Source organism: Octopus sinensis, linkage group LG5, assembly GCF_006345805.1.
Source record: "Octopus sinensis linkage group LG5, ASM634580v1, whole genome shotgun sequence".
NCBI lineage: Eukaryota > Metazoa > Mollusca > Cephalopoda > Octopoda > Octopodidae > Octopus > Octopus sinensis.
Window position 1 is genome coordinate 61971782 of NC_043001.1, and position 144179 is coordinate 62115960.

The window sequence follows — 144179 nt, forward strand, 5'->3', positions numbered from 1 at the left end:
AACTGTTCTCCACTACAGCTTATAGTGGTTACCAGTCCCTATAGCGAGTAGTAATAAGTCTACTACTAATATGGGATGAAGTTTTTTTACAGAAAAAAATTCCATCAAAAAATGTGGCAGCATATTAAAATACCTTTAAGGTTAAAATTATAAACAACTTATAAATAAGGGCTAAAGAAAATTATTTCTATGCCAATATGCTGATAACAGACTTTTAAATCGTCAATTTCCACATATTATTTACTCGCTATAGAAAACACGTAGAGCTGAAAACGAGGAAAGCCAACCAATAGAAGTTTTTTAAAAAGTTCGTTATTTCTATATTAAATCAATTTCGGAATTAATCTCACAATAGATTTTTTCCACTTCAGTAGAAAATACGAAAAGACATACATAAGATACTTACATGCACCCATGGAGAAAAGCCGAAACAAAAATCATGATTACATATAAGTACCCCAGGTATATCTAAAAATAAAATCTTTTGGTCAGGATATATATATACTACGCCTACTAACAAATCTACCTGTGTATGTATTAACTGAGAGTATTGAAGTGTCGCTAACTTCTACGTATATCTCCTACTTAGTACTGGGGATGTAACATTTATGAGTACGTACTCCTGTATTTTTCTGAGTATTGGGTCCTCCGGGTGCTTGAATAAAATGCGGATGTCAAGTCGACCCAGTGTGTCTCCATGTTGGTCTTTGGAATGTTGGTAGAGTATGGAGGACTGTTTTTTGTCGTCATATTGTCTCAAATGTCCATTTAGTATATCCGCAATGCTTCCAGATGTCTCACCAATGTATGTCATCCTAATTTTGGAAAATAAAAGAAGTATAAAATAAACCGCATTATTTATGGGATAACCCAATATATGTTTGTGTTTGTGTGCTTATGTATGTTTCTGTATGGTTTACATGTATATACATGTGTATAAGGATATCCGGTTGTATGATTATGATTGTGCTTTTTGCAATGTGTTCTTACTTCTGTTCATGTTTCTTAAAGTTTCTTGAAGGTAAATAATTTTCGAAAAAAAAGGGACTGTTTTAAATATACCTATTCAACATAGATCTATAAAATGTGTTTTTGAATCATATGACATTTAACAACGGTTTATACGTGTTTGCTTGCCATGTCAGAAATAGAAGTTAAATCTCTATTTAATCACTCACCATTATTTTTAAATGCTGTGCATAAAAAATTCATAATGAAATGTAATTTCCTTCTTTGTTAGAGAAAGGAAACAAAAACCTACCGGCAGTTTTAAGTAATTCACAAAAATAAGAGCAAAAAATGGAGATGATTTCCCGAAATTAAAAACTAATCTTGTAGAGTTAATTTACATACTAATAGGAAAGAGAGCCTGATATTTGTTTGGAGCTAAGCTAAACAACCGAAACGTGTTATTGCAATGAATTTATATAGTTAAAATGTGATGCACTAAATTATATAAACCCTTTTAGCTGCAGAAAGAAATCAAAACCCTAGCGGATGGTGTTTGTAGCTCCTTAAGAAAAGGTATTGTAATTTGAAGAAATTAGCTATTAGTCTCTTAAAGTCAATTTACATATTTAATTTCTATGAAACTCTTACATTAGACGTCATCGGCTTACTATAGCTATGACTATTCATCTTACTTGCAGAAAGTAAATAAAAAAACCTGAATGTAACGAATGCAAATTTTAATATGTCACAAACTGAATGCATATGTTTATATATCTTTAGTATTTTAGAACTGCTGACATTTGTCTGCATATCGCTTATGGGTATAAAAATGTTACACTTATTCTAGACCATGTGTTCTCAAAGTGGGCGCTACAGCCACCCACCCCCGGTGGGAGTTGAGTCAGGCCAGGTGGGCGATGGTGCCTAGGAGGAGCGATAGAGAAAAAGGAGGCTTTGGGAGGAGGGCAATAATATTATTATAGTATTGTATACAAATTATGTAATATATTAAATAACAAATGATTCTTGGTATATATAAATTAGTTAAATATATAATATTTATTTAAGCATAAAAATAGAGGTGGGGATGCTGAAGCTATCATGTGGCTATGAAGGGGAGGTGGCCCAAAATGTTTGAGAACCTCCGTTCTAGACTATCGAAGCCGACATAAAACAATTTAAGCCCATCACATGACACCGCATGCATATAAGATGCTGCAACATCACATCCGTCTCTGTCTTACATATGATATTAATTCATAGTTAAAAAAATAAAAATAACATAAAGTTTTAACTATTTGAACATCAGCTGATCGGTGAATGTGTAACAACAATAACAAGAAAATGGAATAATAGCACCTGCGAATTCAGTATATCTATTGCGCCGGTGAATAAAAGAAATGACATGTTATCAATTTTAAAAACGAAGTAAATGTAATGTATAAAATGAAAGCCAATTTATCTTTACTAGTCTTCGATCATTTAACTTCAATTTGATCAAATTTTAATGAAATTTATTAAACAGAATTTCGAGATTCAATGAAAAATATAAAATTTAATAAAGATGATTTTTAAGAAAGGAAAAATGTGTGTGTACATGTATATATGTATGTATGTATGTATGTATGTATGTATGTATGTATGTATGTATGTATGTATGTATGTATGTATGTATGTATGTATGTATGTATGTATGTATGTATGTATGCATGTATGTATGTATGCCTGTATGCATGTATGCATGTATGTATGTATGTATGTATGTATGTATGTATGTATGTATGTATGTATACACGCGTACACATAGAGAAAGAGAATGGGACAGAAAATGAAATACATGAAAACAGTTAGCTGTAATATTCTTATCAGAAGTACATGTATATTGCTTGACATTATGTTTCCGAGAACTGTTGACAATCGCTTTACTTTGAAATATTTCGATAATTTCATTGAAAAAGCAACACAATTTGATTTCCAATGTTATCCCCATTTTCGGTTTCTTTGACATTTACAGTTCTTATCTATAAATTTTGTTAAATGAGAGCAGTTGCTCTCATGTCTGAAACGGTAACTTAAATAGTATTTAATTTTATCTTATAAATATTTATTTTTAAATATTTTTTCCACAAGATAGTTTAATTACTTTCACACTCGTTTGAGGAAACATTTCTTTTATAATTGCACCCTACCCTCGTCATAAAAAGTGAAGTTGAGAAAATATATTGAGACATTAATTGCATTCAAAGAGTGTTCATTTAATGAAATAAACTTAAAACTTGAAACATTAGGTGCTGAATAGAAAAAGTTCACCTTTGGTAATTTTCAAAGAAACGTGGTCATACTTTAATTACTTCCGTTTCTACAAGTTTTATGTTATCATTCATGTAGGAGAAAAGTGGCATGGTCCCAACCATCAACTTACAGCCATGGAATTGAGTCTGAATCACTGTGTTCAGATATGAAAGTAAATTTAAGCACCCAAGCCAAATTGTTGTCAGGGATTGAGAACATCGGCAAGCAACTAGCCATAGTTCTGTGGCAGAAACAATATGAACTTGAATTTTAGCTGGCAAGCGAAAACACAATAGACACAGCTGATACTTAACTCATTGGAATCCTAGTTGTAAACAACACATTGAAATGTCATTAAAGATTTTGTTATTGGTGCTCTTTCTTGACAGACCATTAGGTATATATAGATCGTTTGTTTTGAAACATACCAGTGGCCAAAACATAGCCAAGACTAATGACTGTAGAAACTTACGTCACTCAACTTCGATTACGGAATGCAACGACTACTACGGCCCTCTGTCATTGCTGACAAACACAAACTTCTTACGCAGATTTTTGTTCTTCTGGCGCTGAACCAAAATATTTCTTCCGTGCATGGAGCAATAAAAAAAACAATATAGAAATAGGTACTTGTTTAGACAAATACAAAAACGATATTATTCCATCATTAATTTCCTCGGCAAGGTTTGTGAAAGGATTTTTTATATTAGCATTCATTGCACTTGTCGAGGCAAAGATGAAGGGATCAACAAGAAAATGTGTAAGATTATATATTTCATTGCGCAGGAAAATAGAATTGTTGAGAAATGAAACAATCCAGAGACATTAACTATTAGATATGGATATCTTACTGAAATACAAACTTGTCTCACAGGCATTTATGATGTACGTAAACTAAATTTACTTCGAGCAAGAATTAAAGATGGCTCATGAAACAAAATCTAATATTTCGCTCTTCAACAGGCACAATAACAGTAGTTCGACAGAACTTGCCGAACATTTTACATCAAATGGCTTTAGTTTTGAAAAAGACTTGAAAGTGCATATTCTCAGAAAATATTCTGAATCTGCTACACTTTTAGTTCTCAAAATGCACGAGGAGAAATATATTTGTGAGTTGTTAACATCACACCCTCGTAGGATGAATAAAATAACAGGAGAATGTCATCATATTTACACAAAACTGTTTGATTAAATATTCCTCTTTTACTTGTTATTTTCTCTGTTTTCTCTTTCTCTTTCTTTTTGCCAGTTGTAAACTTGAAAATTGAAGACTGATGATGTTATTTCATCAAGGTGGGAACTCTGGCTGCCTTGTTTAAATTTTGGATTTGAGTTTCTGTAATTTTATATTTCTATGTATCACTTTTCATTTTGAACTCGACAAGGACAGGTTAGCTGTCAAAATATCGTTCAACCAATAAAACATCTATTGCGATCGCATCGCGGTCTTCGTATTGTCTAATAATAATAATAATAATAATAATAATAATAATAATCATAATAATAATAATAATAATAATAATAATAATAATAATAATAATATTAAATCTAAGATAGAACCAATGAGGAGTGTAAAGCAGTTTCGAGACGTAGGATTATAGAATCAAGGTGATCTTGAGAGGGTAAACCTTCAATTACAAGTAAAAGATAATTTAGGCACAAAATATGAGTATAATGTACTGGAATGTTATATATCAATGGGTGATAAGTATTCTTACAAATAGTGGAATATCTAAATATAGTCTACTACATTATATTTTACTAAGTTGAGATCAAATTATAGTTAAACATAAGTTTGGGAATTATACATTTGCATTGACCAAAGTTATAATGTTTATTAGTATGAGTATAATAGTTAAGTGTTAGACTACCTATAGTTAGTATATAGGAACGATTTGTATTTAAGGTGTTGGCAGCTTATAATTAATTCATCACGTTCAGTGATAATATTCGATTTAATTTTATTAATATGAAACACCTCTGATACACAGCCACCAGCGGCCAACCACCTTTATATGCTTGTAAATTATATGCAATAGGCCAAGTAAGGTTATATTCAATGCTATTATCAGCGAAAGAATTTATATAGATAAATACTATTAGTTTTATCTTTATTTGTAAATGTAGATTTGTGATTATTCCAGCGCAGTTTTAATGAGAAAAAGGATTCACCACTATAAACATGCTCTTTTCAAAGTGATAGAGCATCTATGCAATATATCTTTCCTAAGATACATATTATTAATAGGACACTGATGTATTACGACAGTTACATAAAACATGGTTAGTCTAATTATTGGTAGCTACGATGGGTTCATCTCGAATTTCATTAACGATACAATTATTGGAATCAGGTATATCAATATGTTGACTATTTGTAGCAGATGTTCTATTTCGGTTATTTAAATGGTTAAGAATGGTAGTATTTGATGGACGGTCAGTAGTTGTAATATTGTAAGTTGCATATTTTAATTTACTACCGTTAAAATTTACTATATATTCTGCACTATTAGGCATGTTAGAGTACGTCAGTTTCACCGTGTATCTACTATCAGCGAGAGAATTTAAATAGAGAAGTACTATTAGCTTTATCTTTATGGTTAAATGTAGCTTTGTGATTATTCTTGCATAATTTTAATGAGGCTGAAGTGGAAGTTGGACCACAGAATATTCCTACACAAACTACTGTTATTTTTATTTTTAAACTTATTCCGATTAGATGTTGTAGGGCCTAAAGTAATTTGGTTATTATGGTTATTAATATTATTATTATTATCATTAATTACATAAGTATAATACTTACTGCTCAGTGTTTTACCTGTTATTTCACAAACTTCTATTTTAATTCGTTTATGTCCTTTTTGTAAGGTATTTTTATGAATATTCACAATTATATTGAGCATATCAAGGAATAACTGATATTAATTTGCAAGACAGTATATAATTGCAATTATCATCAATATATTTATTAGGGTACTTGTTTATTTTTACGTATTTAGTTATACGTATATGTGTGTATATGTGCATATTCTGATATGTGTACATATGCATATATATGTATGCATATCTATATAAGAAGATGGATGTATATTTAAATATGCATGTGTTTTGCTTTTTATTGTTCTTTGTATTATTTGCTCATTTATATGTGAAATCTCTATATATCCATGTGGGTGTATATATTTTTACGTGTATATATATATGTGTGTGTGTGTGTGTGTGTTGTCGTGTGTGTCTGTGTGATCAAGATTGAGCGGGGGGAATAGGTAAAATGCACGCTACGTATGTTTCTTAGCTAACTGAAGCTCGTGATGCAATTGTTATGCAAGAGTGGGTGTGGTTTTAGAGTTGACGAATAGGAGGAAAAGGGAAGAGAGAGAGAATAGAACAAAAAATTAAGAGAAGAATTATTATCGTTATGGGGAAAGTATTGTGATCATAAACATTAATTCATGAGATATAGCAACACATTTTGCCGACCGCTAAGTGTAAATGGGTAAAAGGTGTCGGAGTTGAATGTAAAAATGTACAGCTAGCTTTTGCTTCCGATCTAAAACTAGACTAGTGATCACTCAGCTTAGCTTTGAAGTTAGCGCTGCTTGCTAACATATGACAGAGCCGGAGGAGCAACTGAAGCGAACAGAAAAGTTCGCGACGAAATTTTCTTCGTGACCTTTCAAGATTATGTGAAGTGGTCTGGGTTCGAAAGTTTCACTCCTATCTTTCAGACCGAGGTTAAAACCTAAATCACAAGTCTTTTTGTTAATTTCCTTTGCGATTGTGTCCGGTACTATTTTGTAGTCCTTATGCAGCTCTTTGAGGATAAGCTTCTGATAGAAAATGATTATATTGAAGATTTCCCTCCACTCAGGGGCCTACATGAACTATAAAAGTTATATTCTTTTGTCTTGTTCTCGCGAAAGAAAATATGTCTAAGCCAACAGGTCGAGTACATTGTAACATTAATGATTTGCTCTTCCTCCATTAATAATCCCCTCACTGTATAGAAAGAATTCTATTTCTCCTATTCCTAACATATATACACATATATTTTCACGACTACAACCTACACTTCTTTCCCACTCCTCTCCCACATCTCTATCACTGTTTCTCTTCATTCCCACTTTACTTTCATCTGACACTTATTCTGATGTCTGACGAAAGAAAAGTGGTAATGAAGACAGAGGCCTTATTCGTGTGTCTTATTACCCCTTGCCATCAGGAAATAGAGTTCAATCAAAGTTGTATGGCTGTATTTCATTGACTTCCAAATCGAATGAAATCTTGGTGTTGCCCATCAAGGTCTAGTAAACTTTGCTTGGGTTTTCTTTCTTTATCCTGTTGACTTCCAATATATAAAATTGCTTTGATTTGTTGTAAATGGCGGTAATGGATTATACCAAAAGTTTACTTCATTGCTATGAAAATATTGTCTTAATTTATTTAAAATTATACTAGTTAAATCATTATTATCATTAATATCATTCATTAATTGAATAATCTCCATTTTATTGCCTCAGCATTGTCCGTCTATCTGCTAGAAATTGCAGAAAACGCAATCAAATTTCTCTTCAACTACACATCTTCTTAAACAACAATAAACAACAAAACCTTTTTTAACAATCTGATGCAATCAAACACTCCCATTTTATACAACACAATAATTCAACATCACAAGCATCACCAGCAACGGAGGTACTTTTATTGCACTTCAAAATACTGCCTTCTATGACAAACAACTAACGAAAAGAAAATAAAACAAATATAATTTAATAATATCAGTTACCAAAAAAACTTGTTTTTAATTCCACCCAATAAATTTAATCGCGTTTCATTGTAGTGCAATAAAATATAAATGTCTTTATAGTAAAATATTTGACGAAGTATTGCCAAACACTAATTATTAGCAATTAATAAATAGGGAAATACCAAAGTTTAATTATTCTATGATAGGACCTATGTTGTTATTAATCCTTTGTAATTAATTCTATGACTTAAAAAATTATTTACCTCGCGTTGATATTTTTTGTTTTTGCATTCGCGTGTGTAATATGTTATTGTCGATTAGGAGTGACAAATAGATTAATAAATTAAAAGATGAAGTTAGAAATAACTCATTTTACATTTCTAAAGTCTTTCATAAAATCACAATTGTCATTTCTTCCAATCTATCTTATGAGATCATTATATATGTATATGTGTGAGGATATGTGTTATGAGTAGGTGCATATATATTTGTGTGTCTGTGTGTGTAAATGTGCATGTATGTATACATGTTTGTGTGAGTGTGTACGTATATAGACGTTGTGAACGCAGGAGGTTTATGTCCATTATTGTAAGAACATGGTTGCAAGTATCTTTTATCTTTCTTCCTTTTTTATTTTTCCTAACTATTAGAGTAACTTCCCTTTTATTCAACGGTTTTTCATGGCGTTTGTTGCCATTAATAGCCAACGAGAATGTATCGTAGCTCTTCGCTCCGACATTCGAAACTCCGAGTACTATAATGACAACCTTTTACTGTTTGTTCTAAATTATAACATATATATATATATATATATATATATATTATATATATATATATATATATATATATATATATATATAATATATATATATATATATATAATTATTATTTGAGGGAATAAAATCCAAACTTACAAGGAAAAAGAATTCAATTTAGAAATACTAAATCAAATTCCACACAACATAATATATATATATAATATTAGAAAATAACCACCTTTTATCAATTAAAAATGAATAATTAAATTACACCATCTAGAAAATTACATATAATAGAGAAGTTAAAATTAAAATAACAATAAAAAGTAAAGATTAAGTAGATTACAAAAATAATATAATGTATATAATAGGTAGAAAAACGACACGTGTTTCGCTGCTATATTTAAGAAATGATTATAGTAGTAGAGAAATCACTTCCATATAAATATAGTCGCTCACCAGGTTAAAAATAAAATAGAACAATAAAATAATTAAAATAAAATAATTAATTAATAAATATACTTTAATATATATATATATATGTATATGAAAATTCTATATATACATAAGTGAAAAATAAAATAATACTTCAATAATTAAATACTTTAAAATTAAATAAAATACACAAAGCTATTACAAGTCATTAAATTCTTATCAAAATAAGAAATGTTTCAAATATAGACAAACTCCTTAAATAAGCTAACCATATAATAAAAATACATGTGTAGTATCTATAGATTTAATATAACAATCTACAACAAAATTGACTAAATATCAAATAATATAATACCTAATTAACTTAAATTTAGTATTACAAATACATAATCCACCTATATATCAATATATAATATAATATATTATTTATATATATATATATATAATATATATATATATATATATATATATATATATATATATGTATGTATGTATGTATGTATGTATGTATGTATATAAGTCTGCTCGGGATTTAGTGCTTGCTTCTTCCGTGGGATAAACGGTGCATATTGCAAGACGTCTCAATAGTAGCGGCATTCAACACAGGCAATGATCATCACTTGTTACAAGCAATGGTCGTGATCAATGAAATCAAAGAGAAAAGGCTCTGCATACTTCAATAAAAAATCAACGCGTAAAGGCCTTTGATGTGAAATAGTTTCAGGAAGCTATCATGAAGGAAATTTGGAGTCAACCTGAAGAGTTCGATGAGGACTATAATTTGCCGAGGACCACAGAGAATTCAAAGCTGCATAAGGAAGGCAAAAACTGCAAGCCAGCAGGACCCTGGCGAAAGAATCTAGAAGACAAAGAAAATGCTAGAGAAACGGAAAACGATGAAGAGGATTATGAAAAATCCCCTCGAGTATTCTGTTCTCTGCAAAGTCAATATCTCAGAAATGACTTTGAGAATTATAGACTGAAGAAATTGGTGTAGACTGTAGAGGAAAGGAAAAGTTTTTATAAATGCAGGAGAGGGCTGGTGCTTTATATGTTAGCGGTAACGGCGCTTAAGAACAAGGATGAGCTCACGGTGACAGACAAATGGAAGATGGAGAAGCTGTGAACTCCATTCTTTATTTGAGCACTCGGGCTCATACAGAGGGGGCGGCACAAGAATAGATAGAACACCACAGTGGGGACAAAAAATACATAACGAATGAATGAAGGATGAACAATAATAATGAGGATGAAATGGCTTGCTTGCTTCCCACTCGCAAGTAGTATCATTTAAATGTTTCTAGTCTAGTTCTTTTTTTTTCTCTTCTTTTCGTTTTTTGCATCTGCTTAACAGTCATTTAGAATTTTTTTAATATTTACTTACTTTTTTTACCATTTTTGGTGCGGCAACAGGCCCTCATACTCTACTACTGGTGGCAAGTCGTCGAACTCCATGCGTAATCCCGTTGCGTTTATCCTATTTCCGAACAGTTCTCGTAGTCTTTCGCATCTCTCCTTGTCAATAACAATTGCTTTGGTGCTCTCTGAATAGTATTCCGTCGCTATCTTTACTCTTATTACTGATTTCATTTTCATTATTTTCCTCTCTATATCTGTGCTTTTCGCATATGTTACCATATGGCATTTAGGTTTTGGTTCTTTTTTATTCACTTGTTTCTTCAGTCCCATCTGTTTTTTCGCATTGGCTTCCCTTGTTGTTGTTGATATCTCATATTGTGCCTCTTGTTTACATTCTTTCCTTTTCTTCTTACTATTCCCCACCGTATACACCTCATCCATCATCTCCGGACACTTTCCACGTACTGGGGTCGTCACTTTGCATTTTGCTCCTGCTCGTCACGCTACTGCAGTTGTTCCTTTTCACTTTTATCGTCATTCTGGGGACACCTTGCTATCATGTGTCCCCTTACTCCACAATAGTAACAGGTTGGAGATCTTCCATCCACCACTACTCTCAATTACACGTCCTCTAGCAATATTACTTCCTCCGCTATCTTGTGCAAGTCTTGTAAACTGACTTGGATGGCACTTCGAGACCGTATCCCCAACTGTTTACCTCTTTCGTCCTCGTTACTTTCAACACTTTTAGGTCCTTCTCCATATTATACAAAATGGCTGCCACCAGCCACGCCTCCTCAATCTCCGGGGGTACTCTGCCAAAGCTTACCCTGGCCACTCGTTTACCACAGTAAATCAGCAGAAGTACCCACTCTGGTGTCCTTAGCGCCACAATGGTGTCGTTTATCGTTTCTTTTTCACTAGCGAAACTTACCTCCACTGTGCCGTATTTCCTCCCTCTCGTGCAGTATGTTGTGAGGTTTTTTACCTCCTTCAAGCACTCGTCTATAGCCTCTAGTGTGGCTATTTCTATTCTTTTCGATGTCGTGGACAGCGTTCTATACACCACTGTCCGCTTCATTACGCTCGCTGTTAAATTTTCCGGCGATGTCAACCTCAAAATCTTTCCATCCTTCTCTATAGGTTTGTTGAACTCCTTCAACTTCTTCTGCTCCATCTTCACCTCTCAAACCGGCAACATGCTGGCAATCAAACTTCTTCCAGTGGCTGAAGCATAGCTGCCGGCTAGAACTGGTTCGCACTCCATCCTTTGCATTTTCTCTATTTCACCCATAAATGGGGAAGAAAAACAATTCTAAGTTTACAGACAAAACACCGCAACAACAATTCAACAATTTAACAATGATGTTCAACAAGTAAGTTCACCCTTGCGGGAGACCTTCAGATTGTAACTAACAATGTAACTCACATTTAACAGAGATCAAAAGTGATTAAACCGAACAGAAAGAAAAAACGGTTTTAACTCCTTTTATTATTTGAGCACTCAGGCTCATACACAGAGGGGGATGGCAAAAGGACAGGTACAACATCACAGTGGGGACGAAAAACACAGAACGAACGAATGAAGGATGAATTATAATAATGGAGGTGAAATGGCTGCATGCTCCCCACTCGCAAGCAGTATCATTTTAAATGTTTTAAACGTTTTTATATCATTTTTCGTTTTTCCCTTTTTTCATCAGGGTTGTAGTCATTAAAACACCAAACATTTACTTACTTCTTTTTCATCATTTTATGTAAGGTATTAATCTATGTAAAGTATAATCATAATCTATTACTGGCGTCAAGTCATCAAACACCACACACACTCCTGCTGGGTCTATCTTATCTCCAAACAATTCTCTCAATCTTGCACATTTCTTCTTGTCAATTATAATTGCCTTGGTGCTCTCTGGATAATATTCCATTGTTAGCTTCACTCTCGCTACTGACTTCATATTGATTGTCTTTTCAATTTCCGTAGTTTTCGAATATGTCACCATACGCCATTTCTTTATTGGTTCTTTTTTTGTTATTTGTTCTTGCAGTACTACTTGATTTTCTAAGTTGGCTTCCTTTGTTGATATTGTTGGAATCTCCTGCTGAAACTCTTCCTGTTTATTTTCTTTCCTTTAGTGAACTTTTTGGCGGCGAGTCCACGCTTTCCTTCCTTTACCTTTTCCTATTTATCACCGTATATTCCTCCTCCACCTTCTTTGGCCACTTCTCACTCACTGGGGTCGCCACTCCGGCATTTTGCTCCTGCTCGTCACCCTGTTACTATTGTTGCTGTTCACCTTTCTTGTCATTCTGGGGACAACTTGCTCTCATGTGTCCCCTTCTCCACACTGGTAACAGGTTGGATGTCTTCCCTCCACCTCTGCTCTTAATCTCACTTCTCCGGCAGTTTCACCTCCTCCGCTATCTTGTGCAAGTCCTGAAAACTGACCTGAACCGCCACCTCGAGGTGGCGATTCAGATCAGTTTACCACCATTTATCTCTTTCGTTCTTGTTACTTTTAGAACTTTCGCTTCCTCCTCCATATTCTACATAATGGCTGCCACCAGCCACGCCTCCTCAATCTCCGGGGGTACTCTGCCAATCCCTACCCTGGCCACTCGTTTGCCACAGTACGTCGGCTGAAGTACCGACTCTGGTGTCCTTAGCGTCACTGTGGAGTGCTTTATCAAGTTTTGTTCGCTCGTGAATCTTCCCTCCACTGTGCCATACTTTTTCCCTCTGGTATAGAATGCTGTGAGGCTTTTTACCTCCTTTAAACACTCCTCTATGACTTCCACCGTAGCTATTTCAATTCTTTTGTTGCCGTGGACAGCGTTCTATATACTACTGTACGCTTAGTCACATTAGCTATCAAATCTTATGGCGGGGTCGACTTCAAACTGGCTCCCTCCTTTTCGATCAGTCTGTTAAACTCCTTTAGCTTCTTTTTCTCCATCTTCACCTCTCGAAGCTGTAACACGACTGCAGTTAAACCTCTTATGGTGGCTGAACATAGCTGCCGGCCGGAACTGGTTCGCTTTCCATCCTTACTTTTCTTATTACTTCACACATAAATGGGGAAGAAAACAAGTATAAAATCAAAGCATAAAACAGCAACTAACAATTCAACAATGAGTTTAAGCAATTAGGTTCACCCTTACGGGAGACCTTCAACAAATAATCAACAATGCCACTCACATCCAACAGGGATCAAAAATGATGAAACGAAACAGGAAAAAAAGCTGTGAACTCAGAAAAAAATGGTGTTAACTGCCCCAATTCATACAGTTTCTTTATTTTATTGAAATGTGTTAGTCAACTTTCAGTTACGTGGGGTGGTCAGAATCTTTCCACAACAAACACAAAAATAATTTCCTTTTTCAGATGATTGTTACTTTTTCTTTCTCTATTTTTTCTTTACATTTCTCACTTCTTTAACAAAGAAATCTCATAGCCATACCGTTGCACACACATATCTTCTACCACACACCTCCCTGTTCTTTTTGTCTTCCTTTTCACTTCACACTCATGGCTGCTGCTACTTCCTCACTTCCAAGTTTTACTTGAATACAACACAATTACAACCACCACATCAACTACCCACAAATCAATTACCCCATGCCACTTCATTTTCACACTTGTACACATACAGACACCTCACTACAAACAACATACACCTCCCCTATGGCTGGCTCAATACACCAACTCACCCCTATATGCATACACATACACTCATCCCTCCTCCCTTCTTAATTACCCTCATAGAACCACATTCCCATCTTGCCCTTAACCTCCTCACCAGTTTCCCCAACCACTTTTTCTCATTCACTTTCTTCCTATATTTTTTTTTCTGATGAAGGACAAGAATCTGAAATGTCAAGACTTTTTCTATCCTTTTAAGCACTAAACTAATTGCCATCATAATCTTTCCTTAGTGGCAATGTAGCTTTCAGTCAATGTTGTAAAACACTTGCAATAATCCCTAAAGTGAAAATTTTAACTTTCCTGGTCAACCAAGTGGTTCTTAGACAGCATAATATCGATATTAGGCTGAGCATCAAGGCTAAATTTTATATTAAGAGAATTAATTATTAAATAATGCAATATCTTATTGCTACCACTTATTTACAATATTTTATTAAAGTTTTTAATTAAAGTTTCATTTTAAATTACATGCAACTAAAGCAACAAAACTGTGTACTTCAACTCAGTGAATTTCATAAATTATTTGTTTCATTGCCTGTTGATTTGCAACTCATCCAAATTGTTAATTAATGGTTGTTGATCAAACTGAGGCAAAGCAGTAATTTTTCAATTAAAACACATAAACTATGATTTAATAATTAAAATATGACAAGTAGAAATATATTGGGTTGGCAACTAAATTCCTGCCATTTTTTTTTATTTAAATTTTTTAAAAGGTTTAATAAAAAATAACAACTAATTAATTAATAATGTATTCACCCTTTTTGTTTACAACTTCTTCCCAACGTTCAACAAGATTTTCAATACCTTGTTGATAGAAATCACCTGATTTTGACTCGATAAATTGATCTAACCAAGCTCTCAATTCTGCATCAGTATTGAACAAAACTCCACACATAGCATTTGAAAGAGATCAAAAGAGGAGGAAATCTGTTGGAGCCAAATCAGGAGAGCATGGCAGGTGTGGCAGCACTTCCCAGCCATGCATTTGAATGGCTTCCGTGAAATTTTGGCAATATGAGGGCAGGCATTGTCATGCAGCAGAAGAACTCCATTCTGCTGATTAGGTCTTTTCTCTTGAATAGCCATGTTGAGTCATTCCATCTGTTGAACATAGAGTTCTGTGTTGACCATTTGGTTCCGTTCAAGCAATTCATAATGGATAATCCCTTCACAGTCCCACCATGCAAACAACATCCTTTTATGTGAATGAAGATCTTGTTTCATGAGCGGTGTCACTTGTTTATCGAGACTAAGCCATTCCGATGTACGGGCAGCATTTTCCGTTGCCAGTAACGATTTGGTAAAGAAATCATTGCTTGTATCCATGAGTTGAGCAGTGATGAGCAAGCAAACCAGTGGAGATTGTGGCTCATTGATTTTTACTGTTGTCACTTAAAGCATGCAGAACCCATGCTCCATACTTCTGAAACTTTCCCATCGAGTGAAGATGCTTCTCTATAGCAGTGTGGGAGCAATCCATTTTCTCTGCCAGTTCCCTTGTCATTTGTCGAGAATTTTTGTGCAAAAATTGGTTTAATTGCTCTTCATCGAACTCAACTGGATAGCCAGAATGAGGTGCGTCTTTGAGGTCAAAATTTCCATTTTTGAACTTGCCATACTAATCACGAGTGGTTCTTTCAGCTATGGCACCCTCTCCATACACAGCACAAATGTTGCAAGTAGCTTTTGCAACCTTAGAACCTTGATTAAAAGCAAAAAGAAGGAGGTGTCGAAAATGCTCGTTTTTCTTAACTTGACATTCCATTTTAATGATCTGAAAATAAACAAAAATTAACTAAAATTAACTAGAAAAAGAAAAAAATAGATTCCAAAATGATTAAAAAATAGAATTCTCGGTAAAAATAGATTCCAAAATTTAAAAACACAATAAATTCCAAAATTTTAAAAAACGGCGGGAACTTAGTTGCCAACCCAATATATTTATTTTCATAATATACAACAGAAATGATAAGGAATAAATTAATAAATGCCAATAATACTTATTTATAGATGTTTTAAAAGTATATTTTTGCTTTCACATTTTCATAGTAGAATTGGAAGACTTTTGAACATTCTTTTATCCTGTTAAATTTATAATTTTTTAATGATAAAATATTAAATCGCTATAATTATTTATATATAATAAAAATCAAGATTAACACCAACAACACAAATCCCCAAACCCAGTTAAGCCCCAAGAATTAGTATTTTGCATAACTTGTTTTACTTTTTGTGTAGTATCATGGCCAATGTTTTGTGCATTTTAAAATGAAAATACATAATTACCTATTACATGAACATTAACAATGCATCCTCACATGTACTTGGAAACTATGAACAGGATAAGTGAAACGTCAATGGTTCAGGGCTTTTTTTTGTCCAACATTCAATAGTAAGTGGGTTTGTAAGATTTGGAGATTTTTATGAGATATTTTTCCCAAACACCTCCTAAAATAGAGGAATTGATACTTTCCTTATTGCTTTTACTAGAACAACCAAATAGCAAAAGTGAAAGCTATTATTTTGGCTTGTATTCAATTCTGGAAGGCATTCTTGTATTGCTTGCCACATTCAATCATGGTATCCACAGAAAGCTGGGGTAAAAACACAGGAAAGGAGAAAGGTTTATGATAGAAACAGTAGAGTACATAAGAACTGTCAACTAGCACAGCATAAATTGCAGAAGAGTGTAGAAAGTGATACTAAGATTGATGTGATGTCTTACTAAGTAATCATAAGTAAAAATGAGAAATGGTGAAATATACTTAAAAGAAAATTTGACATGATTGGGTATCATGTAACTACTGGCCCATTACAATCCCATTTTAGCTGGACATCTTTCAAGAATGTGAGGTTCATGATCTCTCAGGATCATCTCAAATTGAATTCCTCCATAACTAAACAGATTATGTTAGGAATTACATTTTAGATGAAATAAGTACTGCAAAATGTTATCCAGTTAATGTTAATGCAATGCATAATTCTAACCATGTGGAGGTGATAATGTTCACCATCTATTATTTAGCCAAAGATGAACATGAATTTGCTGTTCAATAATGTTCTTTAATTTTTGTTGATTTTTATAAGACAAATGCTGAAGTAGAAAACTTAATAATGGAGATTCACAAACATTTTGGGACAACTATTAAAGATTGTTGCTAACTTAATAATAATGATGCTGCCAACATGTCTTTCAAATACAATAGTACCCAATCAAATGTGCAGTTGTTCTCCATGTGCCAGTCATTCTCTAAACTTCCATGGAATAGATTCTGTCATGTTGCAGAGTCAGTTACTGTTTTTGAGTAAGTGCAAACAGTTTACATTTTGTTTTTTTTTCCAAACCCCAGCATTAGCCTATTCTTCAACAGGAGCATATGAATGAATCCATCAACACTTTATCAGATACTTGCTGAACTGACAGACTGGCAAGCATGAAATTATCTGCTAGTATCATGTTGGAATATGATGTAGAGGTTTGATTAAATGGATGTCGAATAATTGGTTAGGCTGATTTTGGCTGCCAAGTCCACTTGAAGATTTCAAGGAAACCATTTATTTATAGATAACCATTACAATGATTATAATAGTTATTTGCCAGGGGCTGTATAGCTTTGATCATCAATAGTAAATTATGTATATATGTTGGCCAAGAATCAGACAGCTACATCTTCATGTGTGGCAGAAGGTGAGAATTGAGAATGCCCTGTGTCAGTGCTTGGAGAAGTGAGAATATTGTACTCAATGTAGATAAAGTAATGCTTTTTAACCTAAGGTCGAACAGCTAACTAAGAATCCTGTTTGCCTGTCTGCTCCAGGACATCTCAATCTTTTGTCTTGTCCCTCCGCCCACAACAGCTTGGCATTAACTTTAATCTGTAGCATGGCTATAAATTTTGATAGGAAACCTTGGAAAATGTCATCAATTGTATGATTGCAGCTGAAATACTAATGATCAAACTCCAGGACATTTCACCTGATATTCTGTGGTCTATTTTTCATGACTAAGCTGATGCAGATTTAAATATAATCTCTGCTATAATGACTTGCATTAAAACACTTCTGTCTCTGAAACTCACACTAAAAGTCTTTAACAAAGTTAGTGACTTAATTATATACATGTCATCCTTCAGCAAAAATTAGATCATCCAGAAATGAGATGCAACAGTGAGTGTAACTGCTGTTTTAGGTGGGATGGAAAGTATGAGGGAGTACCTAACAGAAAGCATAATTATGCGATATTATTTTATTCACTTACTTTTACATGTTTACACTTTTATTACCTTCAAAGTATTCTCTATTTGAAGCAATGCATCAGTCCAGATGCATTTACCACTGTTTAAATTCATCCTGGAGCTCTTGCAAAATGATGCCTTCTAAAGCTTCCGTCGTTTTTTCTTCACCTCTTCCACATCTGCAAAACGTTTTCGTTTTAGGACTTTTTTCATTCAGAGGAATGAAAAACAAGTTGCAGGGAGCGAAATTTGGTGAATAGGGAGGGTGGTAAGTGAGGCTGTGCCATTTTGGGTAAAAAACTGTCTCACACTCAAGGTAGTGTGTGCAGGCACACTGTCATGATGAAACCACCACTCTCCTCTTTGCAACAGACCGGGGTGTTTTCATCTCACTGCATCTCGCAAATGCTTCAACCAGGAGGAATGAAATCTGTATGGACAATTCCATTTGCATCAATGAAATAAATCAGCATCGTCTTCACACTGGACTTCACTCGACGCACTTTTGGAGGTCATGGTGACATTGAATGCTTCCATTGACTTGATTGCTGTTTCCTTTCCAGGTCATAGCTGTAGCACCAGCTTTCATCAGCAGTGATGACCTTCAACAAAAGGTCTGGATCAACTTCCAAATGTTCTTTCAGTTCACTACATGCATTCAGTCATGACTGCTTTTGATCTTCTTCCAAGATCAGTTCATGATGTTTTCATTCATTTGGGAGGGCGATGGTTAATGGAGGTTGGTCTTCAAACAAAAAGTGACCATTCCTAAAGTCTGAAAACCACTCATAAACTTGTGCTTTGCTCATGGCAGCATCCTTGTAAGCTGTTTGAAGCATGACAACTGTTTCAGCTACCATTTTCTCCAGCAGAAAACAGAATTTCACAGAAGCATGCTGTTCCTTCATTTCAGCCATCACAAAAATCAACAAACAGGGGAGAAGCACTGCAAAGCAATGATGCACCATGTGGCAGTACAACTTTATTTGACAATGCTGGTCAGCAAACTGATGCATCAGAGTCACATCAAGTGACTTCTAGCAGTGGAAGTTTGAACTGCAACTGGCTTGCCCTACAGAGAATGCTTCCGGTTACTTTTGGGTACCCCCTCATATGTATATAAACATGCATAAACACATATATATTAAAATTTATTCACACAAACTTCTGTCTATCTCTCCACCTAACTATCCATCTTTATAATTTCACACAGGTTACCTGGACCAAAAGGTTTTCTCTTCATAACTAGACATCATGAGAGAGTTGATTAATATATACCATTCTGGGTCATCCCATATGAGAATTCCCTTGGCTCAGAATCCAAAAAAGGAGCTCACTTGCCAATTCAGCTTTGCTTCAATACCAGTGGCCAGCATATCTTACCTTCCATTCTCAAATGATTGATGATATGTTGGAGACATTTTCATAAAGCTCTTCTTTTGCTGGATGTGGTTTCCATTAATTTGTGAGAATAGCATACAACATATGTGTATAGATCCCATTAAGCTTGCTTTCTATCTTTTTGTCAGAGTCCTTACTGATGAACTGTAAAGAACATATTCTACTATGGCTCCAAAAAATTCCTTTTTCAAGTAGTCAGGCAGTGTATACTTCCAAATCATTCTTAATTTGTTCAGTGCACTTCATTTGATCTGGTCACTCAGGTTAAAGCAATGCTTTACCAGTGAATGAGGACGGGGGGGGGGGTCAAATTCAGAGTCACCCTTGAACAATCTTGAAAGATCTATACAGAATATGGTCACAAGTTTTATTTGAAGTGAACCTGACTGCTGAGTAAAAGAAAATTGAATTTCCATCTCCCAGAGAAGAACATCTAAGAAAATCTTTGCAATAGCTCTGTTGAACCTGAATCTAATTCAAGTGAAACACCTTAATTGCTATTGATTCGGTGATTACTAGAACACCAATGTTGTTTGATGTTTCAAGCACAGTGTATTGTTCTATGTTCTGTAGCATGACAGAAACATCTTGAAAGCATGAGAGAAGAGAATCTCTATCTTGTATATTTAAAATTATTGGACAAATACCCAGATGATCTCCCAGAATTCATCCAAGAGGAAGTAAGGGATCTTATATTATCACTATTATCATTAAACATCCATTTTCCATCCTGTCATGGATTGGATAGTTCCACAAGAACTGGAAAGTCAGAAAACTGTACAAATCCCTGCTCCTGCTTTGGCATGATTTCTACAACTAGATGCTCTTCCTAATGCCAACCACTTTACAGAGCATACTGGCACTCACAGCTTTTTACATGGCACCAGCAGCAGTGAGGTCACCAAGTAACTTATAAGAAAAGACTCCCTCAAATGAAGGAGGAGAGGTAGTATTGAGTGACAGAAAAAGGAGTCTTGCATTAGAGAGGAAATACAACTGCCTCCGGTCAAGAGAGAGGGGAGAGGGGAGGGTGAGAGAAAGAAGATAGTGTTAACAGTGAGTAGGCTGGGGATTGGAGAGGGTGAGTGGTGAATTCACAAGATTGCTAAAGAAGAGTTGTAGTTGAAGTAATAAGAGGGAGAGAGTATTGGGAGGATGTGTTGTGGGGAAAAGATTCAACAGAGACATATTATGCTGGTAGGTACATGAAGAAGAGTGGGAGGAATGCAGCAACTGATGGGGGAAGGAAGTGTTGGGAAGATGAGTTGCAAAGAAGGTTTGTGTATGAAGGTGGAAGCATGAACATAAAGGACATGCCTTTATGGCCTCAATTTTATTTAGCTGTGTGGATCTTCTCCAGCACAGTAAATCACCAATTGTTCAAGTCCTTTGTTATCTCCTCTGAGTTTTAACATCTGAAGATCATTCCTCACCACTTTTTCCTACGACTTCCTTGAGCTTCCTCTTCAAGTAGTACCCTCTCCATTCATATATTGGCACTTCTTATGCAGCTGCCCTCATCTATCGGCATACATCACCATACCAGCACAGTCTTCTTTCTTGGTGTCTCTTACACCCAGTTCTTCTCTTAAACACATTTTATCATACCTGCACACTGACATTACACAGAATAATAGACAGGCCATCATAAGAACAAAATGTATGTATGTGTAGGCATAGATGTATGAGCGTGTGTTAAGTACATTTAAGGATGGCACTAAGAAGACAGTGAAAGAGTCTATAACCATCGAAGTGAGAAGTTCATAAACACAAAAAAGATAATACCAGTTTGTAGTCAGTCATACACGATAGTTGAAATACTGTATCAAGAAGTCACAGCCATGATGCTGAGTCGGTTACAGGTACATGTCATACGTGAAGTTGTGGCTATGATGCTACTGCCTGAGTCACTTAATACAGGAGTTCATGCAGGTTGTATATTCACTGTTGATTCGTAGTGAAATAATTCACAAACAGTCAACTGTTGGAACCTGGGTGAATTGCTTGTTGAGCTGTGTATATAGAGAGATGATGTTGACGACATTTGATGGTGGCGACGAAGGAGGTTGCTGTAATGCTGTTGTACGAAGTTGTTAAGTCTCAACGTAGCTGCTGTGGTAGTAGTGGTGTCATTTGGTGTTGTCACTGGAAATAACCTGTGTCTTTGTGGTCAGTAGGACCAAAGACCTCAGAATGAGGAAAAGTTGAGTTTTTATAAGGAGCTATAGGTTCAAACAAGGTAGTGAACAGGCTGTCCCACGTAATCTTTTTTAGAGCCTCCGATTGGTTATACACGGCTAGCTGGTGTAATCAAGTGAGAGACAGATTGCGCCAATACCAACCAGAGTAGTGGACACAACAGGATCCAAATAGTGGCCAAAGGCTAGTTGTTCCCTGCTACGTTCAAATGCACGTATATACAATAAATGGAAGAGAGGAATTTCACCTGAGTCTACGCTTCCCAGGAGTTTCTTTTTTGCAGAGTGTATCAATATTTTCATAATTTTTGATAACTTATATTGTTTTCCTATACATATTCCCAAATGCTTCCTCATGTTGCCATTGAATGTTTTCCATTCATAATATACTGCAAACCATAAGTTTACCATAAACCAATATACTGCAAACCTTAAACTGCTACTCCAGTTTACTTCCCTGAAATAAGGAGTTTTCGACAGAAGAGGTATACATTTATATGTGCCCGTGCTAGTAGGGTGCCAAGAGCACCATCTGAGCGTGATCGTTGCCAGAATGGCTAACTGGCTTCCGTGCCTGTGGCACGTAAAAGGCACCATTCGAGTGTAATCGTTACCAGCGTCGCCTTACTGGCACCTGTGCCGGTGGCATGTGTAAAAAGATTCAAGCGAGGTCGTTGCCAGTACCGCCTGACTGGTCCCCGTGCCAGTGGCACGTAAAAAGCACCCACTACACTCTCGGAGTGGTTGGCGTTAGGAAGGGCATCCAGCTATAAAAACTCTGCCAGATCAAGATTGGAGCCTGGTGCAGCCATCAGGTCCGCTAGCCCTCAGTTAAAATCGTCCAACCCATGCTAGCATGGAAAGCGGATGTTAAACGATGATGATGATGATGATGTTGTCAGTCAAGATTTTACATTTGCAACGAATTAGAGACCGTGACGTTTATTGAATAAGTACAAATAGCAATCTTATATAATTAACAGAAAAGAACAGAACTACATTATGTGTTCTTTTTTAAACACATTTGTGTGATTGGAGGGCGATTTGGTTACTATTTCTAGCAGGTCTTTATTGTCTCGTGTAATATACTCGTTTATTGCTGTTTATTAACTTCGGCTAAACAACAGTAGGCAAAATTCGTTGGCTCGTTATTCTTGTAAAGCATTTACCATGCATCACCATAACATATGATTAGTTAATGAGAGGAAACGATCTTTAACGGTTGCAAGTTTTCAGCCAGATATTTTCATTGTCACATCATCAGTGATGATATGAGGTCGGTCGACTGGGACTGTGAAAAAGCAGATAAAGAAAGAATCGACGCCTAGCGTTTCTGTTAGGTTGGATGAATTGACTGCCACTGCCTGCCTGAACGTTGATAATTGCGAGCAGCCGGAAGAGAAGAAGTGTGAGTAAAAGTGGATGGAAGAACAGTGTTTACAAGATATATGTAAATATTAAACACAAACACTGTACGCTTATTTCAAGACAATTCTTTTTTTTTTTTCTTTTGTCGTTATCATTAATCTCTTACCCTGTAGAATGAAAGAAAGGTAAATAGATGAGGCGAGGAATAAAAAAAGGAATTCATAAGATATACACGAGAGGGAGGAGCGAGTGAGAGAGAGAGGGAGAGAGAGAGGGTGAAAAGAGAATAGAGCTGAAATATATTATTAGAGTTTAGTGAAATTGTTAACACGCGCACATTCATATATATTTATATATTAAAATATGCATATACGCTGAATTATAAATGAGAAAAATACTTTAATTAATGAGCGAGAACGTAGTAAGTGGGAAAAAATAAACATCAAATCCAACTCTTACCCATACAGAAAAAATAATATATATGCATAAGACATTGTGCTAAAGAGTGAAAGGAAAATAATAGGAAAAAAAATCCGAGGGAAGGACGAACAGACAGAACCATTGGAAAGAAAATATAGAAATTACAATCTCCGCGGGAAAGCTGGCCGAGGCAAAAAGTAAAAGGTAATTATAAAATAATCATAATCGAAAGAGTGAAAATACAATGGATAGTAATTGTGTGTTCGTTGCATTTAGATTTGGAGTTAAAACGACTTCAAATAAGAAAGGTTGATTTGTGTATTTAATTCCTCAGAACATTATCCGCTGTAACTAAATTACCTTCTTTGTTATTACCGTCATCTCCTTGCCATAGTAGTCGTTGTCATAATTACATTTAGTGCGAACTAGAATTTAATGATTTATACGAAACGACTGTAACTTCCATTCCTTTTCAAGTCTGGTGAGAGGCTGAGCCTTTCGCCTTTAATCAGTCTTCTGCATCTACCACCATCGTGTCTCTTTCTTTTTAATGTTTCATAATACTTGTTTTATAAGGTAACATAATGATCGTGCTTCATTTCTTTATTATAAACGCGAATTTGTTTACTGTGCAAGCATTGATAGGGTTAAGAAGTTCTTTTCCTAAAGACGTTTTCGGGTTCGATCTCACCGCGTAGCACCTTGGGCAAGTGTCTTCTACTATGACTCCTGGCCGACCAAAGCCTTATGAGATATGGTTAACGGAATCCCGTAGAATATACATGCATACACACATGCAAACATATAGACGTGTGTGCACTAACGTAGATACCTATGCCGCCCGGGAAAGCTCTCCGGTTTGCCGCCCTGATCCCACAAAACACATTGCCTACTACAGACCCCAAAGTGCCGTCTCTTTAAAATCACCACACCCACAAGCTACGCTAGTGTATATATATATATATATATATATAATTATATGTATGTATATAACACACATGTATATAACGTATATATATATGTATATATATATACCGTATATATATATAACATATATAGACATATAATAATATATATAAATGTATATATAAAACAAGTGTATATATCTATAACACGTGTATATATATATATATATATATATATATATATATATATATATAAGGATAAGATCGTTATTTAAAATACCGATCATATTAAGTGGCTAGCATGAAAATAAAAACCTCATAGGTAATTATATATATATATATATATATATATAATCATCATCATCATCTTATCATCGTTGTTTAATGTCCGCTTTCCATGCAGGCATATATATATATACACACACACACACATATTTACAGGTGGCCCAGTCAGTAGACTATTTTAAAATATAACTTTTTTACAATTAATTTTTTCAATTATTTTGTTTCAGATTATTGACATGTAATTCTTAGAAAATAATCATAGAGAAATTCACAACAGAGTGAGTAAAAATAATCAAATTTCATCTACAAACTCAACAATAAACTGAGCTAACTGAAAGAGCTTACATTCATCATTTTGGGGTCGGACAACCACAATATAAAAAGCAGTACTCAATTTATTCAGTCAGTTTGAACAACAGGAAGCTGTAATTGATTGACCACACGAGAAACGCCATGTTCATGGAAGTCTCAGGACAACATTCAGTGTGTACAGCAAAACATTGATGAAGGACTTTCAACATCAACTCAAAGACGATCCCATTTGCTGGGCACATCTCAAAGCTTACTGCAGTGGATTCAAAGGATGCTGAATTTATTCCTGTATAAAGTGCAGTTAATGCAGGAACTGAAGCTAGCAGAAATTTGTGTATGGTAAATGTGTGCTGCCCAGATGCAAAAATTGGCAAAACAAGGAGGTGATTTCATTCACAACCTTCTTATGGGTGACAAGGCCCACTTTCATCTAAATGGCTTTGCCAATAAACAAAATATCTGATTTTGTGGGACACAAAACCCAAGAATATCCACCAATGTAAGCTGCATTCTGTAAAAGTAATAGTTTGATGCAGGGTCAGTGCAGAAAAAGTTCTTGGTCCTTACATCTTTGGATATGAAGCAGAAAGCACACTAGCTGTCACAGGAGAAATGTATCGGAGCATAATGGAACATTTTTGATCCTGTTGTTGAGAACATAACAAAGGTATGGTAGAAGCAAGATTACCCATACAGACTCTCCAACGATGGAGCTCTTTAGACAAGTTTTTGGAAGGAGGATAATTTTGAGAGATTCTGTATTCAATTGGCCTTCACGATCACCTGATTTAATAGCTCCAGATTTTTTCTTATGCGGTTATCTGAAAGACAGAGTATACCATAACAAAGCTTGGATCATCCAGCAATTTAAGGCCAACATCTGTGAAGAAATTAAAGGAATAAGCTAAGAAAGATTATGAATGGTGATGGAACCTTTTAGAAAAGGCCTGCCATTGTCAAGAACAAAATAGGGACCATTTATAAGGATGTTATTTTCAAGACTTAAAAATGTTTTTCAAGAAGTGTATTTATTATTTATAAAAGAATGAATGTGAATATTTACTAAAATAAAAGGATTGTTATATTTTTAAATGGTCTGGTGACTTTTGGGCTACCCGGCTTGTATATATATATATATCATCATCATCATCATTTAACGTCCGTTTTCCATGCAAGCATGGGTTGGACGGTTCGACCAGGGTCTGGGAAGCCAGGAGGCTGCACCAGCCTCCAGTCTGATCTGGCAGTGTTTCTACAGCTGCATGCCCTTCCTAACGCCAACCACTCCTTGAGTGTAGTGGGTGCTTTTTACATGCCACCGGCACAGGGACCAGATGAGGCAGGCAAACAGCCACGATCGGTTGGTGCTTTTACGTATCACCAACACAGACGCCAGTCAGGCAACGCTAGCAACTGCCACGTTCGGATGGTGCTTTTAACGTGTCACCAGCACAGGTATCTTAACTACAATTTTCATTTTGATGCTGGTGTTAATATACATACATACATATATATATGTGTGTGCATTGTTGAACAGTCAACAGCATTGGAGAGATTGAAGATTAAAGTTGTAGTTAAGAAACAGTTAGCTAGCATGGAGGACTGGAAAGCATCTGAATATTGGAAAAGAGTTATCTGTATCATGATATGCATCGGGTTTCAAAATGCTGGCATCATCACTGCCATTCAATTCTTTGTGAACGCAGTAAAGACTGTAAGACATGACATAGACAGTTGTAATGGAGACTACAAAATCTTGATCAGCAGGCATTCTGACTGCATCCACATTCCAGAATTTATCCCCACATTTTCAACCAGAGCCTTAGATCTAATTCAAACAGCTTTGTGAAATTGCTGGAGATTGGTAAATCTCTAGCCAAAGATGATTGCTGCTGGAAGGCCATATGGGTGGCAGCAGAATTTGGCTCCTTGCCATACTTCCAGAAAGAGCCAGAAGTCATCAGAATTTCTACAACTTCACCAGCCCCAATTTCTGGTTTTCTGATCCCCTGATTGTAATCTCATGGATTACTATGTGTGGGGTATGATTGAGAAAGACACCAACCATTCTGCTTGCCACCCCAAGGCCGAACTGGTCGCCAAGATCAAGGTGTTTCAAGATCTTCCCAGGGATACAATAAGGAATGCATACCCTAAGCTCTGGACCTGTCTTAAGATCATTGTAGAAGTTGAATGTGGTACTTTTAGCAAACTTTTATCTCCCAGTCATGATCTAGTTGATATTTTTTGATTTAAAATACTTTGATTTTGGGATGGCAACACCCTGTGTGTATATATATATACATATATATATATATATCTTTTTCTCTCCCTCCTCTCTGTCTCTCTCTCTCTCTCTCTCTCTCTATATATATATATATATATATATATATATAGATATGTATTGTGTCCCTTTTTGTGTCTTGACATCTCACAATAGTTGTAGAGTGACACCATCATACAAACAATTAGCTTCATTTCCCAACTTCTGTAAAAACAGGTGCAATCATGGGGAAATATTACTTTGCTTGAAAAGAGGCAGGGTTGGCAATTGGAAAGGCATCCAACTGTAGAAAATCTGCATCAATGAATTTTCTCTGATCCCAGTATCATCAACATGTTTCCAACATCTTTGTGTTAATACTGCAAAGTACCCAACTTCTTTTCGATTTTAACCTTCTTTATCACCCAAATGTTTCTCGTCTGTTTTGTAAAACCACAGCATTTTGTCATGTCTCACATTATTTCGCCTTATAGTAAAAATAAAGCAATTTTGATCTAATGGAAAAAAACACCACATTCTTCTCAATGTAGTGACAAGTGACTGAGACCATTGGCAATATACCATGCTTGAGAAGACCTGTCAAGCCAAGAGAGATTGTAGTTGTGGCTGATGCTGTTGTTTCGTAACTGGCAGACTGAAACCTAGTGCAGCTTACCAGTTTTCAGTCAAACCATCTAGCCCATGCTAGCATGGAAAACGGATGTTAATTGATGATGATGATGATAATGAAGAACTGTGAATTCTTAGTGCAGATCTCTGTGTTATGGTTTGTGATTCATTATTTTACAGAAAGAGTGGGGACGTATTGTTAACTTAGACTGTTTATTTTTAAGTTTTCCAAAATTAGGATTTTGACTATTTCAATATAAGGGGTTATTATCTGGATTATTGCCTAAAATAAAAAGATCGTCAAGTTTTTTAATGATAAATCTCTCTATGAATCACATGACCCTAGTAAAACTATTTGGCTTATTATTCCATAAGGCAAAAATGTTAAAAGTAACCTTCCCTACCTATTTCATCAAGCCATTGAAAGGAACTTTCCCAAAAATTCCAGGTACCACTCCATTTTCAACATCCACCATATCCAAATTGGTTTCTTCAACACCAGTAATCTCTTACAGATAATATCCTCGCATAACAACTATATTCTTAACAGTAAAAGGGTTTCACTTAATAACTCTAATAACAATAATCTCTCCTTAAATAAATAATATCAATAGTAATAGTCCTTGTAATTGTGGTCCGAATAACACTTGCATTCTTAATAGAAATTGCAGAATTAAAAACATTGTTTATCAATGTAAAATTTCTGCAGGATCTAAAGAATTTTTTTTATATTGGGCTGTCATCCACGGAATTAAAAATATGACTTACTAACCACATTTTTACATTTAAATATATTCATAAACGTAATTCTGCAGGTCTTAGTAAACTAATTTGGCAACTTAGAGACTGTAATAAACAATTTTCTTTGGATTGGAAATTTTATCAAGATCATTTCCCTATGATAAAGGGAAATCCTTCTGCCTTTATATGGGTCCCATGTAAATGCAATGTTAAAGTCGAAGAAACTGGAAAGAGCGATGACAAAAGTTGAAAAAGAAGCTTGGTGTGCATTTCGTGATATACTTCGTGGATTCATAGGAAATCACAAGAATCCTAATTACAAACAGCTGGTAGCAAAGCTTATTGAAAACTTCAAGAAAATGGGTTGTCGTATGTCCTTAAAGGTTCATTTTTTTGCACTCTCACCTAGCTTGTAAAGGATTGTGGTTCATTTCTAATTTATTTGTCTTCTTATCAACTACTAAATCTAAGACTAGAGGACTGTGTCTGTTTGGAATGAAGGGATAGAGTGAGTTGACAGCTCATGGCTAGGTATGGTCATAAATATTGTCAAGATATTAAGAGTAGTAAATTGGGTATAGAGTAACTCTGAATACCTCTAACTGCCCTCACTACGCCCATACCTACTACCTCCTCTTTTTGGGTTACTTTTATCTCTTCCCTACCTCAAATTTAATAACCAGTCTCTTTTAATGTAGGTTATATATATTTCTTATTACACAATGTAACACATGTTTTGTTTATTTGTATTTCTTAATATTCATATATGTATTTTTTGCCACTAAATTCAAAAATCACATTCATTTTGACGTAACATCAATAGTTATTTATTTATTCCTAATTTCATATTTGCTCATTACATTTGTAACTTTTCTTTACAGCACTTTGTTGGTTCAATCTATTCTAGTATTGTAAGGATAATTACACAACACTTAGTACTTTTTCATATATTGAAAGGTATGTAGGAAGTATAATATTAGTTAGAACAAAAAGAAACAATAACTCTGCCCTGTAAATGCCTTGATAACTCTTTTCTTAAGATGAGAAGTGCTTTGACGATCGAGATTTTCTGGAGTGTATACCTTCATCTCTTCTGACTAGAGACCATATATAATCTCCCACCATGGCAGTATCCCATCGTCTTTGGTATCTTTTTTCCATAATTGCGATGTCCTGATGAAATTTCTCACCATGCTCCTCACTGACATCACCCAAGTTTTCGGGGAAAAATCTAGGTAAGAGTGCAAAAAAATGAACCTTTAAGGACATACAACAACCCATTTTCTTGAAGTTTTCAATAAGCTTTGCTACCAGCTGTTTGTAATTAGGATTCTTGTGATTTCCTATGAATCCATGAAGTACATCACGAAATGCACGCCAAGCTTCTTTTTCAACTTTTGTCATCGCTCTTTCCGGTTTCTTCGACTTTAACATTGCATTTACTTGGGACCCAACAAATATGTCACCCTTGATCTTAGCCTCAGATAGCTTTGGAAACATAAGGCAAATTTCTTGAAAAGCTTCTCCTCTAAAATCTAAGGCCTTCACAAACTGTTTTACCAATCCGAGTTTGATATGAAGTGGGGGTAATAAGATTTTATTGGAATCTACTAGTGGCTTTTGGGGGGGCAATGTACTCTCTTGTAATGATCATCATCAGCTCTGCTGTCCCATAAGCAAAAGAAACACGAATACTTTGTGTATCCCCCTTGCAAGCCAAGCAAGAAGACAAGCATCTTGAAATCACCACAAACATCCCACTTGAACTCAGCATAATTTATTTTGTCGAGAAGTTCTTTGACATTGGAGTGTGCAAGAGGCAAAGAAGGATATTTATTTCCATTGTGGAGCAACACTACTTTGAGACTTCATGTTGAGCTATCTATGAACAGTTGCCATTCTGCAGAATCATGCTTGAGTCCAATAGCAGTAAACAAACCAATCACATCTTTACAATAACACAGATCATTAATATTTTCATAGTAAATTTCAAATTCTTCATGGCGTTTCCAGTACAGAGATATCTTTCAGTCTTCCCCCAATAGATTCCATTCCTTCAACCTTGATGAAAGAAGTTCAGCTCCTGACTTAGTAAGACCCAGATCCCTGATTAAATCATCTAGCTCACTTTGATTTGGAAAGTGAGGCTCCAAAGTCATTCTTGGTACGAAAGCTTCCTCTATTTCTTGGCTGCTGTTACTTGTTGGCTCTTCAGATGAAATATTTTCTGGTGGTAGTGATACTCATAAACTGTCATCATGTGGGACAGGTGCTCTAGATGATGGTATGTCTGGATACTGAAGAGCTTGTCTTCCTTTCACTTTTCTGTACTTTGTCACATCGATCATACAAAAGTAACAGTCATCGTGATGGTTCTTTGGCTTTCTCCATACCCTTGGAATGGCAAAAGGCATTGACCTTCCTGTACCTCTTAACCATCCTTCTAGAGTAGATCGACAGTTTCCACATAACACATGCGAGGCCCATGGTTTGTCCTAATCACCCATGGGCATTCTGAAATAGTCTGTACACTATCCACAATTTGGCACCCTTCACGGTCTTATGTAATACCTGCTTTTTTCCAATATGATAACCACACACATAGCAAAATGTATCTGGAGAATTTTTACATATTCTAGTAGCCATCCTGAACGTAGCAGAACTTAGTAATTGGTCTGAAAGAGAAAATTAGACAAACATTTAGTAGCGGAACATTATAACAATACCGAATACATAATAATATCGAAAGTCGGCATATTTTCTTAACTGTTGATGATACACAAAAGATAATTTCATTTTTGGAATCAGCAGAAAAAATGGATTGATAAACAATAAAAAAACACAATAAACAAATTTTTTTTTGAAAATTGTTACGTTGTGTTATTTGCTATAAATTCTTATTATTTTGTTTTCTTACTTGCGTATCCTTACCTATTAACTTCTTATCCCTTATAAGTTGTTACTGTTCTTAAATTGAGATTTTTCAGCTACTTGGTCTATGTGAGATGGTTATATTATATCCATATAAACATATAAATATTTTTATATGTGTATATATGCATATAAGTGCATAACCTATTAACCTCTTATCCCTTATAAATTGTTATCTTTCTTGGTTGTAAATAGATACTTTTTAGTGACTTAAGTCTATGCGAAATGGTTATACTCTAGCCATATAAACATATAAATATTTGTGTATGTGTGCATGTGTGCACATAGATAAATATGTGTGTGTATCTGTACACATTTTTATTTTTTTCTGATTCTTGGCTTATAATTAATATATAGATAGCATGTTTATCTTTTCAGTATTCCATAAGTAAATACCCTGAGCAGTCTTTATAGAAACCACCTAATAAGTAAATAATTAAGTACATGAATGAATATTAAACTGATTCTCTGTAATCTTTCCTTTTTAATGTTGAAAATTGATACATACACAAATTTTACCTATTTTGGTTATGATATCATTTATGATAATCTTAAAATTTTATTTTTATACAACATAACAATATTGTTTATATACAATCACCCACAGTACCCCATGATAAATTTCCTCTGTATTAACATCATAGTTTTTATTAGCATCTTGCCTCTTTAACTGGTAATTAATATCATGATTTAGGGTCTTCCCCTATCCAACTTCCTTTTATAGACAGTTGCTTTATACCCAGTTTACTACTCCTAATATCTTGACAATATTTATGACCATACGCAGCCATGAGCTGTCAACTCACACTTGCCCTTTATTCCAATCAGATACAGTTGTCTAGTCTTAGATTTAATAGTTGATAAGAAGACAAATAAATTAGAAATGAACCACAATCCTTTACAAGCCCCAGTGGGCTTCATTCATTTCTTGGAAGTGTAGTCTATTCTTAGTTACAATAGCAGCAACATGAATTTCTTCCATCTTGTTCTGTTAAAATATTTGGGAAAAATTATATTAATGTGTCCAACTGATTAAAATTCTATTTATTTGTGCAGCTGAGGATAGCCCTGCATTTAAATTAATGTAATAATAGCATTGTTCAATTAAATGGAGCTACTTGAAATGGTTGTACTGCATCACCTCTTGATATCCTGTGGCTTATTTTGATATATATATATATATATATTGATTACTATTTTCCAATAAATATTGGTGCCTTGTTGTACCACTCATCTGTTTAAATATATATATATATATATATATATATATAATATATATATATATATATATATCATAGGTCTGACCAAAGCCTTGTGAGTAGATTTCGTAGGCAGAAACTGAAAGATTATATGTCTGTGTGTGTGAATGTATTGTGAACTCACAGGAATCAACCACTTGTAAATCGTGATATGGCTATTATTCACATAACATGTGCAACATCTGGAAAGTAAGTGATTTGTTGTATATATATTTCTTGTATATATGTATACATACGTATGTGTGTGTTTGTTTGTTTTCTGTCTCCTTGCCCTGACATCAGGCAATGGTAGTAAGCAAGTGTCACTGTCATGCAAGAAGTGTTCTTCATTTCTGATCTAATATATAAACATGTAGTGGAGGGGGGGGGTTAATGGGTGGATGTCTGCTGGAGTATGTGTGTTTGTTTGTGGGTGTATTAGTGTATGTTGTGGTCAAACTCTTTGCCAGACTCTCAGGTATTGGTGGAGGACCAAAGTTTGGGGACTGATGGTTATAGTCACGATGGGGCACACAAGTATGATAGGATGTACTTCCTTTCATGTGGGAGGATTGAAAATTTCAACTTCTGCTGTTCAGGCAGCTGCTTGGGTGCTGGTGCTCTTTAAAATCGCTCTTTTCACAGCCAGACATAATCTTTACACTTTACATTTCTCTATAATCCTCCACGTTAGGCTGTACTCAGTGGCACTTTCAATAACCATACATGCTTGGCCCAGGTTATGGTGTTACATCTCTCTAGGATGTTGCAGGAGGACTTGTTATAGCAGGTTCTGAAGGGGCCTTCAGTTACTCCCACATACTTTTGCTTGTTTAGTTGCCCATATGGCCCTATTGCTGTTACCTCTGCCTCATATATGACATACACAACAGTCTCCATGTTACAGTGGCCATGTTGCCTTTTGGGATTGATGAATGCCTACAATTACATATCTATAAAGTTCTTGTCAGAAAATGAAGAAAAGAAAAAAGTAAACAGAAAAATAGAAAAGGGAAAAAGAAAAGGAAGAAACAGGGTTAAGAGGGGAATAAGGTAAGGAGGGTAGGTATTGATTCAATAAAAGAGTTCAATAGAAATAAATAAAATAGCAAATAAGATAGAATAACAAAATAAGAAAATAAAGTTAAATGGGAAACAACGGGATGGTATTGTATGGAATAAGTGACACTTGTGAAGAAAGAATTTGCTGAATATATATGTATATAAACAGATAAATAAATGACTGGATAAATACATAAAAGATTTTAAAATTTTGAATAAAGAAACAGATATATATCAAGATTAGATGGGTTGGGATGAATAAACGAATGGAAAACTTTAAAATTGAAGGATGTCAACTCACAAAGCCTATCCAATTTTGGGTTTTGTATTGTTGTTGATTAGCAGCATGAGTTCAGAAGATTGACTGGTATTTTAAAGATGAGATTGCGATGGCAATGGGTAGTAGTAATGGTGATAGTTATAACAATAATGATGATGAAAGGGACAGTGGTTGGCACTGATAATAATTCTTTCTACTATAAGCACAAAGTGTAAAATTTGGGGAAAGGGCCTGGTTGATTACATCAACATCAGTGCTTGACTGTTACTTATTTTATTAACCCCAAAGAGATGAAGGACAAAGTGGACCTTGGCAAAATCTGAACTCAGAACAATGGACAAAATTCCACCGAGTATTTTGTCCAGTCTCCTAATAATTCCGCCAACTCACTGTCTTAATGATTTGAAATTTTAGCACAAGGCCAGCAAATTCGGATGAGGGACTATTTGATTACATCAACCCTAGTGTTTCACTGGTACTTAATTTATCGCCCTCAAAAGGATGACAAGCAAAGTCGACTTCGACAGCATTTGTACCCAGAACGTAAAGATGGATGAAATTATGCTTAACATTGTGCCTGGCATGCTAATGATTCTGCCAGCTCACTGCCTTAATAATAATAATATCTTAACTGATTGGAAGTGTTATTATGTACATGTTTTGGTATTGGTATAAAAGATGGGCTACAGCAAATATTCTACTCAATACCACGGATTTGTTTGTCAGTTGTTTGACCTTAACCAGTTCAGCATGTCTCCTAGTGGCTGACAATATGTGCATTTCTGATCATGAGCAGAAGTAGTGAGAGAGCATCATAGAGGAATTCTTTGGGATTTGAATACTTCATCTCTGGAAACATGGGTGTTGTTTCATTCAACATCTTTAAAGAACCCTTATTCAGGGACCTTTTGATGGACAACTCAACCTGAAGAAAATTCTAACTGGGTCCCACCTGCAAGGTAATGCACTGTTTATCTTGATATGCAATCACTATGTCATGCACATTTGGTTGTGATGCATGTGCCTGGTATACTCTTATCAGGTGAGTAGTCATGATGGGATATATTGGGCTTCGTATATTTGTATGCCAGTGTCACTTTGATGGAATGCGCTGCTCTCTCACTAAATAATAATAATAATAATCCTGTCTACTATAGGCATAAGGCTTAAAATTTGGCGGGAGGAGATAAGTCAATTACATCAACCCCAGTGCATAACTGGTACTTATTTAATCGACCCTGGAAGATGAAAGGCTAAGTCAAACTTTACAGCATTTGAAATCAATAATAATAATGATGATTTTAAATCTTAGCAAAAGGCCAACAGTTTTTGTGGAGAGGCAGAAGTCAATTACATTGACCCCAGTGCTAAACTAATACTTATTTTATTGACCCCAAAAGAATGAAAGGCAGGCTCAACCTCAGCAGAATTTGCTCTTAGAACATAAAGACAGATGAAATAACATTATGCATTTTGTCCTGTTTTATAATGGTTCTACCAGCTCACTGCTTTACTACTACTACTACTACTATTATTACTACTACTGAGACCCCCTTTGGTCACGACACAGACCATGGGATTGCACCCAGAAAGTTACCCTCCCAGGCACAAGTCTGGGCAAGGTTGTTTATGGAAGACCAGCAGTCACCCATGCATACCGGCCTCTCCTCTCCACACCACCGGTGTTATCCAAGGGAAAGGCAAAAGGCCAATACAGCTTGGCACCTGTGATGTCGCAATTCATTTCTACAGCTGAGTGAACTGGAGCAACGTGAAATAAAGTGTCTTGCTCAAGAATACAACACGCAGCCCAGTCCGGAATTCGAGCTCACAACCTCATGATCGTAAGCTCAATGTTCTAAACACTGAGCCATGCACCTTCACAACTACTACTACTACATGTAATAATAATAATAATAATAATCATAATAATGGTTTTTAATTTTGGCACAAGGCCAGTAGTTTTGGAGGAGGGGCTAAGCCGATTACATCGACCTCAGTGTTCAACTGGGGCATCAAATGGATGATATAGTTTGCATATTATCACATCAAGTTGCTTTATATGCACTATGTGTGTGTCACAAACTGAGTTTGAATGCAACAACAGGGTTAAGAGTATAGCATCTTTCTTCTAGAACTTCTTTCTTCTATAACTTCTTCCCTATAATTTCTTCCTTCTCTGTCAGTATGAAACACAACATACTTAGATATATGTATCACTGCATCATTTACCTCTGTAACTTGATGTAATTCAGTAAGTAGTATATATTTTAAGTGGTAAGTGGTATATATTAACTGCATGCACAGAGATCTCTCAAATACAAAATTTCACTTTGGCTGAATTTTCTTCATCCTATTTAGTGACTATACTTTCAGAATGTCCTCCTCCACTGCTGATTTGGTGACATCATCATCATCATCGTTTAACGTCCGCTTTCCATGTTAGCATGGGTTGGACGGTTCAACTGGGGTCTGGCAAGCCCGAAGGCTGCACCAGGCCAGTCAGATCTGGCAGTGTTTCTACAGCTGGATGCCCTTCCTAACGCCAACCACTCCGAGAGTGTAGTGGGTGATTTTATGTGCCACCGACACAGGTGCCAGACGAGGCTGGCAGACGGCCACGCTCGGATGGTGTTTTTTATGTGCCACCGACACAGGTGCCAGACGAGGCTGGCTGACGGCCACGCTCGGATGGTGTTTTCTTATGTGTCACCGACACAGGTGCCAGACGAGGCTGGCGGACGGCCACGCTCGGATGGTGTTTGTTACGTGCCCTCAGCAGGGAGGCCAGTCGTTGTGGTACTGGCTACGGTCACGTTCGGATGGTTTTCTTATGTGCCACCGGCACTGGTACCACAAGGATACAAATTCCATTGATGTTCATCTATTTTGATTTGGTTCGATTTGATTTGATTTGATTCGATTCTCACTTGCCTCAACAGGTCTTCACAAGTGTCACAAGAAGGAAGGTATGCACAGGTGGACTGACTACGTCCCAGGTAGGGGCCACGAATTATGGCTTCACTACTATTGCCGGGTCTTCTCACGCACAGCATACTTCCATAGGTCTCGGTCTCTAGTCATTTCCATAGTGAGACCTACTAGATAACAAAAAACTATCTACAACCTCTAGGGAGTCTTTTGAACATTTGAGGAAATTATTTCTCATATATCCTTGGAGTTTATTGTTCCAGCACATCAGCCACATACAAAGACTACTTTTTCTGTTAACCTTCCTGAGATACCACTGCATCTTTTATGTGTCCATAACTTGCACAGAGTACATCGAAAGGAATTCTTTCCACCACCTTCCCTACATATCAAGCTGGAACATTTACCTGACAGAAACAGAGTGTTATGTTTTCTGCTAACTACAACTTAGGTCTTTGTTAGGTTAACTTTAAAGCTCTTTTATTCCAGGTTTTGCTTCCATACCTGAAATTTTTCCCTGTTCTGCTACAGATTATGTTGTAAGAATGAAGATATAGCATACAGTAGTTCCCAAGGACAACCAGTTTTAAATTCTTCTGTTATGCCTGAAGAACTATGATGAAGGGAAGGGGCTGAGTACTGAGTCCTGGTTAACTCCTGCTTGTACACTAAATTCATTGCTGTACTCATGGCTGACTCTCCCTCTTCTGACAGCACTTCTGTACATGTCATGTATGGTTTTAACAAGCCATTTGTCTATTCCTAGCTTTCTTAGAGATCACAGATCATAGAGTGAGGACTTTGTGGTTTTCTTCAGGTCAATGAATGCCAAGTACAATGGTTTACTTTTAGCTGGATATTTCTCTTGCTGTTGCTTTACTAGGAGGATGACATCCACAGTACTCCTTCCTGACACAAAACCAAATTGCATCTCAGGTAATCTAATTCTATTCCTAATTAATTGGGCTATAACTCTCACTGTAACTTTCATGATCTGGTCCTCTCTAATTGCTTCTATAATGTTGCTACACCAGTCATTGGATATTTTAAGCATCTCAGTGGTGGTTCCTGATAGACCAGAAGCTTTTCTTTCGTTGTGTCCTCAATTGCTTTATCTATTATACTGCTGTCAACTCAGATGGCTGGTCCCTCTGTTGGGTCTACATTCAGAAGACCTTCTTTCATATAAACATTTTCCGCATTTAATAGTAGCCTTTCCTTGTAGCACTTTCATACTTCTTTCTTTTTAGAATCACAAAGTGCAACAAGCTTCACTTCTAGCTGCCTTATATAATTCTCTACTACCACCTTTTTTTTCCATTCTTTCCAGGCTTGTCCTTTTGTTTTTATATTCTCTGTACTTCAGTGTTCCACCATGATATCATCTTCAACTTGGTCAGGATGTTGTACCAGCCACAGATTTGGTCTGTGGCCCTCAATAGATTCTCCTGCAGAAGCTTCCAGTTGTCCTCTGTACCTCTAACTCCTCCTCCTTGTTATATACTTCAATTAGAATTTACATATTTCAATTAGAATTTCTCTAAATTTCTTCCAGTGTGCTGGGCCTTTAAGCTTTCATATCCTCCTTTTCCAGACTGTTTTGTTTCTCCAATTCCTTCTAGCTCTAAGTCTGAAGTCATTATCTACTAACCTATGTTAGGTTGTACATTCTTCACCTGAGATTTCATGAAATCCCAATGTGAATTCATATTGAGTGGATAGTGTTGCACAGCATTGAACACACTTGCACAGGTTGGATGGTTTGACAGAAGCTGGCAAACTAGATGACAGTATCAAGTTCTACTGTTTGCTTTGACATGGTTTCTTTAGCTAGATGCCCTTCCAAATGCCAGTTACTTTACAGAGTGTACTGGGTGCTTTCCGTGTGGCACCAACACCAGCAAAGTAACTTGCAAGACTAAGACTCCTCAGCTGAGAAGGAGATTAGCATTGAGAGAGGAGGTTTTGTACTGGGTGATGAGAGTTTAGAGAAAGAATAGAGGTACAGAAACAGGTGTCTTGCTGTGATTCAGGTGAGAAGGAGTCTGCTAGACTAAGTCATAGGTAAACTGGAGTGGGGTGTAGGAGATAATTCATTATAGTAGGCTTAGAGTAGTGAGAAGTAAGGAGAGGTCATAAAACAATTAAGGATAAGGGAAGAAAGAAAGAAATCAAAATTAAGGATGAAGGAAAAATAAAAATAAAAATGAAAGTATACAAGCCAATCAGGTATAGGAATCTCTAGTTAATGGTAAATGATCAGGGGATGGGAACAGAGAAACAGAGAAATTTAGGTGTATTCAGTGAATATTGGTTAAAAATAGGGGGCAGGAAAGGTACGAAGACCCAGTGCTACCTATCAATAAGGAATTTAAAGAAGGATGAGCTTATATAATGAACTACACCAAGTACGGAGTTAGAGGAAATAGCTGATGGGATATCAAGGAAAGCCAGAAGTAGGGAATAGTCTTATGATTAACAATATGGAATGGTGGCGGTGATATCAAAATTGAATGGCATTATCATCTTTGTGTGAATCAGGTGAAGCAACTCAAAACAATAGTCACTGGTAAGAGGTTTGGATAGTGTGTTCTATCTACTATATAACAAACGCTGCTTAAAAAACTGTATGTTGATGTAATGGGTATATACCAAATAGGAATAGAAACAAACTGTCTAGGGTTTGCGGGTTGCTACTAGAGGTTAAATATCACTCTCATCACTATAGTATAATAGCAGGTACACCACAAATAGAATGGTTAATTCCTTCAATATAGAATACCATGCAAATACAGTAAGAGGGAACAAAAGGTTTGGTAAAGGTAAAACAAGACTAGGGGGACTCAGAAAGGAATGGGTAGATCGATAGGCTAGGGGGTCAGCGAAAGAGGGAGTAAATTGGATTGGACCTAGGTTGGGGGCTATTATAGAGGTTGTTTAATATCCTTAAAGTATTTAAACGTATGGATAGTCTTATGTATACAGGAAAGATAAAGGTCTAGTTTATTATTTAGTAGATTTTCACTATTAGATATCCTTTAAATTTCAAATAGCTCCATGCAGCAAAGTCTGCATCCATATCTACTGTTTAAGTACGGCTTAGTGACCCTAATGATGTCCCAACTCAAATCAAGTTTAACATTGTCATCCTTGAGCTCCCAAATATAAGTATAAATATATCTGTGTGTCTTTGTGTCTGTTTTTTCCTCCTCCACTGCTTGACAACCAGTGTTTGTGTGCTTAAGTTCCCATGACTTAATGGTTCGGCAAAAGAGACCAATATAATAAGTACCAAGCTTTAAAAAAATAATTACTGGGGTTGATTTGTTCAACTAAAAAAAATTCAAGCTAGTGCCCCAGCATGGCTATAGTTAACTGATTGAAACAAGCCAGAGATAAAAGAGATATATATCATCATCATTGTCATCGTTGTCGTTCAATGTCCGTTTTCTATGCTGGTATGGGTTGGACGTTTTGATATGGAGCTGTCTAACAGGGAGATGTCCAAACTCCAATTGTTTGTTGAGGCATGGTTCTATGGCTGGACACCCATCCTAATACCAACCATTTAACATAGTGTTCTGGGCACTTTTTATATGTCACTGGCACAAATGCATTTATGCAGCACCAGCACAGATGCCTTTATGCAGAACCAGCACAGGTGCTTTTTATGTGGCACCAGCACCTGAAGGGACAAGCCTGTATGTGTGGAAGACAGTGATTTTGCTTAGCTTGAAGCATTTTATCAAGTACAGCAAATCACCACATCTCCCGATCCCTTGTCATTTCCTCAGTGAAGCCCAGCATCCAAAGATCCTTTCTCACCACTTTGTCCCACATCTTGCTGGGTCTACCCTTTCAACAAATACCCTCCACAATTATAGCTTGGCACTTCTTTACGCAGCTGTCCTCAACTATACACATGACATAACCAAACCAGTGCAGTCGTCTCTCTTCCACACAAAATCTGATGCTTCTTATACCCAGTTTTCCTCTTAAATCATTTAAACTTTGTCATGCATGCACACTGACATTACCCATTCAGTGGAGCATACTAGCATCATTTCTTTCAAGCCTTCTGTTATCAAGGCCCATGTTTCACTGCCATGTAACGTAGCTGTATGTACACAGGCATCATATACTCTGCCTTTCATTCTGAGAGAGAAGCCCTCAGAACTTTGCCCAGTCCATTCTTTTCCTAGCAACTACACTTTCCGAACTTCCTCTTCCAATGCTAACTTGGTCTCTTAGGTAACAGAAGCTATCTACTGCTTCTAATGATCACTCAAACATTTGGGGTAGCCTGCTGTCTGTGGATATACCTGCACATTTGCCACACACAAAGACTATATGCTCCATTAATCTTCCTGTGATACTGCTACACTTCTTATGTGTCCAAATCGGAGTTTCTACCAACACCCTTCTTACATAGTGAGCAGAGTCATCTCCCAGAAGGGACTTGTAATTTGTCTGTTTTCCTACTTACTAAGATTTTGGCTTTTGCTAAATTAACTATGAAGCCCTTTAATTCCAGGCCTTGTTTCCACACCTGAAATTTCTTCTCCACGTCAAGTAGTGATTCAGCTACAAGAACAAGGTCATCAGCATAGAGGAGCTACCTGGGACTTGGATTCTTTTGTTAATATCTGGAGAACTAAGGTAAATGGGGGTGAGGTGCTGAGAATTGGGTTTTGGTGGACCCTTACCTGTACACTGAATTCATTGCTATACTCATTGTCAATCTTCACCTTACTGGCAGCATCCCTGTACATGTCATGTCCCACTCTCACTAATCACTCATCTATCTCTAGCTTCCGCATTGACCACCAAATAAGGGAGTGGGGGACCCTGTCAAAGGGTTTCTTCATGTCAACAAAAGTCAAGTACAGTGGTTCATTTTTGACTAAATACTTCTCTTTTAGTTGCCTAACCAGGAATATAGCATCAGTCATGCTCCTGCCTGTCACAAATCCAAACTGCATCTCATCTACACTAGCTCTCTTCCTAATTAATTGAGCTATGACCCAGATAGTTTATATATATAATATATATAATGCTATACAGCACCCACACCCAGTGGAGGCAGCAAGTATAATATGAAATGTGGGAGATTAAATGCAAGGACAACTGTTATGACATGTCTGTTGGCAAAAGCCCTTTAGAACCTTCTTCAAGTGCTGAAAACTGCAGTTCCCTTGCCTCATGTTACCTCCTGCCTCCCCATATATTCTCTCAGACTTTGAACTGTCAATGTAGGCACATTGAAAGGTATGTCCATTGAGATTGTTGAGATGCTTGAACAGAGATGTGTTGATGTGGCAGGGATGGCAAAGGTATAAACTCATCTGAGAGGGTAACAGTGATGGGAGTAGGTGTGTACATACTTCTAGCAGAGAAATGGTTCAATAAGGTGACTGAGATAGACAGAGTATGTGATAGAGTACTCAAACCTCGGCTAGTTTTACAGTTGCACAGCAACAATCATCTTTGCCACATGAACAAAAGGACCCCTTTTATGACATTCTTCTGCAGGCTATCTCAAATTACAGTGACCTCATCTTCATGGCTGGTGATTTCAACAGATACATCAGGCAACACCCAGGAATTGGTTCCCAAAATGAGTTGGAGTTCTGTGATGTGAATGACCTAATGATCTGCAACAGCAACTTCAGGAAACTAGCCTGTCACCTGATAACCTATAAATCCAGTAACCATGCTAGCCAGAGTGACTACATTCTCATCAGAAAGCATGATTCACAGTTGCTCATAAATTTAAAGACCTTCCCTGGTGAAGAATGTGCCCCTTAGTGTAGATTAGTCATTAGTGACTACAGGCATGGGAGAAGGAGAATCTGCCCAGGATGGATCCAACAGAGGGACCAGCTATCCAAATAGGCAGTAGCTTGGTAGAAATAGCCATGAACGATATCAAGATTGGGAAAGTACCTGGCCCATCAGGAATCATTGTTGTAATGCTTTAAAAATTTGGTGGTGTGGGTTTTGGTCTCATCACCCATATAGTCAATCGGGTTGTACACGATGGAGTCATACCCAATGACTGGTGTAGCAGCACCATAGTCAACTGCTACAAAGGCAAAGGTGATGCCTTAGATACAAGCAATTACAGAGGTATCAAACATTTGGATCAGGTGATGAAAGTTATGGAGAGAGCCATAGCCCAACTAATCAGGAAGAGAGTTAAGCTAGATGGGATGTAGTTTGGTTTTGTGCCAGGGAGAAGCACCACTGATGCTATATTCTTTGGAAGGCAGCTGCAAAAGTACCGAGCCAAAAATAAATCTCTGTACTTGGCTTTTGTTGATATGGAGACAGGGTTCCCCATTCCCTTATCTAGTCATCATTGCATAAACTAGAGATAGAGTAGTGGTTGGTGAGAGCTGTTCAAGCCATGTACAGGAATGCTGTCAGGAAGGCAAAGGTTGGCAACAAGTATAACGATAAATTCAACATACAAGTAGAAGTCCACCAAGGATCAGTCCTCAGCCTCCTCTTGTTCATCATAGTCCTCCAAGCAATAACAGAGGAATTTAAGTTAGGCTGCCCCGGATAGCTCCTTCATGCTGATGACCTTGTTCTTATAGCTGAATTACTACCAGAACTTGAAAAGACTCATCAAGCCAAGTGAAATCTTAGTTATGACCAGTGCCAGAGACATGTAAAAGGACCAGTGCCAGTGATGCATAGAAAGTATTTGCAATGCTGTTGAAGTGGTTGGTGTTAGGAAAGGCATCCAGCCTTAGATACCAAGCCAAATTCAGACTGAATCTTGGTGCAGCTCTCCAGCTTACCAGTTCCAGTCAATCCATCTAACCCATGCCAGCATGGAAAGCAGACATTAAATGTGGATGATGATGATGTCAAGTGGTGGTGAATGACAAACACAAAGACACATACACATAGATATATATATATATATATATTTCTTGTGACACTTGTGAAGACCGGTTGAGGCAAGTGAAAATCAAAATCAAATCAAATCAAATCAAAATAGACAAAATAGATGAACATCAATGGAATTTGTATCTTGTGGTACCAGTGCCTGTGGCACACAAGAAATCCATCAGTGCCGTAGTCAGTGCGGTGGGCACATGACAAACACCATCCGATCGTGGCCGTTCGCCAGCCTCATCTAGCACCTGTGTCGGTGGCACATAAAAACACCATCCGAAGACCCGGCAAGACTAGTCAGGCCATAACCCATGGCCCCTACCTGGGACGTAGTCAGTCCACCTGTGCATACCTTCCTTCTTGTGACACTTGTGAAGACCTGTTGAGGCAAGTGAAAATCAAATCAAAACAAATCAAAATAGATGAACATCAATGGAATTTGTATCTTTGTGGTACCAGTGCCGGTGGCACGTGGCACATAAGAAAACCATCCGAACGTGGCCGTAGCCAGTACCGCATCAACTGGCCTCCGTGCTGTGGGCACGTAACAAGCACCATCCGATCGTGGCCGTTTGCCAGCCTCATCTGGCACCTGTGTCGGTGGCACATAAAAACACCATCCGAGCGTGGCCGTCTGCCAGCCTCGTCTGGCACCTGTGTCGGTGGCACATAAAAACACCATCCGAGCGTGGCCGTCTGCCAGCCTCGTCTGGCACCTGTGTCGGTGGCACATAAAAAACACCATCCGAGCGTGGCCGTCTGCCAGCCTCGTCTGGCACCTGTGTCGGTGGCACATAAAAAACACCATCCGAGCGTGGCCGTTTGTCAGCCTCGTCTGGCACCTGTGTCGGTGGCACATAAAATCACCCACTACACTCTCGGAGTGGTTGGCGTTAGGAAGGGCATCCAGCTGTAGAAACACTGCCAGATCTGACTGGACTGGTGCAGCTTTCGGGCTCCCCAGACCCCAGTTGAACCGTCCAACCCATGCTAGCATGGAAAGCGGACGTTAAATGATGATGATGATATATATATATATATATATATACAAGTTTCTTTCAGTTTCCATCTACCAAATACACTCACAAGGAGTGGAGGCATGTGACTTAGTGGTTATGGTGTTGGACTTATGATCATAAGAAGGTGGCACATTGTCGTTCTTTAGCAAAACATTTCATTTCATGTAGCTCCAGTCCACTCAGCTGGCAAAAGTGAGTAATTCTGAGATGCACCAGCATCCCGTCCAGGTGGGAAATTTATATGCCATGGAAACTGGGAAACTGGCCCTTATGAGTGGCCATGACTCAAGAAGGTAACTTTACCTTTTTTCTTTTTTACTCACAAAGTTTTGTCAGCCTGAAACTTTAGTAGATGACACTTGCTCAAAATTCCATGCAATAAGACTAAACCTGGAACCATATGGATTGGGAAGCAAACTTCTTATCATACTACAAAGCTTTCAAAATTTCCAGTCAGTGGTAATCATATATAACACTATTTTGTTCTTTTTACTAATTGCCAACATTTTATGAAGCAAAACATTTCTTATGGTTGGAAAATAATTAGTCTGGAAGAAATTCATGGAATGTTGGTTGCGCCACGAGAGAAGAGAGACAAAGTTCTTAGTGTATGCAATACAGAGTTACTATTTCCCAGGGATTATGCCTTGTGAAGATGCTTTATAGAAGCCAATATTTTAGTTTTAATTACAAAATTCATTGCCTAAGCACTATAAAAATTTATCAGCTGAATTTAGTGATCATTTGTTAAACTGGAATATATTATTATTTCAATTTAATATCTATAATAGGAATGAGTTCCTTAAGAGTTAAACTGGCTAAAATGAATGGTCAGAGCAACATATTTTAAAAAATCAAAACACAAAGATCATTCTAATATTTCAAAATTTAATTCTTTAGTTCTACAGCTGTTTCTACAGTTAAAATACAAATATCACCATCCATATAACCTTTACATAATATAATATAGTGAAATGCATAATTAATTTGAATGAGATGAGTAAAGCAATTCATCAGGAAATAAAATTGAAGAATGAAAATCAAAATACCTTTGCTATTTCAAATATGATTCAGAGAAACATACACACGCATGCATGTGCATGCACACACACACACACACACACACAGAAGCTTCTAAGCAGTTTCAGTTTACCAATTTCACTCATATGGCATTCATTACCTGTAAGATCTGTTTCAGTGACTTATGGTCAGAGCAGCAACTGGTGAACCAAGCCATTATTGAAGTCATCCAAGAGTACAAAACAAAATTTAGTAAGGACTGAGTTGATTACTGAGAGGTATTTGATAATTTACCACAGTCTTAGCAGTAAGGTAAAGGGGGTAAAGACCCCCTTCGGTCATGAATGACCATGGGATTGCACCTAGAAAGTTACCCTCCTAGACACAAGTCTGGGCAAGGTTGTTTATGGAAGGCCAGCAGTCGCCCATGCATACCGGCCTCCCCTCTCCACGCCACCAGTGTTATCCAAGGGAAAGACAAAGGTCGATACAGCTTGGCACATGTGACGTCGCAACTCATTTCTACAGCTGAGTGAACTGGAGCAACGCGAAATAAAGTGCCTTGCTCGAGAACATAACACGCAGCCCGGTCCGGGATTCGAGCTCACAACCTCATGATCGTAAGCTCGACGCTCTAACCACTGAGCCATGCGCCTTCACAGTATACTGCCAAATAAAGTGTTCACACTGATAAAGCAGCTGCAGTACTAAACCTCTCATCCTTGCCATCAAAGAGAGAAGATGGAGAAACTGTCAAAGGACAAAGATCTTGAAATTAAAATAAGGAGGATGTGGGACATGAAAATAATAACTTGAAATATAAACATGATAAAAAAAGGGGGGTAAAAAAGACATACAAATTCTATCAAGGCTCACATCACAAGCCAAACAAATTTTGCTAGGTGCAGCCCTAATCCTATACAAGACACTTTCAATACATACCATAGTACAATTCAAACAATACATTCACCATATACAACACAATCAACTTCCAACAAAATAGTACATTCCACATACCTGATACTGTTATAGCCACAACTTAAGTTCTACATAGTTGCCACCCATTTGTACAGCTCAAACCATACATCCTACACAATCTCTATCCAACACTAAAACACCTAAAACTGCTGACAACAACGATAGCAAAAAGGAGGAGGAGAAGTTTTTTTAATTACTGATTTGAGGAAAATGGCTTGTAAGTTCACCAACCATAAATACAGATGTTATTTATTTATATATTTTATTTTTCCAAGAAACATTTGTGAAATAAAACATTAAATAGAAAAAAATTACTGACTAAAGAAAATTCTTGTATAATTGTTGTCAAAACTATTGTTGCAGATTAAGGTAAATCGGCAGATGGCACTTTACCAAAGAATTTCTGATTTCTGTCAGAGAAAATCAGATTGATTGGTCAATAAGGTTCTTTGCCATGTACCAGAAAATACTTAGAATGTCGAAGCTGAGGCAATTATAAACCAAGACACTTACAGAGAGAGAGAGAGTAGGGGTGCAGAAAAAGAGAATGTGAGATTTGTATAAAAGAGCCTTTCAAGGTATAGCTGTTCCAATCTGTTATATTCTGTCTTCCACAAAGTTCATTGAAAGTAGCAAGCCAAGAGATGGAGTACTGCCAAAATCATATTAATTATGAATAGAATGAGCAATTTGTAACTGACTTGATAATATCTAACTTTTCTTTCTAAGCTTGCTTTTACTGGCAAAGCCATACTGCCAGAAGGTATTGTCCTGCAGGAAGTGCCATTCTTTGTCATATAGTTGCTTCTTTTCTTAGTTCATTCTGTTTGGCACTGAAATTCCCTTTATCCTTTCCATTATTTCCTGACTCTTTATAACTGCTAATCTACATTTATTCCACTTGCATTATTTTTACTAACCTTTGTTGCTCAATCTCAGCGGATTCATCAAGGCTGCATTGCCCTTGTCTTTAACTTCATTCTTTAGCACACACTCTCTCACTTAGTTTGTCCATGTATTACGTACACATACATAATGGTCTTACTGCCTGATTCACCTTTTTTACAAAGAAATATAGGACCCATATTTTCAACCATTTCCCCTTCTTATTAACCTATTTCTCTCACATTCAATAACTCTTTCTCTTTCCCATTTTCTTCATTTCTTTCTCACACAAATACTCTCTCACTCTCTTTGTGGCTCCCTTTCTTTCTCTCTCACTCTCTTTTTCTTTGTGTCTCCCTTTCTCTCTCTGGAACAATTTCATATACTAGAGATACAAAGAGACCTCCCTTCTTAACCCCTTCTTTTATCTCCCCCCATTACTCTTTCTCTCCCTTTATCTATATTCCTCTCCCTCTTTGTACAAAGATCATCTTGTTAATATCTCATGACCAAGCTAATTTGATTACAGTACACAATAACAATAAAGATTTCTTTATTAGCCACAAGGGCTCAAAGAAAAACAAAGGCAATAACAAAATGACAAACAGAATGAGGGGTTTGCATAGGTTGTGTAAAAATAAACCACTAGCAAAATTAATAAATAATGAGCAAGTGCCTCTCTAATCCATTTTCTTAGACTTTACTAGCAAATTCAAAGTAGGCCCATTCTCTTACCCAATGTTCACTATTCTTAGCCACCTTTCAACAAATTTACTTGGAAGAAGCACCTCTCTTTCTACTTTTACTTTCCTTGAAAAAGTTAATGAGGGTCTAGCTGCAAAAAGAAGTTTGCAGTCTTTTTAGTTTCACTCACCACACAGTCTTTTTCACCATGGCCCAACAGGGAAATTCTCTGCTCTTCCTGGCCAAAGGAGAGCATTGGGATAATTGCTGCAATGAACTCAGATGATAGCCAGATCCACCCTCTTCAACAAAACTCCACATACCAGCAATGCTTAGGCACTCAACAAGTTCATACAGAATGAGTTCATTATTCTGCATGCATCTTGGACAGGCCCAGCTGATGACACTTCCATGCTTGTACAGTTTGTCCCAAACTGGCAATACACCCTGATAGCATTACCAGGTTAGGGATTTTTGGAAATTGACCGTAGTTCCTTGGCCAGAAGTTCTCTGAAACAGATCAGCTAATTGATTCTCATTGATGCCTTGAGTTTTCTCAAGAACATTGTCACTCTTCCCTACCACTAGTCCTTTATAGAATACATTACCCAACAAGTGGAGAGCTATGAGCACTTGACATCATTCCAGATGCAAGATATGTAGTTTTATCTCTGCTTGACATGGGAGTGCAGCTCTATCAAAAGTACATACTGAGGAAAAATGTACCTTACAAAATGTGACCACACCTGTGCACCATTTAGGAATATATTAGAGCCTTAATGCGTAACTGTGCTTTAGCAGCTACAGCATGCTGAGCCCTCCGTGAAGAGGATGGTGACAGTAGATGGACATTTTGACCAGTGAAACATTCTACTTTTACAAGAAGCACAAGTGCAGACACTATGATCTAATGAAAACTAGGACAAGATATAACAATCAGGCAGTTATATATAATGAAGGCAACAGTAGTGTTTGCCTCTTATGCCCCACTTTACATTTCTGGATGAGATTAGTTATCTTGCTCATTACCTAGTCCTAGTTCCTATCCACCTGGAGTTTTGTACTGAACCAGACCTCAAGCATTTTAACAGGACCGTAAGTTCAATGCTCCACGGTGCTGTGTGATGGTATGGACTAACCTCTCCAGGTGCTAAAGTGCAAGCCCAGTGATTTATCCCATTTAACTTTTACTCTACACAGTCCTGTATTCTTTTAGAGTAGTGCTGGCTACCTGATTTTCATGGCATTCACCACTATGATAATGACATCATCCACATCTCAGTTCAAGTGAGATGCCCTTCGACAACTCCAGTTTCCTCAGTAGTGATTCAAGAGTTAATACAGAAGAGATAAAAGAGGATACCATTGACAGACTGACTAAAACAGTTCCAAAAGGGGGATATGTATTGTGACCACTGATCCAACACTACTGTGAATTAACATGATCCAACTTCTGGTAATGGGTCTGAAGCCAGTTGCTTTGAGGATAGCCACCAAGTAATGGTGGTCAACCCTATCAAAGCTTCAAAGCTTTTAATTGACTCCAGTTGTTCAGAGTCCCACTGAAGTCAGGTTTACCACTTATACTCTCTTTGATGTATTGCATCAGGTGAAAGTTGTTATGGAAAAATCTGGTTGGGATAGCACATGCCTGCAATTTCTCAGCAAGCATGAACCTCTTTGGCCAAAATCTTAACCTCAGCAAGCGTGAATCTCTTTGGCCAAAATTTTAAACTATGCTTTTAGCAAAATTATGGACCAAAAATTATGTATTACATGTCTTCTCCAACAGCACCCTTGCTCCTCAGCTTACAAAACTGAAAATTTTCCTGTTCTATTGCATGTCACAGTAAACATCTAAAACATCTACCTAGACAGTGGTGAATAAGCCTGACATGCATGTATAAACCTCATAGGGGCAGACTACCAAACCAGCAAACCAGGCAATTTATACCTTGTACAACCACTTATCTCATTCTGTGTCTCAACTACTGTTATCAGCTTTTCATGGCCCTCTGTATCCTCCATTAAAAGTCTTGGCAGGCTGTCAAAGTGAGTACTAAAGTCCATCCCTGTCTCTGTCTCACTATTCACTCCAAGTTTTTGAGCAAAGTGCCACTAGAAAAACTTTACACATCTACTTGTGATCAAGTTGCATGACCCAGTTGTGCTTAGATGCCATGCTCCGTATTTTCCACCTGGGCCTATAAAATGACTTTTGCTTCTTCATGTCTTAGAGTGTGTGCCTTAACTCTGACAATGCAACTTTATTCTTTTGCATTGAAGAAATGGTCAAGAGCTATTCTCTCCACTAACACAACAGTCACAATGTCTTTCCTAATTGCCTCATCTAATTTATTAATTCTTATCTTCAACTTCTGCAACAATATTTTTTCTAAAACCTACTTCTTCTACTCTAATTACCCTCTTCAGAATATCTCACCACTATTTGTTTGTCTGAATGGACAGCTAGACGGATGAATAGGCAAATGGGCAGATGGATGGGACAGGTGGACAGACAAACTAATTGTCCTTTCTCACCCCCAGCTGCTACACTATATCCATTCCAATCATTCTTCTATGAAAACTGAAGTTTTGCAGAATAACTTTATGACTGTATTTGTCGCACAAATATGATGTGCAGAAGTTTAACCCTTTTATTACCCAAAACTTAAAACCTCATATTGTAACTTTATGTAACACTTTTTGCTAAGCTATATTCCAAATGATAGCTATGTATAATGAAAAAGTTGTTTTCTTTTTGCTGATTGATTAATGAATGAGCTAATTTATGTAGTTGCTCAACCTGCTACAAAAAGCAACCAAAGTTGTTTTACATCACAATTTATAAAAGTAAAAGGAAGGACACATATGATAAATTCTGAATACTATGTCTGAGCAAAAAAAAAAGATGGTTATATATTCATGATTCTACAAGGGTTGAGCTGGAGCATTTATTTTTGAAGGATTAGTCACAGGAGGAAGGACAGTATCTATTCACTTTTTTCAATGTCCCTTAAGGAGTAGGAGAGAAACCTTGTTATCCTCAAGTTGAAAAACAAGTTCTAATATTTGCACTAAAATGGACTTGGCTATATGCATTAACGAGTCAGCCACAGGGCAATAGATTATGTCTTTCAATCAAATAACAACTAATTAATAAAACACACATCAAAATGATAAAAAAAAATACAAAAATAGTAGTACATCCCACTTAAGAAATAACATGTACCATCATTATCATTATAACGATCATTGTCATATGTAGGATAAGCAAGATGGTCATTTTTTTTTTTTTTTTTTTTTTTGATGGTAGCATCAATGACTTTTCAGACATCAGGAAGAAGTATTGGCTTGTCTTGAAGTTTAAACAACAGCAAGTATAAACTTAGTAATTCAGATTTGCAAGTATCATGATCAAATCACTTAGAAGTAGGTAAACAAATCTTAAGCCGATTTTTCACTTTGTTGCATTTTATTCTTTATTTTGTTAACTCCATTATTGTAACCCTTTTTTTGTATTATTCTTGAAAAGAAATTTGTTTTCCTAGTCATTATTTTTATTGTTTCTTCCTTAACATTATTCACTTCTTTATACTAATTTGTTTTTCCTTTTTGTCTCTTTTTCTTTGTTTATTTATTTATTTGGATGAGGAACTTTAGTTTCAAACTTTCATCAAAGAATGTGGGAAATAGACAATAAAGTAAAGGGTTGATGTGGAGAAAATAAAGCTTATATAAATACATTTTTGTGTGTGCATGCATGCGTGTATGTACTGCTTGCTGTTGTGGTCATTTCAGGGGAAATTTCTTTTTGCCTATATCTGAAGTATGTTGTGTTTTCTAACACTATGCACCTTTAACCCTTTAGCACTTAAACCAGCCATATCTATCCAAAATATTCTACCTTTTTATGTTCATATTGGCCAAATCCAGCTTCTCACACCTACCCTACAATGTCAGACCAAAATTTTAACTACTGTATCATTAGAATCTGAAAATTATAAGATAATGCATGATTAAAAGAAAAAAATGTGAATAAATAAGAATTACATTTAACAGATTAAATGGAGTTTTTCTTGGACAATGAACCACAGCTTCTGGCATTTAAACAATAGATGTACATTAACTTGGTAGTATTGATAATATTTACACTATAGAACTGCTTCTATTGCATAATCTGAATTTTTATGTACATGTATGTATGAGCAATAATATATGTCTATGTATTTGTTATGCACTTTTTTTCTTTTACTAGATTTTATCTCCAGTCAGGATTTTGTTCTGTTTAATAGGCAGACTATTTTTTAAAAAATATGCACTCATACAAGTGCCACATAAAAAGCCATCCATGTTGGTGTCACGTAAATGGCACCCATACCAGTGCCACATGATAAGCACCCAGTACACTCTGTAAAGTGGTTAGCATTAGGAAGAGCATTCAGCCATAGAAATCATGCCAAAACAGACATTTGGTGCCTGGTGCAGCTCCCCAGCTGGTCAGCTCCTGTCAAATCATTCAACCCATGCCAGCATGGAAAACAGACATTAAGTAATGATGATGATGTATTTTTCACATGACCCTCCAATTTTATTTTTTATCAAATATTTCAAAATGTATTTCACTCTATATAAAGAACCGAGCTACCAAAATTGGAGTCAGTTATTGTAATTTCCACCAATTAAATTAAATAAAAAAAGTATATATACTCATTTATTACACACATGTGAGTGAGAACACTTTGAGATATTTTTGGTATCTAACATATGTCAGATACTGCGAGCGCTGCTTCTGATTGGTCAATCCATGGTGATGACCCGAGGTCACGGTGACGGCACTACTTTTTGTCATTCATAAGTTACAACTAAACTTTCACGAGCCGGTAGAATGTAGCCATATATTTAAACAAACATACTATCTTTTTTATACCAGATATCACTTAAAGTCATATACACATAAAATATAAACATTTCTGGTCGTAATTCAATTTTTTGTTGCCAAAAAAATCACAACATATATCGTCTGCTCGTTGATACTGTTGCAGTGCAAACATATATCGTCTGCTCGTCGATACTGTTGCAGTGCAGGTAGATCTATCAACAAGATGGCTAATGTTATCGATATCAAGGTGAATGATTTTGTTAAGATTGATGGTAAAGATGGGGGAAGAGTATTATCCATTGTTCAACCTCTTGGAACATACAGAATGTTCAATGTGAAGATAAATACTGGCCAAGTTCGACATGTTGCTGGATACAGGTTAACAAAGGTACCTGAAACAGTGTCATCGACCAGTGGATTGTCATCGAACCCTGCATTTAACATCCCTGATGAGGTGTACAATGATCTTCTTCATGACGATTTCTTTGATGATAGCCATAATGATCTTGAATTTCAACCGAGGTATGATCATTCTGGAATAGATAAATTCGTTCAAGGTAATCAAAATAAAAACACTCTTCGAAAAACAAACTATGATGTTAAACGATTGTTTGCTTTCATGGCGACAAATGGCGACATGCGTCCAATTGAATCTATCGACAAAAGTGAACTTTGTGACATTCTCTGTACTTTCTTTATTTCGTTACGAAAGCCGGACGGTAGCAACTATGAACCTTCATCTTTGATGGGAATGTTATCCAGTATTGAAAGATATCTGAAGTCAAAACACTACTCGACGTCACTATTCTCGGACGGGACATTCGTGAAACTACATGACATACTAAAAACGAAGCAAAAGCTGTTGAAAAGTGAAGGAATGGGAAACCTACCTCGATGCACGGAATCTCTCTCCGACGATGATATCAACAAGCTATGGGAATGTGACCAGCTCGGTCCGAACACACCTGAATCCATCCTCAACACACTATGGTGGAACAACACCGTTCACTTTGGTATCTGGAGTGTCAAACCTCACAACGACATGCGATGGGGCGATGTTTCTTTGCATGTTGACAATGAAGGCAAGGAATTCCTTCAGTTTAGGGAGCGACAGTCCAAAACTTGTCAAGATGATAATCTTGACCATGCACGTAACATCTACCCAAAAGCATGGGCGACGAATGATGAGCGTTGTCCAGTTAACCTGTACAAGCGTTTTGCTGATCTGAGACCATCAGATTATTCATCGCCGGATTCACCATTTTATTTGGCCACCAACTGCAAAGATGCCTCCCATTCTCATCCCTGGTTTAAACGTCAACCGGTCGGTGTCAACAAACTAGGTACAATTATGAAAAGGATGGCTAAATCAGGTGGTTTGGACAATCAAAGATTCACGAACCATTCAGCACACAAATACCTTGTACAGAAGCTCGCTGACCAGAACATTCCTCCAACTGAAATCATGCAGATATCTGGACATCGTAATGTGCAAAGCATCAATAGTTACAGCAATATTTCCATGGATCGTCTTCATGCCATCAGTAACATCCTTAGTAGCAACAACGACCAGCCTGGTTCGCTTGTACCTCCGTCACACACAGCAGCAGCGAGTGCAAGTGAACTCCCCTCCACCGTCAACGTTACGTCGAGTCAATCTCAGAACGCTGTCACTTGCTTTGGTTCATTGCACTCCATTTTCTCGGCTCCAATATATGGGGGAACAATCAATGTGAACTTCTTTGGTTCAGATGCAAAGCAACCTCGTCTCACAGATAATGAGGACTGTTAAGTTTTCCTGGACTATTGCTGACTGACATTGCTACTCGAAAATATGTTTGAGTATTATTAAAGTTATTGAAGATTCAATCTGTGTTATGTATTTCTTGAACGTGAACTTGAATGTTAACAAAATGTTAAATAGTCATCAGTTATCAGTCATTTCACCTGAAAACTTAGCGCTATAAAGTCGGACTATCTTCCTGCGGCATGACATCTTTTACAGTTACACATTGTGACGTCACTGACGTGAAATCAAGCTGTATTCATGCGCGCTTCAACATGATGTGAAGGATTTAATTATTAAATTAATAAAATATGGTCGTTTATTCGTGTGTAATAAATAAAATACCAAACTCATTCCCTATGGATACCATATTTATTACAACTCGTGGCTTGTAATAAATACGGTATCCATAGGGAACTCGTTTAGTATTCTCTATATACTAACTTCTGTTTCTTTTGCTTGTTCTACCAAACCTATGTACATGTAACAGTTGCATGCATTCGAGGTATGCAATACATGCACTGCATGACCACTAATTTTGACATAAATCAAAAATAAATTCAAAATTTTCAAGTAACAGATCACCTCATAAATAATGTCCAAAATATCATATATGTAATTTCTATCACATTTTACAGTATTCTAAAATATCAAATGGTATTGATTGATACTGAAATGGATTTGGAACCCTTTAAACTTAATATAATTTCTTTTCATTATTAATTAATCTGACTGAATAAATTACTACTAATATTAACCCCTCAATGTTGGACGTATTGAAGGAGCATTTAAGGCACATAATGCTTTATGAGTTCAAAAAGGGAAACAGTGCAGCAGAAACAACCCAAAACATTCATTCTGTTTATGGGGAAGAGTGCTTAAATGAAAGAAGTTGCAGAAGATGGTTTACAAAGTTCAAAAGTAGTGATTTCAGCCTAAGAGAGAGGCCATAAATAGGATGCCCTGTTGGATTTGATGATGAGCTTCTTTTGTCAGAGCTTTAGAAGAATAATGCTGTGTCAGTTGAAGAATTGGCAAGCAAGCTCAAATCAAGCCTTCAACTGTTCACCACCATCTTCACCAGCTTGCCCAAACTCAGAAAATGGATTCCACATTATTTGACAGAAACCAACTGAAAATCACAAGTGAACATCTGCACACCTCTTCACTCTCATGAATGCATCTCACCATTTTTGGACAGGTTAGTGACTGGATTTTTTAATGAAAATATTAAGTGATGTTGGCAATGACTTAGTTGTGGAGAATAGTCTAAATCTCAATCCAAAAAGGATCCCCATGCAAAAAAGATTCTTCTTTCTGTTTGGTAGGATTGCATTGGAGTCATCCACTTTGAGCTGCTACCAACTAATGCAACAATTATTGCTCACACCTATTGCCAAAAATTAGAGTGTTTAGATTGCTCCTTTGAAAGAAAAAAGGCCTGTTTTGGTGAATCGTAAGGGAATGGCGTTTCATCATGATAATGTAAGGCCTCACAGGGCAAAGATTACATCAGACAAAATCAAAGAATTTGGCTGGGAAAAAATTCCTTACCTGTCTTATTTCTTGAACCTCACTCCTTCCATTTGTTTCGAAGTTTACTGCATCATTTCGATGGATTAGTACTCAAAAGTCCCAAAGAGGTCAAAAATGACCTCTCTTCTTTCTCATCAAAACCAAAATAGTTTTTCACCAATGGAATTAAAAATCTGATGAGTAGATGGAAGGAAGTCATTGATAATGATGGGAATTATATATATATATATCAACATCATCATCATCATCATCATTTAACCTCTGTTGTCCATGCTGACATGAGTTGGACAGTTTAACCAGGGCTGGTAAGCTAGAAGGCTGCACCAGACTCCAATCTGATTTGGCATGGTTTGCTTTGGCTGGATGCCCTTCCTAATGCCAACCACTCCAAGAGTTTAATGGGTGCTTTTACATGCCACCAACATGGATGCCATTTGCATGACACCGGTATCTGCTACAACTACGATTTTACTTGACTTGATGGGTCTTCTTCTCAAGCACAGCATAATGCCAAAGGTCTCAGTCATTCCTTCCATGAGGCGCAACACTTAGTCACTTTACCTCCATGAGGTCCAATGCTCATAAAGAACTCAGCCACTTTGCCTCTGTGAGGCCCAATGCTCAAACAGTGCACTTTACGTGCCACCAGCATGGGTGCCAATTACTTGATTTACAGAAAAGGACTAGGTATAAATTCCATACTGTACTCAATGTAAACTATGAACATACAAAAGATGTTGTGGACTCACCAGCAGACTATCTGAAAAAGTAAGCTTCATATGTGGTAGATGCACTAGAGCAGTTCATACAAGCACATGGGAAATTGAGTCTCTTAAATGCTCAGATAGCTCACTACAAGTAGTCAATAGGTTATGTTACCTAGGAGATATAATTAACAAGGGAGGTGATTGCTCTGAAAGTATAGTAGCTTGAGCAAGAACTGGTTGGAGAAAATTCAAGGAGCTGCTACCACTGCTTATAACAATGATCTTTTCCATAAGAGTGAAGGGCAGACGGTGTGATGCTTATTTTTAGAACTACAAAGCTAAATATTAGTGAGACATTGGCCTTGAATGCAGAGAATCTGAGAAGACTGGAAAGAAATGAAACAAGCATGCTCTTGCAGGATGTGCAACATGAGTGTACATGAAAGAATTAGTTCAAAAGTTCTGAATAAAAAACTGAATATTAGAGGAATCACTTGTTGTGAGCAAGAAAGAAGACTGCACTGGTATGGATACATAATGCATATGGATGAGGGCAGCTGTATTAAATAGTGCAAATTGCTAATGGTGTCTGGGACTTGCAGAAGAGGGAGACTCAGGAAGTCATGGGATGAAGTGGTTAAGACTGACCTCGGGACCCTGAGCTTCACAAAGGACTGGGATCTCTGGTAATGAGGTTCTTAAAAAGATGCACCCTCATCAGCAAAACTGAATTCTGGAAGTGCTTTGCATTTTACCTTTTACCCACATTATAGTGACTCTTCTTCCCTCCAATAATTAGACATGCTTCTTCTCCCTACCCCTGACTCCTGCAGACTGCCAACTCTGTCATCTCTCTCTTGTGTCTTCCCCCACCAACGACTATATCATCTTTACTACTCCTGCTGCTACCCATTCTGACAGTATGCCTCCCATCCTCGTCCACCATCTCCTCATTTTCCTTCCCATACAGTCTTGCAAACACATTCTTCAACTCACCTTATGCCTTTGGGGTCATCTAGGCACCTCATCACCACTATCTCTTGCAACTCCTACTGTTCATTTTCTCTTACTCTTTCCTTCCCTTACTAGATGTGAGTAACCATACAGATCCTCTACAAGAACATGCAATACACCCCTTCACACACACCCACTGTCTTCTCGTGGTTCAATCCCATATCCACTAGCATGAATTTGACCTCCACTTCTCACCCCATAAAGCTTCCATGAGCTGCATGGTAACTTCAGTGGTGCAGGTGGCATGAAAAAAAAGCACACAGTCCACTTTCTAAAGTGGTTGGCATTAGGAAGGGCATCTAGCCATTAAAACCAAGCCAAAACAAACGTTGGAGCATGATGTCAAGCCATCTGATGATCATGATGATGATATATATACTGAGAGATGTGATGTATAGGTGTGTGTGTGAATGTGTGTATATAGACACACATACACACAAATATACACACATACAGAGACATACGAATACACACACACACACACACACACACCTAGACACAGGCACATATGCATATACATAGAATTTACATCTAGTATATTTCACTCAAGAGTGATCGACAGAAAGGTAACATGTTATGAGATTGGACTTGAAACAACATTGCTACAATGCAAACTTTTAAATTACACACCCATGCACATGCATCAATAAAGGATTGCTTTTTTTAATATGATGCCATTGTGTGTGTGTGTGTGTGTGCACTGCAAAAAATGTTGTTATGATTTACACAGATCAAGGACATTTCAGCTGACAATCTCTGCCATTAATATACCTATGACGACATTAATGTGATTTGGCTGACATGAAAATTTCTAGCATTTAAGTAATCATGTAGAGGTTCTCTTCTTGCCTCACTTACACCAGCTGTATCCAAGACACATGCTCAGTATTTTAATGAGTGTCAGTCTTACTGGTGTATTTGTAGAGGGTCAGCAACTCATCAGAACCAAAGTATTTTCTGATCCTGAAAATAATATCTAATTTGGGGGATACAGTTTTAACAATAGCAAAACTCCAATTGCTACCTATTACTAAACATGTATTTGTATTTCTGTAAATTGATATTCTACAAACAATACTTTACATCTTACAAAATGCATTTGGCTGCTATCCTGTGATAGGGTTATTTAATTTTCTTTTTGCCTTTTAGCAAAAAGAAAATGAAATGCTTTCCACTGTGTTGGAATTTCTGTGCATTCTATTTCATTTCTTGTTCTCTATTTCTAGAGATTTTTCTTTTCTTGTTCTGTTTTTATTTCCTAGTAAAGTGGTTTCCAGATAACTCCATCTCAAAATTTCTTCTTATATTACTTCATTTGACAATCAATCATTTGCAACAATGACATGACCTTTCACTCTTTTGTAATCTATCACATCACAATCTTGCATTCTGTAAGCAATTCCCCAGAATAGCAGCATCAATCAATACTGATCTCAGGTACATTAAACACTGGAGATCACACTGCAAATGAGATATTGAACTTGGAAACAAGAAGACTAAGCAATGTCTTGGCTTTGTTTAAACTCTTATAATGCTCTTCAATTAAAATATTAGAATTAATAATGTTGTAACATTTTCCCTGATAATTTCATAAAATGAGAAGTGCAGGATTTTAAAAAAATCATAAACAATTCCAAGATTCACCACTTTGAGGAGTTGATGTAAATCCAGACTACAGAACACTTCCTTGTATTTTTTAAGTTTTTGTTACCATTATCTTCCTTTTGTGTTTCTCATCACTTTAGTCATCATTCTATTTTGTGTGTTTTATTTCTTTGTTTTCTTCTGAGTGTTTCTCTTTCTATGTTCACCTTGTGTTTTTCTCTGAGTTTCTTCCTCCTCTACTTCCTTCTTCTTCTCTCCTCTGAGTTTCTTCCCCTTCCTCTTCTGTCATTCTTCTTTTCTCCCCCCCCCCCATCATCACCATCACTACCATCATCATCATCATCATCATTTACATTCCCTTGTTTCTTGTTTTATTTCATCATCATATTTTCAGAAGAAAATGAAATACATGTAGGTCTGATGTAAAAAGTTTTACAAAGTTTGTGTAAATTAAATTTATTCCGAAATTACTGTCTAGTTTAAATGATCGTTAGTTGTAAATAGTTCCTGCCAATCTAAATTTATAGTTAAGAGCTTTCACAGGTCACAATTTGTTACTAATAAAAAGGACTTTTAATTAGATTTGAAGGAAGTGAACAATACAACAGCAATTGACAATCTGGTTCAAACATGCCATAACATAAAGTATGAATATGTACATCATAGTTTTGATTCATACTGTTTTACATGCACATGATAATTTATTATTGATTATGTATCAACAAATAATTTGCTTACTGAATAAATGAAGGGACCCTGTTAGTATCATCTGATGTGGTGAATTTGTACACCAATATCCCACACGATTATGGTATAGAAGCTAGAAAAATACCCAGAAGAGATCCCAGGATGCATCAACCACAGATTCATAATCGCAGCATTCAAATTCATCCTTTCATCAAATTCATCAGTTTACTATCGACATAAATGTGGAATTGCAATGGGAACCCGAGCTGCTCCAGTGATTGTGAACTTTGTAATGTGTTACCTAGAGCTTAAAATATATCAATCATCACTACAAAAATATGGCACCTCATTTCATTGCTATTTAAAGAAGAACTGGAAGAGGTATTTGGACGATTGCTTTATACTTTGGAAAGACATCATGGACAAACTCCCTGATTTCAAATGCTTAACAATATCAATAGCAACATATAATTCACCATGGAACACAGCAGTAAACAACTCCCTTTTCTTGACATCCTAATTAAAATTGTCAATAACCACATCGAAACAGACATCTTCTATACATCCACAGATTCTAAACAATACCTATTATTCAACTCATGCCACCTCAAACACATAAAAATTAATATGCCTTATAATCTAGTGAAAAGAATCTGTACCATAGTTTTGGGCACCTATACTTGTGAATGAAGACTCCTTGAACTCAGATCAATACTAATCAAAAGACATTACCCTATATCATTAATAAATGATGGCATTAAACAAGCTGAGGAAATAGATATACGAACATTTAGGGAAGTCAAATGAAATACTAAGCCAGACTTAAAAATACTCCCATTCATCTCCACACATAACCCTAGAAACAACGAAGCCTTCCACATTATCATCCAAAATCTAGCCATCCTCACAGGAGATAAAACAATGAACAAAATTTTAAGCTCACACAAAATTATTAAAAGCAAAATTCAACCTAAATCATAGAAAAACTTATTAACCAGTGCGAGACTATATCCATTAACAACAGAACCAAACGTGAAAAAATGTGATCGACCTAACTTTGGTACATGCCCCCACCTTTTGGAGGGTTCAGAGTTCCACTTTAAACAAGGTGAAATATTTAAGATTAAATTAAATTTCATTTGTGCCTTGGAAAATCTAATCTATGCCATTACATGCTTAGGGTGTGGTAATAATTATATTGGCCAAACAGGAATATCACTCCTTCAAAGAACCACTCTTCACAAACAACAAATCTGCCACCCACAATACAGACAGATACAGGTCAGTGAACACATAGAAAGGTGTGCTAGGAATCTTAATCCTAATTTTCCCCTTCTATCAATGTTCACAGAACACCCCAGTACAACAAAAAATGAATAAAGAGGCAACTTTCATCAATAAATATCTTCCACTACTCAATATCAACACATAACATAATACAGAACACTACTAACCTGTTAATTAATACCACTAACCCCCCTACATCCCATACACCATTCACATTACAGATCTATATCTACCCTAAATGCACTAAATCCAGAACTACTTACCTCCCTTACACATAATCTTTTTACTCAGGGACTAGTAGACCTAACACTGTTCAGTAATCAGTGTGCATTCAAAGCAATGATTAGTAATTTTACGAAACTGGTATGCTTTTGAATCTCTTTAACAATTCACAATAATTACTTTTGTTACTTTTATTCCTACCTTAGCTCATCTAATTGTATATATCTATCATTACTTTTCATAAAAAGCCTTTACTTTCTTGATTTCCAATGTGCATTTTCGCTTATTTTTCTTCTTACTTTCCCCTTACATTTCCACGTGTAGTTTCTATTTTCTTTTTGTAACATATCTCTATTATACGTATATATATATATATATATATATAGATAGATAGATAGATAGATAGATAGATAGATAGATAGATAGATAGATAGATATATGTGTGTGTGTGTGTGTGTGTGTGTGTGTGTGTGTATATATATTCCTAACTGACCGATTGCCGGCATTTTCGTGATTAGCACTCATCGTGGCAAGACACATTTTTTTTCTCTCTCTGCCCCAAGGCATTTTTCTTTCACGCCAGCTCAAAGTTTACTCATCCTGTCAAAAAGACGCCTGTCTGTGACGTCCTGTTTTTGTTATTATTATTATCATTATTGTTTTTACGTATTTTTGTATTCTTATTCGTGTTATCATTATTGTTTTTACGTATTTTTGTATTCTTATTCGTGTAACATCGTCCATTTTTCTGTCCTTGTTTTGTATACATTCGAGGCTTTCTTCCAAGGAATCTAATGCGCTTGGCTTAGATTTTCCTTTGGGGCTGGCCAGGTCGGAGCAATCTCAAGATTAATCAGCCAAAATTGCGAGGATGATCCGGTTCTTGACTTAAGATTGAAGGCTTCGAATGTCCCGTCCGTGGTTTTTGTATCATCTTCTAAACGTTTTGCGTTCTTGTCCCAGTTTGTATTTTTTTACATATACATATATATATAGCGGCACCCGTACCCTTTTGGTCTTATATGTAAGTACATATTTCTTTAAACTTGGTACGACTCTATAACACTGTCTCTTTCCCCCCTCTCCTACATTTCTCTGCCTTTCACACTTTGCACTCCACTTTGATCTGTCTCTTTCTCTCTCTCTTTCTCTCTCTCTCTCTCTCTCTCTCTTCTCCTCCTCCTTTGTTCCTTTTTCCCCTTTTTTCGCTCTTCATCTGTCCCTCATTTCCTCTCTCTTCTCACACGTGACTAACTGATCGATTGCCAGCCTTTTTGTGGTTAGCAGTCGTCGCAGCAAGACACATTTTTTTCTCTCTCTGCCCCAAGGCATTTTTCTAACACGCCAACTCAAAGTTTACTTGTCCTGTCGAAAAGACGCCTGTCTGTGACGTCCTGTTTTTGTTATTATTATTATCATTATTGTTTTTACGTATTTTTGTATTCTTATTCGTGTAACATCGTCCGTTTTTCCGTCCTTGTTTTGTATACATTCGAGGCTTTCTTCCAAGGAATCTAATGCGCTTGGCTTAGATTTTCCTTTGGGGCTGGCCAGGTCGGAGCAATCTCAAGATTAATCAGCTGAAATTGCGAGGATGATCCAGTTCTTGACTGAAGATTGAAGGCTTCAAATGTCCCGTCCATGGTTTTTGTATCGTCTTCTAAATGTTTTGCATTCTTGTCCCAGTTTGTATTTTTTTACATATACACATATATATATATATATATATATATATATATATATTATATATATATATGCATACATATATATATATATGCATACATGTATGTATATATATGAAAGAAGGTTTGAAAATGCAAAGGTCTTTTAGAGATGTTTATTGACTTGACCAGTTTCACATTTTAGAAAAAGATTATCAAAAGTAAAATGTAAAGCTTTGTGCAAGCTTTGTTGTGTTAAAAACTAGAACTGGGTACATCTTATAGAGTTTCTACCTATGTCTTTTCTGCAGATCGAGCCGGGCCAACTACCTGAAGGGATTTGTGATTTGCCTGCCTTCCTACTTATTAGGACTTTAGTTTTAGCTTGATTGACTCTAAGTCCCTTCGATTCTAATCCTTGTTTCCACACTTGAAACTTCTCCTCTAGTTCTGATAGTGACTCAGCAATAAGAGCAAGGTCATCAGCATTTAGGAGCTCCCAGGGGCACCCTGTCTTGAATTCCTCTGTTATTGCATGGAGGACTATGATAAATAGGAGGAGGCTGATGACTGTATTTTGGTGGACCTCTACCTGGAATTCTTTTTTCTATTTGTTGCCAACCCTCACCTTACTGACATCATCCCTGTACATGGCTTGCACAGCTCTCATTAACCATTCATCTATCCCTAGTTTCCTCATTGGCCACCAGATAAGGGATCGGGGGACCCTGTCAAAAGTTTTCTCCATGTCAACAAAAGCCAGGTACAGGGGTTTATCTTTGGCTAGGTATTTCTCCTGCAGCTGTCTTACCAGAAATATAGCATCAGTGGTACTTTTCCCTGGCACAAACCCAAACTGCATCATGTCTTGACTGACCCTCTCCGTAATTAGTTGGGCTACAACCCTCTCTATGACTTTCATTACTTGATCCAACAGCTTGATACCTCTGTAATTATTTGTATCTAATACATCACCTTTACCTTTATTGCAGTTGACTATGGTGCTGCTACACCAGTCATTGGGTGTGACTCCTTCATGTATCACCTGGTTTACTATACAGGTGACTAGGCTATAACCAACACTGCCAGATACTTTGAGTATCTCTGCAGTGTTTCCTGATGGGCTGGGGGCTTTCCCTGTCTTCGTACCCTTAATTGCTTTGCATGTGTGTGTTCGTGTGATGTGTCTACATATTATATATGGTCTTCTTTTATTTTCAGATTTTGATTACTCAAATAAAACATACTTCTGAATAGCAGAGATTTCCTTAAGCAAACCTTCATCTCTACTTTTGCTTACCACCATCATGACATCAGTCAAAGTTGCCAGACATGATAACATTGGTTTCTTTGAAAGCTTGGATGATAAATCTCACTTAAGTAAGAACAATCTCCCAGAATATAGTATTGGAACTACATTCCAGAATAGAGATAACCACTCTAATCCATCAGGTAGGTCCAAGAGAAAATCATTAAAAAAATCCTGTTATTCATAATAAAAAAATGTTTTTTAATATTTTCATTTATTTTTTACCTCCCACTGTCCACCTACATTTCCCACACACCGCACACACATATACACCAACACTACCACCAATAGCTTTTGTTTGGCTGATTACTTAAGCCAGAGATTTCCCTATCATTTTATAAAAAATTTCTAAACAAATAAAAAACATTATTTGCTGTACTGCCAGCTGTGTGTCCCTACATAATCATAAAAGTTACGGTCTCTCGGATACTATGAAGTAATATGATCTCAGTTATTCTACAAAAAATATATTAACTTCCTAGTATATATATATATATATGTATATATTTCAGAGAATTTGTTTTGGGGATTTGATAATGCACCTGAATTTGAAAAATGTGTAGTTGTTTTTAAATAGATTTATTTACATAGATACCAAACTAATTTCAACAGTTTTTAGAGTTTAAAATTACAAAGTAGAAATCAAACAAATATGTTTAAACGAACAAATGTTCACATAAAATTCAATGGGTTTCACAGGGATAGATAATATCAAAATAAATGTTCGACAAAGTATATAACAAATGTTCAGTCATATTGAGTTTTTATAGAATATGTGGACAAGAGAGAAAAAAGAAAAGAGGAAGAGAGTAAAAAAAAAAGTTTTTTTACAGTTTTTGTCATCGTGCATATAGTTCTTTTCTCCATCACGTACTACATTCTTTGCTTTTAATATAGTTTTTTGTTAATCAGAGAATATCTTGTGTATATATATGTATATGTTTTTATACAAAAGGACCTAATTTTTGATTCATTATAATTTTGATGTCTTATTCTTTATGGTGGATGTTTTCAGTCAAAAAATTGATTTTGTTTTGGCATTAGTGTTTTGGTTGGTTGGTTGGTTGGTTGGTTGGTTGGCTGGTTGGTTGGTTTCTTAGTTGGTTGGCTGGTTGGTTGGTTGGTTGGTTAGTTGTTTGACTAGCTGGTTAGTACATAGGAACAAGTTTTGATTGGTAGTTGGTTTCATGACATCACTTTATTTACATAAAACACCTGTCTTTATTCTGGTCAAGATTGACGTTCTGCTTGGTTGACTTCCTTGTAGGGATTTGGTCATTAATTTTTGCTTAATGGTCATCAACCATGGTCATCAACTCAGTTGATTCTCTTAAGGAGTCAGTTTATTTTTTTCTGAAGGAAGGATCACAGGATAGTTTAATTGACTTCTTGCATTTCTGAGACTGTTATACTAAAAATTATGGTTTTAAGTCCAATATAAAATTTATGTCTAGTTTTTTAAAAACTAGCATTGAATTTTTGGACAGAAAGGTTAATTTTTTTGAAGATTGAATTGTGACAGAGTTATTTTGCAAGCCCATGTCATCCCACATTTAATTCCACCTCCACTCCAATCATCTACATCATATAATTCAGTTAAATCTGAAATCCCAATATTTCAGGATAAAATAGATTTATACTGATATAGATGATTACTGGAAACATGCAAATCCTTTTGTATATCATTTTGTCAGACTCAGTTACAGTGAATTACAATTAAAGGAAATTGCAAATGACATAGCCAAGATTAGCAAGGAAAGTCAAACTATCACACATAATTTTAGAAAACAAAGTAAAATATGTGATAGAATTCCTTTAGTGATTAACTGGCACCGAAATTTCACTGACATTTCAAAGGTGTTACATGAAAGTTATCAGCATGTTGCAGAAAAATATCATTGTTTCAAACAAATATTCCCTCAGCCACCTATTGTAGACTTTAGATGAAATAAAAAATATAAGAGAACTACTAACCTCTACTTCTTACTCCAAGAAAACTAACATTGGAGTTTCTCGCATACTGTATCTTGAAAATCAGCTGTAAGAGAGGTAAGCCCTTTTCATTATGCAACAACATGTGTCACGTGAATTCCATCAGGAATCATAACAAAAATGTTATGATTTATATGGAAGGTGGGACATGTAGAGATTCTCATTTGGTGTATGCGGCAGAATGCACCAAACACAACTTGATTCATGTTGGTTGTATGACAGAAGAATTAAACAAAAGATTCAACGGGCACAGGTATGACGTCAGGCACAATAACAGTAGTTCAACAGAACTTGCTGAACATTTTACATCAAATGGCTTTAGTTTTGAAAAAGACTTGAAAGTGCATATTCTCAGAAAATATTCTGAATCTACTACACTTTCAGTTCTCAAAATGCTGGAGAAGAAATATGTTTGAGTTCTTAACATCACGCCCTGGAGGATGTCTTGCAAACAACTTGCACATGCAAGTGCTACCAGTCAAAAGCTCCATATACCGGAAGCCAGCAAGTGTATGGGGTCATCAGGAGAGAATGCGCGCCGTTTCGGGGCCTACCTCTTGATGGCATCATTGCGCACCAGCCCCCCTCACTGATATGAGGCCTCGCTTGCTAGATCAGCTGGTTATGAAGTTAAGCTCAATATCCTTCTAGCCATCACTCATCGTCTCTTTTTAACCAAATCCAGTGGCTAGCCTTCTCCACTGTAGATTGGATATCAGTCATGGTGGTATTGACCTCACGATGAGTTAGGCCTAGCGATAACAACAGTCGTCTCACACTGTGTCCAACGAACCCTCTACATCCGACTTCGATTGGAAAATGTTCTGCTTTCCAGCCTGTGTCTTCACATTCCTCGAGGAGGTTTACATAAGGGTTCAATTTTCGAGCCCGAGCGGCATCCATATTATCTTCATGAACAAAATGATGGCAATTTCATCACATACACAAAACTGTTTGATTAAATATTTTTCTTTTTCTTTTCCTTTTTTTATGTTTTTTTCTTTTTCTTTTTGCCAGTTGTAAAATTGATAATTGAAGACTGATGATGTCATTCCATCAAAGTAGAAACACAGGATCTCCTCGTTCAAATTTCTGAATTTCTATAATTTTGAATTTTTATGTATCACTTTTCATTTTCAACTCGACAAAGACAGATAAGCTGTCAAAATATCCTTCAAGCCAATAAAATACCTATTGCAATCGCATCACACTCTTCATATTGTGTATATACCTTTGTGTTGAGTTATGCCAATCTTTTTAAAATATTATTATTGTTGTTGTTATTATTATTATTATTAATAATAACTATTTTACTGCGGTCTTTTTTGTTCTAGAATTCAATAATTTTCCTGAACCTTAGATGTAATTGCATAGATTGGTAACTAGATGGATGTAACTGGGTGCAAATGCAGTTTCTGGGATATCTATACTGCAGCAGCACGTGCATCAGAAGCATTTAAATCAAATATGCTGTATAACTGTCTAAAGAAATAAATAAAATATGCAGATGTATTTATCTCCATATTGTGAAGTACTTACGACCCACTAAAGCAGATCCCAGATTTACCAGTTAAATGAAATACATTGGGATTGCCTACTTCAAGTAATCCTAGGTGCTCAATATGGTTACCCACAATGTGGATTATAACTGAGTGCTTGAACAGGACTCACCAGGATACTTTATACCTTTATATACATATATATATATATATATATATATATATGGCCATTATATTGACGACTGTATCGGTGCGACCTCACTCTCCCGCAAACATCTAGACTCTTTCCTCTCTTCTGTCAAATCTTTCCATCCTGCCCTCCACTTCTCCTGCTCTGTCTCTGATACCTCTATCTTCTTTCTTGATATTTCGGTCAGCATTCATCATTCCACTCTCACCACCTCTATCCACTACAAACACACAGACTCACACACATACCTCAACTTCTCCTCCTCCCACCCTAAACACACCAAGTTTTCTATCCCCTATTCCCAATTCCTCCGTCTACACAGGCTCTGCAGTGATGACCATGGCTTTGAGACTCAGTCTCAACACTTCATCCTACATAGATATCCCCTCACCACTATCCACACTGCCATTGCCAGAGCACGTTCCGTGGACCATGCATCTGCTCTCTCCACCCGTCCCGCTTTCTACCGTTTCCCCTCACCTACCACCCTACTACCCTACCTCTCCAACACACTATTCTCCAATCCTTCTGGCAACTCCAGTCCAACCCCTCCACTTTGCACATCTTCCCTAACTGACCCCTCCCCTCCTTCAAATGAGCCCGCAACCTACGAGACCTCTTGGTCCACAGCTTCTTCTCTAACCCAACCTCCCAACCCAGCTTGTTCCTCTGCTCCTGCCCATGCTGCTGCACTTGCTCTTACCTCTCCAACACCACCCTCCTCACAGGCACCCATCATCGACCCTAAAATTGGTAGAAATGCAGGTGACTCTTTCACCTGCACTTCTACCAATGCTATCTACTGCATCTCCTGCTCTCTCTGCCCTTCTCATCTCACCCCACCCCATCCCTTACACCCACTCCCACATACTCCATCACTACTCCCACCCTCAGCTTAACCCACACCCCACCCTTGCTTTCCCCACTCTCGCCTCCCCCACATCCCAACAACACCACCACACCATACACCATACTCAGAATGTAGCAAGAGGTGAAACACTGCTAAGCATTTTGCCCATCATGCTAATGATTCTGTCAGCTTGCCAAAAATAATAATAATAGTTTCAAATTTTAGCATAAGGCCAGTAGCTTTGGAGGGGAGGGGGAAATTGATTACATCGAACCCAGTACTCAACTGGTATTTATTTTATCAACCCTGAAAGGAGAAAAGGCAAAGTCAACCTCAGCAGAATTTAACTCAGTACATAAGGAAGGATGACTAAGCACTTTGTCTAGTGTGGTAAAGGTAATAATGATGATTACTGTCTCTTTTACTCTTTTACTTGTTTCAGTCATTTGACTGCGGCCATGCTGGAGCACCGCCTTTAGTCGAGCAAATTGACCCCGGGAATTATTCTTTGTAAGCCCAGTACTTATTCTATCGGTCTCTTTTGCCGAACCGCTAAGTGACGGGGACGTAAACACACCAGCATCGGTCGTCAAGCAATGCTAGAGGGACAAACACAGACACACAAACATACACATACATGCATATATATATATACATATATACGACAGGCTTCTTTCAGTTTCCGTCTACCAAATCCACTCACAAGGCTTTGGTCGGCCCGAGGCTATAGCAGAAGACACTTGCCCAAGATGCCACGCAGTGGGACTGAACCCGGAACCATGTGGTTGGTTAGCAAGCTACTTACCACACAGCCACTCCTGCACCTATAATGATAATAATAATAATAATAATCCTTTCTACTAAAAGCACAAGGCCTGAAATTATGGGGGAGGGAACTAATCGATTACATCAGCCACAGTAATCAACTGGTACTTAATTTATTGACCCCAAAAGGATGAAAGGCAAAGCTGACATTGGTGGGATTTGAACTCTGAATGTAAAGATGGACAAAACACCATTAAGCATTTTGCCCAGCATGCTAGCAATTCTGCCAGCACACCACCCTAATAATAATAATAACAATGATGATTTCTTTTATTTGTCACCAGGGTGAAGGATGAGGAGGACAATACAAAGACAGACAGACAGTGTGCGAGTTTACATATAATGGAATGATAGAAAAATATATATATATACAGTATACATTAAATGAAGGGAAGTGTACATAGTGTATGGCACAAAGAAAAAATGGGGATAGTGATAGTACCCTGATACAGGAGAACTTCTAGGGATAATTGAGGAACCCCATCATCCAAGATCACCTTGAATACCAAAGACAAGTGCCCTCCTCAACTCCTTTCTTCCGATTCACAGGTTTATATTTAGAGCAGTACCATCCACTCTTGCCATTTTCACAACTTTCACCCACCTCCCTTTTTAAGTGAAACTTGGAAAAGTCAATGAGGGTTTTACCAAAGTGGTATGTTTCTGTCCTCATCCCTTTCAGCCTCATCTACCAGACAATGTATTTTGCCACAGCCACCAGGCATACAAAAACTGCTTTGCCTGCCCAATTAAAAGAAGGTGGTGGGGCAATCATCACTATGGACTCGGATGACAGACAGACCCATCTTACACATGACAGCAGGTGTTCGACATAACTTCACAAGACAACAATGCCCAGACACTGAACGAGTGTGTGAAGAATGGTTTCATCAGTCTGCAGACACTTCAGACAAGCCTGTCTGACAGTATATCCATGCCTGTAGAGTTTATCTCGAATTGGTGGCACTGCCAAGCCAAAGGCATCTGGAAATTATCCATAATAGTCCCCAACTGAAAAGTCCTCCAGAACAGACTAGCCAGTTTATCTTTGTCAATGCCCAGAATCTCCCCTAAGATGTCATTGCACTTCCTCACCACTAATCCTCTATATATAGCTAAAGTGGAACATCCACTAATCCTATCACCCAACTGATAGAGGACAGTGAGCGCCTGACATTCTAGGTACCAGGCGCCTAGTCTTGGTCTATCTTTCACCCAGGACTGCAGCTCTGTCAAGGAGATGAGTTACAGAAAAACATACTGCACAAACAGAGCCCACACATGTTCAGCTTCTAAAGAGTGTGTATCTGCACATCAAAAGCCTTGGCATACCTAATCTTCCACTTAGAGGGAGCTGGCAGCAGACTGACTGCCTGACCACTGGAACATGTCCCTTCCACTAGAAAATGAACAAGAGACGCTCCACCTTGATCAAGCATTAACTGGGGCAAGGCACAACTATCAGATAATAAATGATGATGGAGGCAATGTAGGTATTCACCACCACTGCCCAACTTTTCAAGGACAGCTTCCTTTCAGTCCATTTCTGGGTATGACTGGCCATTCTTTCGTCACTTCATCCCAGTTCTTATCCCTGGAAGTTAGGACTGAACCAGACCCCAAGCATGGAGTTTGGGACCAAACCAAACAACGCCATCTGACAGCATTGACCTGCCTCTCCAGGTAAGCCCACCAACTTCTTGGCATTGATTTTGGCCCCTGCAACTGACTCATATTCCTCTAGAATGGAGTTGACTGTCTGCACTTTGGAGTTGTCCAACACCATGATAGTGACATCATCCATGTATGCCGACATGTTCTCCCATGTTCCAATTCAAAAGGGATGCCTTTCAATTGTTCCAACTACCATAGCAGTGGGTTGAGAGCCAACACATACAGAAGAGGTGACAATTGGCAACCCTGACGGACCAAGCCTGCAATGCTAAACAGTTCCAATAGATGGCCGTTTACTTTGACCATCAAGCAGGTGCTGCTGTACATTGCAGTAATCCAGCCTCTGCAAACAGGTCTGAAATTGGCCGCTTTAAGAATGACTTCCAAGTAGCAATGGTCAACTCTACCAAATAATTTTGATTGATCTAAATTTATCAGAGCTCCACCGAAGCTAGCTTTAGTCCCAGCCCTCTCTGTGATGTAGCGCATAAGGTGGAGGTTGTTGTGGATAGACCTGTTGGGGATTGCACACATTTGTGCTTCCCCTACTAAACTACCAATGACAAGCACCATCTTTTTCGCTAAAACCTTGGCCAAAATCTAAAATACTGTGTTTAGCAGAGTTATTGGTCAAAAATTCCCTTGTGCATCTCCACTGTCAGCATCCTTCTTCAACCATGTTACCACATACCAACTAACAGCTCTAAGAATTCTCCCATTCTGCTGCCAGTTGCAGTAGATGTCTGCCAAGAGGTCACCAAACAAATTCATGGGGCAAACCATCTAAACTTGGCAATTTGCAACGTATACAAACACTCATCACCTATTGTATTTCAGTGGCTATTATTGGTTTTTTGCAGAACCTTGCAGCAGGCCAAGAGCAGCGGCAGGCCATCCAAGTATGAACTAAAGACTGCTGCCATTGTTGACCCATCACCCTTCCCAAACAGTTGCACAAAGTGCCTCTGAAAAGCCACACATATCTGCTCAGAACTATGTACCAATCTATCAAAGACCCAATCGTAGTTTTGTTTCCATGTTGCATCTCCACCATTCAGGCCCATCAGATGGTTTTAGTTCCCTCATGATTTAACACATGGGCCTTAACTCTGACAATGCATCCTTCATGTTTCACCTCAAAGTAATGGTCAAGAGCCATTCTTGCCACTAATACATCAGTCGCAATGCCTTTACTACTTGGCTTTTCTAGTTTGCTAACTAGTTCTCCCTCTAATCTATTTCTTTTTATTTCTAACTCTTAGCTAAATACTGTTGATTCTGCTCTAATCGCCCTCTTTGGGGCTATCCATCACCAATTGTTGATGATTGCCCCTTCAACTGCCACTTAACCACCCCACTAATCCAGTCTCTGTAGTCTTTGCATGCCAGAAAGAATGCATTCAATTTCCAGTAACCAGATTCCTGTCTATGAGTCCTATCTAAATCGACTGTGCAGATCACAAATTTGTAGTCTATATAGTTGGCCAATTTGAATTGAGGACACCCTATGCTGTCCCTATCCACTGACCTAGCAAATACTTTTCTAGATTCTATCTGGATGACCCATTGTAGTTGCTCCATGTCCTCGCTGGCACATCAGGGAATCCAGTCAATACCTATCAGACAGCTGGAAGTTTCTGGGCAGGTTTTCAAGGCTTTTACACCCACTTCTTCTATGTACAAGACCCACACAGTCCTTCTGCACATCTAAAATACTATTCCAGTCCACCACTAGTACTAAAGTGTGTGACTTTCCCAGGAATGTTTCTAGACACTTGAAGAAATCTGGCTTGTCAGGGCATACATGACTTCCAATATAAAGGTACCACCTTCACTGCCTTTCACATCTAGGACCATCGACCTACTATCCAGATCGAAGAAGACTGCCCTTACTTTGTGACCTAAGGATTTTCGGAATAACACTGCTACACTGCTGCCCACTCCCAACAGACCACATGATGAGGATACCACACAGTCTTCAAAAATGGATGCAAGAGCAAGTTTCCCAGAAATTCTTGTCTCACTAATTGCTGTCACATCTAAATTAAGAGGCCTGAGATTGTTGAGCAGGTGACCCTGCTTCCAAGCCAAACCCAGGCCCTGAACATTTACACAGCCTACTCTAAGTGTAACCATTTAACTTAGAGAAAAGTAATTGGAGTTATGTACCTTGGTCTTCAGGGATGACTGTTGACACAGTCCTCTTTTTTGTCAAGTGGGGAAGGATTTTTTCTAGAAAGTTTTTTTTTTAGGTACTCACTAAACCACCCAATATCCTGGAGGAATTTTTGTTTCAAATCCAGACATGTATCCGTATCTGTTTGGATTAACATCCTGTCCGATGGAGTTTTTGGGAGACGTTCTGCAAAACCTTCTCCACTTGTTACAATGTTTTTATTAATTACTTCCTCAATCAATTCAATGCTGCTCTTCTGAACACCAATGGCGTTGATGAAAGAAGTATGTACCCAAAAGTGTGACTCTTGGTCATTTTATTTTCCGGATGTTTTAGTTTACATGTGTTTTGTGGTTGTGAGTGTGTTTGCAAAAATGGGTTCTCTTGTGATGAAGGTATTGATGTTAGTGTCAACTTGTTTTTAATTTGTGTAGTGACAAATTTTGTTTTCTACCATCATATCTAAGTGCCTTCAATTTGGGATGGTTTTTGTTTGCTTCAGATTCAGTTTTTCTCTTATCCTCAACAAAAGCCTTTTGGTGTGATGTCAATGATGTCTTTGCTTTTGTGAGGCCTGAGGTGGTATATGTGAAGTAGTAGTTTTGTCCACACCTTAAGGAGTTGGTAGTAACAGTGGAGAGCTTCATGCTTTCTCCACTGTGGGGCAAAAGGCTTTGAGGTGGTTTATATTTCCACATACAAAACACTTCATTTTTTTTTCTTTTCTTTTTTCTATTGGGCGTCTGTTTGCAGGAGAAACTAGAATTCCAGTCCTATTGAGTTATGGGGTGAATTTAATCTCCACAATCTCCCCACATTCCTCCAAAATGGCTAAAACTCTCACTGGATCATGGTTAACTGGCATGTTCTTGACTCAAATTCAAGTCAACCTTTTACCCATGTACATAACACCTGGTATCGTAATGTCATTTTTGTATCGCAGTGTTTTATTTTTCAAATCTGGAACTGAATGGACAGTCCATTGGCTCACTGGTCTCAAAAGGGATATAGCTTCATTGTGGTTCTTTATATTATTATTGCTGTTGCTGCTGTTGTTGTTGCTATTGTTGTTGTCATTGTTTTCCATACTGTTACCATTGATAACTGCATTGTTCTTTTTGTTGTTGTTGTTTTCAGTCTTGTTGTTCATGTCACTGTTGTTGTTTTCAATCTTGCTCATGTTGTTAATATTGTTATTGATATAGTTGCCATTATTGTTGTTGCTGCTGCTTGTGCTGTTGCCATTCACATTGTCGCTACTGCTGTTGTTGTTATCATCCTCATTCTCATTGTCATTGCTGCTGTTAGTACTTTGGCACTTGTTACTGCTATCATAGCAACAAAAGGAAATTTTATTTCTCTTTAACAAGAAATCAATTTTAACTTCAGTTGCATTCTGTGTCACAACTGTGTCAACAGAATGCTGCTCTCTGTTGATTATTATGATTTTGTTGTTATCCAAAACTTTTAAAATTTGAAAAATAAATGAAATCTTGTCTCCACAAAAATGAAAAACAATTGTTACAGAGTTTATACCCCCAAAAAGGGGATGCATGTACACAAAAATGTTACCATCGTGATCCAAACAATGCATTCAAGACAATTATTTTAAAATATTTGACTGAATGGGCTGCAACCAGCTGAAACACTTGATTAAACACTTATACATCATGGATCTCCAGCTTTGTATATCTTCTCAGTATGGTGGCCATAATAATAACAGCAACATAATAATAACAGTTTCTGACTTAGATAAAAAAAAATGGCCAGCAATTTTATGGGGAAGGTGTTAGTCAGTACGGTTGACTTAATTTTTTTATTGTTATTTTATTCTATTGACCCTGAAAGGATGAAAGGTAAAATTGACCCAAGCAGAATTTGAACTCAGAATGTAAAGAGCTGGAACAAATATCACAAAGCATTTTTCTGATGATGCTCTAATAATTCTGCCAGCTGGCCAATAATAATAATAATTTTACAGGAAACATCTATTGCAAAACTAAAAATAACAGATTATTTAATAAATACTATTGAATTATAACAAATGGAACGGAAAAGAAAATAATGTGTTAATCGACATGGAAATTAAAATATTTTTTAAGCCAGTTTACATCATGTGCATATTTCCTTAGAATATGTTGCAGATTGCTGCAAACTGCAAAAGGTGATTGACAATGCAGTCAATGGAGCATGTTATCTGTATGAATAAAAATCAAAATATGTGATAGAGATGATAATTGTTTCACTTTTCAATGATGTATAGGATTGTGAAAAAGCAGTGTCGATGCTTGCTAGTATAAATAACATTTAACAGAGAACTTCCTGTCTGAAAATGACTTAAAAGTCATGGGCAAATGAACAGAAAGAAAATGTGAAAAACAAGCTATATAGCAATTGAAACAGCTTAGAACTCTGTGAAAAATTGCATTAGAGATGTGTGAGGTCATTGACCATAAAGATAATGATTTCTTTTGACCTGGCATATGAAAAGTTTTGAATAAGACCCTTCATTTTATGGTGTCAAAAAACATGTCTGCTTGTGACCACAGCTATGATTCTCTTACAGTATCTGTGATGGAGAGGTGGTTTTGGAATAGTTTCTGAATACTGCAAGAAAGAAGCAGGAGTTATGATATGCATGCTTCAAAGATTTTAGTTATATAAGTGGAATTAAGTTGTTCCAAACATAAATTGAAACTGGTCCACTGAATCCAGAAACTAGTCACTTAGTTGTTTTTAGTGTGAGTGCAGACTGATGGTGTACAGCTGGCTGTAACTATCCTGTCATTTTATTTCAGATATGTATGTACATACATATATGAATTAACGCATACATGCATGTATGCATACACACATACATACAGGCAGACACACATACATACACACATACATACATACATGCATGCATACACACACACATGCATGCACACACACACACACAACACACACACACATACATACATACATACATACATACATACATACATACATACATACATGGTGCATCATAAAAAATTCCCAATTGATTTTTAGTAAAGGGCATAAAAACACACAAGGTCTTTAGGATTTAATTAAATATGGTCATGTAACATATTAAGATATGTTTCATTCAATATGTTTGTCTTTAGTTTTCACAATCACCTGAAGACTGCTGAGAACAGTCAGACAAATGCCAGATGACTTCACTTAAACAATCCCATGATGTGACTAAGGCTTTCTTCAAAGTGGTGATATTTTTGTAGGAAACTCTTGGAATGTTGCTTTCTAGAATGAACTCAGTAGTGAAGTTCATAGGGTTGACATCCGGGCCAGAGGGTGGGGGCACATATTCTTGTCCCAGAACCCACTGAAATGACTCCTGCACCACTACTGTGTCACATCAGATGTATGAACAGGAGCACCATCTTGCATGAATCTAATTATCTCCAAATGCTTCAGTCAACCATGGCAAAATTATCCTCTAACATTTTCATGTAAATTGTTGAACTGACCTTTGTTCCCACTTTAAAGAACACCAGAGGAGATTTTTCACACTACTGCTCAAACCATTACTCTGGTTTCATTTGGTGAAACACTTTACAGGTACCTTTGGGAGTAGCATCCAATTACATGGCCAAAATCTTGTCAATATGGGTGTTTACTACAGCCTCCACAGTGAATAACTTTTTGTCCAACCGGATGAAAACATTGTCATCCATGCTCTGAATTTCCTCCACCATTTTCTTGCCCCTATCAAGTTGCTTTGCTTTGGAAGGAGCTGAAATTAGGTGTCAATGTTGCAATTTTAATGACTTACAATTTAAGTCTTCATGCATGACCAGTTGCATGGTTGTCTGGGAGATATCGGAACTTTTAACCATTTGCCTCATGCTCCACCATAGATTTTGTAACACTCTCTTTCAGACAACATCAACCAATTGTTTCATCTTTATGAATCATTTTCAATCAGGAATGGACTTGCTGTCAAGTGAACCTGTCTCGATGTAGTGTTTCATATCATTATAGACTGTTTCAGGGTCAACACAACACTTGAAGTTATGTCTTGCTTTTTTCAGATCTACAATCTCACTTCACCTGTTAGCTGCCATATTGAAACATTTTACTCACAAAATACTAACAAACAATGGAGTGTACATAAACAACTGGATGTCAAGGAGTGCATTTTATTAATTTTGTGCAATTTCAAACTAAATTTAATACAATAAACTTATCTAAATAAATGGGAATTCATTACAGAATACCCTTTACACGCATGCATACATACATACATACATACACACACACACACACACGCACACACACACACACATACATACATACATACATACATACATTGGCCTTGTTGAGGCACTCTCTTAAAGAATTAAGTTGAACAATTCAATCCCAGTTCTTTTTTTTTTAAAGCCCAATTCTTATTTTATTGGTCTCTTTTTTTTGAAGTCCCTTTTTCTGAGCTATGAAATTATGGGAGGTGTAAACAAATCAACACTAATTGACAAGCAATGTAGGGTTAAACACACAGATATGCATATTCCCACACTCACACACACACACAAACATACACACAACTGGCTTCCACATAGTTTCAGTCTATCAAATTCATTCACATGGCTTTGGTCAGCCTAGGGTTATTGTGGTAGATACTTAAAACACTTACCCAAGGTGCTGTGCAGTGAAACTGATCCTGAAATCACATGACTGTGAAACATAGCTTCTAAACTACATAGCCATGCCTGCACCTAATGTATAAAGAATTTAGTTAAACTCTAAATGTACAATTATATTTCAGCTGAAGATATTGTCTATAATGAAGCAGTGATGCGTGGTGCATTTGTGCAGTTTCTGCGACGATTAGCTGACCAAGTTGAAAATGGAATCATCCCACTCTTTGATGCTATGACTTTCAGTCCATACAATACAATATCTAATAATGAAGACATTAGCCATAGCAGCAACACATTCAAAATGTCTCCACCAACACCACCACTACCACAATCACCATCACAACCATCTCTTGCACCCCTGCTGCCAACAACTCCTGAAGAAATCCAGATGCACTCAGGATGTCATTCGATGCTGCAGCATCACCAGAAAAGAGACACATTTCATCAACAACAAATACTGCAACAAAGAAAACTGCTTGAACAACAACAAAGGCAACATCAACAACATTGTGAACAACAACAACTACAACTCTCACATCATATGTCTGAAATGAATAATATCAATCTTGACGATGATAATGTGGATGGTGATACCAATAATAATGTTAATGATGATGATGATGATGATGATGATGATAGATACAATAGTGATCTCATTGTCGAATCCTCCTTCTCATCTGATACTCTTAACAGTAATGGTCAGTTTAAGCAAGAAACCAATTTCCAACTTAGTAGTCAAGAACATATCTCTGATGGAGTCTTTCCAGAAGATTCCATCAAACATCAGGTAAGTTTGATTCTTAAATGGTTTCCTTTTTATCACTATGCTCCCAAATAATATTTCATTATTAGTTTATATAAAACTAATAATGAAAGCCCCCTTGGATTGGAATGGTTGCTACAGAACAAAATGAGATTGAATATACATATATATTCAGCCCAAAGTTTTTTTTTTTTCATAGTGTCCAAGAAATAATAGGAATAATCTAATTATTATTAAGAATAAACTTGGCTGATTTACTGCACAGGCATGGCTCTATAGAGCAAATTGACAGTATCAACAACCAGAGCCTTATGTTGGCCAAAGGGAATTCTGGAGGAATGATGTTCTAAGATAACTAGATGTATTCATTAGCACAATGTCTGAAAGAGTTAACAAAGTATGAGTGACAAAAGAAGATACACAAATGAGTGGAGGTGGCATGAGGTCAACCAGCTTGAAGAGCAGAGATCACCGTAACAGTAGTAGAAAAAAAAACACATTAAGGAGACAGCATATTTGTATATCAGTGTAGGATGCATTCGACAAAAATAGCAAGGTAAAAGATGTATCAAATAAAGTACTGAGATCAAATATAATTGTCAAAAATTCTTAATGGCAGTGCCCTAACTGAAGCAAGTAAAAGTATAAAAGAACAAAAACCAGTAAAAGAATAAAAGTTCATATTGAGGGTCTTCATCAATTGGAATGGTTAATACAATGGTTGCATGATCAATGAAATCAGAATGGTTAATACAAGCTGAAATTAGTTGTTTTAAAGATTCTTAGGAATATATTTAAGTAATTAAATATATTCATTATATATGCGGTATTATCTCATCATCATCATCATTTTATGTCTGTTTTCGATACTGGATGGGTTGGATGGTTTGACAGGAGCTGACAAGCTAAAGGGATATCCAGGCTCCCCATCTGGCTTGGCATGGTTTCTGCAGCTGGATGCCCTTCCTAATACCAACCACTTTACAGAGTGTATTGGATGCTTTTACACAACACCAGCACAGATGCTTTCTACATGGCACCAGCATCTTTGAGTCCACAAGATTAGGGATGCTCAGCTGGAGAGAGTTGCTGGGGATGAGCCTGTATGCAAGGACAACCACACTTTTACTTAACTTGACATGTCTTTTCAAGCACAGCAAGCCTCCAGAAGTCTTGGTCCCCTGTCATCCCCTCTGTGAGTCCCAATGTCTGTAGATTCTTTCTCACCACTTCCTCCCACATCTTCCTGAATTTACCCCTTCTACATGTTCTCTCTACAATTAGAGATCGGTGTCTCTTGATGCAACCCACTTCATCCATACACATTACATGGCCATACCAGTGCAGTTTCCTCTCTTGCACACTACATCTGTTTCTACGTGTATCCAGTTTTTCTCTCAAATCACTCACACTCTGTCAAATATGTACACTGATATTACCCGTCCAGCAAAGCATACTGGTTTCATTTCTTTCAAATCTTTTCACATCCTCAGTAGTCATAGCCCATGTCTCTCTGCCATGTAGCATAGCTGTTCATACACAGGCATTGTGCAATCTGCCTTTCACTCTGAGAGAGAAGCCTTTTATTACCAACAGAGGTAGTAGCTCTCTGAACTTTGTCCAGCCTATTCTTATTATGTGTGTGTGTGTTTGTGTGTATGTGTGTGTGTGTATTTCTGTGTGTGTGTGTGCATGTGTGTATGTGTGTGTGATATATATATTAAACACATATACAAAGGCTGTGTGTATTGCCAGTCTGCCGTTTTGGTGGAGATGGCCATCTCAAAGCACCGGGTGGTGTGTTTGCTATTGTTTACAACACTTGTGCTGCTTCTAATTCATATTTGAATATATATGTTCTTTTATACTTTTACTTGTTTCAGTGCCTTTAGTCAAACAAATCGACCTCAGGACTTATTCTTTGTATGCCTAGTACTTATTTTATTGGTCTCTTTTGCCAAACCGCTAAGTTACGGGGATGTAAACACACCAACATTGGTCATCAAGTGGTGGTGGAAGGACATATTTCCAATTTCTTCAATTTCTTCATGATGAAAACCCAAACATAAACCTGGAAGTATATAATAATGCTACCGGATAGTATTAGGTAATTCTGAGAGTGAATGAGCTTTATACTGTGCCACATTCCTAACGGAATATACCATAACACACACACACATGCACACACATACACACATGCATGCACATATATATATATATATATATTATATATATATATATATATATATATATTTATATATATGATGGGCTTCTTTCTGTTTCTGTCTACCAAATCCACTCACAAGGCTTTGGTCAGCCCAAGGCTATAGTAGAAGACATCCAGTGGGACTGAACCCAGAACCATGTGGTTGGGAAGCAAGCTTCTTACCACACACCCACACTTGCACCTATATATATATATATATATATATATATATATTAGGTATTAGGATTTGCCTTATCTATCACTCACATCCACTCGGCTATGTGCAGGTAAGTTGACTTTTTTCATTTCCTCATAAGATTCTAACCCATCTTAATTTAATTTTATCTTTCACTATAACTCAATTTAATTGTAATTTATTGCCTGCTCCTTCTTTCTTCCCTTTTTCACTGTGTAAAAACTCAACTAAGTCACCTACCTATCTTCATTACTATTATGACTCCAATGTCATTCCAATGAATATCTGCCTATCCCATTTTATCCTATCTACTTTGACTCATTAAAATTTGCTTATAGCCTGAGTCATTGTGTTCTTTGTTTTGAAAACCACCAGCATGGCTTTCCTTCCCCAATTTTTCCTTATGGACCCACCCATTCCTTCCCCCACCACCTACACCAGAAGACTCTCTTTTGTTCAGGGAATCTCTAATGGCACCTCCCCTCCTCAGTTGTGGCATCCACATTACTGCAATACAAATGCTGTAGCATGTTACTACTCTGCACCAAAGAAAACAAAACTAAACATGACTATGCAGTACTTAGTTTTATTGTGTCATTAATTAACCAGTGAATTGTTTTTATATAATTATCTACACTTATCCTGTCTATGTAATTTATTTACCTGTATCTCTATTAACATTGTTATGTTTTAATGCTCATATATGCCCCCCACACACACACTCCAATGGAGGTGACAATAATTAACCAATTAACCTATATATTTACTTACTTGTATTTGTACTAACACTGTTTTTACTAATATTGGTATAGCATCCATTTCCAGTGGAATTAGCAAGTGTTACATGAATGATGATGGATTAAATGCAATCACAAATGCTCATTACAACCTTCTTTTCAGATGCCAAAGCTGCAGTTCCCCCTCCCCATATTACCACCTACCTCCCCTTACATTTCCTCAGAGTTGGCTCTGTCAATGTAGGTACATTGAATGGTAGGTCTGTTGAGATTCTTGAGGTGCTTGAACAGAGACATGTTGATGTGTGTTGCATCCAAGAAGTAAGGTGGAAGGGATTTTCAGCCACATTCCTCACAGGCAAAAGGCATAGGTATAAATTTTTCAAGGAAGGCAAAAATGATGGGGTAGGAGGTATGGGTATACTTCTAGTAGAGAAATTGGTAAATAAGATGATTGAGGTTGTCAGAGTATGTGATAGAATACTTAAGCTTAGACTAGTTTTGCAGAGTAGCATGGCAACAATCATCTTTGCCTATGCCCTCCAGCTGGGTCAGCTTTTATGACACTCTTTTGAAGGCTACTTCAAAGACAAATGACAATGACCTTATCTTCATAGATGGTGATTTCAATGGACATGTTGGGTAGCACCTGGGTGTCTTCCAAGGGATGCATGGGAGCTATGGAATTGGTTCAGAAAACCAGCCAGTCACCTGGTAACCTATAATTCTGGTGACCATACTAGCCAGATTGACTACATTCTCACCAGAAAGCAGGATTCGTGGCTAGTCACAAATGCAAATTCCTTCCCTGGTGAAGAATATGCCCCTCCAAGAAGCAAGCCGGTTTGGAAAAGAATGATCTGGAAGTTTATGGATCATTTGAATAGTCAGAGATTTAGAGACATCCTAACTGAAGCATTAAAGGAGGGGGAGATGGAGGAGTTACAGACTTGTAATATAGAATATAACCGGAAGTTCCTACAAGACAATTTACTGAGAGCTACAGACCAAATTTGTGGTTGGTGCAAAGTCTCAACCTGACCTAGGATGACATGGTGGTGGAACAGTGTAGTTGACAGGGCTACTAGAGCAAAGAAACAGACTTGGAAGGACTGGAAGGGTGGTGGTAGCAAGGAGCTCTATCAGGCAGCTAGAAGGGAAGCTAAGAGGCAGGTATATCTAGCAAGAGTTGAAGCGCAAAGGAAGAAGTTTGCCAATGTTCTGCAGTGTGAGGACCAGTGGCTTGAAGTGTTTCAGTTTGCAAGACAGTACACCTGGAAAAATTGTAATGTTGGAAAGAAGTGTGTTTGCATAGATGATGGCTCACTTGCAGTTAATGATTCTGCAAAGAAAGAGGGAGCTTTGATGTGCCACTATAGAATGTTGCTAAATGTAGAGAACTCATGGGAGAAGGAAAGTCTACCTAAGGTGGATCTAACAAAGCGACTGGCAATCCAAAGAGACAGTAGCATGGTAGATAAATCCATAAAGGATATGAAGGCCAGAAAAGCTCCTGGCCCATCAGGAATCACCACTGAAATGCTTAAAATATCTGATGTTGTGGGTTATGGTATAGTCACCCATATAGTTAATCAGGTTGTACACAAGGGAGTTATACCCAATGACTAGTGTAACAGCACTATAGTCAACTACTACAAAGATATAGGTGATGCCTTAGACAGAAATAATTACTGAGTTATCAAATTCTTGAATCAGGTGATGAAAGTTACAGAGAGGGTCATAGCCCAACTAATTAGAAAGAGAGTTGGTCTAGATTAAATGTAGTTTGGTTTTGTGCCAGGGAGAAGCACCACTGATGCTGGTAAGGCAGCTGCAGAAGTACTTACCAAAAAATAAACCTCTGTACTACAAGGACTACAACAGCAATCACTTACTCAAGTTGTTAAATCTGGAATCTTTGTAAAGCACCTTATAAATAATATTATTTTCTTTCTTTCCTATTTTGCCCCCTCCTCTACAGATGGTTCCATTACTCAGTGTTGTTGAAACTAGTGGATCTGATACCTACCCGGACATTGTTGTTGATAATCTACAATTACAAGTTCTCATGGACCGAATAGTCAATGCCAAGAGGCCAATTTCACCTGTTAGCATGCACTATTTCAGTCTTTCAATTTTGCAAGGAGCAATTAATTTGGTCTTTTCCAAATGGGAACTAAAACATTCTTCTGGTCTTGGTCTAAGACGCACAAAGGCAGAAAGTGGATGTCCTCTTGATCGAAGAAAAATTGATGCTATTGAAAGTAAGTAATGTTTGGTATTTTTTCAATACTGTCATTGATTTTTTAGATTAAACTTGGTACTAATTTAGCTGACCAAAATCTTTTCCTTTCTTCTTAAATATGTTTTAATTCAGACCACCACAATATTTTGTCATGAATCTAATACCACAATATCCAGAATAGTCTTAGATGACTTACTTATGGTTGTATAGGGTTATGTAAAGTAAATCTGGCTATTATTTCTAGGTAGACATTGCTGATTCATCAGTTGTATAGTAAAAGGTGGTTGGTACTAGGTGCTAGTGATAATGATGTTGAAGTTTCTTGTAGTGATGATGATACTAGTGGTTGGACAGAATGATAGTGATGTTGTGATGTTGTTTTTGATTACCCCAGACCAGCCCTATTCTCATCGAATAAACCTATAATAAAAACCATCCTAAGTATCACTATCCAATCCATTTTTTTTTTTAAGTAGTGTCTATCTCTTTCGCTTTGGCTGTTATCTCTAGCAAATTGTGAAAAAAATGTAGAGGTTTCTTTGTGGTCATAGTGATGGTTATAATGGTCATGATAGTGATGGTGATAATGGTGATGCTAGTAGTGAAAGTAATGTAGGAACAGTAGAAATAATGGTGATAGTGAGATGGAGGTGTTGTCAATTTTGCCCAGGTCAGTCTTAATCTAGTAGATCTATAAGCTTTCCAGCTATGACCATCTATTTTTTCTCTTTTGTATATATAGTGTATCCAAACTGGTAAACTATGATTTGATGCAAATTTCACTGCTTTTTCTGATAATGGTGAGATTTGTTAGAGATAAAGATTGAAGCTGTGGTGATGGAAGTGGTTATAATGGGAAGTGTTGTTGCTTAGGCCCTAGTCATCCTTGGTCAGAAATCGTTTTTGTATATCTAAAAACTACATTATCCAATATGTCCTTCATTTTTTAAGATGTCATGGGAGTGTAATTTGAGGGAGATTTGGATGTTCTTTCTAGCAAGTCAAGCAACTATGTAGAAGTTCATCTTTTGTTTTGTAAAGGGAATAGAGATACTGGGGAATGGGTTATAATGGCCAAGGTTATGGTGGTTGTGATGGTAATGATAAGAGTTATGGTCATTTGTTCTTAACTTATAGTGATTATATGTTGTTATTTAATTTTTAAAACAAGTTTTTTGTAATTAATGGTGTAATGTTCTTTTCTTATTATCCTTTCATTAATTTGCAGCATTTTATTTATCCCTGTGTAATGAGTACCAACTGACAAAAGTATCCAAGGCCATATTTCATAAAGCTTTCACAATAAAAATCAGCAATGCCAAACGTGATCATCGAAAATCATAAACACTGGAACTTAATGGATATTTTAAATGGGGAGCAAAAATATAATTATCAAGCATGGAATCATTTTAGAAACTTTCCAGTTAGCTGTTATTATATACAAAATGTTTGACCTGTATAGCTTACAAGCATTTCTAAGCTGAAACGTGTTATTAAAATGTAATTTTCATAATTATTGCCATCATCACTAACACTTGGTTATTATTGTTGTCTTTCTCATTGGCATTATCTAAATAAATTTTCCAAGAAATTTGGTACATCATTAAGAATTCAATTTTACATTGGTTTTTGTTTCCAGTTCATGAATCTGATGTTTTTTTTAATTTAAAATGCATCCAGTCTAGGGCAATGAGTTGGTGTGAATTGTGCAGGAATTGCATTCTACATCAATCATTTGGAAGAAGATCTGAGACTACAACAAAAGAAAGCTTCATAAGCTCTGCAATCTTGGTTTCATCTTAGTAAGCACTGTTTTGAGTAGCAAGTATTGGAAAAAACTTGAAATAAACAGTCATTGTTAATAATAAATATTATTTTCACTCAACAATTTGTATCAAGTTGTTCATTCAGTGCATGAGTGCATGTTTAGTGTTACTAATTTCACAAACAAGCAACAATAAGATATACAAATATATATATATATATATATATATATATATATATATATATATATATATATATATTAAAAAATCTTAGGGTAGCAAAAATATTTATCGAAAAAATTCTTAGCTACCAGTGGTCTAGCGAGAAGGAAAAGATTTAGTCAATAGACTATACATTATTCAGAGAAGAATACAGTGTACATTCAAACACATAAGAGATAACTGATAATAGGATATCTGACTCACTAGAAAGAGCAGTTAAAACTCCAAGCCACTAATAGTTGTAATTCTGAAAGGGAATGAAAAATAAAAACATTTACCCTATTATCCTAGACTATGCATAGTTTCTGCATCTTATATAAATTGAAATAAAATAATTCCAATATATATCTGGCGCTGCTTCTTCAGTAGGATGCCAGGGATCAAACATAGATACGAGGCGATAAGTAACCCGCCACGTGTCTATATGTTATAATTTTTCGAATCTTCTCTGTATATATATATATTGTATCTTTTCCTTTTACTTGTTTCAGTCATTAGACTGTGGCCATACTGGGGCACAGCCTTGAATTTTTTGTCAAATGAATCAATCCACTTCTTATCTTTTAAGCTTGGTACTTATTCTATCAATCTCTTTTGCAAGCCGCTATGTTATGCAAACACACCAACCCTAGTTGTCAAGCAGTAGTGGTGGGGGGGTGGACAAACATAGACAGAAAGACACACACACATAGATATACATCATCATCATTGTCATCATTATTTCATGTCCGTTGTCCATGCTGTCATGTGTTAGATAGTTTGACCACTCACAAGGTTTTGGCCGGCCTGAGGCTATAGTAGAAAACACTTGCCGAAGGTGCTATACTGTGGGACTAAACCCAGAACCATGTGGTTGGAAACCAAGCTTCTTACCACACAGCCACAACAGCATCTATATGTGTGCTTATATGTATATAACACACATACACACACATATATATATACACAGAACACACGCATGCGCACACACACACGCATATGTATGTGTGTGCATATATATACACAGAGTGTATATATATACATAGAGTGCATATATATACATAGAGTAAAATCAATTTACTAACATAAAGTGACAGTCCTGATTAGGACAACGTTACTGCCTTCTTTAGCTCCAGGGGAACATTTTTTCCAGCTGGCTACTGATGCACAGCTGTGTCTTTATACTTCGAACGAGGGAGCTAATGTCTCCACTCAGTCTTAAACAGTACCTGTGGACCATGGTTTCTGGGTTATTTCTCTTCATGGTTTGTAGGTACTGTTTAAGGCTGAGTGGTGACATTAGCTCCTTTGTTCGAGATATAAGGACACAGTTGTGCATCAGTAGCCAGCTGGAAAAAATGTTTTCCTGAAGCTAAAAAAAGGAAGTAACATCGTCCTAATCAGGACTGCCACTTTACATTGGCAAATAGATTTTATTCTGTAGTACTGTTACTACTTACTTCTTGCTCGGAGATTTAAAACTTATTGTTTTCCTCTTTACAGGATCAGTGTCTGTGTGTTACTTTAAAAGTATATACCTCAAACAAGGCCTAGTGCTGCCATCTCTAGCCAACCGTTTTCCTGTGCTGATGAAGGGAAACAACTCAGAAACCATGGTCCACAGGTATCCACAGGTACCTTTTAAGGTTGAGTGGAGGCATTAGCTCCCTTGTTTGAGGTATAAGGACGCAGTTGTGTGTTGGTAGCCAGCTGCAACAGATGTTTACTGGTGCTAAAAAAAGTAGTAACATCGTCCTAACCAGGACTGCCGCTATATATTGGCAAATAGATTTTACTCTATAGTACTGTTACTACTTCTTGCTCAGATGTTTAAAACTAATTGCTTTCCTCTATATACATATATATATATATATATATATATATATGATATATTTATTTGTATGTATATATATTAACACTATTTTAATAATAAGAATTACTACATAATTGCATAGCATTATCTTCAATACTGCCTTACATAGACCAACACATGTTTCAATTGCACCATTTAGTAACCGTTGCAATTGCAACCCTACTATAAAACTTCAGAGTCTTTACTTGATATCCTTCAATTTGGCCATTTAAATATTTTCTTTTATCTTCTCTGCATTGTATAATGTCTGTTAAGTTAGACACGAACAATCTCCATTTCAAGTTTTTATTAGATAATTATTTTTAGTCCATTATTTCAAAACCTGGGGCACTAGCCTTTAATGATGGTGAAAAGAAAGAGGCTTGGAGAAGCCATTATGAAAGACTGTTGAATGTGGAGAATGAATGGGAGGAGGAGAGCCTGCCAAATGTTGACCCAGTAGAGGGACCAGCTATCTGAATAGACAGCTCCCTTGTAGTTAAGGCAATTAAGGGTATGAAACCAGGTAAAGCCCCCGGCCCATCAGGAATCACTGCTGAGATGCTTAAAACAGCTGGTTATGTGGGCTATGGCCTAGTCACCCGCATTGTAAACCAGGTAGTTCATAATGGAGTCATACCCAATGACTGGCGTAGCAGCACCATAGTCAACTGCTACAAGGTGATGCTCTAGACAGAAATAACTACAGGGGTATTAAACTGTTGGATCAGGTGATGAAGGTCACAGAGAGGGTCATAACCCATCTCATTAGGGAGAGAATTTGCTTAGATGAGATGCAGTTCGGTTTTGTGCCGGGTAGAAGCACCACTGATGCTATATTCCTGGTCCGACAACTGCAGGAGAAGTACCTAGCTAAAGATAAACCCCTCTACATAGCTTTTGTGAACTTGGAGAAAGCCTTTGACAGGGTCCCCCGATCCCTTATCTGGTGGTCGATGCGGAAACTGGAGATTGACGAATGGCTAATAAGGGCTGTACAGGCCCTATACAGAGAGGCTGTCAGCAAGGTTAGGATTGGCAACAAATATAGTGAAGAATTCCTGGTAGAAGTAGGTGTACACCAAGGCTCAGCCCTCAGTCCCCTTTTATTCATCATAGTCCTCCAGGCAATAACAGAGGAATTCAAAACAGGTTGCCCCTGGGAGCTCCTCTATGCTGATGACCTGGCTCTCATAGCAGAATCACTACCGGAACTAGAAAAAAAATTTCGGGTGTGGAAGCAAGGGTTAGAATCAAAGGGCCTTAGAGTAAATGTAGCAAAGACCAAAGTTATAGTAAGCAGAAAGGCGAACTCAGCACACACCCCATTGGGCAGGTGGCCCTGCTCGATCTGTAGGAAAGGTGTAGGTAGAAACTCCATAAGATGTACCCAGTGTAAGCTATGGACGCATAAGAGGTGCAGCAACATCAAAGGGAAATTAACTGATAAGATAGCTTTCATGTGCAGCAGATGCACAGGGACAATAGACACCACAGATACTCATAAAACAGATTCCATCACACTCCAGGGGGAGAAACTAGAAGTAGTTGATAGTTTCCGCTACCTGGGTGACCAATTTAGTAGTGGGGGTGGATGCTCAGAAAGTGTCACCACTAGAATACGAATAGCCTGGGCAAAGTTTAGAAAGCTCCTACCCCTACTGGCGACAAAGGGTCTCTCGCTCAGAGTGAAAGGTAGATTGTATGATGCATGTGTGCGAACTGCCATGCTTCACAGTAGTGAAACATGGGCCATGACTGCAGAGGACATGCGTATACTTGAAAGAAATGAAACTAGCATGATCCGTTGGATGTGTAATGTCAGTGTGCACGCACGACAGAGGGTAAGCACCCTGAGAGAAATGCTGGACATAACAAGCATCAGATGTGGTGTGCAAGAGCGACACTTGCGATGGTATGGTCATGTACTGCGGATGGATGAGGAGAGATGTGTGAAGAAGTGCCACTCCCAAACAGTTGAAGGTATCAGGAAGACATGGGATGAGGTAGTCAAGCATGACCTCAGAGCGTTGGGCCTCACAGAGGCAATGGCGAAGGACTGAGATCTCTGGAGATATGCTGTGACTGCAAAGGCCCGGGCTGCTTCCTGCACCAGTTTCACATAGCCCCTGCCTATTCAAAGTACCTTGGATTCTAGAACATCCCGCTGTGCTTGAGGAGACCTATTGAGTCAAGTACATGAACATCGAAATAAATATCAATGGAAATAGTAGTTGTGATACCTGTGCCGGTGACACATAAAAAGCACCATCCGAACGTGGCTGATGCCAGCGCCGCCTCGACTGGCTTCTGTGCCGGTGGCACATAAAAAGCACCATCCGAACGTGGCCGATGCCAGCGCCACCTAGACTGGCTTCCATGCCGGTGGCACGTTAAAAGCACCAACCGATTGTGGCCAATGCCAGACTCCCCTGGCACCTGTGCCGGTGGCACATAAAAAGCACCCACTACACTCGCGGAGTGGTTGGCATTAGGAAGGGCATCCAGCTGTAGAAACACTGCCAGATCAGACTGGAGCCTGGTGCAGCCCCTGGCTTCCCAGACCCCGGTCGAACTGTCCAACCCGTGCTAGCGCGGAAAACGGACGTTAAACAACGATGATGATGATGATGATGATGTTCAAATGATAATTATCCATTTATACTTGGCAAATGTGAATTTCCTCATGTGCAAGCATCTCAAAGTTTGCACCTTTCTAGAATTTATTACATTAGCTTTGTATGTGAAAATCAAGTAAAATTCTTATAAACATAGGTCACATCTATTGGCACCAGGTCTGTATGGTTTTGCAATACAATTTAATTCCCATTTATTAGCACAGTCTTTGTTACTGACCTTCAAAGACCAGATTAATTTGCTAAGACTCATTTGGAACCATTTATTTTTGTCTTTAAATAAATTCAAATGATTTGCAAGTCTCCTCTTAAAAATTATGATGTCCCACCGATGTAAAAGAATTCCTTACCCTCAGATGTAACTTTACATCACTGTATTACATTTTTAGTCTTGTACTTATTTTCCACATAACAGTATTCCAATTTAGAACAATTGCAAAGATATTCTTTTATATTTCTCTCAGATTTAATTTTAATTTAGTCATTCATTGTAGAATTAAATTCATTTCCACCTTGATCTTTATTACTATTTACTCATTTAGATAATGTTATCTAGCTGACCTTCTATTCAATTTGACATTATTGGGTTGTTCCCCTTTCCACAACATTTAAATTCCTAGTGTTCCCTTCTATTTGAGTTTTTTTATTTTTTATTCTGTTTGATATTATTATGCCTAATATTTACTACACTATTCTGATTATAATTGCTTTTTTGAAGTATTGATATTATTTTAACATTATGTGCTGCTATAATTTGTGCAATGTTTCTGCTAAGACAAAAAACCAATCTAATCATATGTTTGTTTAAAATTTTGTAATATTTGTGATTGTTTGGAGAATATTTTTGAATTGCTGTATTAAACAATTTAGAAAAATTGCAATCTACCTGTTTACCAAATGGAATGATTAACCATAAAGTATTTTTCAAGTTGAGATCATAATCTTGATGTTTATACCCATTTTTAGAAGGAATAAGTATTCTCTGATTTCAGTCCATTTTAAAGTTAGTATTTATTTTATTTTTATCTTTAATATTAAAAGAATTTGAGATTTTATTAGAGAATACTACATCCTCACTTCTATTAGCAGTATGAGGATTTTTAAACCAGTTATCAACAATCTTATGATTTTACCTTTTGTTTGAATTATAATTGTTCATTTGTTTATTTTCTGTATTAAAATCAATGCTCTTGTTATTTTATCTTCTATATTTGATTTTAAATCCCCATTACTACATTTCTTATAAGTAGATTTGTTTATAGTACTAGATTTTAGATCTGCATTATTAAAATTGCTATTTAAATCAGATTCATTATTTGGCTTAATTTTATCCTTATATCCTGTTTTCCTAACTGCCAAGTTATAGTAGTCTTCATTAAGTTTGAAAATATTGTCATTGGTTAATAATTTAGTTAAAAAACTATGCATTCTCTCCTTAGTATTCTGAATTTTTTATGCTCTATGTAAATTTATTTGTCTATACACACACACACATACACACATTAAACAAGTCTGCTTAGTTTGTTGGAGTATTTCAATTGATCCTAAATGTAAACTCTGTAATGTCCATTTTGCCCTGAAGATCTCCCACCCAGGGTACTCAAAATGCAAACTTATATTATTATACATGTTTTGTAATTTAAATTGGGTGCAAAGTAAAACAATTGTAGGCAATATTAATGAACTAATTTATATCCATTGAATTTCTCCATTTTCAACCTTATTAATTATATATATATAAATATCTGTGAAGGCGCATGGCTCAGTGGTTAGAGCATCGAGCTTATGATCATGAGGTTGTGAGTTCGAATCCCAGACCGGGCTGTGTGTTGTGTTCTTGAGCAAGTCACTTTATTTCACGTTGCTCCAGTTCACACAGCTGTAGAAATGAGTTGTGACTCACTGGTGCCAAGTTGTGTCTGCTGTTGCTTTTCCCTTGGATAACACTGGTGGTGTGGAGAGGGGAGGCTGGTATGCATGGGTGACTGCTGGTCTTGCATAAAACAACCTTGCCTGGACTTGTGCCTGGGAGGGTAACTTTCTAGGTGCAATCCCACAGTCAGTCATGACCGAAGGGGGTCTCAATATAAATATCTATATGCTTGTACATATGTGTCTATCTTCTGAATATATTTCATTATATGTACCTATATATATATATATATATATATATACTCATTATCATCATCATTGTCTAATGTCCACTTTCCATGTTGGTATTGGTTGGACGGCTTGACTGAGGACTAGTGAGCCAGAGGCTGCACCTGACTCAATCTGATCTGGCAAAGTTTCTACAGCTGGATGCGTTTCCTAATACCAACCACTCTGAGAGTGTAGTGGTTGCTTTTTACATGCCACTGGCATGAGGGCCAGTCAGGTAGTTCTGGCAACGTCCACACTCTAAAAGTGATTTTACATACTACCTGCACAGGAGCCAGTCCAGCGGCACAGGCAATGACCATGTTCGAATCTCATTTTTCACGTGCCACTGGCACATGTACCAGTAAGGCGATGCTGGCAACAATCACACTCAAATGGTGCTTTTCACATGTCACCAGCACGGGAGCCAATCCGTGGCCCTGGCAACAATCACACTTGGATGTGCTTTTAACATTCCACTGGCCCAAGTGCCAATCAGGCGGTACTATCATCGACCACATCAGTGATTTTGGTTTGTTTACACTTGCCTCAATAGGTCTTCGCAAGCAAAGTTCATTGTCCAATGAATGAGGGGTACTCATAAGTGGGCCGGTTACACCCCATGTTCGGATGTGCTTTTAATGTGCCAATCAGGCAATACTGTCGTTGGCCACATCAGCAATTTTGATTTTGATTTCACTTGCCTCAATAGGTCTTTACAAGCAAGGTTTATTGTCCAATGAATGAGGAGTAGTCATAAATTGACTGGTTACATCCACTGGCATAGGCTATGGGCTATGGTCTCACTTGGCTTGTCGGGTCTTCTCAAGCACAACATATCTCCAAAGGTCCCAATCACTAGTCATTGTCTCGGTAAGGCCCAATGTTTGATGATCATGCTTCACTACCTCTTCCCAGGTTTTCCTGGGTCTACCTCTTCCACAGGTTCCTCAACTGCTAGGGTGTGACACTTTTTCACACAGCTGTCCTAATTCATTCGCAAAACATGACCATACCAGCACAGTCACCTCTCTTGCACACCACATCTGATGCTTCTTAAGTCCAACTTTTCTCTCAGGGCACTTACACTCTGTCGTGTATGCACACTGACATTACACATCCAGCAGAGCATACTGGTTTCATTCCTTGCAAAGTTACACATGTCCTCAGATGTCACGGCCCATGTTTCACTGCCAAGTAGCATGGCTGTTCGTACACATGCATCAGGCAGTCTACCTTTTAATCTGAGTGAGAGGCCCATTGTCACCAGCAGAAGAAGCTCTCTGAACTTTGCCCTGGCTATTCTTATTCTAGCAGCTACACTTTCAGAGCATCCACCCCTGATACTGACTTGGTCACCTAGGTAACTCAGTTAGCCTCCCTTTGATATTGCTGCACCTCTTATGTATCCATAGCTTACACTGGGTACATTTTATAGAGTTTCTACCTACGCCTTTTCTACAGATTGAGCAGGGCCATCTACCTGAAGGGATTTGTGGTTTGTCTGCCTTCCTACTTATTAAGATTTTGGTTTTAGTTAGGTTGACTCTAAGCCCTTTGATTCTAATCCTTGCTTCCACACCTGAAACTTTTCCTCTAGTTCTGATAGTGACTCAGCAATTAGAGTCAAGGCTATCAGCATTGAGGAGCTCCCAGGGGCACTCTGTCTTGAATTCCTCTCTTATTGCCTTGAGGACTATGATGAATAAGAGGACTTATCCTTGGTGGACCCCTACCCCTACTCGGAATGCTTCACGGTACTCGTTGTCAGCCCTCACCTTACTGACAGCATCTCTGTACATGGGTTGCACAGCTCTCACTAACCATTCATCTATCCCTAGTTTCCTCGTTGACCACCAGATAAGGGATCAGGGGTCCCTGTTAAAGGCTTTCTCCATGTCAACAAAAGCCAGGTACAGGGGTTTATCTTTGGCTAGGTATTTCTCCTGCTGCTGTCTTACCAGAAATATAGCATCAGTGGTGCTTTTCCCTTGCATGAACCCAAACTGCATCTCATCTAAACTAACTCTCTCCCTAATTAGTTGGGCTAAGACCCTCTCCGTGACCTTCATTACCTGATCCAACAACTTGATACCTCTGTAATTATTTGTATCTAAACCGTCACCTTTACCTTTGTAGCAGTTGACTATTATGCTGCTACACCAGTCATTGGGTATGACTCCTTCGTGTATCACCTGGTTAACTATATGGGTGACTAGGCTATAGCCAACACTGCCAGATATTTTGAGCATCACTGTGGTGATACCTGATGGGCTGGGGGCTTTCTCTGTCTTCATTCCCTTAATTACTTTATGTACAAAGGTACTGTCAATTCGGATAGCTGGTCCCTCTGTTGGGTCGACATTTGGCAGACTCTCTTTCTCCCATTCATTCCCTTTATTGAGCAACCTTTCATAGTGGCGTCTCCAAACCTCTCTGTTTGTAGCCTCCTGTAATGCAAGTGAACCATCATCCATGCGGATACATTTCTCTCCTATGACATCATGATTCTCTCTCACACACTGTTTTGCAACATGAAATACTTCAAACCTTTGGTCCTCACAACGCTGAACATTGGTAAATTTTTTCTTATCTGCTTCCCTAGCTTCCCTCCTGGCAGTCTGATACAACTCCCTATTACCACTGTTCTTCCAGTCTTTCCAAGCCTGTTTCTTTTTTCTAATAGCTCTGTCAACAACATTGTTCCCCCACCACGTTACCTTGGGTTGAGAGGGGACTTTGCACCATCCACAGATCTGGCCAGTGGCCCTCAGCAGGTTGTCCCGTAGAAACCTCCATTTGTCTTCCACATCATGTGATGCTATATCCTCTTCTATTTCGTCAAAGACTTCAAGTAATACGTCTCTAAATCTCTGTCCATTTGCAGGACCTTTAAGCTTCTAGACCCTTCTCCTTCATGCTGGTCGTCTTCTGGGTATCCATTTAGCCCTGATCCTGAAGTCGCTAACTACTAGTCTATGTTGTGGGGTACATTCTTTGCCTGGGAAGGTTTTGGCATTTATAAGCAGCCATCTTTCTCTTTTTCTGGCGAGGATGTAGTCAATTTGGCTAGTGTGTGTGCCAGTATAGTAGGTGACTAGGTGGCTGGCAGGTTTGCAGAAATTAGTATTGCAAACTATAAGATCATTTGCATTGCAGAACTCCAGCAGCCTGGTTCCCTCCTCATTACGGGAATCAAAACTCTAGCCTCCATGTTCACCATGGAAGCCCCTGCATGTTGTCCAACATGTCTATTGAAGTCACCAGCTACAAAGAGAAGGTCCTTGTCATTCGTCAACAAGGTAGTCTGCAAGAGGGTGTCATAAAATCGGTCTTTCTGTCCATCAGGTAGCCCTGGCTGAGGAGCATAGGCCGAGATAATGGTTGCTAACCCATGATGGAGCACTAATCTAATCTTAAGTATTCTGTCGCATACTCTGACTACCTCGATTACCTTATCAACCCATTTCTCCACAAGAAGTATACCCACGTCCCCGACCCCATCAGTGGTCCCTGCCCAGAAAATCTTGTACCTGTGTTCTTTACCTGTGAGAAACCTAGCAGAACCTCCTTACTATCTTACTTCATAGAGGCAGCACAAATCTACACGTGTCCATTCAAGCATCTCAACAATCTCACCTGACTTACCTTTCAGTGTGCCCATGTTGAGTGTGCCAACTCTGAGGGTGTGAGAGGTGTGGGCCCGTGAGACCCTGGGATAGGGGACAGAATTGTTATGTACCTGAAAAGAAAGCTCGCATTTGGCAGAATTCATAAAAAAAAACAATAGCCTTCAGCCTGCATACACTACACCATCATTTTTATGCACTATATGATCACTACCTTACATAGGAGATGAACCCTAAGTAGGTGTGGGGATGGCGTTAAGCCTTTAGAAGTGTTCATGGGAGACAACCAAAGGATGAAAGAGGATAGAGACTTCCAATACAGGTGGAGGGGTGGGAGGGCTTGCATACCGCGAAATAGCAAAATTAGACAAGAGCATTTTCTGGATTCGTATTCTTTCAGGGGAGTTATTAAAAATTGATTAGGGGAATCCGAGTGCATGTGCTAGTTTATATTGGGTGGTGGAGGAGGGGGAGTGTTGGCAAAGCAAGTGGTAATCGAAACAAAGAGAGAGACAGAGTGAAGCACAGAGAGAGGGGGCTACAGTTATGGTGGTCAGGGATAGAACACGAGGGATAAAAATATTCTTTTGGGATTTTGGGTAACATATATATTTCTTTACTACCCACAAGGGGCTAAACACAGAGGGGACAAACAAGGACAGACAAAGCGATTAAGTCGATTCCATCGACCCCAGTGCGTAACTGGTACTTAATTTATCGACCCTGAAAGGATGAAAGGCAAAGTCGACCTCGGTGGAATTTGAACTCAAAACGTAACAGCAGACGAAATACGGCTACACATTTTGCCCGGCGTGCTACCGTTAACATAATTTAATGAAACAGCAAATGCTGATAATAGTGAAATAGAATTGAAAAATCTTAGAATTTAAAGTCAGCCAATCTGTGACAAAATTAGAGAAATAAGTAACGATGTGACAAACTTGAATAAATGAATAGGTAACGAATAACAAATATGCATGAAGGAACTTACGTTATCTTAAGTGAGGAAGATGAAACTATGTTTAAAAGGTAATGAAATAGATAGAATAATGAAAAGAACTAATAAGGGGTTTATGATCTGCGCAGAAATAGAGGAGTAGATGTATAAGGTTGATATATATATATATATTTTGAAAACATGCAGTGTGTGAGAAGACCCAGCAAGCCAAGTGAGATCATAATCCGTGGCCTATGCCGGGGTGTAACCAGCCCACTTATGCATACCTTTCCTTCATTGGACACTAAACTCTACTTGTGAAGACCTGTTGAGGTAAGTGAAATTGAAATCGAATCAAATTCAATGACTGGCACCTGTGCCAGTGGAGCACTAAAAGCACCATCCAAGCGAGATCATTGCCAGAGCAGCTGACTGGCTTCCGTACCAGTGGCACATGAAAAAGCATTCAAGCGAAGTCGTTGCCACTGGACTGGTTCCTGTGCAGGTGGCATGTAAGAAACACCATTTGAGTGTAGCCATTGCCAGTACCACCTGACTGGCCCTCGTGCTGATGGCATGTAAAAGCACCCACTACACTCTCGGAGTGCTTGACGTTAGGAAAGGCATCCAGCTGTAGAAACTCTGCCAGATCAGATTGGAGCCTGGTGCAGCCATCTGGTTTGCCAGTCCTCAGTCAAATTGTCCAACCCATGCTAGCATGGAAAGTGGACGTTAAATGATGATGATGATATATATATCAAGACTATTCATGCTTATTTGAATCACTATCCCCATATATAATATGTATTTAACACTGTACATCTTTAAAGGATTTCTCTTAAGCATAAAACCACTGCTTCCACATATATAAACATAAAACTACATACTTAACCACATCTTAAATATGTGGTATTGATAACATTTACATTATAGAGCTGCTTCTGCTACATAATCTGAATTTACACACACACACACACACACATTTGAGTGTAGCCATTGCCAGTACCACCTGACTGGCCCTCGTGCTGATGGCATGTAAAAGCACCCACTACACTCTCGGAGTGCTTGACGTTAGGAAAGGCATCCAGCTGTAGAAACTCTGCCAGATCAGATTGGAGCCTGGTGCAGCCATCTGGTTTGCCAGTCCTCAGTCAAATTGTCCAACCCATGCTAGCATGGAAAGTGGACGTTAAATGATGATGATGATATATATATCAAGACTATTCATGCTTATTTGAATCACTATCCCCATATATAATATGTATTTAACACTGTACATCTTTAAAGGATTTCTCTTAAGCATAAAACCACTGCTTCCACATATATAAACATAAAACTACATACTTAACCACATCTTAAATATGTGGTATTGATAACATTTACATTATAGAGCTGCTTCTGCTACATAATCTGAATTTACACACACACACACACACACATTTGAGTGTAGCCATTGCCAGTACCACCTGACTGGCCCTCGTGCTGATGGCATGTAAAAGCACCCACTACACTCTCGGAGTGCTTGACGTTAGGAAAGGCATCCAGCTGTAGAAACTCTGCCAGATCAGATGGAGCCTGGTGCAGCCATCTGGTTTGCCAGTCCTCAGTCAAATTGTCCAACCCATGCTAGCATGGAAAGTGGACGTTAAATGATGATGATATATATATCAAGACTATTCATGCTTATTGAATCACTATCCCCATATATAATATGTATTTAACACTGTACATCTTTAAAGGATTTCTCTTAAGCATAAAACCACTGCTTCCACATATATAAACATAAAACTACATACTTAACCACATCTAAATATGTGGTATTGATAACATTACATTATAGAGCTGCTTCTGCTACATAATCTGAATTACACACACACACACACACACATTTGAGTGTAGCCATTGCCAGTACCACCTGACTGGCCCTCGTGCTGATGGCATGTAAAAGCACCCACTACACTCTCGGAGTGCTTGACGTTAGGAAAGGCATCCAGCTGTAGAAACTCTGCCAGATCAGATTGGAGCCTGGTGCAGCCATCTGGTTTGCCAGTCCTCAGTCAAATTGTCCAACCATGCTAGCATGGAAAGTGGACGTTAAATGATGATGATGATATATATATCAAGACTATTCATGCTTATTGAATCACTATCCCCATATATAATATGTATTTAACACTGTACATCTTTAAAGGATTCTCTTAAGCATAAAACCACTGCTTCCACATATATAAACATAAAACTACATACTTAACCACATCTTAAATATGTGGTATTGATAACATTTACATTATAGAGCTGCTTCTGCTACATAATCTGAATTTACACACACACACACACACACACACAGTGGAATGAAGTGAGTAATTTCTTATTTTCTCCACACCTGTTTGAAACCCTTACATTGCAAGTATCGCATCATCAGTGAGAATAAAAGTTGGTCGGCATAGTTACTTATGTTGAGAGTTTGAAACATTGTCAGATGACAGGTACTTTCTTTTTGAAGAAATTTTTCCTCAACTTTGACCCAACTGTAATTGGGATTGCTAATGAAATATCTCGATAATTTTTGGTGCTTAACAATCAATATTCTTTTCTCTTTCGGGTTCCAAATCAAATTTTTCCTCACACCAATGTCTAATTTAATAATTTTCAGTTTTCAAAGAATGATGTCTAAACTGGAGTAAAATGTGTAATGAGTAATTTCAATTATTTCTTCTTTTTAACTGCATAGTGAAGAGTGCCACTCAAACAGATTGTGAAGAAGCTATAAAGAATATTTCTTGTTCAGTTTTTAGATTTAGTCAAGTTTTGTTAATTTCACATTATGAACTAACATCCTCTTTCAATTTGACCTAGATATATAAAATTTTTGTTGCATTTCTGATCTTCGTAGTGTCTAAGGATAGATATGAATGAGTATGAGTCTTTTCTCAAATGTAATTCTGGAGAAGTGAAGAAACAAATTTACTATATCTTGTCTTACTCATTTTGCCCCAGCAAGATTTGTTTCTTATATACTCAAAGAGAACGGAGGTAATTTTCTGAAATAGTTTTTCAGATTATGTTATAATGTTTTAATGTGTTGTGTTCATTTGCTTAGCTGATTTCGTGAAGTAGGGGCTGGGCTCCGAAAGGGGACTCGGGGAGTAGTGTTCCTACCTTCCTCAGGGAGTAGCATCCCTGCCTTCTTGAGCTAGTTTTCCACCACATTTCTTAAAAATCGTGGTAGAGGCCTTGGTCTTGGGACTACTCATGTCTAGAAACTGAGGCTGGGGGTAAACAAGGGCATGCTCCCTGAAGAAAATCCAGTTCCAAAAAAGCCTCATGAAACCAAAGGAGAATGGGCGCTAGCCAGCCCAAAGATTGGGGTGAGCTGCACCTGCCTACCTCAGTTGCTATGGCATTGAAGTAGATCTGGCCATCTCTGTTAATGGGAACAAAACCCGGATTTTAAATGCTAGATGATGATGATGATGAACTTTTGTAAAAAATAAACTTTTTCTTATTTCATTTTTGGTTTGCAAGATTCTTTATGTGAGTTCGTGTATTAAAGCATATTCTGTTGTGTCTGGGGAGAGTCATTTTCTTTTTGTTCCTTATAATTTAACACACTCATGGGTAAGGTTTCCACTTATTCCTTATTTTTATTTTCCCAAAATTTTCGTTGCCTCTTGACTGTCCATTATTTGTACTGGGTTCCTTTTTGTTTGACTCTCCACAGACACAACAGAATAAACTTTTTCTAAAAGTAACAAATGCAGTAAATTTTACTCATTGTTCCCTTCAGTTATATATATGTATATTCACTTATATATGTAGAGATAGCAATGGCAATAAACATGATAAATACACACACACACACACACACACATATAGATACACATAGATATATATAAATACATATATTCTGAAAATAAATACATATGTACAAGCTTGCATATGTGTATGTGTGTGTATTAGGGCTACCATTTGTTTCATGTTAAAAAATATCTTAATATCTTAGCAATTTTTCAAGCCAATCACATGGAGGAATTGTGTTCATCTCCATTTTGGATGAAAACATGGAAGTTCTTAGGAATTCACAATAAAGACATGTGAAGAAAACAAGAAATCAAGGGACGCTACTCTTGGATGAGACCTTTTGAGTGATTAGCTCCCTTGGGTTTGACTTTTGAGAGAAAACTGTGCTGAATGAGAACTTTGTTAGCATTGTATTATATTCTGGGTATGTGTATTGTTTGTATGTTGAAGAAGTCCATCACAGAGGCATGTATCTTTTATGTGTGGAGTTCATGTGTTGTATATATTCAAAATTAAGACCAAAACCATGGATTCCAATGGAGTAACAAAAAGATATATTAGAATGATATATCAAGGAAAGACACACACAAATTCTGGCATTATTCAGGGACAAAAATAAAAGACATATGACATCTCTATCCAGATATCATGGAGCATTATTGCTAAAGCCAGAAAAAACAGGGGATGGGGCACAAAATGTGAGCTTTGTATTACTGAAAAGCTAAATATCTTCCAGTTAAAAGATAACATCTTAAACATCAGGGATGAAACCTTCTCTCTCTGCATACACAAGCAATGTTTTACACAACAGCATTTCAAAGAGGAGCCACCACCCACTCTGCTGATCCCACCAGGATAGTTTCTTTCCCTGAATGTGTACGTGTTTGTGTGTGTGTGCATATATATATATATATATATAAAGAGAGAGAGACAATAAATTACATAGAGCTATGTAAAAGCATCCAGTACACTCTATAAAATGGTTGGTATTAGGAAGGGCATCCAGCCATAGAAACTATGTTTAATCAAACTGGAGCCTGGTGCAGCTGTCAAGCTTCCTAGCTCTGGTCAAACCGTCCAACCCATGCCAGCTTGGAAAACAGAGAGTAAAAGATGATGATATATATATATATGTATGTATGTGTTTGTGTGTCTGTTTTTGTCCCCCACCATCGTCTGACATCCAATGGTGGCGTGTCTACATTCCCGTAGCTTAGTAGTTTGGCAAAATAGACCAATAGAGTAAGTACTAGCCTTACAAAGAATAAGTCCTGGGGTCAGTTTGTTCGACTAAAGTTAGTGCTCCAGCATGGCTGCAGTCACATGACTGGAAAAAATAAAAGAATATATATATTGGGTTGTCCAGAAAGTTTGTGCCGATTTTTAAACGAAAGAAAGAAAAAGGTCGATAATTACTTGCCATTACATTTTTAATCAACCAAATATGAACCATTTTGTTGCACAATGCATCTCCATCTTTCCTTTAACTTGAAAATACCCTCTTCCCAGAATTGAGGTAGTTTTGTGGCAAAGAATTCATCAAGGTATCTTTTTACGTCATCCAAGGAATTGAAATTTTTACCATTAAGACCTGAATAAGTGGAAATCTGAAGGAGCAATATCTGGTGAATATGGAGGGTGGGGTAACACATCCCAGCCAAGCTGCAGCAATTTTTGTCTGGTTCCCAAAGCATCAAGTGCCGAAATAAGTCAAAAAGTAAGCTACCATAAATCGGCACAAACTTTCTGGACAATCCAATATATATATATATATATATATATATATATATATAATAATATTAGGGAGTAAATCCAAACTTACAGGGAAAAATTAGATTTAGGATTTATTTTATTTTATTTTGTTTAAATATTTCTGATTATTTATTAAAATATTACAATTAACCTGAAGATTGACTCTCTTTACTCTTTTACTCTTTTACTTGTTTCAGTCATTTGACTGCGGCCATGCTGGAGCATCGCCTTTAGTCGAGCAAATCGACCCCAGGACTTATTCTTTGTAAGCCCAGTACTTATTCTATCGGTCTCTTTTGCCAAACCGCTAAGTGACGGGGATGTAAACACACCAGCATCAGTTGTCAAGCAATGCTAGGGGGACAAACACAGACACACAAACATACACACACACATATATATATACATACATATATACGACGGGCTTCTTTCAGTTTCCGTCTACCAAATCCATTCACAAGGCTTTGGTTGGCCCAAGGCTATAGTAGAAGACTCTTGCCCAAGATGCCACGCAGTGGGACTGAACCCGGAACCATGTGGTTGGTAAGCAAGCTACTTACCACACAGCCACTCCTGTGCCTGTAACCATAATTCGAATTATTAATTGAATTTAAATTATTGTTATTCGAATTGGTTACGGGCATGAAACGATCGTAGTGTTTTTACTCTTTATTAAACTTTTAATACTTTTTGATAGTTATATAATTTTTTTTTTTAAATTATAATAATAATAAAAAAAAATTTTTTTAAATAAATAAATAAATAAAATAAGATAATAATAATAATAATAATAATAAATATATATATATATAATAGAAATATTAAAATTACTAAGTCTCTCTAAAGGAGATTACGGCAGCGTTACTGGAAATTAATAGTTATCGCCATACTAATATGGCAGTCTTATAAATATAAGACTAAAGCTGTCGCTGATTAGCTCCATGAGGCCATCGCCTTAAGCTAGCTATTTAACACACAAACTGCGTCCATTATAAACCTTCGAACAAGGGAGGTCAGCCGCTTCATCCTGCCAGTCAGACAGCTACAGACGTTTCAGGGTTGTTGCCCCTTATCAATGCAGCGTAGTCAGACTTGCAGGTGTCGCTACTGATCGTCCCAGTTCGAAGGCTTTATTTACCTAGTTTCAATGGAATACATCCACTTGTTTTCAATAATAGAAATATTAAAATTACTAAGTCTCTCTAAAGGAGATTACGGCAGCATTACTGGAAATTAATAGTTATTGCCATACTAATATGGCAGTCTTATAAATATAAGACTAAAGCTGTCGCTGATTAGCTCCATGAGGCCATCGCCTTAAGCTAGCTATTTGACACACAAACTGCGTCCATTATAAACCTTCGAACAATAATTTTTTAGATTTTAACTTTAATTTAAATATTTTAATTTGGAATTTTATATTTTTTATATTTTATATTTAATATTATTTTTAATTAATTTTATTTCTGTGTATTGGCTTATGATTTTCACTGTTTGATTTGCCTAATAGTGGTTTTATCTCTAATTTAATATAATATATATATATATATATATACATAAAGATCCAAGGATCATGGTGTAGGAAGAAGGTTAGCTTCAAACAGTTTCTAATAAATATAAAAACCGACTTTCAGGAACAATAGTGGTTTATCAAGATGAAAGGTTGTGGACGTTTTGTATAAACTGAATGAAGTTCTTTTTATATTTCACGGTTTTATAACAAACACGAAATCTGTTTGGCGTATTCTAATAGCAGAAATATTGCACAAATAATAGCAGCTCACAGTGAAAAGATAACCTTGAAAATTTTTTTTAAAACTATTCTGATCGCAGTGGGAAAGTGAATATTGAGAATAACAATAATGATCTAAAAAATGTTAAACTGAATAAGAAAACTTGTACAGAAAGAAACGCTGCAAATATAACCATCATGAAAAGGCAAACAACCCTGTTTAATAAAATAAATGACATTGAATCCAATAAGAATTCCTCTAGAAAGAGAAGTAATATAACATTATATGAAAATGTTAATAATAATAAAGAATTTAGGAAACACAAATTTGGTTTTGCCTCTAACAATCAAATTAATTTGAAATCTAAGCAAAATATACAAAATAATCTCTGCAGTTGTTCTAATTAAAATTCACGTTCTGTCAATAATAAATGCAAAACAAAAAATGTGGCATGTAAGATGTAAATTTACATCAGAGGGAACTAGCTAACTAAATTAAGTACCAGTGAAACACTGGGGTCAATGTAATCAACTAGTCTCCTCCCCACAAAATTTCAAAGCATTGTGCCTTCAGTAAAAAGGATTATAATTTATTATTATTATAGTTAGCAGCATTTCGTTGGTTTTTATGTTCTGAGTTCAAATTCCACCAAGGTCGACTTTACCTTTAATCTTTTCAAGATTAATAAACTAAGTACTGGTTGTGTACTGGGGTCGATGTAATCGACATTCCCCTCCTACAAATTTCAGGCCTTGTGCCTATCTATAGTAGAAAGGATTGCTATTAATATTGTTGTTGTTGTTGTTGTTGTTATAATATATCTGTATATAATATATATATATATATATATATATATAATATATATATATATATATATATATATTTATATATATATATATATATTTATATATATATATCCTCTTCTCTTCCTTACATTTCCTCTTTTTCATGCACTATGCTTATGCTTATATCTCTCTCCCTAATCCTGGTCCTCAGTATCCTGTTCACTGTATCTTAGCTATCCTGTTTTCTCCCACCTCCTCTATATACCCACGTTTCACCAGTCACTGCATTCCCCACACTCTTTGCATTCATGTGAAATCTTTACTCCCTAATCATACTCCCTTAGCAATACTCTACTATCCCGTTTATATTCTGATCCCCATACCTTGAGGGTATGCCCTTGCACATCACCACCATCTCTTTCTCTCTCACTCTCTCTTGCATTCTCATCCTTTCTCTCCCTTCCACTCACTTTCTCATTCTTGATCACTTTCACTCTCTCTTTTGCTTTATCACTGGATAACCATGTATCTCCTCTACAGCAATACGCCTGTTTCTATCCTCATTCTTGATCTCTCTCCCTCTCTCTCTCCTTCTCTCACCTTCTCTATTCCACTGACTGGGTAACTATGTATCTCCTTTACAGCAAGACATCACAAAGCGATCTTTCTTTTGCAACTTACTTGGTGACCCTGCCAAAGCTGGGGCATGCAGTCCACACTGTAAAGTGGTTGATGTTCAGAGGGACATCCAGCTGTAAAAACCATGCCAAAACAGGCCTTGCCAGTGCTGGTGCCACATAAAAAACATTCAGTCCCTGCCAAAACAGACAGTGAAGCTAGGTGCAGCCCTCTGCCTAGCCAGCCTCTGTCAAATCATCTAACCTATGCCAACTTGCAAAGCAGACATTTAACGATGATGATGATGATGATGATATACCACTCTATTCAGTGACTCAACCAGCTCAGGGAAACACTGACCAAGATGAATCAGCAAAGCTTGTCCTTCAACCAATATCATAGAATTTGTCAGCTCCTTCATCTATTTGAGCTCCACAGTCACCAACAATAAAGATCTGATCCTGGAGATCAACTGCAGATGTGGTCTGGCCACTGGAGTAATGTACTGCTCTATCCCCCGGAAGATGAAGCTCCATATCTACAATGTGTTGATCCTTTCCAGTTTCCTCTATGAAGCAGAAGTGTAGACTCTCATGAAGGCCCTGATAAAGAGAATCAGCAGCTCTGATAGCAGAGCCCTCAAAACCATTGACAACACCAGATGTCACTATCATGTATTCAACAAAGAGCTGCATGCACACACACACATCAGCCACAGCCTCCTGCCTCATAGCCATCGACCACATGTGCTGGTATGAACATATCCTCCACCTCCCACTAGATCATCCTACCAGGGCCTTACACTTGTTCAATGCAGCAGCTGCAGGTTGGAAGAGGCCCTGCACCAGATGGCTGGACAGGATTAAGGAAGATCTCCAGAGTCTCAATGTCATCTTGAAGGATACATAGGGGCTGACATGGGACTGCCAGCAATAGGGAGCACTGGTGGTCTTGGTTGGCTCTATGCATGATGATACTTCTGAAACCACTAACCTTGGGTGACCCCAGCCCCATCAAGCAAGAACATGAAACAAGCATGAAAATATATATATATATATATATATATATATATATATATATATATATATATATATATATATATATATATCAAACCTAGTCACCATCTCCATATCAGCTCACCTGGATTTCTCTTATAGCCACTCTTTACCCCATGCACCTAATACTCAATAAAGATTTCGAAATTTAAGTTCAAATCATTTGACCACTATAGTGTGTTTTCTATATTAAGCATCTCTAGCTCTCAACATACTTATATATATCTGTATACTAATAAAAGTGAAGTTCAATTTTGCTTGTTTGAAATGTTGCACAACCAAACTGGCACATAATGGGAAAATACTATGAATTAATTTGCTCCTGAAATGTTAATATGAATGGAATATAACATGTTTCACGTAAATTGGACCAGTAGTTATTGAGATATTAGGGGTTTGGAGGTATAGATACCCAAAATGGTGCGTAATGGGAAAATATTCCAAATATAACTTCATCTTGAAAGGGAAAAAACTCTAACCTTTCAATTAGACACAGTAACTTGGCAACAAGAAATTACAATTTGTTTGTTTTACAATAAATGTTTCTATTTTCACTTTTGTTAAACATAATATTTTAATCATTTAGAAATATTTTTAAGTGAATGTCATTTCAAAAATGTAAGTTGTTTGTACAGTAAGTATTAATATTTTAGCTTTCTTTAAACAGACAACATTTTAATGGTTTTTTAAAATTATTTTCTAGTGAATACCATTACAAAACTTTTTTTTGGCATATTTAAAAAATATTTTAAAATGAAAATGACTTTAAAAATACGGTAAATATTTCATAAAAGACCCATTCCTAACCTCAATGTGAAATAATTTTTTCCATAGGTTTTTTTTTAGTGCATTCAACGTATCTCACCTCCAAAGATTTGGCAGCTATTTCTAGCATGCCTTGCTACCATGTAACAGCTATTTGCAATAAAGGACCTGAAATACCTGTTACATGGTAGCGGGGCATGCAAGAAATAGCAACCAAATCTTTCCTTTTCTAGGGAAAGGAGCCATTTACACATGATTTTGATATCACATTCATTGAAAGCATGCAAAATAACCTAGAAAAGGAAAAAAAAACAAAACAAAACTCCATTGCTGGGAATGTATACTAGACTACCGTTGGGTCACCGGTAGCCTAGCATGTGTGTGTGTATATGTGTGTGTGTGTATATATATATATATATATTATATATATATATTGGGTCATCCCATAAATAATGTGGTTTTTTATACTTCTTTTATTTTTCATAATTAAGACAAAGTTCTTTCTAAATCTATAATATACTCTCCTTCATTTTCTACAATGCTCATCCATCTCTCTGGTAGACTTGCAAGGTCCCTCTTCCAAAATACACTTGTCCATGATGAAAAATACTCCTCCAGTACTGTCCTGACCTCATCTACAGAATTCGTAAATTTTCCGTCCAAATAATTTTGAAAACTGCAGAATAAATGATAATCAGATGGAGTAATGTCCAGCGAATATGGTGGGTGAAGTATCAAACTGCTCCAGCCTTTGGAATGTCATCCTTGCTGTATGTGGCCAAGCATTATCCTGATGGAAGAACACCTTTCATCTTGAAACCAAAGGTGGTTGTTTTTCTTCTAGTGCTGACTTAAGCCACTCAAACTGCTTGCAGTAGATCTCCTTTGTTATTGTTTGGTTTGGGTTTAAAAGTTCAAAGTGGACTAAACCTTTCATATCCCACCAAACAAATAACAACACATTACGTGAGTGAAAACCTTCTTTAGTCTAGAGTGCTGGTGTTTTCTCTAGCGCTTGACATTTTTATAGAGAACCCATTTCTCACCACCAGTCACTATTTGGTCCAAAAAAGATTCATTTGTGAGACATGACAGCAAAGCAGAGCACACATTCATTCTCTGCGTGCAACTAGACTCAGAAAGTTTGTGAGGAACCCATTGACCTAATTTGCTGACTTTTCCAATGGCACGCAGATATCAATAAATGGTTGAATGACCAAATCCAAGTTCTCTGCTAGTTCCTCAGCAGTTCCAGTGGGATTTTGGTCCACTAGGGTTTGCAGGACATCCTTGTCGAGCTCTACAGATCTTCCAGAATGATCTTCTAGGCTGTAATTTCCGGTTCAGAATTTCCTGAACCACCATTGACACTGACTTACATTTATTGTCTGATCCCCATATACTGCATTTATATTCCTTGTACTTTCCATTGCATTGTTACCTTTATTGAACTCATAAAGCAAAATATTCTGAATATGCTCCTTTGCCCCTTCCATTATAGCTTTTAAAAAATAACTGTTAAAATCGAACTGCACTCTTCAAAACTTGCACTAAAAATAAGGACAAAGTTAAATTACTACCTGCTTTTATAGCAAGTTGATGCAGGTAGGTTATCCCTCCAACTTTTAGTTCATACAACTGAAAAAACCACATTATTTATGGGATGACCCAATATATATATATAAATATATCTATATATATATATATATATATATATATATATATATATATATATATATATATATAGGCATATATGGGTACAGGACGTTACAAACAGAAAACAACATGAAATACGAAAACAAATGAGTTGAATACACAAACAACATGAGAAACAAATGGAAAACAGGACAAGTTACATAAAGGATGACCCTTCATCAGTTGTCAACTGCCTATCTACTACTCATTTCAAGCATTGAACGACAATATGACTCTTCGAACGCAGTTGCTCCCACAAATATCAAAATAAAATTTGGGATTTATGGAGGGTCAAGTTGGAAACAAAAACAAGACAGTGGAGACATACAAGGAAAGCAGACGAAAACAAACATGGAGGGTCATTAGACCAGAATGAGGGTAAAATAGCAAATGGTGGAGAAATATTTTCTTTGACAAGAGAAAAGATTGAAGAGAGAGATAGATAGGATATGTCCAGCCTCTAAGACAGCCCTGAAACAAAAGAAAGATGATCATGCGGAAAAGAAAGATGGACGACGGTCATGTGTGAGCAATGAGAGAGAAAGAAGAAAGAAGGGGAGAGAGAGAGAGATAGATAGAAAATGGTGAAAAGGAGCAAGAAGGATGAGAGAGAAAACGATAGGGGGAGAGAACAGAGTCGCATCAAAAAGATTAAAATAAACTTACTTGGAAATGGATGTGTGGCGTTCAATCAAATAATAATATAAATAATATATATGTATGCATATGCATATATATATATATGCATATATGGGTACAGGACGTCACAAACAGTAAAACAACATGAAATATACACACACACACACACACACATATATATATATATATAATATATATATATATATAGAGAGAGAGAGAGAGAGAGAGAGAGAGAGTCAATTATGTGGATAAACAAATTAAATATAACAGCTTGTGTTTAGTATATAAAACATATATATATATGTATACATGCAAAACAAGAGAAAGCAAGACTTTCAGACAATGAATATTTAAGTATAAATATATATTTATATTAATAGATCAAACTTACACAGAGTACAAATGACAGAAAATTAAAGGTGAGAAAGTGAAGTGTTGTAAGTTTAATAGCTGTTTCTGGGGGCTCAGAGAACCGTCAGATGTAGTTCATCACAATATGCAAACTGTAATGGAAGCAATCAACATTGTATTTGACTGTATAAATGTAAACAAACAAATATTTGTTTTCTTATTGTACAGAGTGCAGAGTTGCTGTTAGAACAGCAAAAATACTGGGTAAATTACCCTTATGAGGTGGGAAAATTTGTCAGCAACCAACTATGGGACTCAAACCTATATCCCTCAAAGACTCCAGTTGAGTGCTTTACCATATTAAGCTAAACTGCTCACTGACAAAATGACCACCAAATATAGATGCTAAATACTTTTAGCTTTATAGAACAACCATGTGTGTATAAATGTAAACAAACAAATATTTGGAGTTTTTTTTTAAGCATCAAAATGTGTATTGTACAATACAAATAAGAAGATGATACTTTTTCGAATGTGGAGTTGCTGCTTAATGGTAAACCACTTAGCCAGTCTTTGAGGAATGTGGGTTCAAGTCCCATGGCTGGTTATTGACAAATTTTTGCACCTTCTAATGGTAGTTAACCCAGTATTTCTGCTATTCTAATGGCAACTCTGTATTTTAAAAAATATCATTTTCTTATTTGTATCATGTGTGTGTGTGTGTGTATACATATGTTGTTCCTACACCTTTGTCTTTTTCTATAAATTTGAACAATATATATGTATGTATATGGCATTGGTATCAAAGAAGGTGGACAGTGGTAAGTAGTACCCTAGATCTAGTAGTAGATCCCTAGGAATACTTACTGGAAACAGCCACCTGGTACAGCATGCATAGAACAAGCACATTCTTTACATACATGCACTTTGTTTTATATATATATATAGAACAAAGCAGTGAAATATATACATTATTTATAAATGTATACATTTACAGCCATAAACATTTGTGTACATGTATGTATATATGTGTGTGTGTGCATATATATATATGTAATTATAAGCTCCAAGGATCTAAGTGTATGAAGTTTATAAGCTTCGAGCAATGTACAAAAAACAATGTTCAGGAACAATAATAATTTATTGGTAAAGGTTGTAGGCTTTTTCCCATATCAAAGTTCAATAAGCTGAAAAAGTTTTTTTTTATAGCTCATGGTTAGTAGCATGAGTTATCATCATCATCATTTAACGTCTGTTGTCCATGTTGGCATGGGTTGGATGGTTTGACCTGGACTCGTACGCTGAGAGGCTAAACAGACTTCAGTCTAATTTGGCATGGCTGGATACTCTTCCTAATGAATGTAAAGGGTTCTTCTATGTGCCACCAGCAAGGCTGCCAGTTGTGTGACTCCAGTATCTGTCACAGCTATGAAAATTGTTATTGCCCACAGAGAGACCCTCAGATTTCATCACTCAACTACATAAGAGTCTGATGCTCTACCAACTGAGCTATGTGGGCTCACCACATGTGAATAAAAATCCAGATTGAGGAAGTGGAGCTGATAAAATTCAGGCGACATATGTTTCCTAGCTAGCAGAATCTCAAATGTAATAATTCCTACATGAGAGGTACTCAGCTAGCAACTCATAATACCTTAATTATACGAAGGAGATATTGTTGTCAAGGAATCCCAAGTTATTTCACTGAAGCTATAATTTGAAAACAAAAAAGATATCATTTTAAATTATATTTTCAGGGAGTTAACTTAGGATTTCTTAACAGCAAAATGTAACCTTCATATAATTAGGGTATTTTCGGCCTGATGAGCAGGCAGCTGAGTACCCCCCATTGAGTAATTGTTACATCAGAGGATCTGCTAGCTAGGAAACATATACAGTCTGGATTTTACCTATTCCACTCCCTCAGTTTGGATACACACACACACAAAGATTCATTTAACAAATCATTTTTTTTCTTTTTGACAACTACAATTTTGACTTTGCACAGTTATTATCTTGAGCATGTAATTTTAAAGCAAAGGTAAAAATTTCCTCATGTCATCTCTAATTTGGTATTTTAAATTTTGCTCTAAGTAAAGAACTGTACTATTATTTTAACACATTTTTATGAATGCAATATTAGTGTTAGTGATCTCACTTAAATTGGTTTCTAATAATTTTATAAATTTTTAAATTTTCAGTGTCAGACACACTTCAGAATTTATCTCTTTACATTTGTTTTAAATAATAGGTCTGACCTAGCATAGGTTAAAATAATAGGTCTGACCTAGCATTGGTTAAAATAACAGTTATTATAAATATAAATTATTATAATTAATAATTTTTTTAGAATTGGTGGATATCATAAGAGAGGAATTCTAACTGAAGCTCACCATTTAACCAGCCCAATTTTAATTTTTTTTTTTTTTCTAGTTTACCATATTTTTTCAAATTTATATTTTAGAAACTTTATCATTGTGAATTTATAATTTTTTTAGACTTTCAGAATAGCTGTCTCACAGAAATCAGAATTTCTCCAGGATTTTTTTTTTTTCAGGGTTTTTCACATTGTTTAGTACCTCACATTTCAAAACTCTTATGGGAGAACTTTCTTTAAAACATTTTAATCCATGCTGTTTTAAATCCTTTCATGGTACTTTCAGAATACAAGGCACCACTTTCTTTTTTTATTTTTCTTGAAACATTTATAATCCGTACTTTTTCAGAAAAAAATTTGGAAAAGCTATCATGCATAAATCAGAATTCCTTAGGTATTTTTTTCTTTTTGGATTTTAATTATGAAAATTAAAATGATGATGTGGAAGCGTGAAATTTTTTCTCTAAAAATGTGTATTACTATATAACATTGAAGGTATATTGTACAAATGTTTCAAAATGTGAAATACTATATAACATTGAAGGTATATTGTACAACATACTTTGAATAACCAAACTTTCTTTACAGTTAGATGAGTCTTCTCTGCCAAGCAATAAAAGTCTGTTTCTTGCTTATGTTTGCTTTGTTAAATATTAATGTTTGGTTCAAGAGCTATTATTAATAAGACAACTAGAAATAGATATAAAAGAGGAGTCAATATTTCATGTTTGAGCAATTGATGGGACACCATCAATGATTGGTTGTCATCACTGCTTCATCAATTTATTGAAAAAGTTATACCTAGCACGTTTGCAGTTCTCTCTATGATCTACAGGTAATCTCTGGTTTTGAATAACCTAAGTGGTAGACTTAACAATTTGTTGAACACTGTTATCACAGTAATAAATAAAGTCAAGGCACATGGTCTCAAATCCCCAATGTTTTGACAACTTTATACAGAGAATGATGAATTCATACAAGTCTCTTATTCTGTTCTTTGCCAAGAAACATCAAGCATGACTATGATTATATGGTAGATATGTTCACAAAGTTCAAACTATCCTTCTATCTCTAACTTTCAATAGAGATCCAGATCCTCTCATTGGATACATTTTTTAACAACTCTTAACTTTAGCATCTGATCTCACTTATTTCTTGGGGTGATATTAAATATTTTACACCTGCAGATACATGTATATAATTTAGTTAACATATTTTAATCCCAAATGATAAACCCAACTGTTAGAGAATTAACTAATACAGTGCTAATGTACTCAGCAGCTCATTTCTTTTTCTTGTGTCATCTTGCTCTTCTCTCATGGAATTAATAACCAGAACTACACCCACCCTAATTTTAAGATTTAGTAATAGTTAAAGCCTATATATACCTATTCCTATTATTAACTTGCTTTCAGCTTCTTACATTAAACTCAATTACAAGATAGAATATACAAAGTGTTTGAACTAAATTTGACAGTTTGCATTAAGTGAAAACAGAATACAATATCCCATCAAAAAATAAAAGTAATATAAAATTTTTTCAAATATCAACTAGGAGTGGCTGTGTGGTAAGTAGCTTGCTTACCAGTTACATGGTTCTGGGTTCAGTCCCACTGCATAGCACCTTGGGCAAATGTCTTCTACTATCGCCTCGGACTGACCAAAGCCTTGTGAGTGGATTTGGTAGATGGAAACTGAAAGAAGCCCATTGTATGTATGTATGTGTGTGTGTTTGTGTGTCTGTGCTTGTCCCCCCAACATCGCTTGATGCTGGTGTGTTTACATCTCCTGTAAAAACGTTTCAGCAAAAGAGACTAATAGACTAAGCACTAGGCTTACAAAGAATAAGTCCTGGGGTCGATTTGCTTGGCTAAAGGCAATGCTCCAGCATGGCTACAGTCAAATGACTGAAACAAGTAAAAGAATAAAAGAATATATTATGGCTGGGAAATAACAGTTTACTCAAAGATAGCTAATAAATATAGTAGATCGCTAGCCACTACACATTCTTTATTTTCTCTCCTTGTTTCTTTCTGTGTTCCTTTCTGTGGAAGAGCATAGGCTTGAAGCGTAAAAGACATTTTCACTTCCCGAGTGTTAAATGAATACATCTGTTTGTTATCTACACTACCTGTCTTCGTCTTTTGTTTTTTTGTGAATTCTCCCCTAATAGATAGTAGGCTGATAAGGAGTGAAATAAGAATGTAAACACATTTTTTCTATAGTATGGAAAAATCAAAGGAGAGTATTTTGGATTAATGCTGTGTTGTACTGGAAATAGATATTGTTTAATTAATGATAAACTGGATAGAGAATTAGGCTCAATTCAGATGGTTATGTGAAGCTGCATGAGACTTTGGTCTAACCCAACTGGAGACAGTTGTTGCTGGATGGCCATATGTGTGGCTGCAGGATTCAGTGCCTTGCCACACCTCAAGAAAGAGTAGTTGTTGGAGAATTTCTATGACTTCACCAGCCCCAATTTCTGGCCTCCTAATTCACCCATTGATTACTATGTGTGGGGTACAGTAGAGAAAGACACCAACTGCTCAGATAACTTTGAAATAGGTGAATAACAACTTATTGAGTTTGATAAATTATGTAACTTCATCAAATTTTGCCAGTTGAATCTGTTTTAATTTCGTCAGTTATGAAACAAAATGCTGGTGAAATTACTAGTTTCATTCTTTTAAACAACTTGTTACCGCCATGGAACATTGATGAAATAGCTGAAGATATAAAAAAGTAAATTGCATGCAAAACAATTTTCCTTTCAACTTGATGAATCTACCCTGAAATATAATACAGCTATTTTATTGGCATATGTTCAATTTTGGGATGATAATAGACTCAGAAAGGAAATGTTTTTCGCCAGAAGTTTTAAAACAGACACTAAAGGCAAAACAATTTTCAAAGAAGTTGCCACTTACTTTGAGGTAAACAATATTCCACTCAAAGATCACTTGTCCTAATAATTGTGTTCCACCCATGACAAGCAAACACAGAGGTTTCATTGCATAATTTAAAGAAATGCTGTGCCTAAAGTATTTTGCATACACTGTGTGATACACCAACAACACTTAATTGCAAAAGAATTAAGTGGTCGTCTACACGATGCTCTTAATATTGTAATAAAAGTCGTTAACCATATTAAATCAAATTCTTTACATCACTGCATCTTCCATGAACTCTGTAATCAAAATAAAGAAAAGTTTGGATGCCTTATAATTCATACAAAGGTGAGATTGTTATGTAAAGGTAATTGTCAATATCGTTTTGTTGCACTTTGACACACTATTATCTAATTTCTGGTTAACAACCATCTCAGCCAACAAATGGCTGCTGTAAAATGATATACTTTATTTATCAGACATATTTGATAGAATCAATTTACTTAATAAACAGCTTCAAGAGGAAAAGTGTGATCTCATATCCTCCAAAGGAATTATTCTTTTCTAGGGAAAATACAGTTCTACAAAATGAATACTGTACATCATGCATTATTATAATTACCCAGTTTAAAATCAATATGCAATGATGACTTTGTATTGCATTCTGAGCATTTAAAAACTTTGCACAACTCAGTTTAGTGACCTACTCAAGCTAAATATACTGTTTGAAGTTAATGTTACAAATGCAGATATTTGTTTGTAGGAGAATCTGATAGAATTACAGTGATGAAATACTTCAAGCAACTTTTAAAAATGCAAAACAATATATAAAAAAGTCATGACACTGCTAAAATATATCCATTATACTGGGATAAAAGCACATTGTACTTTACTGTTTTTCCTTTATCGCACCTTGTTGAATTTGGTTTCTCTCAAAAGTTTCAAACCAATTCAACATATACACTGAGGCGGGTGCTACTCTTCCACCCATTATATAATTGATATTTATGATACAGGCACAGGCTCTGTGGTAAGAAGTTTGCTTCCCAACCACATAACTCTAGGTTCAACCCCACTGCATGATATCTTGAGCAAAAGACTACAGCCCCAGGACTGAACAAAGCCTTGTGAGCAGATCTGGTGGATAAAAACTGAAAGAAGCCTATCAAGTTGATATGTATGTATGTATGGATGTCCCCCCACCACCACCACCGCTTGACAACCAGAGTTGAATACGTCCCCATAATTTAACAGGTCAGCAAAAGAGCCCAGTAGAATAAGTACCGGTGTTGATTTGTTCAACTAAAACTCTGCAAGACAGTGTCCCAGCATGGTCACAATCCAATGACTGAAACAAGTAAAAGATACGATAGATAAAATTATGTAGTTGTTAGTTAATGAAAGTCCCCCCATATATTGTAGTTTCACATCCCTGAAAAGGGTTGACAATGTTTAAGGAAATTAAGATGGTTACCGACTTTTTAACTTGCCCGACACCATGTAAAGAAAGATTGTTTTCAGATTAATAAAAGAAAGTACAACAAAAAAATTCCAGTTTTTGGTGTGCATGGAGTAGAAGAAAACTGGTTCAAGAGAAAGGTTGAAATCAGTCGCCCCTCTCCCATGCCCGTTTTTTTTTCTCCTGTTATAATTCACTTGCACTTTCAAAATGTAGAGTCATCTCCCTGGAATTCTGTTAGTGTCTTTTGCCAGTTATTTCCCTTAGATAGTACGCTGATTAGATTTCTTGAATTTTTTTTTGGGGGGGGGTTTCTGTATTGGTTTGTATATTGCTATTACTCAGACGTACTTGGTCAACAACGATGCTTCATGTATTAAAAAAAAGACAACCGGATCACGACTGGAGCGTGATAAATTTCAAGTTTATCAAATTTGTACCCCAAAAATGTATCTTTTAACGAATGTATGCAGTTGCACAACATTCTAATTTTTGTACTGACATCTCCCTCATACTATTGAAAACAGTAACGATACAGTAGATAATGTAATCCCAGATACCGATAAAAGTTTGGATGGTCACGACTGGAAAACCTTCTATTATATTTTGGTTTAGTCATTGTTAACCAGAACAACATATTCTTCGCTGTTTTATTTCATCAGTACTTTTGCGTTACTGAATACTAGGTCTTTGGATTCAGTAGCACTATATGATATTGTATAGTAAAAACATATTTTGATTACCTTTCATTATATATGTCTTGCAAACAACTTGCACATGCAAGTGCTACCAGTCAAAAGCTCCGTATACCGGAAGCCAGCAAGTGTATGGGGTCATCAGGAGAGAATGCGCGCCGTTTCGGGGCCTACCTCTCGACGGCATCAATGCGCACCGGCCCCCCTCACTGATATGAGGCCCCGCTTGCTAAAAAAATTATTTTGTCAAACACAAAACAGATAAATCAGTGGACTTGTGACTCGGCACTTGGAGAAGCATGCCAACATGGAAAAATTAACCACTTATTAGACATAGATGATCTAAAGATTTTTAGTAAGAATGAAAAAGAGATAGATTACTTAATACAGATTGTAAGACTCTTCAACAAAGACATAGGCATTGAATTTGGCATAGATAAGTGTACAATGTTAGTGATGAAAAGGGGACAGGTAGTCAACAGTGAAGGCATCCAATTACCAGATGGCCACACATTAAAATCATTAAAAGAAGGGTTAGGGTTAGGGTTAAGTATCTAGGCATATTAGAATCTGACAGAGTACTAACTATAAAAATGAAAACGAAAATTGAGGAGTACATCAGAAGGGTGAGGAAGCTAATGAAGTCAAAGATAAATGGTCTGAATCTAGTGAAGGCTGGAGCGTGATAAATTTCAAGTTTATCAAATACCTGGGCAGTATCATTACTCAGATACTCAGTAGCTTTTGTAGATTGGACAAAAACTGAATTAGCAAAGCTAGACAGAAGAACTAAGAAGGAATTCAATATGAATGGAGAACTCCACCCAAGATCAGGAATAGCAAGATTATACTTACATAGAAAGAAAAGTGGAAGAGGGTTAATATCAGTAGAAGACTGTGTGAAGTTAGCTTGAGTGATATAATCTCCTATGCAGGTAATAGTGAAGAAAGTTTATTAAAAGCTGCTAGAGTCACAGTAAGACTTAGGGAAGTTTAAAACCAGAAAAAAGAATAGAGGTTATCTGACTGGCAGGTGAAAGCTTTGCATGGTAGATTCCAAAAGATAGTTGCAGCAAATAATAGTAGTGAGACATGGTTATGGTTGTAGAAAGAAAGGAAAAGGGAGATAGAAAGTTTGCTAGTAGCAGTATAAAATCAAGCATTAAGAACTAATTTGATACAAGCCAAGATAGACAAAAACCAAGTAGATTCCCAGTGTAAGTAATGCAAATCAAAAGAGTAAACTGTTACTCATATAGGAAGTGAATGTAGCATGCTGGCACAGAAAGAATACAAGAAAAGACATGACAACCTAAGGAGTTATGCAGAAAGCTAGGATTTGAACATATTCATAAATGATATGAACATAAATCTAGCAAAGTACTAGAAAGTAAAAAATATAAGATGTTGTGGGACTTTAACATTCAGAAATATAAGATGCTGTGGGACTTTAACAGAGTAATAGAAGCTAGGTGGCCTGATTTAGTAGTCATAAACAAAGAGAATAGACAATGCCAGATAACTGACTTTACAGTCCCAAATGATGAAAAAATCAATAGGAGAGGTATAGAGAAAATAGCAAAGTACCAGGACCTAGCCATTGAAATACTATGAAAAGTGCGGGTAAAGTGTATTCCAGTAGTTGGGAACTATCCCTAAAGATTTGAACAAATGGATAGAGAAAATAGGCATAAAACTCAGTTTAGTATAGCTCCAGGAAACAGTGTTGTTAAGGACAGCTAAGATACTTCGGAGGGTTCCTAACATCTAAGGTTACTTTTTGTAGCCCAATGTTAGGAATTGTCTTTTCTTTTCCAACAGTTTAATCTGTTGTGTGTATGTGAATAATAATAATAATATAATAATAATAATTTACCCCATGACCATAAAATACCGTGCTGGCATCTGGCAAGATTAAGGCAAGTCTCATTTCCAGGAAGGAGTCTTTAGCCTTACTCGGTGCCCTTCTGGTGACAGGAAGTAAAACTCATAGGAAGAAAAGCTCTTTAAGAGAATGAAGCAAATAATTCAAGTAACAGCATAAATGTTATTGGAACCGGAGGTGAAGATGTTTCATCTAACAAGTACCCCACTGTGCAGAAGTGCAGATCTGATCATAATCCAGTTACCGCTAGCCCTGAAAAGCAATAGAGTTGAAATAAATAGGTAAACACTGTTTTTATGGAGTGCTGCTATTTGAGCAACTTGGTTAAGGAAAATGGAATTCTAGTAAGAGTTTATCGGCAGAGAATGTATAGTGAACAAAGAGGATTTGTGACGAGATAAGAGCAATTCAAGAGAGTAGATGGTTGTCTGAGCTTGAACTTGAAATCATCAAGAGACACAATTAATAACAGCACCAGGTGTGGTAGGTGAAATAGAAAGAAAAAACTTAGATGATATTGCTCAAAGTTACAGACTCAAAATGATAGCAAATGGAATTTCTGCTGACATTAATGCATGTTTTGATCAACAGAATATATAGATGGAGTGCTGACAGGATGATCAAATACTATTTGACAGGACCTTTGAGTTAGTAAATTCCCAACATATAGAATGTGTCTGTGTGTGTAGATTCCGAATAGCGGTCTAAGGGAGACAATCCCTTGCGCTTATCAATGCACAGTTGAAACTCTTGTAAAAATATTTCTATATTGGGTCTGCCGAAAATAAAGAAAAGACCCCGCGTGGCTAACCATCTCCACTCTTTTAAAAATAAACAGAAAATCAACTCCACCGGATTAAGCAAATTTATATGGGAATTGAAGGATAAAAACATTCAATTTGAAATTAAATGGGACATTATTGCTTCTGCAATGGCTTATAGAATTAATAACAAGAAATGCAATCTATGTATCGAAGAAGCCTTCAAAAGTTCTTACTTCTAAGTATGCCCTACTTAACTTACGAAACGAGAAAAATAATTCTTGTATTCATGCAGGAAAATATGTGTTGGCTAAATTTAAGTAATTAATAAATACACAATTAAATCATAGAATAGTATAACTACACTATATAACATAACATAATATAATACATAACATTAATAACCGTTTGACATTAAGATGTGCCTCTCACTGAAGAATTTCTATAAACCCTTTGAAGCTTTAATTCCGATAATATAATTCTCTTCCTCCCAAATTTTTACTTAACTATATTTCTACTAATAATAATGACTATAACCATTGCATCTAGAATTATTATTGCCTCACATAACCACCTTTACGTGTTCTTAGTAAACATTTAATAACCTTTGAACATACACACTTGGCAACATTAATAACTGTTTGACATAAAGATGTGTCTCTCACTAATGAAGTTGAATAAACCCTTTGATAATTTAATTCCACTAATGTAACCCTCCCCTTCCCAAATATTTACTTAACTACTAATAATATTTAATACTAGCCAATGAAAAATGCAGACACATACTAACAATATTCTTAACAATTAAACCTGGAAAAGTAGAAATTAGAGCTTAAAATATTGCTGCTAAAATTTTAAAATTAAAATTTTAATTTAAATTTATATAAAAAAAGGATAAGATAGTTAATTTAAAAATAAAATAACGATTTTATCAAGTGGTCAGCATGGAAAGAATAACCTTCAAAGGTAATAATTATTAAAGTTATAAATTAGGGTATCTACGAGATACCTTATCCTTATTTATATAAATTTAAATTCATTTCGTCACTGTATTTACTGCGGCGATATTTTGACCATATCTCACATGGAATTAAGCGGTGGGCATTTTGAACTGGCTATGATGCATACGTGCATATATATGTAGGTATACGTTCGTATATGTAAGTATTCGTATGTTGTAATTATATATATATATATATGCATTTATGTTTATCTTCTGTGTGTATTCTACTGACGAGGCAAAGCATTCATAAATGCAAAGTCAGAAATCCGGATCTAGAATTATCAGTAATTTTTTACTTGTTTCATCCTGTCTCTTTGTTTTCTCTCCGTGTTGATATACGGACAATTTAGGTGGTTTTAAAGTCAGATCATGGCTGCTATTTTCAGCATGGTGGTATCTCGTAGATACTCTAATTTATAATTTTAATATATATATATATATATATATATATATATATATATATATATTCATAATTAATCAATATAGGGTGGCAAAAAAAATTTTGTAGAATTTTTTTGCCACCAGCAGCCTAGTGGGAAAAAATTAAATAGTCATAGACCATTTTTAAGTTCAACATCAACAATCAAGGAACGGCCATAATAGGCCATTCACCCACTAGAAATAACAGCCAAAGCTTCAACCGCAAATAAAAGTCAACTCTGTAAACCAGGAGAAAATTTAAAAAAACATTTACCCTGTAATTTCTTATACGATGCACCGTTTCATCTGCTGTTTAATGGTAAACTAACCTGATTAAATTAAATCAAGCCAATCTTCCATAGGCCCTCAGATTCTTCAGTAAGAAATAGCCAAGTCGGAACAGATATTTTCACGAGGCATTTCCGACCCTGCCAAGGTAATATCTGACCTAAAATTTTCAAATAATCGCACTCGCGCCAAATTTATCGGCAGCAAATAAATATAAGCCGTCGATTCCATTACGGAATTAACCAGAAAATTCATAATTAATCAATATAGGGTGGCAAAAAAATTTTGTAGAATTTTTTTGCCACCAGCGGCCTAGTGGGAAAAAATTAAATAGTCATAGACCATTTTTAAGTTCAACATCAACAATCAAGGAACGGCCATAATAGGCCATTCACCCATTCTGGTTAATTCCGTAATGGAATCGACGGCTTATATTTATTTGCTGCCGATAAATTTGGCGCGAGTGCGATGATTTGAAAATTTTAGGTCAGATATTACCTTGGCAGGGTCGGAAATGCCTCGTGAAAATATCTGTTCCGACTTGGCTATTTCTTACTGAAGAATCTGAGGGCCTATGGAAGATTGGCTTGATTTAATTTAATCAGGTTAGTTTACCATTAAACAGCAGATGAAACGGTGCATCGTATAAGAAATTACAGGGTAAATGTTTTTTTAATTTTCTCCTGGTTTACAGAGTTGACTTTTATTTGCGGTTGAAGCTTTGGCTGTTATTTCTAGTGGGTGAATGGCCTATTATGGCCGTTCCTTGATTGTTGATGTTGAACTTAAAAATGGTCTATGACTATTTAATTTTTTCCCACTAGGCCGCTGGTGGCAAAAAAATTCTACAAAATTTTTTTTTGCCACCCTATATTGATTAATTATGAATTTTCTGGTTAATTCCGTAATGGAATCGACGGCTTATATTTATTTGCTGCCGATAAATTTGGCGCGAGTGCGATGATTTGAAAATTTTAGGTCAGATATTACCTTGGCAGGGTCGGAAATGCCTCGTGAAAATATCTGTTCCGACTTGGCTATTTCTTACTGAAGAATCTGAGGGCCTATGGAAGATTGGCTTGATTTAATTTAATCAGGTTAGTTTACCATTAAACAGCAGATGAAACGGTGCATCGTATAAGAAATTACAGGGTAAATGTTTTTTTAAATTTTCTCCTGGTTTACAGAGTTGACTTTTATTTGCGGTTGAAGCTTTGGCTGTTATTTCTAGTGGGTGAATGGCCTATTATGGCCGTTCCTTGATTGTTGATGTTGAACTTAAAAATGGTCTATGACTATTTAATTTTTTCCCACTAGGCCGCTGGTGGCAAAAAAATTCTACAAAATTTTTTTTGCCACCCTATATTGATTAATTATGAATTTTCTGGTTAATTCCGTAATGGAATCGACGGCTTATATTTATTTGCTGCCGATAATTTGGCGCGAGTGCGATGATTTGAAAATTTTAGGTCAGATATTACCTGGCAGGGTCGGAAATGCCTCGTGAAAATATCTGTTCCGACTTGGCTATTTCTTACTGAAGAATCTGAGGGCCTATGGAAGATTGGCTTGATTTAATTTAATCAGGTTAGTTTACCATTAAACAGCAGATGAAACGGTGCATCGTATAAGAAATTACAGGGTAAATGTTTTTTTAAATTTTCTCCTGGTTTACAGAGTTGACTTTTATTTGCGGTTGAAGCTTTGGCTGTTATTTCTAGTGGGTGAATGGCCTATTATGGCCGTTCCTTGATTGTTGATGTTGAACTTAAAAATGGTCTATGAATATTTAATTTTTTCCCACTAGGCGCTGGTGGCAAAAAAATTCTACAAAATTTTTTTTGCCACCCTATATTGATTAATTATGAATTTTCTGGTTAATTCCGTAATGGAATCGACGGCTTATATTTATTTGCTGCCGATAAATTTGGCGCAAGTGCGATGATTTGAAAATTTTAGGTCAGATATTACCTTGGCAGGGTCGGAAATGCCTCGTGAAAATATCTGTTCCGACTTGGCTATTTCTTACTGAAGAATCTGAGGGCCTATGGAAGATTGGCTTGATTTAATTTAATCAGGTTAGTTTACCATTAAACAGCAGATGAAACGGTGCATCGTATAAGAAATTACAGGGTAAATGTTTTTTTTTAAATTTTCTCCTGGTTTACAGAGTTGACTTTTATTTGCGGTTGAAGCTTTGGCTGTTATTTCTAGTGGGTGAATGGCCTATTATGGCCGTTCCTTGATTGTTGATATATATATATATATATATATATATATATATAATTATTTGAGGGAATATTAATCCTAACTTACAGTGAAAAATTCAATTTAGAAATACTAAATCAAATTTCACACAATATAATATATATATATATATATTATATATATATATATATATATATATATATAACTCTTTGACTGCTATTTCTAAATTCGGTATGTGGTAAGGCAATTCGTTGCTAAACCTTTATTGCTTAGTATTACTTAAATTTTCCTCGAATGAGGCTTTTACATGCCGAAGACTACTTGGTGTAATTGATAATTATTCCAAATTAATTAATTTCACCCTTCATTATTACGGATAACCATATTTTATCTCAGTAGATGACCACAGCATCTTGTTTTGGCTACACGCGGGTGGGAAGGGGCTGGTGACACAATCTTTTCATTCACACATTGAATTTGGTGATACTAGTTGCGGATTCTAGCTCGCTCTGATACTGAGTTGAGTTGGTGCCTTCTAGTATCTCAAAATTCAATATATAATCATTTATGATTATAGTATTCTACGCTGAAGAGAAAAGAAGTTTTGGTAAGGTAGAATTATTTAATATTTAATTCTTATGCTTTCCTAAAAACTTGATTTCGAAACGTGGCGTCCGTAGATAACTTAAAATTGTATGATAGATTGCCGTCAATTCATTCTCTCTTACCTGTTTGTGTCTGCCTTCCAATTGCTGTTTTTACTGAGATCTCCCTTTTTAGTAGAAGAAATAGCTATAACTCTTTGACTGCTATTTCTAAATTCGGTATGTGGTAAGGCAATTCGTTGCTAAACCCTTTATTGCTTAGTATATATATATATATATATATATATTATATATATATATATATATATATAATATATATATATATATATAATATATATATATATATAATAGATAGATAGATAGATAGATAGATAGATAGATAGATAGATAGATAGATAGATAGATAGATAGATAGATTAGAAAAAAAACACCTTTTATCAATTCAAAATGAACAATTAAATTACACCATCCAGAAAATAACATATAATAAAGTATTAAAATTAAAATAACAATAATATACCGATGATTAAGTAAATTGCAAAAAAATAATAAAAACGTATATAATTGGTAGAATAACGACACATGTTTCGTGGCTATATTTAAGAGATGATTATAGTAAAAAAATTAATAGTAGAAGTAAAATCACTTCGATATAAATATAGCCACTCATCAGGTTTAAAATAAACTAGAACAATAAAATAATTAATTAATAAATATACTTTAAATATATATATTTATATAACTAAAAACAATACTTAAATTATTCAATAGGTTAAAATTAATTAATATACACAATACACAAGTCATTAATATTGTAATCAAAATAAGAAATGGTTCAAATATAGACAAACTCATTAAATAAGCTAACTATATAATTAATATATGTGTAGTATCTATAGATTTAATATATCATTCTATAATATAGTTGACTAAATATCAATTAATATAATACCTAATTATCTTAAATTTAATACTACTTAATAAATATACCACCTATTAATTAAATAATATATTGTCTAACAAAATTAATTCTCAAACTAAATTAAATGTAATACGTTAGATCCCTTTATATAAAAAAAACTAAATAAATAGATATAAGAATAATATCTATCGTAACTTATAACTATCAAAATATATAAAAATGATATAATGGCGGGAATTATTTGCTAATGGAAAGTAAGAAACATTTAAGCCCCATAAAGAAAGGTGCAAAAATATTAGAACAAATGAACAATACACTATGAAGATTTTCAATCACAACCACCAGTTCATAACAAATCCACTCAATTACAATAATAATAATAACAACGATCAAACTCAAGATAATACAAGATTCAAATAATATTGATAAACAAACTATGTTACGAAGTTCAACGATTAAATTTATTTATCTGGATTTTAAATGTATAAAAATATGTTTTAGCGTCTAATTAATATACCCAATGTTATTACTAGTCATAAATAATACAATCAAAAATAGGAAATAGTTCAAATATACACAAATCCATTATATAAGCTAACTATATTATTAATATCTATGTGTAATATCTATAGATTTAATATTTCACACGATAATAAAGTTAAACATAATATTAATATTAATTAAAATAAAAACTAATTTACTTAAACGTAATACTACTTAATAAAAATATTACCTAATTATTAAAAAATATATATCTAACGAAACTAGTTCTCAAATTAAATTATATGTAAAACGTTAAATCCCTATATAAAAATTAAAAGATATCATATCTAATATCGAACGTAAAAAATAACTATGAAGAAACTATAAATAAATAATAATATTACAACAACAATAATAATAATTTCAAATCTCAAACGATTCCAAATCCAAATGAAATAGATAAACAATAAAATGTAAAATGTAACTTATCTTGGCGAAGGAAAAATTTTAACTGAATTTAAACGTAAAAATAGTTAAGAACGTTTATAAAATTTAACGCGTGAAGACATAGTGCAAAGAAATAGAATAAATTTTCAATGAAAATGGCAAATTGTGTTATTAATGAAAAAAAAACGAAAAAACATTTAAGCCTCATGAACTAAATACATGTGAGAAAAAACACAACTTATGGAGAAACTACCATGAAGACACCCAACTACAACTAACATACTCCTATTAATAATTCAATAACAATATCAACAACAACTAATTATTAATCCCCAAACAATACAAAATCCAAACAAAATGGAGGGAAAAAAACGTTGCTTAGTTGAGAAAGTATCACTAGATTGTAAACATAAAGAATAGTTCTTAGCGTTTATAAGAAATAAAACTCGTGGAGACGTTGCGCGGAAAAATAGAATGAATTATTAATGAAAAATACATCTGCGAATTCAAAGGGCAGCAAAAGCATTTGGTGGCTTGGAGTCACGCGTTTGGTGCCAGTGACATATGAATAACAATACAAAGCTGGCTCTTATCATTTGTCTTACCATCTCTGTTGCATTCTTGTAAAACATGAACTTGTTATGAAAGGCATTTTAAATTGTTAGAGCAAATCCACCAAAAAATGCCTTCATCGCATTTTAAATATTAAATGGAGTTCTTTTACTCCAAACACAGATGTCCTTGCATCTGCAGGAATCACCTCAATTAAAGCGATGCTTTTAAGAAACCAAATGAGATGGTGTGGCCATTTGGTTCGAATGGCGGATGAACGCATGCCCAAACAGCTGCTTTATGGTGAGCATGCAGAGCAGAAACGCTATCGGCGTACACCTAAAAAAGGTTTAAGGACAGCGTAAGGACTATTATGAAGTCACTTGAAATGGATCGAGAGGACAGAAACTCTTGCTTCAGATCGAGCTGGATGGCGAACAAAAGTGTGAAGTGGAATGAAAGCGTTTGAAGAGACCAGGATAACGCATACAAGACTCAAAGAAAGATTTAAGGAAGAATGTTACGATCGAGAAGGTGAATCCCAATGACCTTTTCGTGTGAACAGTTTGTGATAGACCATGCCTTTCTTTTGCTGGGCTCAAATCTCATTTGCGAACCCATGGAAAACGAACCTCTACCAACTACTCTGCCTGTATGTCTGTGCACACCTTTGAATGCAATGTATGTCAGAAGGTTTACAAATCAAACGGAGGCCTCAAAAGACATTTTAAGATCCACAAAGATCAGAACTTATCTGCAGTTCTTGATGATCCAAATCGCACATCAGATGCCAAGATGGTTCTTAGGTGTAGGTACAGGAGGTGATCAAACTCTGCTTAAGAAGCAGACAGCAGATGCACATGAGTACAAGAGCGTGCATGGATACTCACCTGCACGTGTGTATATATATCTGTGTATATGCGTATGTCTGCCTGTCTGTATGTATGTATTTATGTATGTATGTATGTACGTACGTACGTATGTATGTATGTATGTATGTATGTATGTATGTATGTATGTATGTATGTATGTATTATGTATGTATACGTAGGTACGAAATTGTGTGTGTATATGCATGCTGAAATATATATATATATATATGTGTGTGTGTGTGTGTGCATGTATATTGACACACACACACACAAACACATATATATTTGTATATGTATGTGTGTGCGTCTGTGTGCACGCATATATATGTGTATATGTGTATGTATATATGTGTATATGTGTATGTATGCATGTACCTCTGTGTATGTGCGGATGAATGTATGCGTGCGGGTATATGCGTGTATCTGTGTATACATGTGGGTATACAGATAGAATATATGTGTGTGTGTAGAAGGTAGAAAAGTTACACGCAAGTTTATATGTATAAGGAAAATAAGACAAGTTAGAAAATGCTAAAATAATTTTATCATGAAGTACATTGTAGTACCGGTTTCTGTCATTTTAGACTTTTCAACTAAGAGTAAAATAAAAACAATTAAGTTGGAGAAAAAAATTATGTGACATGTTTTATAGATATTTTCATAGTCTTTGAATAGGTAAATATTTCCATCGTTTTCAGGCAGTCTGTCTCTCTCTATCTCTCTCTCAATCTCTCTCTCTCTAACTCTCTCTCTCTCTCTCTCTCTCTCTCTCTCTCTCTCTCTTCTCTCTCTCTCTCTCTCTGTTCCTTTGTGAATGCCTAGCAGGTAGGTAGGTTGTTGTAAATTTGAAGGAATAGTTTGGGTACAGACAGTTGATGATTTAAGCAGGAGCAGACGAAGGAGGAGGGGAAAGTGGGAGAAGTGGAAGAAGGAGGAGCTAGGAGGAGGAGGAATTGAAGGAGAAGATGAAGGAGGAAGAGAAGTAGGAGTAGGGAAAGAGGAGGAAGAAGGAGAAAGAAAAGAAAAGAAAAGAAAAATATAGGAGTGCTGTGCCGCAGTGAATTGTTCGTGGAATCTTCTTTAATGGTTAAATGACCTAAAAGTAACCTGCTGTGGCCGTAGTAGTAGTTGTGGGAATGTTCTAAATTCTTGTTGTAGTTCTATCTGAGGTGGCAGAATTCAAAAGAGGTTTAAATTTTGTGATAAAGTATTCTTCTTTGCTGATGCGCTGACTATAATTTGCATTGTCCCTGAATTTATAGAGGACAAAAATTCTGAAGTTGTGTTGTTCTTTAGTGGCGCAAATATCGATGTGCTCGCTTAATCCTATTTTTCTGTATTCTCGTATTTTAATTTGTAATCTATGTACCATCATCTTCTGACGAAATTGTTTTTAATTTTACTAATATATTGTTCTTGACACCCTGAGCAAATTAATACATATATTAGGTTTTCCGAAGCACATGTGAAGTTGTTCTTCACTAAAAAACGTTAACCCTGTTTGAAGGGGAATTCTGATCCTTCAATTAGGTTGACACATATACCACAGTTAGGTCTTCCGCATTTTTTACTGTTGGTTTTGATGTTGTTGACGGGTGTACTTGGGCCTGTCTTAGATGACTTTTCATACACTTGGGTTGTATTTTGCTCTTTATGATGGTGTGTATTTGGAGGATGTGATCCATTCTATGGTCCCTTTTTAGTAAAGGGATGGTGTCGAATGCCTCATTGTTGAGGAGTTTGTGCGTGGATAATTATGGTAGGGCTTTTGGTTGTAAATCCTTCTTTAGTTTGGGATGTCTGAATTTGTGGATGTTGAGTTGTCGGGCTCGTTGAAAGCCTATATCAATTAGTGATGATGGGTAGTTCCTACTGATAAGTGTGTCCTTTAGTTCGTGTAGTCGTGTGTCTTTATCAGGTTGTAAGGGATATTCATTCTAGTGTGTCTGGTGTGGCGAGAGTTGAATAGCAGATATTGATTGAAATCTGTAGACTTATAGTAGATATCTGTTTCTATTTTGTTGGTAGATTTCTTAATGAAGTTGTCAAGGAATGGAAGTTGTTGGTGGCTATATTCCAGATGGAAATGCAAGAACTTAGAACATTCCCACCACAACTGCTACGACCACAACAGGTCACTTTTAGGTCATTTACTGTGGTACAGCACTCCTATATTTTTCTTTTCTTTTCTTTCTATTTCTCCCTCCTCTTTCCCTACTCCTACTTCTCTTCCTCCTTCATCTTCTTCAATTCCTCCTCCTCCTCTTTCTTCTTCTCCCACTTCTTTTTCTCCTCTCTCGGCTGCTCCCGCTTAAAGCATCGACTATCTGTACCCAAACTATTCCTTCAAATTTACTACTACTACCTACCTACCTACCTACCTACCTACCTACCTACCTACCTACCTACCAACCTACCAGACATTCAAAAAGGAATAGAGAGAGAAACAGACAGACTGCCTGAAAACTATGGAAATATTTACTTATTCAAAGACTATGAAAATACTACAAAACGTTTCTCAAATTTAATTGTTTTTCTTATTTTACTCTTAGTTGAAAAAGTCAAAAATGGCAGAAACCGGTACTAAAATATACTCCATGATAAAATTATTTTAGCATTTTCTACTATGACTTATTTTCTTTATATATATATATGCGCGTGTGTGTGTGTATGTGTGTGTGCGCGCGCGTGTGTGTGTGTATGTGTGTGTGCGCGCACGTGTGTGTGTGTACATGAACATATATGTTTTTATATTTTTATTCACACTTTATAAATAAATATTTCATTCTGTTATTAACTATAAACTTACCTTATTTAAATTTAACTTACCTCTATCATCTCTATTTACTTTATTGTTCTAAGTTTATTTACCCATTCTACTTTATCTCTAATCAACCTGTAAACTCCTCGTCCGAGCATATAAGAATACAAATCATAAGCCATAACATTCAGTCAACTAAAATGAATTCATAAGCACGCATATAACATCCAAATGTACATATTTTTCCCTCTACTCTTTTACACTTTTATTTGTTTCAGTCATTTGACTGCAGCCATGCTGGAGCACCGCATTTAGTCGAGCAAATCGACCCCGGGACTTATTCTTTGTAAGCCCAGTACTTATTCTATCGGTCTCTTTTGCCGAACCGCTAAGTGACGGGGACATAAACACACCAGCATCGGTTGTCAAGCAATGCTAGGGGGACAAACACAGACACACACACATACACGCACATATATATATACATATACATATATACGACAGGCTTCTTTCAGTTTCCGTCAACCAAATCCACTCACAAGGCTTTGGTCGGCCCGAGGTTATAGTAGAAGACACTTGCCCAAGGTGCCACGCAGTGGGACTGAACCCGGAACCATGTGGTTAGTAAGCAAGCTACTTACCACACAGCCACTCCTGCGCCTCTGATGATATTGTTCTCATATCACATAAATGTAAATTTAATGTGTATTGAGTATCAACTGAAACGGCTGTAAGTCAAGATGACCAATTTGCCGTTAATAAAAAAAAAAACAATTATTAACTTCCTGATCTCCATGTTTTCGTCTTTTAAATATATACTAGCATTATGACCCGTCGTTGCCGGGTCATAGTGCTAGTGCATGTATATATGTGTACATATTACATGTACATCTATATATATACATCTACACATAAAATACAAAATACAAAGTTATATCTTGATATCGCTAGTGATAACAATACTCAAAATATATAACAGACTGGAATTGTAAGCCCGTCTCTTGCAATTTCGATCAATTGTATCTTGTCCTCTCTCTTGTATAGAAGTGTGGCTACAATCCAGCCTACCTCTACTTCTGGGGGGACATTTTAAATTTTTATCCGGGACGTCCTACATCCCAGATATAAAGGTAAAAATAAAATATTTCCAGTTTGCAAGGTTCGAGTCGAGTACTCCCTTGCACGCTCCGTTCAGTCGAACCTTGCTTCTAATGTGGCGAATTTACCGCCTCTAGTTAGATATCTTTCATAGTCGCACCAAGACACTTTTCGATGGTGCTTTCCTCCAGGTGTTCAAATCTTCTTTTTTCTCTACATTGTATACTTTATAGACAATAGTCTTTTCTTTGATTTAATTTTTTATTTCGTTTGGTGGTGTTTTACTTTTGTTATGTTACGATTATATTATACTTTAGTTTGATTTTAATTATTACTTACTACATATAATTCAATTGTTATTATTATCTCTAATTTTACAGTGAAAGTATCTGACATACAATAGAGAAATGTTTTTGTTTCACTTTTAACACGTAATACTGAAATAATGGAGAAGATATGATATTGCTATGGGCTCGCTCTTGGCAAGTTGAACATATTTTGCCCATGAAACTACATGGACCCTAAGTAAGGTATGTGTAAAATTTGAATGAAATTGGTTGTGTAGTTCTCAAGTTTTAGGGAATCGTAGTGTAGAAGATATGATATCGCTGTGGGCTCGCCCTAGACAAAAAGTTAAAAACTTTTTTTGCCGATGACACTCCCCGGACCCTAAGTAAGGCATGTGTAAAATTTGAATGAAATTTGTTGTGTAGTTCTCAAGTTTTAGGGAAACACACAGACAGACAAACAGATACACATTCTCAGTTTTATATATATATATATATATATATATATATATATATATATATATATATATATGAATTTACATGACGGTTTAAGCATCGATTAACTTGTTATGTTATCTCGTTCGAAATACCAATTTTCTATGTACTGGAGGAAGAGAAAGCAGGATAGAAAGAAAGAAAGAAAGAAAGAAAGAAAGAAAGAAAGAAAGAAAGAAAGAAAGAAAGAAAAAGGAAGCGGTAGTAAAAGATAATTTCTTCGTATGACTATATAAAAGTATTATAGTATACGTATTTCTTAAGCAGATAGCTTGTAATACGTATAGTAAGATCTAGAATCGAACCTAAAATCCCCAGTGAACAGTTTGATACCACGCGTTGATCACGCTTATGTCATATGATCTGTCTTGATCATCAGCCAATCGATTTGCAGTAATATTATGCTATATCCTGAATACACCACCCATATTGTCTTTGAAGTACTCACGTTTTCTCTAGTTATTTAAGCAGAAGAACAAGAAGCCAGAGGCGGTTTAAATTTCATTGAAGTCACATCTGCATTCTCAACAGGAAAGCACATTGCAGAATATACGAGTCTTAATGAAGCACTTAGTCTTTGCAGCGCCTACTTTCCTGTGCTGAATTCCAGCTAGAAAAGAAAGGAATTCTTCATGATCACAAACCAACATTCTCCAACTGCACGAATCTTATTAGCCATTACTACACCCGATTCTAATCTCCTACATTCTCTACCAACAGTCTTTAGTTTATATTCAATTGTTCTCTGATTCAATAAATATTATAATTAAAATATATTGTTTGCATCTGTTCATCCTGTATGCATAACACGCAGCCCAGTTAACATCCCACAATAGTAAAATGCTCATGATAATCAAACCAGGGAGAACGTTGACATCTAGAAGCCAACTTATATTACATTACTGTAAAAAAAATTCTGCTTATTTCTCTTTTGATACACTGATTTTACAGTGAATTGCCTCTTAACAATAGAGTGAGAATCATTTCACAAATATGTTATCAAATTTAGAAGAGGATAATCTTTCATTGTGTTGACTGACATCATTTATTTATCAACACGTAAAGGCAGTTCTCCAACATGGACTTGAACAGAATACCGAAAAGAACATGATACTTATTCAACTCCTGGGTTTTTTTTTTTTTTGGTTTTTTTTGTGAATGTTTTACACACTAAATATATTTATACCCACGTAATTACTACTTATCTTGGGAAGAGAGAACTTAGCAGGCAGAAACGGCACAGCACTGCACAAATTCCTTTGTTACATATAGTTACTTCAAATTCCACCAATATCAGATTTGCTTTTGCCTTCCAAGTGGAAAAAATATAGTGCTAGTCAATTTCTGGGTTTTATATTCTTCACCCACAAGATTAGTCGCCTGCTGTCGATGACAGAAATCCTTATTTTGCGGATAGGATTTCAGATTATTTGATACGGCAGAAATTGTATTCACCTCAATAGACGTCATTGATTGGTTGAAATTGCCGAAATGCAAGAAATTAAACAATAGCTTACAAACTACAGAATTTTCTTACGAAATCCAAGAGAAAAAGATGTTTTATGTAACACACTACCAGTATACGAAGTTTAAAAGTGTTTAGTTACAAAGAAATTATTTTAAAAATCTGCCGGTCAAAGCGAAAAGATCCAAGATGTACTTTGAGACATTAATAATCAAGCAATTATCGTTTCATATGTCCACATTTTTATATTAAATATGTGGGGAAAGAAAGAGTTATGGTTTCAATTCGACATTGGTGATATATTGTAATCATGGTCAAGATACTTCCTAACTGTAAGCAGTTATTGTGGTATGATACAGTTTCGGTAAATACACTTAATGTATGAAGAGTATTTCGTTAGTTTAGAGTTCATACGAATATGTTGAAGGAGATCTCCTCTACATAACTTTTACTAAATTCACCACTTTTACAAACTGGTTGATCATACACGCACTCTACATACACTTTCGTTTTCCTTACTAGCTTCAATTTGTAGGAATTCAAGACCAACATCAATTGCATCGATCTACAAGGGATGCCATAAGTCATGAGCACTGCTTTGCAGTCTACGAGTAGTATTCAAAAGGAAATAAACATTTTTGCCTATATGTATATATTACTAGCAGAGATACCCAGCCTTGCTCGGGATTAAAATGGCATAGTTTGAGTACATATTACAGTTCTGTTGGAACAGGTGATACGGGAAAGTGCAGCATTGACGACAAAACATTAGTGGAGAAAATAATGGGCTAATTCGACTAAGCGACAGGTCATGCATCCGTTTGGAGTATTCCAGGCCCTAGCTTCTCGTGGAAAATTGGGGGGGGGGGGGGGTTAGTGCATGCCTTTGCTGATGTTGGAAAAGTCTCATCTCCCTTCTCTCTTGAGACTTCATTTGACGTACTGCAGCATGAGTGCCGATCTTGGGAAAGTTTCACCTCCCTTTTCTATTGAGGCTCCATTAATTTAAGGGTAAATTTGTAATTGTAAATACCTTGCAACCTTGCAACTGCTGCGATAATGACTAACTGGTAATTGAACGGTAAATGTGTATTTTTATATGCCTTGGACCTGCCACCTAATTGTTTTTTGTCAAGAGTTTCACTTCCAGCCGTTCATTATGTCAGTCAACACATACACTGACACACCATTCCGCTGTCATGACGGAAAGTTGCTGATGCATAATGTTGTTCACATTTGGATATAAATTATTCATTTATTTATCGCAGCAGAATAACAGTGAAAGAATAAAAGTGTAACAATATAATATAACATTACACTATAGATCTTATTCTTTCACTTTTGACACGTAATACTAAATCAGTGCCAATGTTATATTGTTTTAATCCAAATGAAAAAAAAGTACACATTGTGATACTCACAGGCAGACAGACAAACAAAGAATTTTATATATGTAGACAAGGAAGTCAATTTATAGAGAGAACTTACAAGCCTTGTTTGAGCGTATAAAGCTCTAGAAGAAAAAAGCTTGAGTGAAAAAACTTGAACCGCTTTAGGATAGCTTTTTCTAACGCATGACCGCTCAGAAGTGTAATTGAAATCTCATTGATTAGTAATAAAGGTTTTGTAAATAATTTTCAGTTCCTTTTTTGATCATTCCAAGTGTTTCTGCAATCACTGGTATTGTAACCGTCTTGAGATGCCACATCTTTTCGATTTCGATTAGCAGATCTTTATATTTTCCGAGCTTACAAAATTCTTTTGCAGAGACGTTATGGTCACAGGGTGACGATGTGCCGGTATATTAGAGAAAACCAGGATTAAGCACCCCAACACCCTTAGGCACATTGATCGACGCAAACTCAAAGCTGAAACAAAAAAAATGGATTCGACTCTTGGGCTACTCCAGACGAAAAATATAACTGAAACTAACAAGATTATTTGGGTTGCAGCTATGGTTGCTGCAGATAAAGTTGGATACAAAAGAAAAGAACAAACAGAACGTAAAAAACTATTCTGGCGTAGACGAATTTGTGAGAAACAAAAAAAGTTAAAAAGACATTTAGGACAAGTTGATAGATTGAGAAGAGGGGAATTGAAGAACGAAAGCATAAGAAAAATGCTGAAATGAACATATAGAATAAGAGATAAAGGTTATGATATGATATTGGAAGAATTGAAACAAAGAGTAGTAGCAATCAAAGCAAAACTGGAAAGATATGACAATAGAAAAAGACACTTCAGGAAAAACAGATTGTTTGAAACAAATCAGAAGAAACTGTTTCAGGAACTAGATGGGCAAATACGCATAACAATGATACTAGTTGCAGAGGAAAGCAAAGCATTCTGGAGAGGGATCTGGGACCAACCTGTAAAACATAATGATGAAGCGGAGTGGCTACATGAAATCCAAGATAGGTTAAGAAATATAGAAGTCCAAGAAGACATAAAGATAACTACAGAAATGATAAAAAAAGCAGTTAAGAAAATCCCAAAATTGGACGAGCCCAGGACCGGATGAGGACAAAGGTTATTGGATGAAGAAACTGAGAGGACTCCCTGAAAGGATAGCAAGATGAATGCTTGCATGAAGGTGCAGTACCCAGCTGTATGGCAAAGGGAAAGACATCGTTATGTGCCAAGGATCCTGAAGAGGAAATGTTGCATCCAGCTTTAGACCAATGACATGCCTTCCCCTAATGTGGAAACTAACGTCAGGTGCTTTGGGCGATGAACTGTACAGATACTTGGAAAAAAGTGGGCTGCTACCCATTGAACATAAAGGGTGCCGAAAAGGGAACCGGGGAACGAGGGATCAGCTCTTAATTGATAATCTAATTATTGGGAACTGCAAGAGAAGATATACACACCTGAGCATGGTATGGGTTGACTATCGCAGAGCATACGATATGATACCTCACTCCTGGATAATAAGAACAATGGAAATATATGGAATAGCAGAAAATATGAGAAGCCTTATATAGAATAGCGTGAAATGCTGGAGAACGGAATTGACAGAAGGGAAGCAAGTACTAGGAGAGGTGAAAATGAAGAGAGGAATCTTCCAGGAGGATAGTGTGTCCGCACTGATATTCGTACTGGGAATGATCCCCTTTAGTGAAATACTACAGAAAACAAAGTTGGGGTATGATCCGGGAAGAGATAAGGGAAAACTTAATCTCTTGCTATTTATGAACGACCTGAAGCTATTCACAAAAAAACTGAGGCAGAACTGATCAGCTTAGTCCAGTCTGTGCAGAATTTCTCCAATGATATTAAGATGGAGTTTGAACTCTCAAAATGTGCTGCAAAAAGGATATGAAGAAGAATTACGCAGTCAATTCCATGTAGCCAGAACAGAAGTCGCTGGAAAAAATAGGTAAGATTGGCTGATGAAAAGAACACCAAAAAAAATAAATAAATAACTGGGAGTACTATACTGGCAACGCAAGACCAAGCTTTGGCCACGAACTGGAGGGTCAACCTAAGGAATGAGCAAGTGTCTCCGCGATGCTGCATCTGCAATAGATGAAACCATTGATGAAACCATTGCCCATATCACGAACGAATAGCCTAGACTAACTTAAAACCACTACAAGTTGTGACGACGCGACCAGGTGCACGACAGTGCTGTGTTAGAAACTGTGCGAAATTGGGGGCTAGAGAGAGTAAGACGTGGTATGAGAACAGACCACAGAGAGTGACGGAGTCGGAGACAAGCAAAATTCTCAGGGATTTCCCAATCCAAACATATCAGGTGCTAGAGCATAACAGGCCAGACCTAGTGGTAGTGGACAAGGTGCACCACATAAGCTATATAGTTGATGTTGCATGCTCCTTTGATCCACGAAAATCAAGAAGGAAGGCGAAAAGATAGATAGATACAATCCTCTTAAGTACGAAATAGCCCGGCTAGAGAAAATGAAGAAGGTGAAGATAGCGCTAATTATTGTTGGGTTCTTGGGAATAGTATCAGGAGGCATCAAGAGGAATATAAAGGAAATTTGAATAGAGTGTCCAGTAGAACTGTTACAAAAGGTTTGCCTCCTTGGCACGGCCAGAATAATCAGGAAAGTATCAGATAGCTGAAAGAACAGATGGCTTGGTACGGTAGGTTGCAGGTAGTAAGCCTACTACGCATGCAAGACTCCAGGAGCTCCAACAAAACAAGTGATTAAAAGAAATATAGTTTTTTTAATAGAAATTGGCATATTCCCTAATGAGCAAAAAGGATGCAAACGTGAGTCCTATGGTTGTAAAGATCAACTACTCATCAATAAGATTATTTGGAAGATTGTCACAAACGACACAAAAGCCTTTTGCAAAAAATTACCAACAACTGCAGAGCTTACTAGCGATTGTTAAACAATTTAGTGATGACATCAGGATGCAACTTGGCCTCGATAAATGTGCAAAAGCTATATTTATCAAAAGGAAAATGACAGAAAGATCCAAAGTTAATCTTGACCGGCCACATGTTATAAAGGAGTTAGAACGAGCGGAGAGCTACAAATACCTAGGGGATTTGAAGGGGACGAAATCAAACGTTCAGTGATGAGGGAAAGGATTAGAAGAGAATGTTATCACAGGGTAAAGGCAATACTCAAGACAGAGCTGAGTGCATGAAGCAGGATCGAAGCGATCAATACTTTAGTCATACCGGTGGTGACTTACTGTTTCAATTTCATTAACTGTAATCTTGACAGAAAAATATGAAAATTGTTGACAATGATAGACTGCACCAACCTAAGGCAGATATAGAACGACTTTACCTGCCAAGAAAAGAGGCTGGCCGTGGACTTTTACAACTGGAATTAACAATGAAGATTGCCACAATTGACCTACATATCTACCTGAAAAACTATGATGGCGGGATGTAACATCATACTCAGTAACAAAAACAGGCAAAGGAATATCTAAGTGAATTCCAAATACAATAAATTCCAGTATTAGACGTACTAGAAACAAGCACAGAAAATGCTAAGCGTATGAAAACCCTTGCTAAAACTGCTGCCTTAGATATTCTTACTGATAAATGGCAAGAAAAACCTCTCAATGGCAAATACCCAAAGAGAGCAAATAGTGCCGATGTTGACAAAGCCCCTACCCATCAATGGTAAGTGTGTTCAGGCTTAAAACCAGAAAGAGAAGGGTTTATCATAGCAGCCCAAGAGCGATGCCTACCTACAAATAACTACCAACGTATTAAAGAACGGCAGTAGTCCAACATGTTGTGTATGTCAACAACAAAATGAAACCATTGATTATGTTGTCTCAATGTGTAGTCTTCTTGCGCCTACAGAGTATCTCAACAGGCGTGATAGAGCAGAACAACACTGGGTAAAATGCAAAAACCTGAACCTGCCCCATGAGAAAATCTGGTGGGAACACAAACCACTTCCAGTGCTTGAAAATGATCACATCTCACTCCTCTGAAACTTCACCATTCAAACTGACAGAAAGATAGATGGGAATAGGCCAGACATTATATTGAAAGACTTCAGACAAAAATCATGCTTCCTCATTGATATGACTGTCCCAATCGACATAAATGTATCTGTCAAGACCTCCCAAAAACTGAGAAAGTAAAAAGATCTTGAAATTGGCAAAATGTGGAACCTCAAGACTAAAACAATACCAGTTGTCATAGGTACCCTAGGAAAGATAGCAAAAGGAGCTGATTGCTACCTAGCTCAGATATCAGGAAACCCCCAAATGGCAGAAATTGAAAAGATTGTGCTCATGGGAACTGCCCATATCCTACGTAAAAATACTGTTTATGTAATCTCAAATTTTAAAACAAACTCATATTTTTCTTATGTATTCTTAAACATTCTCTAGAACAATACTATGTGCAAAACGAAATATATGACACCCTAGGCATAACACCATTATGAACTTCTAACTTGTTGTCTCTTGAGGCCTCTGGGTGAGACTTGGAGTCAACTTGTACAAATTCAAAGCAAAAGTCAAACATATAATAATAATGATAATAATAATAATAATAATAATAATAATAATAATAATAATAATAATAATAATAATAATGGGCTACAGCAAATATTCTGCTCAATACCACAGTTTTGCTTGTCAGTTGTTTGACCTTAACCAGTTGAGCATGTCCCTTAGTGGCTGACGATATGTGCATCTCTGATCACGAGCAGAAGTAGTGGGGGAGCATCATAGCCATGTGTTGAGAAGGATTCTTTGGGGTTTGAATAATTCAGCTCTGGAAACATGGGTGTTTCGTTCAACATCCTTAAACAAGCCTTATTCAGGGACCTTTTGAGCGGGATGGGTTACTCGATCTGAAGAAAATTCTAACTGGGCTCCACCTGCAAGGTCATGTGCTGTTTATCTTGATATGAGATCACCATGTCGCGCACATATGGTTGTGATGCATGTGCCTGGTGTACCCTTATCAGACGGGTAGTCATGATGGGTATACTGGGCTTCGTATATTTTACCCCAGTGTCACTTCGATGGCATGCTCTGCTCGCTCACTCAATAATAATAATAATAATAATAATAATAATAATAATAATAATAATAATGTAATCTCAAGGTTTAAAACAAACATAATTTTCGGTTTAAAAAAAAAAAAAAAACCCCTTTTTTTTTTAGACATTCATTAGTACAACATCCCCACCCCCCAAATATATGGCACACTAGGCATAACAACAACATGAACTTCCAACCCTGTTGTCTCTTGAGGTCTCTGGGTGAGACTTGGAGCCAACTTGTACAAATATAAAGCAAAAGTCAAACATAGAATAATAATAATAATAATAATAATAATAATAATAATAATAATAATAATAATAATAATAAATAATAATAATAATAATAAATGCCCTTATGCAGTACCAGGCAGTGGCTCTCATGGCTTCTGATCTTAACTGATTGGAAGTGTTATCATGTACATTGTTTTGTCTTGGTATAAAAGATGGGCTACAGCAAATATTCTGCTCAATACCACAGTTTTGCTTGTCAGTTGTTTGACCTTAACCAGTTGACCATGTCCCTTAGTGGCTGACGATATGTGCATCTCTGATCACGAGCAGAAGTAGTGGGGGAGCATCATAGCCATGTGTTGAGGAGGATTCTTTGGGGTTTGAATAATTCACCTCTGGAAACATGGGTGTTTCGTTCAACGTCCTTAAACAACCCTTATTCAAGAACCTTTTGAGCGGGATGGGTTACTCGATCTGAAGAAAATTCTAACTGGGCTCCACCTACAAGGTCATGTGCTGTTTATCTTGATATGAGATCACCATGTCGCGCACATATGGTTGTGATGCATGTGCCTGGTGTACCCTTGTCAGACGGGTAGTCATGATGGGTATACTGGGCTTCGTATATTTTACCCCAGTGTCACTTTGATGGCATGCTCTGCTCGCTCACTCAATAAAAATAATAATAATAATAATAATAATAATAATAATAATAATAATAATAATAATAATAATAATAATAATATAATAATAATAATAATAATAATAATAACAACAACAACAACAATAATAATAATAATAACAACAGCAACAACAACAACAATAATAATAATAATTAGTGATTGTGTCACTAATAAAAACACTGGTAATTGCGCAGCCTGATAATCATTACCTCATATGAGTGACAATGAAAAAACAAAATATTGAGAATAACGGTGGTAATGAAACTGAAGTCATTGATGGTGACAGTGTTGCACCCGGCAGGCTCAGAGGGCGGAGCACTTGCAGAAAACAGCACTGCTTGGAACCATTCGAATACTCCAGATACTCAAAAGATAAGAGGTGTTACCTTAATTCACTGGTAGTGAACAGCTGACACCGTAGTACATCTCCAGCGTTAGAAGCTGTGCAAACGCAATAATAATAATAATAATAATAATAATAATAATAATAATAATAATAATAATAATAATAACAATAATAATAATAATAATAACAACAACAACAACAATAACAATAATACTGATTTCTTTATTAACCACAAGGGTTTACATTAAGAAAAATATTATGGACAGCATAGGACAAAACAAAGAATGTGTGTGTGCGTGTGTGTGTGTTAGTGTGTGTTAGTGGATGTTGTTGTGAGGGTTTTGCGTGTAAACAAGAATAACAACATTTAAAAGGAAAAAAGAAAGAAAATCAACAATGTAATCCTCAATAGGGAGGAGAGTTTTGAGG

The 144179-nt window shown here is 36.5% G+C and overlaps 1 protein-coding gene across 2 annotated transcripts; it reads left to right on the forward strand.

Annotated features, from left to right (window-relative positions):
- The first annotated feature begins 23574 nt into the window (after window positions 1-23574).
- Window positions 23575-87550, forward strand: LOC115211814 (regulator of nonsense transcripts 1-like). 2 transcript variants are annotated; one of them, XM_029780521.2, is made up of 5 exons: window positions 23575-24080; window positions 65558-65788; window positions 79641-80302; window positions 85399-85681; window positions 87343-87550. In XM_029780521.2, the coding sequence occupies exons 2-5, from the start codon at window positions 65644-65646 to the stop codon at window positions 87345-87347; spliced, it is 1095 nt and encodes a 364-aa protein (XP_029636381.1). In that variant the 5' UTR covers window positions 23575-24080; window positions 65558-65643; the 3' UTR covers window positions 87348-87550. The 2 variants fall into 2 exon arrangements, with proteins under 2 accessions (XP_029636381.1, XP_029636380.1); XM_029780520.2 differs by having other exon boundaries at window positions 23577-24080; window positions 86891-87550.
- The last annotated feature ends 56629 nt before the right edge of the window (window positions 87551-144179 follow it).

Excerpts from the sequence above, each read along its gene's own strand:
- LOC115211814 (XM_029780520.2), top strand. The coding sequence starts at position 65,644 with ATGACATCAGTCAAAGTTGCCAGACATGATAACATTGGTTTCTTTGAA. Across the intron at positions 80,303-85,398 it reads AAGATTCCATCAAACATCAG|ATGGTTCCATTACTCAGTGT; the intron begins GTAAGTTTGATT and ends CCTCCTCTACAG. Across the intron at positions 85,682-86,890 it reads AAAAATTGATGCTATTGAAA|CATTTTATTTATCCCTGTGT; the intron begins GTAAGTAATGTT and ends ATTAATTTGCAG.